This window comes from Dendrobates tinctorius, unplaced genomic scaffold (genome assembly GCF_039654945.1).
Source record: "Dendrobates tinctorius isolate UK_male_01 unplaced genomic scaffold, ASM3965494v1 ptg000158l, whole genome shotgun sequence".
NCBI lineage: Eukaryota > Metazoa > Chordata > Amphibia > Anura > Dendrobatidae > Dendrobates > Dendrobates tinctorius.
In genome coordinates, this window is record NW_027361825.1 from 9,105,724 (window position 1) to 9,249,489 (window position 143,766).

At 44.1% G+C, this 143,766-nt stretch overlaps 2 protein-coding genes and 1 long non-coding RNA gene across 4 annotated transcripts; 1 reads left to right on the forward strand and 2 right to left on the reverse strand.

The window, feature by feature from the left end:
* Positions 1–28,877: 28,877 nt before the first annotated feature.
* On the reverse strand, positions 28,878–44,581 carry LOC141051815 (uncharacterized). Its single transcript, XM_073548849.1, has 4 exons — positions 44,424–44,581; positions 35,992–41,301; positions 32,796–32,890; positions 28,878–30,580 (listed from the first exon to the last, which is right to left on the reverse strand). The coding sequence occupies exons 1-4, from the start codon at positions 44,479–44,481 to the stop codon at positions 30,200–30,202; spliced, it is 5,844 nt and encodes a 1,947-aa protein (XP_073404950.1). The 5' UTR covers positions 44,482–44,581; the 3' UTR covers positions 28,878–30,199.
* Positions 42,837–104,782, forward strand: LOC141051819 (uncharacterized). Of its 2 annotated transcripts, none has more exons than XR_012220700.1 (3): positions 42,837–42,892; positions 101,565–101,694; positions 103,589–104,782. It is a non-coding gene; the product is annotated as an uncharacterized lncRNA (long non-coding RNA). The 2 variants fall into 2 exon arrangements; XR_012220701.1 differs by lacking the exon at positions 42,837–42,892 and adding an exon at positions 67,013–67,110.
* On the reverse strand, positions 99,448–101,399 carry LOC141052157 (uncharacterized). Its single transcript, XM_073549388.1, has 2 exons — positions 101,367–101,399; positions 99,448–100,696 (listed from the first exon to the last, which is right to left on the reverse strand). Exons 1-2 carry the CDS (start codon positions 101,397–101,399, stop codon positions 99,587–99,589), a joined length of 1,143 nt encoding a protein of 380 aa, XP_073405489.1. The 3' UTR covers positions 99,448–99,586.
* Positions 104,783–143,766: the final 38,984 nt, after the last annotated feature.

Sequence of the window (143,766 nt, forward strand, 5' to 3'; positions counted from 1 at the left end):
TGGCTGTACTAAATCAAAAGTGCAAAAAGCAATTAAAAAAAGAACACCAACATCAGAACCGAAGCCTATGAATCGACAGGGAGAGGGGTGACACTCCTGCACCAAGATTTCGGAGTGTCTTTCCTTCTTCATATTCCTCCCCGGTTAACACAGGTGGCAGTTTGTTAAAGAGTTCATCTTCAAAGAATCAAGTAGAAGGGCTTCTTTGGTCCTGTTTCTTGAGCTTGGGGGAGCCTGTCTTTTTCCGGACAGACCAATCTTCAGTGCGATGGAGTTGTGGGTAGGTGTGAGTCGACTCCAGAGGCATCCAGGATGAAACTTCCACAGGAGGAATTTGCAGAATATTCCACGCTTTGTGCACGTCTTCAGGCGAACGTATAGCGATTTGTTTTCCATCTTTAATGATTGCGACCCCGAACGGAAACAGCCATCTATAGGGAAGCTTGTGTACTGTATCTTCAGAGTGTCAAGCAAGGGTTTCATCAGCCGTCTCTTGGCCAAGGTTGAAGGTGCTATGTCTTGAAATATTTGGAAAGGAGAATTATTGTATGTGAGGGGGGCTTTTTCTCTCGCTTTGGTGAGGATGGCATTCGCGTCTACAAAGCTAAGTAGGCCACAGATGATATCTCTTGGAGGGTCCGGGGGTTTGGGCTTTAGTGCTCTGTGTACTCTTTCTATGACTATCTTGTCCGCTCTGTCTTGGCCCACCAAAGATGAGAAAATTTCCATTGTGACTTTTTCAAGAGCCTCTGCAGCAAGGGTTTCAGGAATTCCTTTCATTCTAATATTTTTTCTCCTGCTTCTGTTTTCCTGACGTGTCAGAACGCGACTGATCCATTGTTTGGTTTGACAGTTTTTTCAGTGAAGGCTGTTGATTCAAAGTTTTTTCTTTAAGAATTTCTCAAGTTCCCCTTGTTTGTGTTCCTTGTTATTATTTGGGAGCACTTTGGCTTTGACATGCTCCCTGCCTGTTTTAACCATATCGAAAATTATGAGCGTGTCAGCATGAAATCACCACTGGGTCATCAGACTATATTACTGCATCATTGGCAGATTGAGCATGTTGGATGCTTTTAAGAAAGCTGCATATGTATCATGAAAAGAGATGGAGACTATGATGGAGGGGGAATACAGAAAAACAAACGCAGTAACTTTGACCCGTCAGCAGGTGGCGCCAGAACCACACGTCTGAGGCCACACAAGGCAGCAAACTGTCCACTCCAGAGAATGTATTAGGGTAAAAATAGCGTAAAAGAAAACAAAAATATCTCTCAGTCCTAGACCAGTGAGTTATGTCTGCACATTGAGAGAATTTCTTCTTATCTTAAGAAGGTGGTGGAGGCGCTGGGAAGAGAAATAAACAGGTCACTCAGCCCAGGTTTCCCAATTCATTTTCCCTGGTGTATTTACTCCCTGTGAGGCTAGTGAGGGGAATGATGGCGTCTTCTCCTCCCTGATCAGTGGGGAATTGGCGCCAAAAAGCAGTCTTATTAAATATTTGCTCCGTGCATGGAGGTTTTTGAAAATATTAATATAAAAGGAAGTTCAGAGGGGTTTGGAGCCACATGGAGCTCCCATCCACCCATGGGCTATTTAATGATGTAAATCCTGTGAGGTCACAGGTGTCTTAGGGGTCCCCATCTCCTACCTTGTGTTCCTCTGTCCTGGGCCTCTCAGTGGCAGGGGAGAGAGAGCTGTGTCCGGTATTTCCTTCTAGTGTACTTCAGCCTCTCACCCCTGTGGCTGTGGAGCTAGTCTTAGAGGCCGGTAAAAAGGCTCTCCCGGGGTCTGGAGATCTTGGTGGGTCTCCTCAGGGAATCTGGTGATATACCCCTGGAACAATTAGTCGCTTGTTTTAGCTTTCTTTTCCTTATAATCTGGTCTAGGAACAGGAGCTGGGACTCCACACGTCCTTTCCTGCTCATGCCTAGGCCACGCCCTGTGTGATTGTACATTTTGGAAGGTTTTTTTGGTCTTGAGGGGCAGATATACAGGTACGTTCTAGTCACCTACTATCTGGTGCACCCTTGGAGTTTGGTGTTCACTTTTATAGATAGAAAACATCATTTATCCTCTGGTTGCAATTGCTTGGTTGGCCACTAATTGCTAGAATATGAGGCCAAAACATCTAATCACTATGAACGTGATGGTCAACAGGTCCTTCCACCCATTAGGTTCATAGTGATAAGACATTTCATAGAGTAGCAGTAAAATGCTACCGATTCATACAGATCTCTCACCAGTTTTCACTATACAAACTGTGTCAATAAATAGATCTTTAAGACTTGATTATGCAGGTACACTTACTTTGAAAATCCCTCTCCAAATGGCTGTATACACTTATTGGAAAGCCGCACCTCTCTTATATTTTATAATGAGCATTTTTCAACCTCAGCAGGACTCATATAATACTCATTATCATTTCAGGATTATACAGTTGTTTTAATATGGATTTTCAATTCAACTATACCAGCCTCATCAGGTCTCAGAGATCTACTCAATAATGAATACAGTTTGTATTATGAATCCTAGTGATGTCTTAAAGAGGTGCGGAAACAGCCTTCTAAAAGTACACACTGACTGCTTAAATAATATACAATTTTAGACATTTCCCAAAAAAATAAATTGTGGGATTTAAAATTTATCTTACCTTTGTTTTTATGTTTTTTTGTTTGTTTGGTTTGTTTGTTTTTAACTTTGTCATTGCTATTAGCTAATAGTTTTTACTCTCATTTTATTTCTTTTCACCCATAATTAAATCCTCTATTTTAAAAATTCTAATAGTCTCTAATTTATCTGGTCTGGCTTTCTCCACTAACTGAATGACCTAAGTCCTATAAAAAATGTTATTTTCATCTTAATAGTATTATTGTATGTTTTGGGGGGTTTTTTTTAGAAGGAAGTAAGAAAGGAACATCAGAAGAAATCTCACAGTAAATTCCTGCCTTGGTTGTGGGACTACATATAAATGATAAACTTCACCCCATCCTAAACTACCTTGTTCAGAATGGAGGACTACCCACCAGCCACCTGTTGCCTTCATTTTCCTAAATTATTAATTCAGATTGCTTCCAAGGAATTAAAAGCCTGGATGGATAACTTTTAGTTTCTGGATAAATTAATTCAATTTTTTAAAATATTTATTTTAAGTATTGACCTTATGTTTGAATATTTTTATGTTATATTTTGGATCACCGTAGAAAATGTCTTTCATTTTCTATTTCTATTTATTGTCAACTTCAACTTTTGAAATAGTTTTTTTTGAAAAATCTAAAAATAAAAAGATCCCATCATCCTTTTTGCCTGTGTTATTTGTTCCTATTTTTGTCAAATCTTATTGAAATCTTATCTCTAAGCCTCTTTAAATAATTAAATTGGATCCAAATTAATTGCAATAGTATCGTCTTAGATTTAGTTAATAATAACTGTACTGACTATACTAATTTTTTTAAGCTATTTTACTAATTAAAATAATTTTAAATTAATTAGTCTATCTAAAATGAATCCAACTTGTTGGGTACTTACCTTTAAGCAATAAGAGGAACAAGAGAACAAGCCCATTGGGCCTCGTTCTGCTCCCCATGATGCCTATCGCTTAGTTCTGTGTCTAAGATAGTAGATAAGGAGTATCACAAACTTTTAGAAACAGGAAATAGTATCTTTATGTAGTCTTTGTGATGGGATGATAGACTTCATAAACAATGTCCGATGTGTCACATTACAAAAATATCACATTCGGACAGCCCCTATTACGTTTTATAAATCGATCTTCAATTCACTTAAGCAATTTAAAGCAATTATGAGCTCCTAACAAAGTATGTTATTTGCCTTCTCCATGTCTGACTCATCTGATTCATACCATTGGAATGTAGAAAGTATCAGGGCTCCCTTTTCTCCTGACTATAATGATGTATGATCTCTTACTTAGAAATCAGTTATAATAAAGACGCATGTAATATGACAAATAAAATCTTTACTGAAACTAATGATATCTATAAACAAAAGCATAGATGGTCTGCGGAGCACCGATACCAACAATAGGCTTATCACCTAGTTTAGATGAGCCACAGCTTTCTTGGTAAACCAACACAAAAAGTTAGAAACACAGGAACAAATCCAAAACAGCCATCATAATTATATGTTACTAAAGGGGTTTTACAGTACTATTTCATCTTCTTCCCAGTGGGCTAAGAACTAACAGGCAGGGAGATGCCAACTACCAGCCCGTTTTGTCCGACATCGATCTCTGCTGGTTCAGCAATTTTGCTGCTTCATGTCAAAAGAGCTGCTCTTTCTCTTCCAGGCTGCTCTGTTGGTGGGACGAGACTTCTGATGTCATAGTGGTTCACAGTCTAGTTCCTCACAGTTATGAAATGGTGAGCTGGCTTTCAATCAGCATGACATCATCAGTGACGCTTTGACAACAGAGCAGGAGAAAAGTAATTGCTGTGTCAACTTGTCATCTCCAGAAGCCACAGATTCGATTTTCAGGTCTGTAGCCACTCTTAGCAACCAGATATTGACACCAAGCGCAACAGGCAGGTAGTTAGCAAAATTCCTGCCTGTATGTTCGTAGGCCCATAATAAAAAAATTAAAGAGTTCTGGATAACACCATAAACTGATTCGACAATACTATGTTGTCATCTGGGGGCCATCCCAGCTGCCAATTAATCCACATGGGAAAAACCCTCAAAAGGCTGTAAATCACAGCCCAACCTCATATTGATCACACAAGGACACATAAGCATTTCCCAACAACTTATGGCTTTGCCAATGTTTTTCAACATTGGTCATTTCATGCCACTCATTATCAGATACGTAAAGCCAAGAGAGAAGGTATGGAAGGAAACATTGATGCTTATTTCTCCATGGAAAAAAAAGACAGAGATGGTATTAATTGGTCTGCAAGGACCCAATCCAGTGGTAATGTCAGTAATCTGTGGCCGCTGGATGGGGGCCCTGTGAGCTGAAACCTACCTGTCAGCATCGGCCATTCTTCTTTTGATTAGCAGGCCTGATTCGTCATCATATGGGATGATGTCAGGCCGGCAAGCCAAAAAAGGAGCTGGAGATGTCCATTAAGTAAGAGACTGTTCCCAGGGTACTAGTCTAATGGCCACATAGTTTAATGGGATTTTTAACAATTTTCAGAAGAGCCACTTACATATAGTTTGATTGTCCTGCGTAATCCAACAAAGTCACCAGGTCTCTCATCACGAGCCCAAACACATAGAAGAATCTTGCTCAGATGACCATTAATAACCTCACTAATATGAGCCAAGGTTGCAAGCGCAGGAATATCTGCGTATGGGGCTCATTCTCCATCCTGAGTAGTGTTGACCATTCCGATACCGCAAGTATCGGGTATCGGCCGATATTAGCTGTATCGGAATTCCGATACTTAGTTCCGATACTTTTTTCATATTGAATACCGGAATCGGAAGTTCCCATAATGCTAGGAGCCCGCTCAATTTGATTCAGCCAATGGGGATCCTCAGAAGTGTGGGCACATCCTGTTAGGCATGTAGGCATGTTACCTACTGGCATGGCTGTGATTGGCTGCTGAAATGATGTCATGATGCACTATAAAAACCGCTGCAGCCGCCATTTCGGGTTCACTCTGCTGTGAATTCAGTTAGGGACAGGCTGCTGTTGAAGACTGTGAGGGACAGTTAAAAATAGCGATCATCAAACATATCTATTGCTCTACCCAGGCTACATAATCCACCACTGTAGCATTTTTTTAGCCCAGCAGCGCTGTTTTAATAGCTGTCTGCAAGGGCTGTGTGAGTGCAGACCTACGCTGTGTAGTGTGTCCTGCAGGCACGTCTGCTTGTAGGCTGCCCAGCGTGTGTCTCTGCCTCATACACATTTTTCTTTTATTGCTGCTTTTTTTCTCCTGTATAGTGTGCTTCCATACGTATCCATATACGTTGGTTGCAAACACTAAAGGAGTGAACAGTGGAGCCTTTCAGCAGCCTTTCAGCGCTATAGCTCATTTCTCTGCACTGTTTTTGGCTGTCTGATAGGTCTCCCTGTGTGTGAGTGCAGCTCACGTTGCAGTGTGTTCTACAGCCACCGCTGGTTGTAGTCCGCTCAGCGTGCGTCACTGCCTCATACATAGTCCTTTTTTTGCAGCTAATTTGTCCAGATTTTTGCTCCTATATTAGTGTGCTTCCATCCGCATCCATTGCCATTGGTTGGTTGCAAACAATATATAGGATTACATAGAGGAGCCTTTTTGCTGGCTTGTGCCCTTCAGGGCCAGCCAGACTAGTATCACCCTATTTTTTGGAGCCTCATCAATTGCATTGTAGGTTAGATTCCTGCATTGTAATCGCTCCAAAAAGTTTGTGATACTATAGCTTTCAAACTTTGGTCACATCCTTTTATTTTCCCCCCCCCCCAAAAAAAAAGGAAATAAAGTTCACCAAACACTCCACTTTAGAGTTGTGTAGGCCACATTAGATCATATTAAAGTGTAGTACACACACTCTTAGCAAAATTAGTGTTTCTTATACTGGTTAGCAGGTGTTCAGGAATAAGAACACTAAGCCCCCCTTTTTTACTTTTCTGCCTATCTTTATCAGTCTACCAAGATGAAGAAGGCAGGGAGTAAGGCACGTGGTCGTGGCCGTGGAGTTTCAGCAGGGAGAGGACGTGGGGATTCGGTGTCTGCTGCGGCCACCAGTGACCCGGCATCCCCCACTTTTACCAGGCAACAGTCCTTCATGCGCAGCTTTGTAGGACCTCGCCGTACCCCACTGCTGCGTGACGAACAAATTGAAGCCGTTGTCGGATGGATGGCAGCTAACACATCCACTTCAATGACTTCCGCATCCTCTCAGGGCCAGAGCACTGAAGAGCAACCATCTATCTCTTCACCACCTGCCAAATTGCCCAGGCAGTCTGAGAGCCCTGGACAGGAGCCATCTCAATCTTTACTTCTGTTCTCAGAATCTGTTGGCTTGGAAAGAGGTGGCCAGCCAAGCAGCATTCTAGAGCGTGAAGCAGAGGGAGTATGCAGTGATGCGCAACTGCTTTGTCCCTCTGAATCTGAAGAGGCGGGTGGGCCAGTGCCTATTGTCAGCACACCTCAGTACTCATCTGATGATGATGAGACTCAGTTGCCAATTTCTGGTGTGTACGGGGCTGACGAGACAACCCAGGACCAGCCTGTGCTGGAAGAGGGGAGTGGAGATGATGAGGTCCTTGACCCATCATGGCGTCAGCCACAGGAAGGTGGTGGGAGCAGCTCTGAGGAAGAGATTCCCCGAACGGCCAAAAGAGGAGGGAGAGGGCGGAGGCAGACTTGGTTGCCTGTAGCCTCCACTTTGGCACCCGTGAGGAGCAATCCTCTTCCAAAACACAAAACGGGCGCTCCCAGGACTTGCAGTGCGTGGTCTTTTTTTGACACAGTTGCAGATGACATTTGCTTTGTCAAATGCAAGCTGTGTCATCAGAAAGTTAAAAGAGGGAAAAATGTGAGCAACCTCAATACCACAAATATGTGGAAACATGTGCGTACCAAGCACGAGGTGGAGTTACACAGACACACTGAAGATGTAGGCCAACTTTCAGCAGCACCTACCACCTCTTCAGCTCGTGTTGGGGCCTCTTCCTCCAGCTCACACACAGCTGGTTCGGCTTCCTCACTGGAGCACCCTGGAAGAACCTCTGCCACTGTTGTCCAGAGACCCAGTGAAATTCCACCCACTGAACCACGTTCTCAGTCATCAGCACACTCCCAGGCCACTCACCAGCAATCGGTAGCACAGGCATGGGAGAAAAAGCGGCCATACTCGGCAAACCATCCCCGAGCACTGGCTCTGAATGCCGGCATTGCCAAACTACTGGCCCTTGAGATGCTGTCATTCAGGCTGGTGGAGACTGACACCTTCCGGAACTTGATGCATTGGCAGTTCCACAATACAATGTGCCCAGCCACTTTTATTTCAGCAGGCAAGCCGTCCCTGCCCTGCAAAAGCATGTGGAGGGAAAAATTAAAAATGCGCTACTAAATGCCATCAGTAGCAAGGTCCACCTGACCACCGATGCGTGGACCAGTAGCCATGGACAGGGACGATACCTTTCCCTCACTGCCCATTGGGTCAATGTTGTGGAGCCAGGTACAGATCTGGAGAGTGGCTCTGTACGTATTCTGCCAACTCCAAGGATTGCAGGAATGCAGTCTGTACATATTGAGTCCTCCTCCTACTCTAGTTCCTTGGAATCAGCACTGCATGAGCCTGTTAGGCCAGATATGAGCACAGGTGTGGCCAAACGTCAACAGGCCGTCCTTAAATTAATTTCTTTGGGGAATCGGAGCCACACAGCACAGGAGCTCTGGAATGCCATCAAGCAGGAGAGCTATGTGTGGTTTGTGCCAGCGAATCTCCAGCCAGGTTTGGTAGTGAGTGACAATGGCCAAAATCTAGTTGCAGCTCTGGGCCTAGGCAACCTCACTCACATACCATGTCTGGCACACGTGCTCAATTTGGTCATGCAGAGCTTTCTGAGGGACTATCCGGATCTTGATGCACTGCTGCACAAGGTTCGCCTAGAGTGTGCTCACTTGCGGCGTTCCAGCATGGCAAGATCGCGCATTGCATCTCTGCAACGCCGATTCCGCCTGCCAGAACATCGCATCATATGTGACCTCCCCACCAGGTGGAATTCAACATTACATATGTTGGAGCGTTTGTGTGAGCAGCAGGCAGCAGTAATGGAGTACCAGCTGCATCAGGCGCAAACAAGTCGCACTGTGCGCCGGACACACTTCAAACCACTGAGTGGGCCACTATGAGGGACATCTGCCAAGTTTTGCGTGCCTTCGATGACTCCATGCGGATGGCCAGTGCAGATGATGCACTAGTCAGCATGATTGTCCCCCTTATCTGTCTGCTTCAAAAAACCTTACAAGCACTAAGTGAGGAGGTTTTTGAAGAGGTCGAGGATGAGGAGTCAGAAATGCCATCTGCTTCTGGCAAGTCTGCGCAACGTGCTTCCACACAAAGGCCCAGGCAGGGGACACTTAGTGAGGAGGATGGCAAGGAGTCAATGGAGGAGGAGGAACACATCTCTCCAGAGGAGGGAGGTACACAAGGCTCTAGTAGTCAGTGTGTACAGCGAGGGTGGGGTGATGCTGAGCAGGCAGAGATGCTGCCTAAAGCTGGGGACAGCGTTTCCGGTCCAGTTGGCAGTCTGCAGCACATGGTTGATTTCATGCTGCAGTGCTTGTTAAATGACCGACGCATCGCCAACATTCTCCACATGGCTGACTATTGGGTGTACACCCTCCTAAATCCTCGTTACTGGGACAACTTACAAAGCCTCATACCACAGTTGAATCGGGAGCGTAAAATGCGGGAGTACCAAGAAACACTTGTGCAGGCCATCATGTTCTCCATCCCCCCCGCAAGTGTTGCTGGTAGTGCTTTTCAAAGCAGCCATGTGGGTAGAGGCAGTGGAGGAAGCACTGCACAAAGAGGTAGCAGAGGCAGTGCCGCAGGACAAGGCAAGGCCAGTATGGCCCAAATGTGGAAAAGTTTTGTGGGACTGCCACAAACGGCTACACCATCACAGACGGCACCAGTCAGCAGGAGGCAACGTTTCCGTCAGATGGTGACAGACTACTTGTCTTGCTCTGTTAGTGTACTCCCAGACGGCTCTTCCCCGTTCAAGTTTTGGGTCTCTAAGCTGGATACATGGCCAGAGCTTAGCCAGTATGCATTGGAGGTGCTGGCTTGCCCTGCTGCCAGTGTATTATCGGAACGTGTCTTTAGTGCTGCAGGTGGTGTGGTAACAGACCGTCGCACGCGACTATCCGCCGATAATGTTGACCGGCTTACTTTTGTGAAAATGAACAAGGCCTGGATCTCAACTGAATTTGCCAGTCCTCTTCCAGAATAAATAATTGCCTGGCAACAGGATCCAGGTCTCATGTTGTGTTCATGTTTCTATGACCTGAACTTTATTTCCTGGGCTACAGCAACGCCCGTTGTTGCTCAGAAGTGCTGTCCACACATACAAACACTCGCTCATGTGTAAGTGGGGTTTGGTAACGTCAGCTGATCCCCTGCTGTGTGTATGGCAAAGTGTCCTGCTCCCTCCTAACTCAAAGTACCTCAGATTTACACCTGGCTTCAAGTAGGCCTCGGCCTACTACCTGATTTTCCCTGGGCTCGGACAACGCCAGTTGGTGCTCAGAAGTGCTGTCCACACAGAAAAAACACTTGTTCATGTGTAAGTGGGGTTCGGTAACGTCTGCTGATCCCCTGCTGTGTGTACGGCAAACTCTCCTGCTGCCTACAACTTCTGACTACCTCTGATTTAATATGTTCTCTGATTTGCCCTCTGTCTCCACTCTGTTTTGAGTATTTCCTCCGGCCGACAACACCGCCTGTTTCTGCTCTCAAGTGCCGTCTGCACAATCCACACTTGTTCCTGTGGTACCTGGGTCCTGTAACATCAGCTCATCTCCAGAGGTGAGTCCGGCAATGTCTCCTGCTTTGTCTACATTCCCACTACTTGTAGTGGAAAAGTGGACAGAGCAGGAGATATTGCCTGACTCACCTCTAGGGAGAAGCTGCTGTTACAGAACCCCAGTAACACAGGAACAAGTGTTGGTTGTGCAGACGGCATTTCAGAGCAGCAACTGGCGTGGTTGGAAGCCAGAGGAAATACTCGAAACAGAGTGAAGACAGAGGCCTAATTGGAGTACGTTGACAGTTAGTAGTAGTCTAGAAACAATCTAAAACTGCCACCAAGTAGGCCTCAGCCTACTACCTGATTTTCCCTGGGCTCCGACACCGCCAGTTGGTGCTCAGAAGTGCTGTCCACACAGAAAAAACACTTGTTCATGTGTAAGTGGGGTTCGGTAACGTCTGCTGATCCCCTGCTGTGTGTATGGCAAAGTGTCCTGCTCCCTCCAAACTCAAAGTACCTCAGATTTACACCTAGCTCCAAGTAGGCCTCGGCCTACTACCTGATTTTCCCTGGGCTCTGACACCGCCAGTTGGTGCTCGGAAGTGCTGTCCACACAGAAAAAACACTTGTTCATGTGTAAGTGGGGTTCGGTAACGTCAGCTGATCCCCTGCTGTGTGTACGGCAAACTCTCCTGCTGCCTCCAAATTCAAACAACGTCTTATCTTAAACTGCCTCCAAGTAGGCCTCAGCCTACAAAATGACTATCCCTGGGCTCCAACATCGTCAGTAGTGTTGAGCATTCCGATACCGCAAGTATCGGGTATCGGCCGATATCAGCGGTATCGGAATTCCGATACTTAATTCCGATACTTTTTTCATATCGGATTCCGGGATCGGAATCGGAATAGGAAGTTCCCATCATGCTATGAGCCTGCTTGCTTTGATTAAGCCAATGGGAATCCTCCGAAGTGTGGGCACATCCTGTTAGGCATGTAGGCATGTTAACTATTGGCATGGCTGTGATTGGCTGCCGAAATGATGTCATGATGCACTATAAAAGCCACCGCAGCCGCCATTTCTGGTCACTCTGCTGTGAATTCAGTTAGGGACAGGCTGCTGTAGAAGACTGTGAGGGACAGTTAGAAATAGCGATTCTAAAAACAATATTGTGCTTTATCCAGGCTACATAAACCACCACTGTAGCTTGCTTTTCCCTAGCAGCGCTGTTTTCACAGCTGTCTGCAAGGGCTGTGTGAGTGCAGCTCACGCTGTGGAGTGGGTCCTGCAGCCACGTCAGGCTGTAGGCCACCCAGTGTGATCACTGCTGCCTCATACATCTTTTATTTTTTGAGCTGCATTTTTTAAATAATTTCAATCTAGTGTGCTTCCATCCGTATCCATATACGTTGGTTGCAAACACTAGTAGTAGACAGCGGAGCCTTTCTGCAGCCTTTCAGTGCTAGTGTCCACTTTGCTGCACTGTTCACGGCTGTCTGAGAGGTCTCTGACTGTGTGTGAGTGCAGCTCATGCTGAGTAGTGTGTCCTGCAGCTACGTCTGGCTGTAGGACGCTCAGCGTGCGTCACTGCCTCACACATATTTTTATTTGAGTGCAGCTCATTTTTTCTTCTATTAGTGTGCATCCATCCGTCTCCATCTACGGTGGTTGCAAACACTATATAGGAGTACACAGCGGAGCCTTTCTGCAGCCTGTCAGTGCCAGTGCCCACTTAGCTGCACTGTTGACGGCTGTCTGAGAGGTCTCTGACTGTGTGTGAGTGCAGCTCACGCTGAGTAGAGTGTCCTGCAGCTACGTCTGGTTGTAGGACGCTCAACGTGCGTCACTGCCTCACACATATTTGTCTCTGAGTGCAGCTCATTTTTTCTTCTCCTATTAGTGTGCATCCATCCGTATCCATCAACATTGGTTGGTTGCAAACACTATATAGGAGTAGATAGAGGAGCCTTTTTTTCTGGCTTGTGCCCTGCCGGCGCAGCCAGATTAGTATTACCCAATTTTTTTGGAGCCTCATCTTTTGCATTGTAGGTTACCTGCCTGCATTGTAATAGCTCCAAAAAGTTGGTGATACTATCAGTTTCAATTCTTTGTTCTCATACTTTGAGTTTGTTTCAAACAAAGAAACCACATAAAAAGTTCACCAAACACTACATTTTGAACTTGTGTAGGCCACATCAGCTCCTATTAAAGTCTAGTCCACACACACACACTTCATAAAATTAGTGTTTCTTGTACCTGTAACCAGCTGTTCAGGAATAAGCACACTAAGGCCCCCCTTTGTCCTTTTTTGCCTATCTTAAGCAGTCTTGCAAGATGAAGAAGGCAGGGAGTAAGGCGCGGGGGCGTGGGCGTGGAGTTTCAGCAGGGAGAGGACGTGGGGATTCTGCAGGGAGAGGACGTGGGGATTCTACAGGTAGAGGACGTGGGGATTCTGGGCCTGCTGCGGGCACCAGTGGATCAGCATCCCCCAGTTTTAGCAGGCAACAGTCCTTTATGCGCAGCTTTGTAGGACCTCAACGTACCCCACTGCTGCGGGAGGAACAAATTGAAGCCGTTGTCGGATGGATGGCAGCTAACGCATCGACTTCAATTACTTCCGCATCCTCTCAGGGTCAGAGCACCGAAGAGCAACCATCTGTCTCTTCACCACCTGCCAAAGTGCCCAGGCAGTCAGAGAGACATGGACAGGAGCCATCACAATCTCTACTTCTGTTCTCGGAATCTGTTGGCTTGGAAAGAGGGGGCCAGCCAAGCAGCATTCCTGAATGTGAAGAAGAGGGAGTATGCAGTGATGCGCAACTTCTTTGTCCCTCTGAATCTGAAGAGGCGAGTGGGCCAGTGCCTATGGTCAGCACACCTCAGTACGCATCAGATGATGACGAGACTCAGTTGCCACTTTCTGGTGCGTACGGTGCTGGCGAGACAACCCCGGAGAAGCAGCTGTTTGAAGAGGGGAGGGAAGATGATGAGGTCCTTGACCCATCATGGCGTGAGCAACAGGAAGGTGGTGGGAGCAGCTCGGAGGAAGAGATTCCCCTACCGGCCAAAACAGGAGGCAGAGGGAGGGGGAAGACTTGGTTGCCTGTACCCTCCACTTCGGCACCCGTTAGGAGCATTCCTCCTTCCAAAGGCAAACCGGGCGCTCACAAGAGTTGCAGTGCGTGGTCCTTTTTTGACACAGTTGCAGATGACATTTGCTTTGTCAAATGCAAGCTGTGTCATCAGAGAGTCAAAAGAGGGAGAAATGTCAGCAACCTCAATACCACAAATATGTGGAAACATGTGCGCACCAAGCACGAGTTGGAGTTGCATAGACACCCTCAAGACGTAGGCCAACGTACAGCACCACCTACCACCTCTTCAGTTCGTGTTGGGCCCTCTTCCTCCAGCTCACACACTGCTGGTTCGGCTTCCTCACAGGATCGCCAAGGAAGAACCTCTGCCACTGTTGTCCGGAGACCCTGTCAGATTCCACCCATAACAGCACGTTCCCATCCATCACAGCCATCGGTAGCACAGGCATGGGATAAAAGGCGCCCTTACTCGGCAAACCATCCCCGAGCACAGTCTCTGAATGCTGGCATTGCCAAACTTCTGGCAGTTGAAATGCTGTCATTCAGGCTGGTGGACACTGACACCTTCCGGGACTTAATGGCATTGGCAGTCCCCCAATACAACGTGCCCAGCCGCTTTTATTTCAGCAGGCGAGCCGTCCCTGCCCTGCAGAAACATGTTGAGGGCAAAATAAAACATGCGCTACTAAACGCCGTTAGTAGCAAGGTCCACCTGACCACCGATGCGTGGACCAGTAACCATGGACAGGGACGATACCTTTCCCTCACTGCCCACTGGGTCAATGTTGTGGAGCCGGGTACGGATCTGGAGAGTGGCGCTGTACGTGTTCTTCCAACGCCACGGATTGCAGGACTCCAGTCTGTACACATAGACTCCTCCTCCTACTCAAGTTCCTCAGAAACAGCAGAGCAGGAGCCTGTTACGACCGATATGAGCACAGCCGTGGCCAAACGTCAACAGGCTGTACTCAAATTAATTTCTTTGGGGAATCGAAGCCACACAGCGCAGGAGCTCTGGAATGCTATCAAGCTGGAGAGCGATGTGTGGTTTGGGCCAGCGAATCTCCAGCCGGGCTTGGTAGTGTGTGACAATGGCCGAAATCTGGTGGCAGCTCTTGGCCTAGGCAACCTCACACACATCCCATGTCTGGCACATGTTCTTAACTTGGTCGTGCAGAGCTTTCTGAGGGACTATCCGGATCTTGATGCACTGTTGCACAAGGTCCGCATAGAGTGCGCTCACTTGCGACGTTCCAGCACGGCAAGATCGCGCCTCGCTGCTCTGCAGCGACGATTTGGCCTTCCAGAACATCGCATCATATGTGACCTACCCACCCGGTGGAATTCAACGTTACATATGTTGGAGCGGTTGTGTGAGCAGCAGGCAGCAGTCATGGAGTACCAGCTGCATCAGGCGCAAACAAGTCGCACTGTGCGCCGTTCACACTTCAGCACCATTGAGTGGGCCTCTATGAAGGACATCTGCCTCGTTTTGCGTGCCTTCGATGAATCCACGCGGATGGCGAGTGCAGATGATGCACTAGTCAGCATGACTGTCCCCCTTATCTGCCTGCTTCAACAAACACTGCAAGCACTAAGGGATGAGGTTTCAGAAGAGGTGGAGGATGAGGAGTCCCAAATGCCATCTGCTTCTGGACAGTCTGCGCTACGTGTTTCCTCACAAAGGCCTAGGCAGGGGACACTTTGTGAGGAGGATGAGGAGGAGTCGATGGAGGAGGAAGACATCTCTCCAGAGGAGGGAGGTACACAAACCTCTACTCAGTATGTACAGCGAGGGTGGGGTGATGCAGAGCAGGTCGAGGTCACGCCTCAAACAGGGGACAGCGGTTCTTTGGCAGTTGGGAGTCTGCAGCACATGGTTGATTTCATGCTGCAGTGCCTGAGAAACGACCGCCGCATCGCCCACATTCTCGTCTCGGCTGATTATTGGGTGTACACCCTCCTAGATCCTCGCTACCGGGACAGCGTACAAAGGCTCATACCAACGTTGAACCGGGAGCGTAAAATGCGGGAGTACGAAGAGTCACTGGTGCAGTCCATAATGTTTTCCATTCCACCCGACAGCATTGTTGCAAGTGCTTTACAAAGCAGCTCTGTGCGTCGAGGCAGTGGAGGAAACTCTGCACAAAGAGGGAGCAGAGGCAGTGCCGCAGCACAAGGCAAGACCACTATGGCCCAAATGTGGCAAAGTTTTGTGTGTCCACCACAATTGTCTACACCATCAGCGACGCCTCGAGTCAGCAGGAGGCAACGCTTCCGTCAGATGGTGTCAGACTACATGTCTTGCCCTGTCGCTGTACTCCCAGATGGCTCTTCCCCCTTCAAGTTTTGGGTCTCTAAGCTGGATACATGGCCAGAGCTTAGCCAGTATGCATTGGAGGTGCTGGCTTGCCCTGCTGCCAGTGTATTATCGGAACGTGTCTTTAGTGCCGCAGGTGGTGTACTAACAGACCGTCGCACGCGACTATCTTCCGATAATGTTGACCGGCTGACTTTTCTGAAAATGAACAAGGCCTGGATCTCCAAAGACTTTGCCATTCCTCTTACAGACTAAATTAGTGGTTGGCAACTGTATCCAGGTCTGCTGGTGTGTTCATTTTTCTACCACCTGAACTATAATCCCTGTGCTTCAACACAGCCAGTTGTCGCTCAGATGTGTCGTCTGCACAGAGAAACACACTAGCTCCTGTGTTACTGGGGTTCAGTAATGCCAGCTGATCCCCTGCTGTGTGGACGGCAGAGTCACCAGCTCCATCAACATTCAAACCACTACTGATTTTTAACCGTGCCCAACTTAGGTCTCTGGCTCCACTGTCTCTACTATTTCCCCTGACCTCCAACCCCGCCATCTACATCTCTGAAGTGGCGTCAGCACAATCTACACTTGTTCCTGTGTTCCTGTGGCTCAGTCCCATCAGTTTATCCCCTGATGTGTGTCCGGCAAGGTCTCCTGCTCTGTCCACATTCCCATAACCAGTAGTGGGAATGAGGACAGAGCTGGCGAACTTGCCGGACAAACATCAGGGGATCAACTGATGGGACTGAGCACCAGTAACACAGGAACAAGTGTAGATTGTGCTGACGCCACTTCAGAGATGTAGCTGGCGGGGTTGGAGGCCAGGGTAAATAGTAGAGACAGTGGAGCCAGAGGCCTAAGTGGAGCATGGTTAGAATCAGTAGTAGTCCACAACCTCCATAAAAACCGCTGCCCATTGGCCTCTGCATGCGGCATGCGTAATCCTGGGCACCAACAGCGTCAGTTGGTGTTCAGAAGTGTCGTCTCCACAGAGCCAAACACATTCGTTCAAGTGTTAGTGGGGTTCAGCACTGCCAGCTGTTCCCCTGCTGTGGAGATGGCAAGTCTCCTGCTGCCTTCACCTGCCCAAATCCAGTAGGCCCCAGCCTGCTCCTCGCCTAATCCTGGGCTCCAACAGCGTCAGTTGGTGTTCAGAAGTGTCGTCTCCACAGAGCCAAACACATTCGTTCAAGTGTTAGTGGGGTTCAGCACTGCCAGCTGTTCCCCTGCTGTGGAGATGGCAAGTCTCCTGCTGCATTCACCTGCCAAAATCCAGTAGGCCCCAGCCTGCTCCTCGCCTAATCCTGGGCTCCAACAGCGTCAGTTGGTGTTCAGAAGTGTCGTCTCCACAGAGCCAAACACATTCGTTCAAGTGTTAGTGGGGTTCAGCACTGCCAGCTGTTCCCCTGCTGTGGAGATGGCAAGTCTCCTGCTGCCTTCACCTGCCAAAATCCAGTAGGCCCCAGCCTGCTCCTCGCCTAATCCTGGGCTCCAACAGCGTCAGTTGGTGTTCAGAAGTGTCATCTCCACAGAGCCAAACACGTTCGTTCAAGTGTTAGTGGGGTTCAGCACTGCCAGCTGTTCCCCTGCTGTGGAGATGGCAAGTCTCCTGCTGCATTCACCTGCCAAAATCCAGTAGGCCCCAGCCTGCTCCTCGCCTAATCCTGGGCTCCAACAGCGTCAGTTGGTGTTCAGAAGTGTCGTCTCCACAGAACCAAACACATTCGTTCAAGTGTTAGTGGGGTTCAGCACTGCCAGCTGTTCCCCTGCTGTGGAGATGGCAAGTCTCCTGCTGCCTTCACCTGCCAAAATCCAGTAGGCCCCAGCCTGCTCCTCGCCTAATCCTGGGCTCCAACAGCGTCAGTTGGTGTTCAGAAGTGTCGTCTCCACAGAACCAAACACATTCGTTCAAGTGTTAGTGGGGTTCAGCACTGCCAGCTGTTCCCCTGCTGTGGAGATGGCAAGTCTCCTGCTGCCTTCACCTGCCAAAATCCAGTAGGCCCCAGCCTGCTCCTCGCCTAATCCTGGGCTCCAACAGCGTCAGTTGGTGTTCAGAAGTGTCGTCTCCACAGAGCCAAACACATTCGTTCAAGTGTTAGTGGGGTTCAGCACTGCCAGCTGTTCCCCTGCTGTGGAGATGGCAAGTCTCCTGCTGCCTTCACCTGCCAAAATCCAGTAGGCCCCAGCCTGCTCCTCGCCTAATCCTGGGCTCCAACAGCGTCAGTTGGTGTTCAGAAGTGTCGTCTCCACAGAACCAAACACATTCGTTCAAGTGTTAGTGGGGTTCAGCACTGCCAGCTGTTCCCCTGCTGTGGAGATGGCAAGTCTCCTGCTGCCTTCACCTGCCAAAATCCAGTAGGCCCCAGCCTGCTCCTCGCCTAATCCTGGGCTCCAACAGCGTCAGTTGGTGTTCAGAAGTGTCGTCTCCACAGAACCAAACACATTCGTTCAAGTGTTAGTGGGGTTCAGCACTGCCAGCTGTTCCCCTGCTGTGGAGATGGCAAGTCTCCTGCTGCCTTCACCTGCCAAAATCCAGTAGGCCCCAGCCTGCTCCTCGCCTAATCCTGGGCTCCAACAGCGTCAGTTGGTGTTCAGAAGTGTCGTCTCCACAGAGCCAAACACATTCGTTCAAGTGTTAGTGGGGTTCAGCACTGCCAGCTGTTCCCCTGCTGTGGAGATGGCAGTCTCTCCTGCTGTCTCCGCATTACAAAGACAGTAGGCCTCTGCCTACACCCTCCTATTTCCTGGGCTTCAACACAGCCAGTTGTAGTTCGGAAGTGCCGTCCACACGGAAAGAGATACTTGCTCCCGTGTCTCAGTGGGGTTCAGTAACGTCAGCTGATCCCCTGCTGTGTGGATGGCAGTCTCTCCTGCTGTAAACTCATTCAAAATACAGTAGGCCTCTGCCTACACCCTCCTATTTCCTGGGCTTCAACACAGCCAGTTGTAGTTCGGAAGTGCCGTCCACACGGAAAGAGACACTTGCTCCCGTGTCTCAGTGGGGTTCAGTAACGTCAGCTGATCCCCTGCTGTGTGGATGGCAGTCTCTCCTGCTGTAAACTCATTCAAAATACAGTAGGCCTCTGCCTACACCCTCCTATTTCCTGGGCTTCAACACAGCCAGTTGTAGTTCGGAAGTGCCGTCCACACGGAAAGAGACACTTGCTCCCGTGTCTCAGTGGGGTTCAGTAACGTCAGCTGATCCCCTGCTGTGTGGATGGCAGTCTCTCCTGCTGTAAACTCATTCAAAATACAGTAGGCCTCTGCCTACACCCTCCTATTTCCTGGGCTTCAACACAGCCAGTTGTAGTTCGGAAGTGCCGTCCACACGGAAAGAGACACTTGCTCCCGTGTCTCAGTGGGGTTCAGTAACGTCAGCTGATCCCCTGCTGTGTGGATGGCAGTCTCTCCTGCTGTAAACTCATTCAAAATACAGTAGGCCTCTGCCTACACCCTCCTATTTCCTGGGCTTCAACACAGCCAGTTGTAGTTCGGAAGTGCCGTCCACACGGAAAGAGATACTTGCTCCCGTGTCTCAGTGGGGTTCAGTAACGTCAGCTGATCCCCTGCTGTGTGGATGGCAGTCTCTCCTGCTGTCACCTCATTCAAAATTCAGTAGGCCTCTGCCTACACCCTCCTATTTCCTGGGCTTCAACACAGCCAGTTGTAGTTCGGAAGTGCCGTCCACACGGAAAGAGATACTTGCTCCCGTGTCTCAGTGGGGTTCAGTAACGTCAGCTGATCCCCTGCTGTGTGGATGGCAGTCTCTCCTGCTGTCACCTCATTCAAAATTCAGTAGGCCTCTGCCTACACCCTCCTATTTCCTGGGCTTCAACACAGCCAGTTGTAGTTCGGAAGTGCCGTCCACACGGAAAGAGATACTTGCTCCCGTGTCTCAGTGGGGTTCAGTAACGTCAGCTGATCCCCTGCTGTGTGGATGGCAGTCTCTCCTGCTGTAAACTCATTCAAAATACAGTAGGCCTCTGCCTACACCCTCCTATTTCCTGGGCTTCAACACAGCCAGTTGTAGTTCGGAAGTGCCGTCCACACGGAAAGAGACACTTGCTCCCGTGTCTCAGTGGGGTTCAGTAACGTCAGCTGATCCCCTGCTGTGTGGATGGCAGTCTCTCCTGCTGTAAACTCATTCAAAATACAGTAGGCCTCTGCCTACACCCTCCTATTTCCTGGGCTTCAACACAGCCAGTTGTAGTTCGGAAGTGCCGTCCACACGGAAAGAGATACTTGCTCCCGTGTCTCAGTGGGGTTCAGTAACGTCAGCTGATCCCCTGCTGTGTGGATGGCAGTCTCTCCTGCTGTCACCTCATTCAAAATTCAGTAGGCCTCTGCCTACACCCTCCTATTTCCTGGGCTTCAACACAGCCAGTTGTAGTTCGGAAGTGCCGTCCACACGGAAAGAGATACTTGCTCCCGTGTCTCAGTGGGGTTCAGTAACGTCAGCTGATCCCCTGCTGTGTGGATGGCAGTCTCTCCTGCTGTAAACTCATTCAAAATACAGTAGGCCTCTGCCTACACCCTCCTATTTCCTGGGCTTCAACACAGCCAGTTGTAGTTCGGAAGTGCCGTCCACACGGAAAGAGACACTTGCTCCCGTGTCTCAGTGGGGTTCAGTAACGTCAGCTGATCCCCTGCTGTGTGGATGGCAGTCTCTCCTGCTGTCACCTCATTCAAAATTCAGTAGGCCTCTGCCTACACCCTCCTATTTCCTGGGCTTCAACACAGCCAGTTGTAGTTCGGAAGTGCCGTCCACACGGAAAGAGATACTTGCTCCCGTGTCTCAGTGGGGTTCAGTAATGTCAGCTGATCCCCTGCTGTGTGGATGGCAAAGTCTCCTGCTGCCTACACAGTCGTACCACTACTGATTTTTAACCGTGCTCCAATTAGGCCTGTGGCTCCACTGTCTCTCGTATTTCCCCTGTCCTCCAACCCTGCCAGTTACAGCTCCGAAGTGGCGTCTGCACAATCCACACTTGTTCCTGTGTTACAGGTGTTCAGTCCGATCAGTTAATCCCCTGATGTGTGTCCGGCAATGTCGCCTGCTCTGTCCACATTCCCATTATCGGAATGTGGACAGAGCAGGCGACATTGCCGGACACACATCAGGGGATTAACTGACCGGACTGAACACCTGTAACACAGGAACAAGTGTGGATTGTGCAGACGCCACTTCGGAGCTGTAACTGGCGGGGTTGGAGGACAGGGGAAATACGAAAATCAGTGAATCCACAGGCCTAAGTGGAGCTTGGTTCAAATTAGTAGTCTACAACCGATCTTAAAATTTCTTCAATGCAGCCTAAGCCTGCTCCGTGCTTGTCCCTGGGCTTCAACACAGCCAGTTGTTGCTCGGAAGTGCCGTCTTCACAGAGTAAAACACTAGCTCCTGTGTTTGTGGGGTTCAGTAACGTCAGCTGTTCCCCTGCTGTTTTGATGGCAATCTGTCCTGCTGCCTCCCAATTGACAGCACATCAGGCCTCAGCCTGCTAAGTGCTTGTCCTGGGCTCCAACATCGCCAGTTGCTGCTCATAACTGACTTTGGCACGGGTACTCCCTCCTGCCCAGCTTGGTTCCAGCCCTGCCTGCTGTTTCCGGGAAGTGTCAATGTCAGTTTGCCACCCCAAGTTGCCATGTCGTGTTGTGGTTGGGTTAGCCGAGGCTAGGGTGCCAGCAGTTTAGGTGCTTCCTATGTGGACTGCGGGTTCTGGTAAGAAAGGTTTGTTCCATAGTGCCAGTAGGACAAGCACCCCCTGTAGGACTGTGTGATTCGGTAACTGCGGCCAGCTTGCGGCATGCCAACTTTGCTTTTCAGGGGTAACTTCTGATACCCCTCCGGGTTCCAGCACCGTCAGCTGGTTCTCATCAGAGCCTTTGGCCTAGGTGCCTCCATCTCGGTATCCGAGTTCCAGCAACGTCTGCTGGTCCTTGGTAGTGCTTTGTAGCACAGGTACCTCCTGCTTAGTAACCGGGTTCCAGCACCGTCAGCTGGTCCTCGGTTGTGCCATTGGCTCTTATTCCTTCTGCTGCCCCTCCGGGTGCCAGCACTGTCAGCTGGTCCTCGCTATTTCCATTTGCTCTTGCAGCTTATGCTACCCCTCCGGGTTCCAGCACCGTCAGCTGGTTCTCGTCAGAGCCTTTGGCCTAGGTGCCTCCATCTCGGTATCCGAGTTCCGGCAACGTCTGCTGGTCCTTGGTAGTGCTTTGTAGCACAGGTACCTCCTGCTTAGTAACCGGGTTCCAGCACCGTCAGCTGGTCCTCGGTTGTGCCATTGGCTCTTATTCCTTCTGCTGCCCCTCCGGGTGCCAGCACTGTCAGCTGGTCCTCGCTATTTCCATTTGCTCTTGCAGCTTATGCTACCCCTCCGGGTTCCAGCACCGTCAGCTGGTTCTCGTCAGAGCGTTTGGCCTAGGTGCCTCCATCTCGGTATCCGAGTTCCGGCAACGTCTGCTGGTCCTTGGTAGTGCTTTGTAGCACAGGTACCTCCTGCTTAGTAACCGGGTTCCAGCACCGTCAGCTGGTCCTCGGTAGTGCCATTGGCTCTTGTTCCTTCTGCTGCCCCTCCGGGTGCCAGTACCGTCAGCTGGTTCAAGAGGACAAAGAACAGGAAGACAACCACCAAGATGCAGAACAACAAGAGAGAGAAGACAAAGAAGCATAAAAAAAACAAAGCAGAAGAACATTAAGCATAAGACTAATACTCTGAGCAAATGATATTATCTTATTTATAAGCAGAAGAAGACTAAGCAGTGTATGGGGGTGAGTCCGTTCCTCCTCGTGGTGCCCCTGGAAAAGGCCTGCTTCTGCAGGCCAAACTGAACGCGGACAAATCCTGTTGTAAATCTTTTGTGACAGGCAGAACGGAAGGTGTAAACTTCTAACTTTTCTAGATAACAACTACAGGAATGCCTGACACAAACAAGAATATGATGAAGAAGAATAGGAAGAAGATGAAGAAGCTGAATATGTAGAATAATAATTGTTGAATAAGAAGAATATGAAGAATGTAAGAAAAGGAAGAAGAAGAAGAAGAAGAAGAAGAAGAAGAAGAAGAAGAATGTAAAAAAAGGAAGTAGAAGAAGAAGAAGAAGAATGTAAAAAAAGGAATAAGAAGAAGAATGTAAAAAAAGGAAGTAGAAGAAGAAGAAGAAGAATGTAAAAAAAGGAAGTAGAAGAAGAAGAAGAAGAATGTAAAAAAAGGAAGTAGAAGAAGAAGACATACATGTCTGGCAAAATATAAATGAGGCTAACATAGTCAATATCTTTGTAACTCCTAACATCTTTAAAAAAAAAAGTTTAATTCCTGCTATTCCATTTGATTGGGCTAAACCTCTATGGCTTTAATGTCTCCTCCACCTCCCACAATACATTCTACATTATTCTTAGTTGTTTTTCTTCATGTAGAATTAACCTACAAGGAAAGAAAGGTTTTTTTTTAATTCCGATATTTTGGCCCCATTGACTTGCATTGGTTCCCGGTATCGGAATCGGCGATACCGATACTTTTTTTTAAGATCGGCCGATCCATTCCGATCCGATATTTTCAAGTATCGGCTGGTATCGCTCAACTCTAATCGTCAGTTGTTGCTCGGAAGTGCTGTCCACACAGAAAAAAACACTCGTTCATGTGAAAGTGGGGGTCAGTAACGTCAGCTGATCCCCTGCTGTGTGGAGGGCAAACTGCTGCTGCCTCCAAATTGTTACTACTTCTGATTTAAACATTCTCTGATTTGGCCTCTGGCTCCACTCTGTCTCTAGTATTTCCCCTGACCTCCAACACCGCCAGTTCCTGCTCACAGTTGCCGTCCACGCATTCCACACTTGTTCCTGTGTTCCTGGTGTTCTGTTATGTGAGCTGATCCCCCAATGTGTGTCCGGCACTGTCTCCTGCGCTGTCCACCTTCCCACTACAAGTGGTGGGAATGTGGACAGAGCAGGAGACATTGCCAGACACACATCAGGGGATCTGCTGACATTACAGAACCCCAGTAACACAGGAACACATGTGGATTTGGCAGACATCTACTGTACACATAAAACTGGCGGTGTTGGTGGTCAGGTGAAATCCTGGAAACAGAGTGGAGACAGATGCCTAATTGGAGCACGTTGACAGTCTGTTGTAGCCTACAAACGATATAAAAATGCCACCAAGTAGGCCTCGGCCTACACCATGATTGTCCCTGGGCTCCAACAATGCCAGTTGGTGCTCGGATGTGCTGTCCACACAGAAAAAAACACTCGTTCATGTGAAAGTGGGGTTCAGTAACGTCAGCTGATCCCCTGCTGTGTGTATGGCAAAGTGTCCTGCTCCCTCCAAAGTCAAAATACCTCCGATTTACACATGGCTCCTAGTAGGCCTCAGCCTACACCATGATTGTCCCTGGGCTCCAACAACGCCAGTTGGTGCTCGGAAGTGCTGTCCACACAGAAAAAAACACTTGTTCATGTGAAAGTGGGGGTCAGTAACGTCAGCTGATCCCCTGCTGTGTGGAGGGCAAACTGCTGCTGCCTTCAAACTGTAACTACTTCTGATTTAAACATTCTCTGATTTGGCCTCTGTCTCCACTCTGTCTCTAGTATTTCCCCTGACCTCCAACACCGCCAGTTCCTGCTCACAGTTGCCGTCCATGCATTCCACACTTGTTCCTGTGTTCCTGGTGTTCTGTTACATGAGCTGATCCACCAATGTGTGTCCGGCACTGTCTCCTGCGCTGTCCACCTTCCCACTACAAGTGGTGGGCATGTGGACAGAGCAGGAGACATTGCCAGACACACATCAGGGGATCTGCTGACATTGCAGAACCCCAGTAACACAGGAACACGTGTGGATTGGCGGTGTTGGTGGTCAGGTGAAATCCTGGAAACAGAGTGGAGACAGATGCCTAATTGGAGCACGTTGACTGTCTGTTGTAGTCTACAACCTATATAATACTGCCAACAAGTAGACCTCGGCCTACACCATGATTGTCCCTGGGCTCCAACATCACCAGTTGCTGCTCAGAAGTTTCGTTGGCACGGGTACTCCCTCCTGCCCAGCCTGGTTCCAGCATGCCAGCTGTTTCCAGGTAGTGTCAAGGTCACTTTGCCACCAATCCGTTGTCCTGTCGTCTTGCGGCCGGGTTAGCCGACTCTACGGTGCCTGCAGTTTAGGTGACTCCTATGTGGACTGCGGGATCTGGCACTGAAGGCTGTATCCGTAGTGCCAATGGGACATGGACCCCCTGTAGGACTGTGGGATTCGGTAACTGCGGCCGGCTTGCGGCCTGGCTACTTTGCTTTGGATGGGTACCTTCTGCTACCCACCCGGGTGCCAGCACTGTCAGCTGGTTCTCGCCAGAGCCTTTGGCCTAGGTGCTTCCATCTTGGTATCCGAGGTCCAGCAACGTCAGCAGGTCCTTGGTAGTGCTTTCTAGCACAGGTACCTCCTGCCTAGTAACCGTGGTCCAGCACCGTCAGCTGTTCATCGGTAGTGCCATTGGCTCTTGTAGCTTTTGCTACCCATCTGGGTTCCAGCACGTCAGCTGGTTCTCGGCAGTCTCTTTGGCACGGGTACTCCCTGTTGCCCAGCCTGTTTTCAGCACGCCAGCTGTTTCCGGGTAGTGTCAAGGTCACTTTGCCACCAATCCGTTGTCCTGTCGTCTTGCGGCCGGGTTAGCCGACTCTACAGTGCCTGCAGTTTAGGTGACTCCTATGTGGACTGCGGGATCTGGCACTGAAGGCTGGATCTGTAGTGCCAATGGGACATGGACCCCCTCTAGGACTGTGGGTTTCGGTAACTGTGGCCGGCTGGTGGCCTGGCTACTTTGCTTTGGATGGGCACCTTCTGCTACCCATCCGGGTGCCAGCACTGTCAACTGGTTCTCGCCAGAGCCTTTGGCCTAGGTGCCTCCATCTCAGTATCCGAGGTCCAACAACGTCAGCTGGTCCTTGGTAGTGCTTTTTAGCACAGGTACCTTCTGCTTAGTAACCGTGGTCCAGCACCGTCAGTTGGTCCTCGGTAGTGCCATTGGCTCTTGTTCCTTCTGCTACCCATTCGGGTGCCAGCACTGTCAGCTGGTTCTCGCCAGAGCCTTTGGCCTAGGTGCCTCCATCTCAGTATCCGAGGTCCAGCAACGTCAGCTGGTCCTTGGTAGTGCTTTTTAGCACAGGTACCTTCTGCTTAGTAACCGTAGTCCAGCACCGTCATTTGGTCCTCGGTAGTGCCATTGGCTCTTGTTCCTTCTGCTACCCATTCGGGTGCCAGCACTGTCAGCTGGTTCTCGCCAGAGCCTTTGGCCTAGGTGCCTCCATCTCGGTATCCGAGGTCCAGCAACGTCAGCTGGTCCTTGGTAGTGCTTTTTAGCACAGGTACCTTCTGCTTAGTAACCATGGTCCATCACCATCAGTTGGTCCTCGGTAGTGCCATTGGCTCTTGTTCCTTCTGCTACTCATCCGGGTGCCAGCACTGTCAGCTGGTTCTCGCCAGAGCCTTTGGCCTAGGTGCCTCCATCTCGGTATCCGAGGTCCAGCAACGTCAGCAGGTCCTTGGTAGTGCTTTCTAGCACAGGTACCTCCTGCCTAGTAACCGTGGTCCAGCACCGTCAGCTGTTCCACGGTAGTATCATTGGCTCTTGTAGCTTTTGCTACCCATCTGGGTTCCAGCACCATCAGCTGGTTCTCGGCAGTGTCTTTGGCACGGGTACTCCCTGTTGCCCAGCCTGTTTTCAGCACGCCAGCTGTTTCCGGGTAGTGTCAAGGTCACTTTGCCACCAATCCGTTGTCCTGTCGTCTTGCGGCCGGGTTAGCCGACTCTACGGTGCCTGCAGTTTAGGTGACTCCTATGTGGACTGCGGGTTCTGGCACTGAAGGCTGGATCCGTAGTGCCAATGGGACATGGACCCCCTGTAGGACTGTGGGTTTCGGTAACTGCGGCCGGCTTGCGGCCTGGTTACTTTGCTTTGGATGGGTACCTTCTGCTACCCATCCGGGTGCCAGCACTGTCAGCTGGTTCTCGCCAGAGCCTTTGGCCTAGGTGCCTCCATCTCAGTATCCGAGGTCCAGCAACGTCAGCAGGTCCTTGGTAGTGCTTTTTAGCACAGGTACCTTCTGCTTAGCAACCGTGGTCCAGCACCGTCAGTTGGTCCTCGGTAATGCCATTGGCTCTTGTTCCTTCTGCTACCCATCCGGGTGCCAGCACTGTCAGCTGGTTCTCGCCAGAGCCTTTGGCCTAGGTGCCTCCATTTCGGTATCCGAGGTCCAGCACCGTCAGCTGGTCCTTGGTAGTGCTTTTTAGCACAGGTACCTTCTGCTTAGTAACCATGGTCCAGCACAGTCAGTTGGTCCTCGGTAGTGCCATTGGTTCTTGTTCCTTCTGCTACCCATCCGGGTTCCAGCACTGTCAGCTGGTTCTCGCCAGAGCCTTTGGCCTAGGTGCCTCCATCTCGGTATCCGAGGTCCAGCAACGTCAGCTGGTCCTTGGTAGTGGTTTCTAGCTCAGGTACCTCCTGCATAGCAACCGGGGTCCAGCACTGTCAGCTGTTCCTCAGTAGTGCCATTGGCTCTTGTTCCTTCTGCTGCCACTACGGGTTCCAGTACTGTCAGATGGTTCTTGCCAGTTTCTCAGCCTTCTTGTACCTTCTGCTACATTTCCAAAATCAAGCTTTTTGAAATTGTCTTTGGTAATCCTTATTGATCTCCATGACGACGACCCTGAAGACCACACCAAAGAAGACCAGAAATATGACCCTAAATAATATGACCAAGAGGACAAAGAACATGAAGACAACCACCAAGATACAGAACAAAAGACAGAAGAACAAGAAGCAGAAGAAGCAGAAGAACAGAAAGCAGAAGAACATTAAGCATAAGACTAAAAATCAGCATAGAAGATATCAAAATTATAAGCAGAAGAAGACTAAGCAGTAAATGGGGGTGAGTCCGTTCCTCCTCGTGGTGCCCCTGGAATATGCCTGCTGCTGCAGGCCAAACTGAACGAGGACAAATCCTGTTGTAAATCTTTTGTGACAGGCAGAACGTAAGGTGTAATCTTATAACTTTTATAGATAAGTACTACAGGAATGCCTATCACCATAAGAAAATGAAGAAAAAGAAGAATAGGAAGAAGATGAAGAAATAGCATATGAAAATTAATAATAGCTGAATAAGAAGAATATGAAGAATAGAAAAAAAAAAAAAAGGGAAGAAGGTGAAGAAGAAGATGAATAAGGTGAAGAAAAAGTTGATGAAGAAAATGCTACTGCTGCGGATCATGAAGGAGAAAGTGTGGGAGAAGTACAAAAGAAGGTGAAGAGCATGGAAGTTGTGAAACATACATGTCTGACAAAATATAAAAAAGTTAACATAGTCAATATCTTTTTAACTCCGAACGTCTTGAAAAAAAAAATTGGAATTAATGCTATGCCATGTGATTTGAATAAACCACTATGCTTTTAATGTCTCCTCCACCTCCCACAATACATTCTACATGATTCTTATTTGTTTTCAATTATGTAGAATTAGCCAACAAGGAAATAAAGGGCTTTTTTTTAATTCCGATACCGGAAGTCCCATTGACTTGAATGGGATTTCCGGTATCGGAATCGGCGATACCCGATATTTTTTTCGTATCGGGCGATACCATCCGATACGATATTTTTGGGTATCGAACGGTATCGCTCAACGCTAATCCTGAGTAAATCGAGATGTTTTGAAAATATTGTTTCTATTTTTTAATCATTTGGATATCACTAACTTGTCTCCAGTCTGTGATTTCCATACTTCGACTTTATCTTCTTGGCTTTGTTATTTTAATGTTGCGGAGTGTGTGTATACTATGCTAGCCTTCAGGGCTCATTCACATGTACTTAGTTTCATCATTGATTTTATGCAATGCAATGATTTTTTTTATTCCAGAAAATATAGCAAACATGTTATGCTGTATGTATGAGTGCTATCAGCAAAAAACCCTGAGAGCACTCAAAACTCAGGCATGTAAGTGAGCCCCTATTATAACCTTTAGCAGACCACAAAATGAACATCACATTCAAAAATAATAAAATTAGACTTTATTTGTTTCTTGTTAAATATACAATATAATATATTCAATAAGTGGAAATATATGTATAACTAACATCCACATAATTCTGTCTCAGTATAAAAATACATTCTGATAGATTTCTTATCAAGTAAACATTTAAAGAAGTATTTTTGGGAGCATGAATAAATAAATTATACCCGTATATCAGCCAGCCCTGCTGGCTATTAAAGTATGTCATACAGCAGAAACTAAAATAATTATCAGGTTAAGCAAAATGGCAGCTAACGATCTTTTGTAAACTACTGCAAGGGGTATTCCCAGCTTGTAAAATTATGGCATAAATTAAATGCACAATATGAGAATACCTGTTTAATGGAAATTCATATACAAAGAACTAGAAAGTGCATAACAAATATGAAAACTGTTGCTTAATGTTTAACTTCTATGCTGAGATATGAGTGATTAAAGTTTGTGCTCTGAAGCTTGGAGTGCAATATGGTGCTCAAATAATACCAACATACACTGATCAATTAACAGTATTATACAGTAAGTAATACAAAACCAGTGCTATACAACCACTAAGGAAGTTATAGTACTATGAATGTTATTTCTGGTGGCCACAACCCTTGAGTGTCAGGCCAACGGTGGTGCCTCCTTAAGCAGGGTTGCATGCTGTGCCTTGTTCACTGCTGAGGCTACCGCTGGGCTTCAAACATACTGGATTTGAGTGTGAAGAAGGTTTGGCTGCTTCAGGTCTTCTCTTCTAAGATGGATAAGACTCCAACAAAAGAATGTTGACATTTTTGAAAATGTGCAAAACTAGAGAATTTTCAATTTTGGTGTTTGGTGGTAAATATTGAATTTTCAGTGTGTTTGCTCAATTTCAGACGGGGCTTCAACATAGTTCCATGTTAATCATCAATTGTCCTAAATATAGATCCTTAGTAGAAACATGAGCTAAGTTTGCCCAAAATTTGATTTTTAGTACTTCATAGTGTAAGGATACCAATAGCCTTGATCATATCGGTGCCATATGTGGAACATTTACGGTGCCTTCCTTAAGTATGTCATCTTCCACTACTTTTAAAGCACTCTAATAGTATATGGCATTCGTGGCATGCTGGAAACTTACTCTACAAATCATTAAGGAACACAATTTCTTGGTTTAGTCTTGTCCATTATTGATCACAGGAATAGACCTTAGCAGAGCTGGCAACAGTCACTCAATGATCCATTGGATAATTTCCATACTGGAAATGAGTACTACTGTACATGTTAATTAAAATAAATACAAATGCCACATAGATATTAGTATTCTTGACAATTATGTTGTGTTTACACTCTAGGTCCTCGTCCTCCTTCAAAGGTTGGATTGGTTGGTTGATTGTAGGGGTTAAAGATGCCATGACTTGAATGATGATGGTCATGTCGTGGTGACCGTGGTGGTGAATGGCGTTCTCTTCCATGATGCTCATGTCGTGGTGGTCGTGGTGGTGAATGCCGTGGAGGCTGTCTTGGAGGATGGTGATGATGAGGTTCTGGATGAAAGTGTGGGGGTTGAGGGTTATTGTTATAAAAGGTATTGTGGGGATAGTATGACGTGTAGGTGGGTGGACCAGGCACAGCACTTGTGGCAACTGGCAGAGCGCTGGAGACAGCAGGAGCTACACCTGAACCTACAGCCAGAAAACCTGAAGAGTATACTGAAGACAAAACCTGCAAGGACAAAAAGTCAAGTCAGATCATCAATATTATTCACAAGACGCCTCAGAGTAATAGTTGTCTATATTACGAAATTTATTTGACAATCCTCTATTATTACAGGTAAAGTTTAGATAATTTTTTGCTTTTCTAAAATGCACAAAGTCCGTCAAGACTAGTCAATGTCTAAGTTGTAGATTTTTACTACTATTCAGTTTACTTTGACCTTTAACGGAGTTGTCCTGTCCCATGAACTCAGCCTTCTCCATATGCCCTGTTACTTCCCTTTCTTGGGTGTTCTTTTTTGAGCCACTTCTCTTTTTCATTTTTGAAACCCCCCCATATAGTTCCAGAGATTTGGGACTTTTAATTTGGTTGGCTGAATAATATATGCAAACTTTTATGGTCTTTAATAAAAGGGCATTGCTTATATCGCAATTATGCAGCGCATCGTAAATACCCACCCCAAGGAGTACTGTGAGACACAACTACCTTTGAAATGTCTATAAAAATCAGCACTTAAAAAAAATGCCAAAGTCTATAAAACCATATGGAAAAAAAACAAAGGCAACAGAATACTCAGGGTAGCAGTGGGAATATAATAAGAGCAATAACTGCATGTTTTGGTCCCATGACAGGTTCTCTTAAAGATAATTTGTTAGTAAGATCTACCCCACAAAACCACATATATGAACATGCAAGTCTTGAAAAGAGAAACTCATTGACACCTTTATATATTTTATCTGTTGCTGCATTCCCGATAAATCAACATTTTAATAAATATGAAAATGAGTTGTTAAGGGATTTGTGCATGACAACACTTTCTGAGCCTCTGCCATCTGAGGTCATTTTTCCACTCAACTCCAACCTTTTTATCTTTTATCTTGATTGATACCTCACTGTGAGATATCAAGTGCCAGGCATGGAAATAAGACAGTGGGCTGTCAATCAAGCTTAAGAGGCACACGAATTAAAATGCTGATGTCTGGGGAATTCAATAAAAGTTAGTGATGACCATATCTGCCAATTCAATTGTTCTTCATTGTGCTCTGATATCGTGAGCAATTATATCAGAAGCTTACTCAGAGCCAGAAGCCCCAGCGCAGAGTAAAGATGGTGGTAGAGGTCACTGCATGCCATGGAGAAATGAAGAAGTGGACTAAGGGCAAAGTGCAAAGGACTGGATGGAAATCTGTGTTAATGGGACAGATGAACCATGTGTATTATTTATCTTATTTTTTTCACCCCTTTCCAACTCTCCATAAATCGGTACAATAATGTCTTGCCAGCCTCCATTTTGCTGAATTTGGATTTGGGAGATTAAGATTTAAAAACAAACTGAAGTCAACACAGTATAACACAATACCAATTGGATCGTTTTTATCTGAAATGGATCAACGTTTTTTTTTTCCTGGTGGTCTAAAGAAAAGCATGTGGTCAATAATTGGCAGACTGGCAGTTTATTCATCTCCCGAAGATCCAGTTGTATTATGTCCTGTCTGGATGTTCAGTCTCAGAGGAAGCTGAAAGCAATGCGTTCAACAATTCAGCTTTGTCTCCTGCCCTGATCATTTAGATCAATGCCAGGAAGAAAAAGGAAGGAAAATGTAACTATAGCAAGAATAGCTTATCAACACTCAATGATGGGGCTGAGCACTTTATGACTGTTCCGCCTAATCTTTCAGGAAGTAAGTCTGGTGATGCTGGGCACTCTAACCTGTACTATAAGGCCGGGGTCCCATTAGAGAGCATTGGATACGATATGCTAAGGACAATCAGCTTACACTCTGCTGCGCGTGTTAATCTGAGTGTAATTTTACCGATATCCCATCCTATTGCATGCGTGAATCGGATTACAAGTGAGAAGGAGAGATTAATCTGAGTGCAATCTGATATTTTGCATGCACCCATTAACTTGCCAGATATGCTGCGAAATGCAGCATGCTGTGATTTTTTTTCTCATGCTGAATCGGCATGAGAAAAGATTTACAGATCTGCTTAGTCTCGTTGATTTTCTCGTATTGCGCTTCTCTGCATTATTCACCAGTGTGAGCGAGCCCTAAGATAAATAATTTTGTAGCCAAAGATTTTCTTGTGTAAAACTTGTGTTAAAGTCCACCAAATACCATTACGGATTTGTTTGTAATTGGACGCCCTTGACATGGATTCTACTTCATGAAAATAAATTACATCCTTTTTTAATGTAATCCGTAAATAAAATGATACTTACTGCACATATACCAATTATCCCTAAAATCAAGCCAGCAGCTACACCTAACGATATGAGAATCACTGCCCAGTAGGAAAGGCCTCCTGAACCGGTATCTATAAAACAAAGAGAAAAGTTGGCATAAAAGGTGGTCAAACTTATAGAAAATAGAGCACGTCTGTGAAATGTAAGTCATAGAGTCATAAAGGAGCAAAGTGATACTAACACTGGAATTGTAAAGTAACTGTTAAAAAAGTACTAAAACTGTATTATACTATTCAACTAAAAGCTAAGCTTGAGCTATCAATGCCAAGCAGCTGCTGCAAAAGGTAAGAAAACTTAATATATAACCAGAGATACAAAATGAGGTTTAGGTTTGGCTTCCAGAAGTAGACAAGACAACCATTGTAATGGTCAAATTTAATTAGTTTTAAGAATAGAAGGTAGGATAATATATTCTGCTCAAAAAAATAAAGGGAACGCCTAAACAACAAAATGTAACTCCAAGTCAGTCACACGATTGTGATTCAGTTTCTCCTGCTGTTGTGCCAATGGAATAAACAACAGGTAGAAATGATGGGAAGGTCACTAACATCCATGTGTCTGCTCAGTAAGAGTGACTAGGGTTCCCTTTATTCTTTTGAGCAGTGTATAATCAATAGAGATTTTTCCATAATTCATTATTTTGTTTATTGAATTTTTCATTTTCTTTTTAAAGATTTCCTTTTCAATGTCAGAAAAAAACCTTTGGAGAACTTTATACATATATAAATATTTGGTAAACCTCATCTATCGAAAATGTAGTCTTTAAAGGTTTGTCCAATGAAAAGAAGTTATCACCAATCCTCAGGGTAGGTGATAAGTTAGAAATCAGGAGATATCCGACTGACTGGCCAACTTGACCCCCAACTGATTGCCATAAGAATGGAGAGCAAAGTGTATATTAATTCCTTCACTCCCGGACTTTTTTCGATTTTTCGTTTTCGTTTTTCGCTCCCCTCCTTCCCAGAGCCATAACTTTTTTATTTTTCCTTCAACATGGCCATGTGAGGGCTTATTTTTTGCGGGGCGAGTTGTACTTTTAAGCGACACCATTGGTTTTACCATGTCGTGTACTCGAAAATGGGAAAAAAATTCCAAGTGCGGTGAAATTGCAATCCCACACTTGTTTTTTGCTTGGCATTTTTGTTAGGTTCACTAGATGCTAAATCTAACCTGCCATTATGATTCTCCAGGTCATTACGAGTTCATAGACACCAAACATGTCTATGCTCTTTTTTATCTAAATGGTGAAAAAAAATTCCAAAGTTTGCTAAAAAAAATAATAAAAAATTGCGCAATTTTCTGAAACCCGTAGCGTCTCCCTTTTTCTTGATCTGGGATTGGGTGAGGGCTTATTTTTAATGTGCAGGGCTGACGTTTTCAATGATACCACATTTGTGTGAATGCATTCTTTTGATCGCCCATTATTGCATCTTAATGCAATGTCATGGCGACCAAAAAAACATAATTCTGGCGTTTTGAAATTTTATTGATAGATCGGGCGATTCTGAATGCGGTGCTACCTACTATGTGCATGTGGGATTTTTTTTATTGTTTTGTTTTGATGGGGGCGAAAGGGGGGCGATTTGAGCTTTTAGGTTTTTTTATTTTTTTTATTTTTAAACATTTTTTTCACTTTTGGCATGCTTCAATAGCCTCCATAGGAGGCTTGACGCATGCACAACCCGATCGTCTCTGCTACATATGGGCGATGAGCAGATCGCCCATATGTAGCAGATTTACTGCTGTGCATTGAGGGCTGAACAATGGGCGGCGGTCAAAGCCATCTGCCTGGAACAACCATAGAGGTCTCTATGAGACCTGTGGTTGTCCAGGCAATGTGACGCCGACCCCCGATCAAGTGACGGGGTCGGCGATGAGCTCATTTCTGGCCCCGCGGCTGGAAGTGCTATTTAAATGCCCGCTGTCAGCTTTAACAGCGGGATTTAACTAGTTAATAGGCGAGGGCAGACGGCGATTCCGCTCGCGCCTATTGCGGGCATATGTCAGCTGTTCATAACAGCTGACATGTCACGGCTTTGATGTGGGCTCACCACCGGAGCCCACCTCAAAGCAGGGGATCCTTACCGATGACGTACTATTCCGTCATTGGTAAGGAAGGGGTAAAACCATAGCTCTCTACATTAGCAAGGCAATGCTGCTCCAGATAACAGAGCCCTGTTCCACTTATTTCTGGCATTCCCAGTAGTTGTACATCCAATTATCTATAAATTTTCACCTATCACAGAAAAAAGTTATAATTTGTTTTCACCAGACAAAACCATTAAAGTGGTTGTCCACTACTAAGACAACTGTTTCATGAACTTGATGTTTGGCTCCGATAAAATAATAAAGCTGATACTCATCTCCTGTGTTGCCACCATTCTTGCAGTGTTGGCACTCGCTTTCCGGGGGCTCTGTTTTGGTTGTTGTGACATCACCCAATCAGCACTGGCATCACAGTATCCGCCTTCGTACAAACTGAACATGAAGAGGAAGTCCGGACTGCAGGTGCTCCCTGGCTTCCTCATCATTTCAGTTTGTCTGAAGGCGGAGACAGTGACATTAGTGCTGAATGGGCACCAATGTCACATGTCACAACACTGCACAAGTTCTGTGTGGAGAGTGTGTGCCGACACCATGGGAACGTCACTGGCACGGGAGGTGAGTATAGGTTTTATTATTTTATTGGGGCCAAAACATTTAGTTCAAAAAGGGGTTGCACTAGCAGTGGAGAACACCTTTAATTTTTTTATTTTTTCTTTACTCCTCTGTAAAAAAGTTTTATTACTGCACACTAGATGGTGGTATAACAATGAATGTGAGCCAGCAGTATTCCTCAGTAGAAGATATTCCTTTCTTTTAAAATATTTTCAAACTGCTTCTGAGAATACAGCTTAATTGTTGTATAATGAACAGTACTGAAATTTTCTGATATACTGTACTTTGAGCGAAAACTATGAACAGCCAAGCCATGGATTTAGAGAAAAAGTGCAGCTTATTGTGCTAACCTTATTTTAAACTTCAATTCACCTTAAAAATGACCAAAACAATGTTGCCTCACAAAGATGAATGCTCATATTTCAACCATAAATGACAGAGATGGAAATACTCATTTATATTTTTTGACATCATAAAAACATTGAATAAATAGAATGAATAAAATGGCACTTACTTGTCGCTGAATTTGCAGTTGTAGTTGGAGCAGTAATTGATGTGGTGATACTCGCAGTAGCAGTGTTTGTTGAAGCTTCCATGGTACTGGAAGGTGCAGGAGACATTGGACTTGAGGATAAAGTGGTAGGTGCAGTAGTAGAAGGAGGTGCAGGACTAATGGAAGGAGTCGTAGTAGTGGGAGGTGCAGTAGCAGTAGGAGGTGAAGTCGTAGTTGAAGGTGAAGTCATAGTTGAAGGAGCAGTTGAAGTGGGAGGTGCAGTTGTAGTGGGAGATCCAGTTGTAGTGGGTGGTGCACTTGTAGTAGGAGGCGCAGTAGTAGTGGGAAGTTCAGTTGTAGTAGGAAGTGCAGTTGTTGTAGGAGACGCAGTTGTAGTTGGAGGTGGAGTTGTAGTGGGAGGTATAGTTGTAGGTGGTGCAGTTGTTGTGGGAGGTGCAGCTGTAGGTGGTGCAGTAGTAGTAGGAGGTGCAGTAGTAGTGGGAAGTTTAGTTGTAGTGGGAAGTCCAGTAGCAGTGGGTGGTGCCGTTGTAGTAGGAGGTGCAGTTGTTGTAGGTGATGCAGTTGTAGTAGGAGGTGCAGTAGTAGTAGGAGGCGCAGTTACAGTTAGAGGTGTAGTTGTTGTAGTTGGAGGTGCAGTTGTAGTGGGAGGTCCAGTTGTAGTGGGTGGTGCAGTTGCTGTGGAAGGTCCAGTTGTAGTAGGAGGCGCAGTAGTAGTGGGAAGTTCAGTTGTAGTTGGAAGTGCAGTTGTTGTAGGTGGTGCTGTTGTAGTAGGAGGAGCCGTTGTGGTAGGAGGTGCAGTTGTTGTAGGTGGTGCAGTAGTAGTAGGAGGCGCAGTTGTAGTTGGAGGTGCAGTTGTAGTGGGAGATAGAGTTGTAGTGGGTGGGGCAGTTGTTGTGGGAGGTGCAGTTGTAGTGGGAGGTGCAGTTGTTGTAGGTGGTACAGTAATAGTAGGAGGCGCAGTAGTAGTGGGAAGGTCAGTTGTAGTAGGAAGTGCTGTTGTTGTAGGTGATGCAGTTGTGGTAGGAGAAGCCGTTGTAGTAGGAGGTGCAGTTGTTGTAGGTGGTGCAGTAGTAGTAGGAGGAGCAGTTGTAGTTGGAGGTGAAGTTGTAGTGGGAGGTTCAGTTGTAGTGGGTGGTGAAGTTGTTGTGGGAGGTGCAGTTGTAGTTGGTGGTGCAGTTGTAGTGGGAGGTTCAGTTGTAGGTTGGGCAGTAGTAGTACGAGGCACAGTAGTAGTGGGAGGTCCAGTTGTAGTGGATGGTGCAGTTGTTGTGGGAGGTGCAGTAGTAGTGGGAGGTCCAGTAGTAGTGGGTGGTGCAGTTGTTGTGGGAGGTGCAGTTGTTGTGGGAGGTGCAGTTGTGGTAGGTGGTGCAGTAGTAGTTGGAGGTGCAGTTGTAGTGGGAGGTCCAGTTGTAGTGGGTGGTGAAGTTGTTGTGGGAGGTCCAGTTGTAGTAGGAGGCACAGTAGTTGTGGGAAGGTCAGTTGTAGTAGGAAGTGCAGTTGTTGTAGGTGGTGCAGTTGTAGTAAGAGGTGCCATTGTAGAAGGAGGTGCAGTTGCTGTAGGTGGTGCAGTAGTAGTATGAGGTGCAGATGTAGTTGGAGGTGGAGTTGTAGTGGGAGGTGCAGTTGTTGTAGGTGGTGCAGTTGTTGTGGGAGGTGCAGCTGTAGGTGGTGCAGTAGTAGTAGGAGGTGCAGTAGTAGTGGGAAGTTCAGTTGTAGTGGGAGGTCCAGTTGCAGTGGGTGGTGCCATTGTAGTAGAAGGTGCAGTTGTAGTAGGAGGTGCCGTTGTAGTAGGAGGTGTAGTTGTTGTAGGTGGTGCAGTAGTAGTAGGAGGCACAGTTGTAGTTGGAGGTGCAGTTGTAGTGGGAGGTCCAGTTGTAGTAGGTGGTGCAGTTGTTGTGGGAGGTCCAGTTGTAGTAGGAGGTGCAGTAGTAGTGGGAAGTTCAGTTGTAGTAGGAAGTGCAGTTGTTGTAGGTGGTGCTGTTGTAGTAGGAGGTGCCGTTGTGGTAGGAGGTGCAGTTGTTGTAGGTGGTGCAGTAGTAGTAGGAGGTGCCGCTGTAGTAGGAGGTGCAGTTGTTGTAGGTGGTGCAGTAGTAGTAGGAGGCGCAGTTGTAGTTGGAGGTGCAGTTGTAGTGGGAGGTCCAGTTGTAGTGGGTGGGGCAGTTGTAGTGGGAGGTGTAGTTGTTGTAGGTGGTGCAGTAATAGTAGGAGGCGCAGTAGTAGTGGGAAGTTCAGTTGTAGTAGGAAGTGCAGTTGTTGTAGGTGATGCAGTTGTAGTAGGAGGTGCCGTTGTAGTAGGAGGAGCAGTTGTTGTAGATGGTGCAGTAGTAGTAGGAGGCGCAGTTGTAGTGGGAGGTCCAGTTGTTGTGGGAGGTCCAGTTGTTGTGGGAGGTGCAGTTGTAGTGGGAGGTGCAGTTGTTGTAGGTGGTGCAGTAATAGTAGGAGGCGCAGTAGTAGTGGGAAGGTCAGTTGTAGTAGGAAGTGTTGTTGTTGTAGGTGATGCAGTTGTAGTAGGAGGAGCCGTTGTAGTAGGAGGTGCAGTTGTTGTAGGTGGTGCAGTAGTAGTAGGAGGAGCAGTTGTAGTTGGAGGAGCAGTTGTAGTGGGAGGTCCAGTTGTAGTGGGTGATGCAGTTGTTGTGGGAGGTGCAGTTGTAGTGGGAGGTTCAGTTGTTGTAGGTGGTGCAGTAGTAGTACGAGGCACAGTAGTAGTGGGAGGTCCAGTTGTAGTGGGTGGTGCAGTAGTAGTGGGCGGTCCAGTAGTAGTGGGTGGTGCAGTTGTTGTGGAAGGTTCAGTTGTGGTGGGTGGTGCAGTAGTAGTTGGAGGTGCAGTAGTAGTGGGAAGTTCAGTTGTAGTAGGAAGTGCAGTTGCTGTAGGTGGTGCAGTTGTAGTAGGAGGTGCCGTTGTAGTAGGAGGTGCAGTTGTTGTAGGTGGTACAGTAGTAGTAGGAGGTGAAGTTGTTGTAGGTGGTACAGTAGTAGTAGGAGGTGCAGTAGTAGTGAGAAGTTGAGTTGTAGTAGGAAGTGCAGTTGTTGTAGGTGGTGCAGTAGTAGTAGGAGGAGCAGTTGTAGTTGGAGGTGCAGTTGTAGTGGGAGGTCCAGTTGTAGTGGGTGGTGAAGTTGTTGTGGGAGGTGCAGTTGTAGTGGGAGGTGCAGTTGTTGTAGGCGGTGCAGTAGTAGTAGGAGATGCAGTAGTAGTGAGAAGTTGAGTTGTAGTAGGAAGTGCAGTTGTTGTAGGTGGTGCAGTTGTTGTAGGAGGTTCCGTTGTAGTAGGAGGCGCAGTTGTTGTAGGTGGTGCAGTAGTAGTAGGTGGCGCAGTAGTAGTTGGAGGTGCAGTTGTAGTGGGAGGTCCAGTTGTAGTGGGTGGTGCAGTTGTTGTGGGAGGTGCAGTTGTAGTGGGAGGTCCAGTTGTAGTGGGTGGTGTAGTTGTTGTGAGAGGTGCAGTTGTAGTGGGTGGTGCAGTTGTTGTGGGAGGTGCAGTTGTAGTGGGAGGTGCAGTTGTTGTAGGTGGTGCAGTAGTAGAGGGAGGTGCAGTAGTAGCGGGAAGTTCAGTTGAAGTAGGAAGTGCAGTTGTTGTAGGTGGTGAAGTTGTAGTAGGAGGTGCCGTTGTAGTAGGAAGTGCAGTTGTTGTAGGTGGTGCAGTAGTAGTAGGAGGCGCAGTTGTAGTTGGAGGTGCAGTTGTAGTGGGAGGTTCAGTTGTAATGGGTGGTGCAGTTGTTGTGAGAGGTGCAGTTGTGAGAGGTGCAGTTGTAGTGGGAGGTGCAGTTGTTGTAGGTGGTGCAGTAGTAGGAGGCGCAGTAGTAGTGGGCGGTCCAGTAGTAGTGGGTGGTGCAGTTGTTGTGGAAGGTTCAGTTGTGGTGGGTGGTGCAGTAGTAGTTGGAGGTGCAGTAGTAGTGGGAAGTTCAGTTGTAGTAGGAAGTGCAGTTGCTGTAGGTGGTGCAGTTGTAGTAGGAGGTGCCGTTGTAGTAGGAGGTGCAGTTGTTGTAGGTGGTACAGTAGTAGTAGGAGGTGAAGTTGTTGCAGGTGGTACAGTAGTAGTAGGAGGTGCAGTAGTAGTGAGAAGTTGAGTTGTAGTAGGAAGTGCAGTTGTTGTAGGTGGTGCAGTAGTAGTAGGAGGAGCAGTTGTAGTTGGAGGTGCAGTTGTAGTGGGAGGTCCAGTTGTAGTGGGTGGTGAAGTTGTTGTGGGAGGTGCAGTTGTAGTGGGAGGTGCAGTTGTTGTAGGCTGTGCAGTAGTAGTAGGAGATGCAGTAGTAGTGAGAAGTTGAGTTGTAGTAGGAAGTGCAGTTGTTGTAGGTGGTGCAGTTGTTGTAGGAGGTTCCGTTGTAGTAGGAGGCGCAGTTGTTGTAGGTGGTGCAGTAGTAGTAGGTGGCGCAGTAGTAGTTGGAGGTGCAGTTGTAGTGGGAGGTCCAGTTGTAGTGGGTGGTGCAGTTGTTGTGGGAGGTGCAGTTGTAGTGGGAGGTCCAGTTGTAGTGGGTGGTGTAGTTGTTGTGAGAGGTGCAGTTGTAGTGGGTGGTGCAGTTGTTGTGGGAGGTGCAGTTGTAGTGGGAGGTGCAGTTGTTGTAGGTGGTGCAGTAGTAGAGGGAGGTGCAGTAGTAGCGGGAAGTTCAGTTGAAGTAGGAAGTGCAGTTGTTGTAGGTGGTGAAGTTGTAGTAGGAGGTGCCGTTGTAGTAGGAAGTGCAGTTGTTGTAGGTGGTGCAGTAGTAGTAGGAGGCGCAGTTGTAGTTGGAGGTGCAGTTGTAGTGGGAGGTTCAGTTGTAATGGGTGGTGCAGTTGTTGTGAGAGGTGCAGTTGTGAGAGGTGCAGTTGTAGTGGGAGGTGCAGTTGTTGTAGGTGGTGCAGTAGTAGGAGGCGCAGTAGTAGTGGGAAGTTCAGTTGTAGTAGGAAGTGCAGTTGTTGTAGGTGGTGCAGTAGTAGTAGGAGGTGCAGTAGTAGTAGGAGGTGCAGTTGTAGTTGGAGGTGCAGTTGTAGTGGGAGGTGCTGTTGCAGTAGGAGGTGCAGTTGTTGTAGGTGGTGCAGTAGTAGTGGGACGTGCAGTTGTTGTTGGAGGTGCAGTTGTTGTAGGTGGTGCTGTAGTAGTAGGAGGTGCAGTTGTAGTTGGAGGTGCAGTTGTAGTGGGAGGTCCAGTTGTAGTGGGAGGTCCAGTTGTAGTGGGTGGTGCAGTTGTGGGAGGTGCAGTCGTGGTTGGAGGTGCAGTAGTAGTGGGACGTGTAGTTGTAGTGGGAGGTACAGTAGTTGAAGGTGGTGCAGCTGTAGTGGGAGGTTCAGTTGTAGTGGGAGGTGATGTAGTATTTGACTGTGCTTCACAACTGGTTAGAGCTGCATTAATCATTTAAAAGAAAATATTAAAATTGAGTTTGAAAATGTTTTTCTCATTATGCATTATGTATCATATTCAGATCAGTGCACAACAGAAAATCATTTGTGATCCACTAGATTATTAAAACTGTTGCATGGTATGTAAGCATCATATTCAGCATTTTATTTTATTCCCTGGTGCTCAAGTATATAAAAACCTACAATATGTAATACACAGCAGCATAACATCTCTCTTTTCTCATAGTTAGGAGTCCCTTGTGTATGATGTCCGTACCCTCTTATATGATGCTGTAAATAAACAATGGTTGCCCGCTTGGATCACACATTATCTCATTTTTATTTTGCCTTGCAGTCTTATGATCTTTAGAATATGCATTAATCTTGTGGTGAGTCGGGACCCAATGTAGTTCCTTTTGGAAGCTTGGGTTCTCTTAGGTACAAACAAATGAAATCTGCACTGGAATCCTATAAACTGAATGTATTAGATTCTAAAATGGCAATTAAGGGACAGATTGAGAAGGTATTAAAAAAGGATGCCCCTGCCTGTAAAGTGGTCAAAATTTGTGAACGATGAACAGCTATCATGCTGAACTGAGAGCCAAAAGCGAGGGAGGGATTTAAGCTCCAATTCACATCACGAACTTTAAATGGTCACATGTGATGAGTTATTTGCTGGAACGTGAACTGTTTTCTCCTAAAACTTCACAAAATTTCAGGTTTTGTAAAATCCAATTATTTATGATTTGACAAATTTTGAGGTCTACTTAAAAAAATGAAATAAATAAATAAATTGTGCTTAAATCTGCCCAGTCCTTTAGACCCACCATATTCCTCATTCAATGTAGATTAAATTCATGACTTTTTTTTAAAGCTAGTTATCTAACCCTGATCATCTCGAGATATGTTTACTACAGTGGAAAGGTAAAAACAGACACATTTGTATTATGATAAAACTACAGGTACCGAGAGTAGGAGGTGGATTTTGAAGGCACTGCTCTTCTGAAGAAAGAAGTGACTCAGGTTGTTGCAAGTGTGATAGTGTCAAGCAGCTGTTTTGATGCCTCCCTGTCCATTTTAAGGCCAACTAGCTAGAGGGTGGAGTTCACACCTGTATCGAGGCTGACGTTCTTCAGATTCTCCCTTATGTTATTATTTACCAAAGGTTTACTATCATCCCAAAAAGAAAGACAGAGGCAGATATATCTATTGATGTGGATGAACAACGACATATTTTAGAACCAATCATCCAATGAGTCGTGTAGCTCCATGGGGGCAGTGGTTGCACTGGTACCAAAGGGGTTCAACGTCATAAGTGTCACATGAGAAGACATAACTATTATATATCTCATATAGAAAGTGGGGAACTTTTTACAGTTTGATTCACGTAAGAAGCAGTTTGGCGGCAGCTTCACTTTCTTCATGTTTGTGTGATTACAAGGTGTTTCCATGGAAGAGGCATTCATTAATTGGAGAATTTGGCAGCCATAAATGATTGATGGTGCCTCATTAAGTTACTTAATTATAGGTTACAGATTGTGATGGAGTGTTCAGAGGCAACATCTGTCATAATATGAGCAGCAGCATCTGTCAGGTAGGAGACACCGTGGGATTGTATGTTTTAGTTGGTGTTTGTGGTCTCGAGGGGCAGATATGGCTTCTGGTCTCCTACTATCTGGAGCACCCTGGGAGACTGGGGTTCACTTTTGTAGGCAGAAAACATTATTCTCTAAGTTCTATTGATTTGATAGACTTTAATTGGTAGAGTAAAAGGCTAATCCTGCTCGATACACGATTCGTCATTATTAGCATAATAGTCACTAGGTCCTTCCCTCAATCATATTCACAGTGATAAGATATGTCAATGAGCAGCAGCAAAATGCTATATTCATACAGATCCGTCCACAAATATTACCATATATTATTAAATGGATCTCTTAGACTTGATGAGGAGGATATACTTACTTTGAAAATCCATCAATGCAAAAGGCTATATACTCCTTTTTGAAAGTCCCTCTCTCCTATATTGCAATGAACATTTTACGTGTCCCATTTCAACTCGCAAAATGTAAAATTTTATTTCAGGATTTTCTAGGTATTCTAACATTGATTTTCAAAGTGAGTACATCAGCTCTATGAGATCTATTTAATAATGTATGCAGTTTGTCATATTAAATTTAGGGACACTTTAAAGAGGTGAGAATACTTGCTGGCATTTAAAAGTATATCAAACTTCAGACACTTCCCCAAAAATGTTGCTTAAAGATGAAAGCTTTATTGTGGGATGTACGATATATCTTTCCTCTTTTGTTTTGTTTGTTATTGCTTTTCCTTGTGACTAATCTTTTTATGCTCTTGTTTTATTCCCCCCCATAATGTTATCCTTTGCTTTATAAATCCTAATATTCATTCGGAGATGATCAATTTTCTTCATTAATTCAATGACCTAAAATGTTTGATTTCTTCTTAATAATATCGTCTTCAGGCCATTTTATATGGAAGAACATCTAAGCAAACCTCACAGTAAAAGCTGAGGTTGAGAGATAAAATAGAAATAATAAATCTCACCCCATTCTAAAATGCTTTGTCCCCTGAAATTCTGAATGGAGGACTACCCACCAGGCAAATGTTGCCTTCATTTTCCTAAATTATTATTTCAAATTGATTCGTAGGGATTACTAGTTTACGGTGATAATTATTAATTTATAGATAAATAACTACATTTTTGAAATATTGACCTTATATTATTTTATTATTTTTATATTATTTTATATTATATATTATTTGATACTATATTATATATTTTAAATCCCATTAGAAAATGTATTTTATTGATCATTTTTTTTATTATGAACTTCAAACTTAAAAAAATAAAGAAACATCATAAAAAATTATCTTCATATTTTTTTCTAGTTTTGTTAAATCACTGCTAAATCTTATCTATCTCTAAGCCCATTCACGTGCTTAAATTGGATCCTAATTACGTGTCATGTCAATATCTTAAATTTAGCTGATAATACCAAAGTTACTGTAGTGTCTAAACTATCTTTTTAAGCTATTTGACTAAAATAATTTCAAATGAATTACAATGTATCTAAAGCAAATCTAACTTGTAGGGTACTTACCTTTGAACAATAAGAGGAACAAAAGAAAAAGCCCATAGGGCCTCGGTCCGCTCCCCATGGTCACAATCACTTAGTCCTGTGTCTTGAAGAGGCAGATGGAGAATATCCCAAAGTCCTAGAAATAGGAAACACTGTCTTTATATAGTCTTTGTGATGGGATGATGGACTTTATAAGCAATGTCCGATGTGTCAGATTACAAAAATCTTACACTCAGACAGCCCTTATCACATTTAGTAAATTGATCTTCAATTCACTTAAGTAAAATATTAAAGCAATTATGAGCTCCCAAGAAAGTATTTAACTTGCCTTCTCCATGTCTGACTCATCGGATTCAAACCATTGGAATGTGTAACATATCTGGGCTTCCTTTCATCCTATAGTGACATTTAATTGATAATTATCTCTTGATTAGAAATCAGTGATAAAAAGAAACTTGTGATATCACAACTAAAATCTTTCTTCAAACTAATGAAATCTGTCAAAAAGGTGAGTTAGGTCTACCGGCAACCAAAACCTAATATGCTGGGGCTTAATACCCAGTTTCACAAAAAGGACACTTATACTATGACGTGTATGAAATAAATGAAAGTTGACCAAAACTTTTTTTGGAAACCAACACCAGTACTGCTTTATGTTTTTCCTAGTGGGCTAAGAACTGACAGGGAGGTAGTTGCTAAATACTTGCTTGTTGTGCCAGGCATTGATTTTTGTCGGTTCAGAGCAGTCACTAACAGCTGCTGATGAAGATTCTGCTGCTTTACGTCAACAGAGCAGCTCTTCCTCAACAGACAGTGCCCCATGCACTGTCCATGGGGCGTGAATGTCGATATCATGCAGAATGACAGCCTACATTGCATAGTTATAAAGAGGTGCTTCTTAAAAAATTAGAATACCATCAAAAAGTTAATTTATTTCAGTTCTTCAATACAAAACTTCATATATTATATAAAGTCATTACAGAGTGATCCATAAGCCATAATCATCAACATTAACAGAAATAAGCACTTGGAATAGATCACTCTGTGTGTAATGACTCTATATAATATATAAGTTTCACTTTTTGTATTGAAGAACTGAAAAAAATTAACTTTTTGATATTCTTATTTTGTGAGAAGCACTTGCATATGCAGTGGGGAGCCGACTGTTAATCAGCATAATATCGACAGTTTCAACCACAACAACAGAGCAGAGCAGAAAAGAACCAGCTTCTCTTTGGATATGAAATCATCTGAAGCAGCAGGAGCGATCCATGGCTGTTCAAACTGGCAGTGATCAGTGCCAAGCTTAACAGGCAGGTAGTTAACAATTACCTGCCAGTAATTTCTTAATGAGAAAAAAATTAAGTAGTTCAGATAATCCAATTAACTGGTTTGTCATTGCTATGTTAAGGCCCCGTTACACATAACAATGTACCAGTGATCCCACCAACGATCCGACATGATGGGATCGCTGGTGAGCTGTCACAAAACAGCCCCTCCAGCGATCAGAACCAGTGACGCTGGACGCTGGTTTCCAAGGTAAACATCGGGTATCTAAGAGCCGCGCGACTCCTGGATACCCGCTGTTTACCTTGGAAACCGGCGTACACACTGGTTTCCAAGGTAAACATCAGGTATCTAAGAGCCGCGGCTCCTGGATACCTGATGTTTACATTAGAATCGAGCGTCCAGCGTCGCTGATCGCTGGTCTCTCGCTGCCACACGCAGAGATGCATGCTGGCCAGCGGGAGACCAGCAATCGAAAAATGGCCCAGGCCGATCGAGCACGATCAGCGATACCCAGCAGGGGGGCCGGTCGCTGATCCCCATCACACACAGGGATCTCGCTGTCGAGATCGCTGTGGCGTCATAAAATCAGCAATCTCACTAGCGAGATCACTGTGTGTCACGGGGCCTTTAACATCAAGTGGCCATCCCAGCTGTCAGTGAATTCACAAGGAAAAAACTTCATCTTCATCAAACTCTCAAAAGTCTGTAAGTCACATCACAACCTGCTCACCAGTACCGGAACTACCGCCTCAACATCACCAGAGCTGCTGCAACCCCCCCAACCTACAGTCTCCTTCCCCACCATTCTGTAGAATGTAAGCCCGAAAGGGCAGGGTCCTCTTTCCCCTCTCTATCAGTCTGTGATTGTTAGTTTGTTTACTGTAAGTGATATCTGTATTTTGTATGTAACCCCTTCTCATGTACAGCACCATGAAATCAATGGTGCTTTATAAATAATAATAATAATAATAATAAATAATAATAATAACAACCCCATGGTGATCTCATGCTACTCATTGTTGGATATTCCCTTCAGAAAGCAGTGCATGAAATATGCATGGAAGGAGTCTTCTTTACATCATGTCTCAATCATGCTTAAGTAAGCACAAATGCATATGCACTTTTTATTGTAGAGTTTTTTCTTTTTGACTATATTTGATAATATAGTTCCCCTTTGAGGTATTTATTAATTAATTTTTTAATCACCAAGCAATCTTTCTTACTAAAGCCCAATTCCTATGTGTCTACTCATGTGTTTTACATTTTCCTGGCATACGTATAAACATGATGGAATATGTACGGTATTTTAAACAAATTTAATAAATAATATAAAGGGCCTTGAATAAGTTTTCAAACCTTGAAAACTTTTTCATATTTTGTCACATTACACCCTCAAACTTAAATGTTTTTATTTGGAATTTATGTAATGTACTAACACAAAGTAGCAAGTATTTGTAAAGTGTAAGGTTTAACATATGTGGTTTGGTAAGTATTTTAAAAATGTATCCCCCATGCCAATATTTAGAAGGACCAATTTTCCCTACAATTACTGCTGCAGTCATTTGACACATGTCTCTACCACTTTTGCTCATCTAGAAACTGAGATTTTTGACCGTTTCTGTTGGTAAACTCACTCTTGCTAAGTGAGATTGGATGGAGACATCTGTAAATAGAAATGTTGAAGTCTTGTCACAGATTTTCAATGGGATTTAGGTATGGACTTTCACTGAGACTGAACTATTCCAATAAATGAAAATAATATAATTTAAACAATTTCATTGTAGCTCTGTCAGGATGTTTAGGGTCATTGTCCAGCTTGAAGTTGAACCTATGCTCCAGTCTCAAATCTTTTGCAGCTTCTAACCTGTTTTCCTCCAGGATTGCCCTGTATTTAGCTTGTTCCATCTTCTCACCAACTCTCACCAGCTTCCCTGTCTCTGCTGAAGAAAGACCACCCCACTGCATGATGCTGCCACCACCATGTGTGACGATGGGGATGGTGTTTTCAGGGTGATGTACAGTGTTAGATTTCTGCACACATAATGTTTTGCACTTAGCCCCAAAAGTTCTACATTTAATACAGGAATATCCACTCAGTTACCAGGAATGCCACTGTCCGGAGCTTCCTCGTCACACACCACAGGGCTCGCTAGTGATAGACTTTACTACTGAGGACATATTCATTTGAAATCCTGCTGAGCACACTTCCACAGTGCCACACAAGAGATCCCCTTTTGATATCCTGGCACCGTTCTACTGCTGCTGCGTGAAACAGTTGTTATGTGGCAACAGATCTATTCTAGTGAAACAAAAGAATTTTGGGCATTGCGAATTAAAAGATATATAATACACTAGAGGTGTGCCCGATGCACCTGGGAGGGAAGAGTGTGTGTGGGGTGTGTGTCCCGCCGCTGCCTGCCCACCCAAATGTGCAGTCACAGCTAGCAGGAAAGACGGTGGTTTGCGGCCTGTGCTGGAGATGGGGTGCAGCACCACGTAGGGCTTATAAAGTTGGAGGAAATCCAGCCCTTGTTCAATTTTAAAAGAGTCAGCCTGTCTGCATTTTCCGTTGATAGGTGTGTGCGCCTACCCGTTATGATTGCACCAGCCAAACTAAAAACCCGCTCTGACAACACACTAACAGCAGGGCTTGCCAGCACCTCCAATGTCTACATGGAGAGGTGGGGCCAAGTGTGCAGCTTGGACAACCAATAGTTAAAGGGCACAGAAGAAACAGGAAAGATGCTGGTATGGCAACTTAAAACTCCTTAATTACCGCCAATACATCTTTTTACTGACCTGCGATATAAGAGAGTAGCATCCCCATAGAGGTGACATTCCAGCAGCTGTCGGCTGTACACTATAGCTGACAACTTACTGCATCAGCCACGATCAGTGTTGGCACTGTCCATACCTGTTTAATCCTTCAGATGCTGCTGTCAATAGTGACTACATCATATAAATGGTTAACAGAGTGTGGGGGGTTTCCTCTTTATCCCCATTGGCTCCCTGAGATCATGATTGTGTGGTCCTGATGTTTGCCATGGCAATTCACGATCAAATAGTGGCCTTAGAGTGTCACGCTCGCGCCTTGGCTGACTACCCTGGAAGGGGCATGACTACGACAGCTACCTCGGTCTTCACTGGAGCCTCTGATGGTGAGGTCAGGCTTGTGCGGCTGGTGTCTGGCTGTGGCTGCTGATCCCATTCGAGGACAAGTCACTTGGATGGATAGAAGCTACAGACAGGCAGGCAGGTAGGCACGACGGGCTCGACTGAGACATTGGGCAAGAAGGTGTGGCTTGAAGACACTGGGCAAGCAGGCACGGCTTGGAGACACAGGCCAAGCAGGCACGGCTTGGAGACACAGGGCAAGCAGGCACGGCTTGGAGACACAGTGCAAGCAGGCACGGCTTGGAGACACAGGGCAAGCAGGTACGGATTGAGACACAGGACAGGCAGGCATGGATTGAGACACAGGGCAAGTAGGTGTGGTGTGAGAAGGAACAGGTAGGGTCCTGTTCACACAGCAGGAGCGGGTTCTGGCTGGAAGGAATGGAATATGGAGGAACAGGTAGGGTCCTATTCAAATAGGAGGTGCAGGTACGGGTATGGATAGGAGAGTGGAATATGACAAAAGCAGGAGTGCAGAGTAGGCGGAGCCGCAGGAGTGCTGAGTAGACGGAGCCACAGGAGTGCGGAGTAGGCGGAGCCTGCAAGAGTGCAAGGTAGGCGGAGCCTGCAAGAGTGCAAGGTAGGTGGAGCCTTCAAGAGTGCAAGGTAGGCGGAGCTTGCAAGAGTGCACGGTAGGCGGAGCTTGCAAGAGTGCAAGGTAGGCGGAGCTTGCAAGAGTGCAAGGCAGGCGGCGCTTGCAAGAGTGCAAGGTAGGCGGAGCCTTCAAGAGTGCAAGGTAGGCGGAGCCTGCGAGAGTGCAAGGTCGGCAGAGCCTGCGAGAGTGCAAGGTAGGTGGAGCCTGCAAGAGTGCAAGGTAAAGACAGGGAGGACACAGGGAAAGACACAGCAGGGAAAGGAACCACAGACAAGGAGACTGACAGACAGAGGTAAGACAGAGTTCAGACAGAGACACAGTACAAGACAAGGTACAGGGACCAAAGGATACAGGGACCAGGATATTCTGCCTCCTGGAGGGCGAGCAAAGACGTACCAGGCAAGTGCTCAGACAAAGCTAGGATAAAACAGAGACCAGGATATTCTCCTCCTGGCGGGCAACCAGAGTGTACAAGACAAAGCTAGGAGTGAGCCTCTCAGAGAAGGCAAGACATAGGACAGGGCTTAGCTTCCTCAGCAGCAAGGAGCTAACTGAGTTTAGACATTGCACAGGCAAAGGTTAGTGGGTGTGGTGGAACTAAATAGTCAAGGGCTCTAGGTGATTGGTCAGGGACATATTACACAGGTGCACCCTGACTACTTAAGAACCAGAGAGTTCTGGCGCCGCCCCCTATACACACATAGCTTGGAAGCATGCAGGAGAGCAGAAGCATGGAACACAGGACTGGCAACAGACAGAATTCACAGCATGGCTTGAAGCAGAAAGGAAGTTGGTGTGCAGGGGATGGGAGGCCATGCAGTGATGCCTGCAGTGTTGTTACATAGAGTCTGATGGCTGTTGTAACCTGTTTAGAAATTAGCGACATTTAGGTGGTAAAAATACTCATTTTCATTCCTGTCAGGTCACTTTGCATTAATTCCTGAAAATTACCTGAAGGTTTAATAAACTACCTGACAGCAGTTTGTGAGGGTGCTGTTTTTAAAATGGTACAACTTTTGGGGGTCTCCCAATATATGGGACCCTTAAAGTCACCTCAAACCTGGATAGGTCCCTAAAAAAATAAATTTTGTAAATTACCTTGAAAAAATTAAAAATGACTGCTACATTTTTATTTTCAAAATATTTTTGTTAGGCATTTTTACAGATTTTACAAAACATGCTCTTTGTTTGTGTAATAATTCGCATTGATAAGTAGGGAAAAGGGGAAGGAAAGGGTTTGGAATAGGGAAGGGAGAGAAAGAATTTTTAATAGTAACAAAGACAGATCTGTAAAGACTTGAATATCTACTTCAATATTGAACTGTTTTGGTCTTCCATGAATTTCTATGTTCAAACTATGTACATTGAAAATAGCAAGAAAGCTACCTTTAACACAAAAAAAGAAAAAAGTCATCAACAAAGAAACCTTAACTAATCTAAGACTTGGTATTTAGTGTTCCATAAGCTCCATTTTTTGTCGTATTTATGCAAGCATCCATTTGCTATTGAGAATTTTAAGTCCAAGGTATTATGCGTGTTTAGTCTATCCACAATGTCAGAGAACCTTGGTATGTCAGTTCTCCTCCAGAAGGTGGCTATCATATTTTTAGTTATCAGTAAAAGATGTATTATGACTTTTTTAGTTGAGTGGTGTACGTCCTCCATGTCTAAGAAAAAGAGAGCTGTTTGAGGGGAAAGAGTAAAGTTCTTATCAAGAAGTCCACCAATATATATGGAAATCTTATTGCATAACTCTGTGAGAGCTGGGCATGTCCAGAATATGTGTTTCAAATCTCCCTTGAACCCACACCCTCTCCAACATAATGGGGATGAATCTGGTTTGAAATGTGCTATCCTAGAGGGAGTAAAGTACCATCTTGTTAATAATTTGTAAAATGATTCGTGAAGCGGTATTGATATATTTGAAGAATATGAATCTTTTATTGCCCTCTCCCATTGATATTTTGTGGCGCAGAACTGGAGATCCTTCTCCCACTTGAACATATATTTGTTTTTTGTGAAATTGCTATCCTTATTGAAAGAGCTGTAGAGGAATTTAGTGCTCCAGAAAATTTTATGGTTTGAATTGTTTAAAAGGAAGTGAATTACTTCTGTTTTCGGAGGGACCATGCTAATAAATTTTTGTAGGTACTCCTTGATTATGCAATATTGCATAAAGCCTGAGGAGGGTAGATTGAATTTGTTTCTAATCTCGGAAAAACTGAGTACTTTATCCGTTGCGAGAATATCTCCCAACTTTCGAATGCCATTTTTTGGCCATATTTCAGGTACAGAGAATCCGTAGACAGAAGCAATCAGGGATATTGGGAAATTTTCTTTCAGTTTTGACTTCCCAGTTTTATTCAGTGAGGCAAGATGATCCCAAGCTTGGGTAATTGCCAGAAAAATAGGGTGATTTAGTCTGTATTTTTTTAGATTGAATATATGGTTGAGAAGAATATTTTTAAGGGGGCATGAAGTGCTATGGTCTCTTTCTAGTACCATCCAAGATGGTTTGACATCCTCATTTATCCAGTATTGGCTTTGTTTGATTAGAATGGCGTGGTAATAAGCTAGGATGTTTGGGATCCCCATTCCTCCATTGTATTTATGTTTATATAGAATTGTTCTGTCTACTCTAGCTCTTTTCTCTCCCCAAACAAAGGAGAAGATTTTTTTGTTGCAGCTATTAAAGAATGTTATTGGAAAGGTAAGAGGCAGAGCCCTAAAAATGTATAATAGTTTCGGGAGAATCACCGTTTTTATTGCTAGCACTCTGCCCATCCACGACAAGCCTATGCTTTTCCAGGGTTGGATGTCTTTTGTGATAGTGGCCAGAAATGTCACGCAATTTGCATTAACTGTGTTGCGTACTGTTTTTTTAAACACAATACCTAGGTGTGATATTTGTTCCTCTTCCCAACCAAACTCTGATTTATTTTTAGTAGTTTATTGTGGTGTTTGAAAGGTAGAATTGCAAGATTTTCGATTTACTATTATTAATTTTAAAGTTTGATATTTGTGAAAATTCCTCTATTATCTCGAGCAATGTTGCAATGGATTGTATCAAATTTGTGAGTGATAGCAACATATCATCTGCAAATAGACTTATTTTGAATTGTTTAGACGGGGTGTTGATCCCCGTGATTTTTTCATTTATGCGAATTGCTTCGGCTAATGGTTCTATCTCCAAGGCGAACAGCAGTGGCGAGAGGGGGCACCCCTGTCTTGTCCCATTATTTATATAGAATGATTTGGATAAGGTGTTATTTGTGTAGATTTTGGCACTTGGCTGGGAGTATAAAGTGAAAACCGTTTCTATCCATTTGTTGTTGAAACAAAAATTTAGAAGAACAGTTTTTAGGTAAGACCAGTTGACCCTGTCAAAAGCCTTTTCGGCGTCTAATGTTAGGAGTATTGAGGGGGTTCGGGTAGAGTTAATTCTATTAATAATGTTGATAAGCCTCCTAGTGCTGTCAGATGTTTGTCTGCCTTCAATGAAGCCTGATTGGTCATCGTTGATTAGTTTTGGTAGGATTCCTTTTGATCTTGTGGCTAGTATTTTGGAAAAGATTTTTATATCTGAATTTATCAGGGAAATTGGGCGAAAGTTTTTCACTTCTTCTAGATTATTTGGTGTCTTGGGCATCACAATGAGAGTTGCTTCCAACATCACCCCAGGGAAAGTCCCCCCCCCCGAAACTTGGTTAAAAATTTTTGCCATATAAGGGATAAGAATATCTGCAAAATTTTTGAAGTATTCGTTTGTTAGACCGTCTGGGCCAGGCGATTTTTGTAACTTTAGTGAGTTTACCGTTTCTATAATTTCTGAGATTGGTATAGGTGAGTTAAGTTGTAAAAGGTCTGGTGGGCTGATTTTAGGAAGTTGTAGTTTCTTAATGAACTCATTTATTTTTTGGGGATCTGGTTGAGGAATTGCGTTCTCTCCGTTTATGTTATATAGTTTTCTATAGTAAGATGCGAATTCCTTTACAATATCAGTCGGGTGTTGTTTTGTATCTCCGGCTGCGTTTTTAATTTTGTATATTCTACTACGGACTCTCTCATTCTTCAGTTTGGACATCATGAATCTCGTTGGCTTGTTCGTTTCAGAGTATACTTTAAACTTTGATACTTTAACGATTTTATCAAAGTCATCAAGGATAGCCCTATTTAATTCTTGTCTCAAATTGAGGATTTCCCTGTAAATTTGCTGTGATTTTATGTTAGTTTTAGAGAGATCATTTTCCTTTGAATTTATTTGTTTTTGTATAGTTTTAATTTTTTCTCTTTTTTTCGAATTGTGTCTTGCTGCAATTTGGATCAATTTCCCTCTTATTACCGCCTTATGTGCACACCACACTGTGAGTGGGTTCACCTCCTCTGTGTCGTTTTCTTTAAAATATTGTTTTAATGTCGTGGAAATTTCGTTTCTATATTCTGGGATGTTCAGTAGGAAATTATTGCACCTCCATAATGTGAAGCAGCAAAAGGAAATCAGTGCATAGATGTCCAAGGTATGATAAAATCACAAATCTTTATTAGATAACACAGGTAGAAAAGCACAAACAATGACAAACAAAGGGTGACACAAGCAGAAGCGTCTTGAGGAGATCATTTGCATATTCCCAGTGCCTTCTGGGATAAGTGAAGAGTCTCCGCGAGCTCAACGAATTTTGGCTCATCTTTCATCGTTTTTAAGAAATCTCAAGATGGAAGAGGCCAGGAGCCATTTGGTGAGCTGCATTTCTTGCTACATGTTCACAGACTTACCAGTGGAAAAGCCAAACTTCACATACCACAAATGCAAGCTTGTGTCCCTGTTGGAGGAAAAGTTGCAAAATCTCGAAGAGAGGTTAGCTACGTTGAAGATCATTAAGGAAGGTGAAGAGTTCTTGGACAGAGCAGAATTATCTCTTCATGTTACAGAAAGAGAAGAAATTCGAAGTACACCTGAAGAAACAGAGTAATGGAGACATGTGACCCAGAGAAGCAGGAGGATCAGGAGGCAGTCAGCACCCATACTGCTCAGGAACCAGTACCAGGCTCTCATGCAGGAAAACGATGAAGAAATACATCAGGATAAGACTTTGCCAACAAACAGCAACCTTGTACGCCTTCAGAGTCCTCCTGGATGGAGAAAGAAAAATGTTGTGAAGAAGAAACGGAGAGTGGTGGTCATGGGGGATTCCCTGTTGAAAGGAACAGAGGCCGCTATCTGCAGACCGGATATAACTTCAAGAGAAATGTGCTGTCTTCCAGGTGCAAAAATTAAAGATGTGTCTGACAGGATATCAGGACTCTTCAGACCTACAGATGACTACCCATTCCTGCTACTACATGTGGGGACAAATGACACCGCAAGAAATGACCTGGAAACCATCTGCAGAGACTTTGAAGACTTAGGCAAGAAAGTGAAAGAACTGGGAGCGCAGGTGGTCTTCTCTTCCATCCTCCCAGTGGATGGCCATGGAACAAGGAGGTGGAATAAGATTCTGCAGGTGAACAACTGGCTACGTCGATGGTGCCGTCAGCAAAGATTTGGATTTCTGGATCACGGAGTGAATTACTTATACGATGGACTACTTGCTAGAGATGGGGTGCACCTTACGAAGACTGGAAAACATGCATTTGGAAGTCACCTTGCTACACTTGTAAGGAGAGCTTTAAACTAGAACAACATGGGAAGGGAAGCAAAAGACCAGAAAAAGCCATACACCTGACAAATGCTATTGAGAGCTCTGCTATTAGAAGTGAAAAGGAAGAACAAAGACAAAAGAATCTAATTAATAAAAATATTAGAGAAAGAGAAACCAATCACAAACTAAAATGTTTCTATACTAATGCACAAAGCATGGGCAACAAACAAGGAGAATTGGAACTACTAACACAGGAAAAGAAATATGATGTCATTGGAATCACTGAAACTTGGTGGGACAATACACATGATTGGAATACAAGACTAGAAGGATACAACTTATTTGCAAGAAACAGACTTGATAAGCGAGGAGGAGGTGTCGCATTGTATGTTAGAAACGCGTATATCTGCACAGAGATTGAAGCTTCAGAGACTGGGAGTTCTGTGGAAACTGTTTGGGTAAGAATACAAGGACAGAACAATGGAAAGGACACCATTGTAGGCATTTACTACAGGCCGCCTGTGCAAGCTGAAGATATGGATGAACTCTTTATGCATCAAATGGCCAAGTTCTCCCAAAAATATGACATAGTTGTAATGGGAGATTTCAACTATCCAGACATTTGTTGGGAATCTCTCTCAGGCAAAACTAACAGGTCAATGAAATTCTTATCCTCTCTTGCTGACAACTTTATCTTCCAGAAGGTAGGGGAGAAAACAAGGGGAACTTCTACCTTGGATCTAATCCTTATAAACAGGGAGGAAATGGTTGAGGAGTAGTGTTGAGCATTCCGATACCGCAAGTATCGGGTATCGGCCGATACTTGCTGTATCGGAATTCCGATACCGACTTCCGATATTTTTTCAATATCGGAATTCGGCATCGGAATCGGAAGTTCAGTTGATTGACGGCCTGACGTCATCATGATGCGCGGTGTGTGCGCATCATGATGCGCCGTCATTTCGGGCCTTCCGGGGGTCTCTGCCGGCCTGCCGGGGGGCTGTGCCGGCCTGCCGGGGGGCTGTGTGGACTGCCCGGGGTCTGTACCGGCCTGCCGGGGGGCTGTGCCGGCCTGCCGGTGGTCTGTGCACCCTGTGGGGGTCTGTACCGGCCTGCCGGGGGGCTGTGCCGGCCTGCCGGGGGGCTGTGCTGATGTCCGGGGGTCTGTGCAAGCATCGTCCGATGGGACTACAAGTCCCATCTGGCGATGCCTGCTACCATGACAGTGATTGACACATTAGCCAATGATGGGACAGTAGTAGTCCCATCATCCGGCTAATGTGTTAAATGTTAAAAAAAAAAAAAAAAAAAAAAAAAATACTACATACATACTACATGCATGCTACATACATACTACATGCTACATACATACTACATATATACTACATACATACTACATACATACTACATGCATGCTACATACATACTACATATATACTACATACATACTACATACATACTGCATGCTACATACATACTACATACATACTACATACATACTACATATATACTACATGCATGCTACATACATACTACATGCTACATACATACTACATATATACTACATACATACTACATGCATGCTACATACATACTACATATATACTACATACATACTACATACATACTGCATGCTACATACATACTACATACATACTACATACATACTACATATATACTACATGCATGCTACATACATACTACATGCTACATACATACCACATACATACTACATACATGCTACATACATACTACATATATACTACATGCATGCTACATACATACTGCATGCTACATACATACCACATACATACTACATACATACTACATGCTACATACATACCACATACATGCTACATATATACTACATGCATGCTACATACATACTACATATATACTACATGCATGCTACATACATACTGCATGCTACATGCATGCTACATACATACTACATACATACTACATGCTACATACATACCACATATATACTACATACATACAATACATTCATACAATACATACATAGACATACAGTACATATAACATAGAGTAACATACTTACCAATACTTGTCACATTGTTCCCCGAAGCCATTGTCGTCTACGGAATAAATATTAACATAACAAACCACAAAAATACTCACCCACGATCCGAAGCAGTCCACGAGTGTGTCCCACGACGATCTTGGGTAGAGAACTGCAGCATCAGCTGTTGCTGCCGTTCTCTACGGGCTGCAGGAATCCAATGACGGAAGGTAGGTATCCTTCCGCACTGTATTCCTCCGCCACTTAAAAAAAAAAAGTCCCTAGTCTCACTTTATGCCATTGCTGCGTGGGAATTTCCCACACAGCAATGGCATAAAGTGAGACTAGGGACTTTTTTTTTTTTAAGTGGCGGAGGAATACAGTGCGGAAGGATACCTACCTTCCGTCATTGGATTCCTGCAGCCGGTAGAGAACGGCAGCAACAGCTGATGCTGCAGTTCTCTACCCAAGATCGTCGTGGGACACACTCGTGGACTGCTTCGGATCGTGGGTGAGTATTTTTGTGGTTTGTTATGTTAATATTTATTCCGTAGACGACAATGGCTTCGGGGAACAATGTGACAAGTATTGGTAAGTATGTTACTCTATGTTATATGTACTGTATGTCTATGTATGTATTGTATGAATGTATTGTATGTATGTAGTATATATGTGGTATGTATGTAGCATGTAGTATGTATGTAGTATGTATGTAGCATGCATGTAGCATGCAGTATGTATGTAGCATGCATGTAGTATATATGTAGTATGTATGTAGCATGCATGTAGTATATATGTAGCATGTATGTGGTATGTATGTAGCATGTAGTATGTATGTAGTATGTATGTGGTATGTATGTAGCATGCAGTATGTATGTAGCATGCATGTAGTATATATGTAGTATGTATGTAGCATGTAGCATGTATGTAGTATGTATGTGGTATGTATGTAGCATGTAGTATGTATGTAGCATGCATGTAGTATATATGTAGTATGTATGTAGTATGTATGTAGCATGTAGTATGTATGTAGTATGTATGTAGCATGCATGTAGCATGCAGTATGTATGTAGCATGCATGTAGTATATATGTAGTATGTATGTAGCATGCATGTAGTATATATGTAGCATGTATGTGGTATGTATGTAGCATGTAGTATGTATGTAGTATGTATGTGGTATGTATGTAGCATGCAGTATGTATGTAGCATGCATGTAGTATATATGTAGTATGAATGTAGCATGTATGTAGTATGTAGTATGAATGTAGCATGTATGTAGTATGCATGTTGTATGTATGTAGCATGTAATTTTTTTTTTTTTTTTTTTTTTTTTTTACATTTAACACATTAGCCGGATGATGGGACTACTACTGTCCCATCATTGGCTAATGTGTCAATCACTGTCATGGTAGCAGGCATCGCCCGATGGGACTTGTAGTCCCATCGGACGATGCCTGCACAGCCCCCCGGCAGGCCGGCACAGCCCCCCGGCAGGCCGGCACAGCCCCCCGGAGCCTGCACAGACCACCGGCAGGCCGGCACAGACCACCGGAGCCTGCACAGACCCCCTAGCAGGCCGGCACAGCCCCCCGAAAGGCCCGTACAGACCCCAGAGAGGCTGTACAAGGGCAGGAAAGGGTTTTTCTTATTCCGATACCGGAAGTCCCATAGACTTGAATGGGACTTCCGGTATCGGAATCGGCGATACCGATACTTTTTTTAAAGATCGGCCGATACCATCCGATACGATACTTTGAAGTATCGGACGGTATCGCTCAACTCTATTGAGGAGGTAAAAGTGGCTGGGAGCCTAGGAGGTAGCGACCATGCTATTTTAGAATTTTGGATAACTAGAGGCGGAAGACCTGTGAAGACTCAGACGTCAAGGTTAGATTTCAGAAAGGCAGATTTTAAGGGATTCAGAAAGAGAATTGGAGGGATCAAATGGCTGGATATCCTTAAAGACAAAAATGTCCAGGAAGGATGGGAAATCTTGAAAAATGAAATTCTCAAAGCACAGTTGTTAACAATTCCGAAAAGAGGGAAGAATAGGAAGCATTTAAGGAAACCAGGATGGATGAACACAGAACTTAAGCACATGCTAAAAAGGAAGAAAAATATGTTTATAAAATGGAAAGAGGGAGGCATATCTAAAGAAGAATATAATGCTGTCTGCAGAACCTGCAGGGCACAAATCAGATTAGCTAAAGCTGAAAATGAATTGAGGCTTGCAAGAGATGTCAAAAGCAATAAAAAAGGATTTTGGGGATATGTCAAAAGTAAAAGAAAAGTCAAAGATGCTATAGGATTTTTACAGGATGAAAATGATGAAATGGTAAGACAGGATGTTGAGAAGGCCGAACTTTTAAATTCCTATTTTGCATCTGTTTTCTCTCAGAAAGGAAATGTAACATCAACTGTTCTTCACTGTCCTATTAAGGGAATAGAAGAATCCAGGATATCTATAAACAGAAAGATAGTGAGGAAACACTTAGCTAACCTAAATGAATTCAAGTCTCCAGGTCCAGATGAATTACACCCCAGAGTACTGAAGGAGATAGCAGAAGAAATTTTTGAACCCCTCTCCATAATCTTTGAAAATTCTTGGAGAACAGGAGAAGTGCCAGAAGACTGGAGAAGAGCAAATGTTGTTCCTATCTTCAAAAAGGGGAAGAAGGTGGACCCAGGCAACTATAGGCCGGTGAGTCTGACTTCTATACCAGGAAAGATCTTTGAACAAATTATTAAACAACATGTATGTCAGTACCTGGATAAGAATGAAGTGATTAAACAGAGTCAGCATGGGTTTGTAACTAATAAGTCATGTCAGACTAACTTAATTTCCTTCTATGACGGAATCACTGATTGGGTGGATCAAGGAAATGCTGTAGATATAGTATATCTTGACTTCAGCAAAGCATTTGACAAAGTCTCTCATACAATCCTTATTGAAAAAATGACTAAGTATGGAATGGACAAGGCAACTGTTAGGTGGATTCATAACTGGCTTAGTGATCGGACCCAAAGAGTGGTCGTAAATGGCTGCACATCCAGTTGGAAGAATGTCTCAAGTGGGGTACCACAGGGCTCTGTCCTGGGCCCTGTATTGTTCAACATCTTTATCAACGATTTAGATGAAGGAATTGAGGGTAAACTGATTAAATTTGCTGATGACACAAAGCTAGGAGGGATAGCTAATACTAGAGAAGAGAGAGAGAGGATTCAAAAAGATATAAATAAACTGGAGAAGTGGGCAGCAACTAACAGAATGGTTTTTAACAGGGAGAAATGCAAAGTACTACATCTGGGCAATAAAAATGAAAAAAGCATATACAGAATGGGAGGAATAGGGCTAAGTGACAGCACATGTGAAAAAGACTTGGGTATACTAATAGATCACAGACTGAATATGAGTCAACAGTGTGATGCAGCAGCAAAAAAGGCAAATGCAATTCTAGGATGTATTAACAGAAGCATACAGTCTAGATCACGTGAAGTCATTATTTCCCTCTACTCCTCTTTGGTCAGACCTCATCTGGAATATTGTGTCCAGTTTTGGGCACCACATTTTAAAAAAGACATCAACAAACTGGAGCAAGTTCAGAAAAGAGCGACCAGAATGGTGACCGGTCTGCAAACCCTGTCTTATGAGGAAAGGCTGCAGGATTTGGGAATGTTTAGTTTGCAAAAGAGAAGACTGAGAGGAGACTTAATAGCTGTCTACAAATATCTAAAGGGCTGTCACATTGTAGAAGGATCAACTTTATTCTCATTTGCACAAGGAAAGACTAGAAGCAATGGGATGAAACTGAATGGGAGGAGACACAGATTAGATATTAGAAAAAACTTTTTGACAGTTAGAGTGATCAATGAGTGGAACAGGCTGCCACGAGAAGTGGTGAGTTCTCCTTCAATGGAAGTCTTCAAACAGAGGCTGGACAGACATCTGACTGGGATGATTTAGCGAATCCTGCTTTGAGCAGGGGGTTGGACCAGATGGCCCAGGAGGTCCCTTCCAACTCTACGATTCTATGATTCTATGATTCTATGATTCTAAGCAGAGCAAAGGGGTATACAGTGTCAAAAACCTCACTCTGACCCTTATTGTGAGTAAACACCTGGTGGTAAAGATAAATAAGTATCCAAGTATAAACACCCAATATATAACAGGCAGACCAGTGAAAAGCAGTAAGGGGTAAAATCCCCAGCTGGACAGCCATATAATCAGGGGTGAAGTTACAAAGACACAAAAGCAAGGTAAACATACCAGGAGGGGAGAGGGGAGAGACACTGAATCCCAAGCTCAGCTGACCCCGACGTACGTTTCAGAAATGATCTTCCTTCCTCAGGGGGCATGTCAATAGGGTGTTAATTGCGGTTTAAATAGGGGAAGTAAAAACAAGCACCAATCATGAGGGGTGACACTGACCAATCCCCCTACATCCCCCATCGCTGCCTGGGCTGGCGCTGATCAGCACGGGGCCCCATGACGTCAGACGCCAGACCACAGGCAGACGGGGGTGGGACAGGAAGCGCGTCCACCCACACATGTACAGGAACAGGAAAGACGGCCGCGGCCATCTTGGATATGGGCAAAAGGCAGGAAATCTGCCAGAACTGTGAAGGGGAATAGTGAGCGTCCCTGAAAGGACCTTACAAGATAGAAGCGGGCTGAATAGCGCTACAACTAATGAAGTACCCTAATATAACAATGTAGTAATGCATCACCAATGATATACAAATTAATTAATATATAGGGGAGCGCAAATAGGGCATTAACAAGAAATGGAAATGTAAACTAAGTGTATAAATTACACCTGGGCAGCAAGAATAATCGGTAAGATGAGAGGCAGAGCACATAATATTACAGAGTTAATAACAATAACCAGTGTTCAGTGCCCATACCTATCATATATAATCGAATACATGATTTTAAATACATAAAGCCGCACAAAAGCTGTATACGTGTCGATATATACATCAGTATACACATCCATAATATTGAGCCATAAAATCCACCTACATATGGATACAGCAACATCATTAGTCCAGCATTCATAATAATGAGATGGAGAAAAAATAAGGACTAGGGCACCACCATATTCTCCATGAAAATGTGCCATAAATTAAACTTCTACCCCCCTGAAGAAGAAGCGTTATGCTTCGAAACGCGTAGGGATTAAAGGGTTAACTTTTTTAACCTTGTGTGGTTATTGAATTCGTCTAGCAGCGCACTCAAAGTCCAAGAATATATTCCTTATTTGAATTGTGGTACGGTTCCGTTGTGGACCGCTGGACGTGCAGCAGGCTGACTCACTATATAAGCTTTATTTTATCTTTGAGAAGGTGAGTTTAATACATTCAGTAATTGAATATTTTACCCGGATAAGACCCTATTGCGCTTTTGTTTCAACCTTCTAGTGAAAATAAACCTATAAATTAAACTTGCACATAAATACAGAGACATTATTAAACCAACATTCATAGTATTGTGATGAAAAAAAGATGAGGCCTTGAAACCGCCAAATTCTCCATTCAAAATGTCCCATAGAGTAAACTGGTACATAAATACAGAGGCATTATTAGTCCAGCATTCATAGTATTGCGATGAGGGAAAAATGAGGCCATGAAACCGCCATATTCTCCATACAACAATGGAGGAGTAGATGTATCTTCATCTTCCCAAGTAGGATATCCATCCAACCCAACAAGGAAAGCCAGAAGAAAACCATCAGACAGGTGCCTGCAATTAAAACTAAAATAAAAACAAATGTTAAAACCAAAGACACAAAGAGTCACCCAACTGGCAGCAGCAGAAAAGGGGATAGAGAGGATAATCATAAAAATGGAGCAAATGACAGACACTCATTAAGACCCCTCGGATGAACCGTTTGCAACTTCCAGATCCACTTGGTTTCCAATTGACCCAGCCTTTTAGATAGGCCCCCACCTCTGATATCTATTCTCAGAGCCTCTATGCCACGCACTTTAAATAAAGATGCGTCACATTTATGATGATCTTTGAAGTGCTTGGGAATAGTTCTCAGGGTGGAGACATCCATGTGGTCCCGTGCCGCCTGGATCCCCAACACATGCTCCCGCACACGGACCTTTAGTTGGCGTGTTGTAAGGCCAACATAAATAAGATCACACGGACAAGTGGTGTAATAAATTATGTATCTTGTTGTGCATGTGATTCGTTGTTTAATGGTGAAAGTTTTATCACCATCCGAGTTGGTGAAATCATTGCATCGCAATATGTTGGGGCAGGCAACACAGTGACCACATGGAGAACAACCAGCCCTGAGAGTAAAGGAGTCCAGGAATGAGGGTCTAAAACCACCAGAATAGTGACTAGAGACCAAATGATCTCTTAAACTTTTTGCCCGTCGAAATGCCAAAGACGGTTTTTCGGTGGTGAATTTATTAATGACTGGGTCAATCCGGAGTATAGGCCAGGCCTTTTGTAAAGCCGTCCGAACGGCATTAGATCTGGAGTTGTAAGTGGTAACGAACCTCACAACCAGCCGATCCCTAGACTCAGTAGATGACCCCGTTTTATACAGTAAATCTTGTCTAGAAGTATGTTTGGCACGATTAAAGGCTCACTTCAGTGATCTATGGCTGTATCCACGATCTAAGAAGCGTTGACGGAGATCATTTGCACGATGGAAGAAAGTTTCATCCATCGAACAAATACGACGTAATCGTAAAAATTGTCCAACTGGGACAGATTTAATAATATGTTCTGGATGAGATGACGTGGCGTGAAGTAAGGAGTTGGTAGCCGTAGTCTTTCTGAAAATGTCCATCTGTAAAAACCCGGCAGGGTCCCTTCTAACAGTAACATCTAGAAAATCCAAAGCCTCTTAACTATACGTAAATATTAAATGGATGTTACGGTCATTGCTGTTCAAAGTGGTCATCAACCGCTCAAGGTCGACGGGCGTGCCCTGCCAGATGAAGAAGACATCATCAATGTACCGCGTCCAAAAGGGGACGCGGCCCATTGACGAAACCTCATCTGACAGAAAGAGGTCCCTCTCCCACAGCCCCAGGAATAGCCCCGCATAGGAAGGCACGAAGGCCGCTCCCATTGCGGTACCCTGGAGCTGCAGGTAGAAGGACCCCTTGAACACAAAGAAATTGTGTGTGAGAGTGAACTCTAATAGCTCCAGCAGAAGGTCCCTTAGGCCTAATGATAGGCCAGATGTATTCAGGAAAAATCTCAAGGCTCTCAATCCGTCAGTATGTTTGATGTTAGTATAAAGGGACTCTACATCTGCTGAAACTAAAAGAGTATCACTCTCAAGGCAAAGCCCTTCGACCCTGCGCAGAAGATCCCCAGTGTCACGGAGGAAGGAAGGAAGGCTGGACACAAGAGGTTGCAGATGGTAATCTATCCATTTATTAACATTCTCCAGGAAATTGCCCCGTCCAGATACAATCGGTCGTCCGGGTGGTACGGAGGCATTCTTATGTATCTTAGGGAGTAAGTACAACGTAGGGATCGCAGGTTCAGATACCAATAATGCCGAACATAGCGGCTTAGTGATAATGCCGTCCTGCAGAGATCTTTTTAATATAGTTTCCAACTGAGATGAATAGGCCGAGAGGGGGTTATACGTCAACTTCCTGTAACAGGATTTGTTGTTTAACTGACGAAATGCCTCCCTCTCGTACATCTCAGTTGGCCACAGGACAACATTACCACCCTTATCAGCCGGTTTAATAAGAACACCTGGCAGTTTTTGTAAATATCCCAAACGCTGTCTTTCCTCCCTATTAAGGTTATCTCCAGCAATAAAGCTGGGAATTTTGTACAGTTCATCCGTAACCACCCGGACGAACATATCAATATTGGCACACGAAGATAACGCAGGAAACTTAGTTGATCGTGGGCGAATTGAAGGAGGGATCTTACCTCCATCAGGGCAATTTTCCAAGGAGAGTTCCTCAAGTATCCTCAAAGCCTCCTGTTCCTCCTCTGTGGGAAAAAATGTAGAAGCATCATTAGAATCAAAGTACCTTTTGAACAGCAACGACCTAGCAAAAAGATGTACATCCTTAATAGTCCCAAAAAGGTCAAAGTGAGGGGCTGGACTGAAGGCGAGACCCCTGCCGAGGAGACACAGATCGGCATCAGAGAGACTTAGCTCACTTAAGTTAATCACCTTATTGTCACGCTTGGGATGGATCACGTTTCTTCTATACAGATGGAATGTATGATCGCGTAGTCTAGAAGTCTCATTCGTTGCAGTAGTGGATACGGAAGAGAGGTCTGAGTGTCCACTCAAAGATGACACAGAAAGAGAAGAAGATGTCTTACGTAGATTGGAATGATGAACCACATTCCTTCTCCACATATATACCCTTTTGGACTGATAGTCCTTAATATCCCAGTTAAATTTTGCTATTTGATTATCCTGGATTTTTTTAACCAAAGAGTCCATGGATTTGTCTAGATCTTCTTCAAATTTCTGTAATTTGTCTACTGGACAACGATCTCGGAGCTCATTAAGTGTAGTGTCAATTAGCAAATCCAGGCTATCAATGGTGGAGGTATTATGTTCAATTAAACATTGCATAAGAAACATTGAGCAATTATTGCATGACTCCTCCCACTTGGCTATAAAAGTCTCATCCTCAATAGGGAAAGAGGGAATGACTTTTACCCTGAGACCTCTAGGAATCATTTTATTGTTTTTATATTTTTCCAACAAAGACCGATTCCACCATAGTTTAGATCGTTTAGAGAGCAAAATTTTAACAGAACCAAATTTGTCTTCAAAACCACTATCCCCAGATGGCTGCACACCCGCCATGTTGGCGCCAAACACCTGGTCCATTTGTGAAAGCCAAGATTTTTCTTTGGCCCGGAAATCCATGTTGTCAGTCAAAATTCCTGTGCATAACACAGTAAAAATCAATGATAAATAAATATGACAGACCACAAGGCGGAAACAGTATAACATCATATATTACATGTGGGTGCAGATGAAAAGAAAACCAACACAATCAGCCCATGGAAAATCAGTGTAGGACACACTGTAATCAATAAGAAGCAGCAAAAGGAAATCAGTGCATAGATGTCCAAGGTATGATAAAATCACAAATCTTTATTAGATAACACAGGTAGAAAAGCACAAACAATGACAAACAAAGGGTGACACAAGCAGAAGCAGAGCAAAGGGGTATACAGTGTCAAAAACCTCACTCTGACCCTTATCGTGAGTAAACACCTGCTGGTAAAGATAAATAAGTGTCCAAGTATAAACACCCAATATATAACAGGCAGACCAGTGAAAAGCAGTAAGGCTGGAGTCACACTAACCTGCGCAAAATACGCTCCGTATTTTACATGCGTAATACGGATCAATGACCACTAAATAGTGGTCCGTAGGTCATCCGTAAGCAAGGTGAGGTCGCGTATTTTGCGCATGTGTGTATCCGTATGTAATCCGTATGCAATCCTTATGGCGAGATTTTCTCGCAGCCTTGCAAAATGGACATTTAACGGTTTTGAGGCCTGCAAACAATTTAAATCATTAGCCTGCACCCTATTTAGACACTCAGAAACAGGTGGCTGCCTACATTCTGTACATTTGTCACCTTGCTTTCACGAGGTGTGTTGGTGTTCTTTGTGCAGCACGGCAGAGGGTCTGAGATTCAATACAACTGAGCAGGTTCTCTTCAACTGGCTTTTGTCACGGCGCTTTGGCCAACCATATCCTGTGATAGTGGATCCGCGGAGGAGGAGACGCATGTGGGTACATCCACTTTTGAGGCAACGACTCACAAGAGGTCATTTTCACCGCCTCTATTCGTCTCTGCGGGAGCATCCGGAGAAATTTTACCAGTACTGTCGAATGAGCATTTCCACATTTGATCGCCTCTAGGAGACAGTGCGCCCTGGGATCACCTTTCAGGACACTAGGATGCGCAAAGCCATATCTGCAGAGGAGCGACTTCTACTCACAATACGGTATGTACTACACAACCACATTCTCTATGTTCATAATGTGTGTGTTAATTTATGTTTTTTTTGCCTTCTTGGACAAAGTTTAATACCCTCATCTTACTCAAAATATGTTTCACCTGACACAGCAGAATGTTACATCTAATATGTACTGCATATCACTTAGTCATTGTGCCACCAAATATGTGTGTGTTGTTCTCTCTCATTTCCTAATAAGTTTGGTGCGAGTTACCCCATAGAGAATCATTTGTCCGTGTCTAATGCGTGCTTTTAGCGCCTCTCACTCTCCCGTATTCCTCGCCAGTGTGACTCCGGCCTAAGGGGTAAAATCCCCAGCTGGACAGCCATATAATCAGGGGTGAAGTTACAAAGACACAAAAGCAAGGTAAACATACCAGGAGGGGAGAGGGGAGAGACACTGAATCCCAAGCTCAGCCGACCCCGACGTACGTTTCAGAAATGATCTTCCTTCCTCAGGGGGCGTGTCAATAGGGTGTTAATTGCGGTTTAAATAGGGGAAGTAAAAACAAGCACCAATCATGAGGGGTGACGCTGACCAATCCCCCCACATTCCCCATCGCTGCCTGGGCTGGCGTTGATCAGCACGGGGCCCCATGACGTCAGACGCCAGACCACAGGCAGACGGGGGCGGGACAGAAAGCGCGTCCACCCACACATGTACAGGAACAGGAAAGACGGCCGCGGCCATCTTGGATATGGGCAAAAGGCAGGAAATCTGCCAGAACTGTGAAGGGGAATAGTGAGCGTCCCTGAAAGGACCTTACAAGATAGAAGCGGGCTGAATAGCGCTACAACTAATGAAGTACCCTAATATAACAATGTAGTAATGCATCACCAATGATATACAAATTAATTAATATATAGGGGAGCGCAAATAGGGCATTAACAAGAAATGGAAATGTAAACTAAGTGTATAAATTACACCTGAGCAGCAAGAATAATCGGTAAGATGAGAGGCAGAGCACATAATATTACAGAGTTAATAACAATAACCAGTGTTCAGTGCCCATACCTATCATATATAATCGAATACATGATTTTAAATACATAAAGCCGTACAAAAGCTGTATATGTGTCGATATATACATCAGTATACACATCCATAATATTGAGCCATAAAATACACGTACATATGGATACAGCAACATCATTAGTCCAGCATTCATAATAATGAGATGGAGAAAAAATAAGGACTAGGGCACCACCAAAGATGAGGCCTTGAAACCGCCAAATTCTCCAGTCAAAATGTGCCATAGAGTAAACTGGTACATAAATACAGAGGCATTATTAGTCCAGCATTCATAGTATGATTACAACAATGGAGGAGTAGATGTATCTTCATCTTCCCAAGTAGGATATCCATCCAACCCAACAAGGAAAGCCACAAGAAAACCATCAGACAGGTGCCTGCAATTAAAACTAAAATAAAAACAAATGTTAAAACCAAAGACACAAAGAGTCACCCAACTGGCAGCAGCAGAAAAGGGGATAGAGAGGATAATCATAAAAATGGAGCAAATGACAGACACTCATTAAGACTCCTCGGATGAACCGTTTGCAACTTCCAGATCCACCTGGTTTCCAATTGACCCAGCCTTTTACATAGGCCCCCACCTCTGATATCTATTCTCAGAGCCTCGATGCCACGCACTTTAAATAAAGATGCGTCACATTTATGATGATCTTTGAAGTGCTTGGGAATAGTTCTCGGGGTGGAGTCATCCATGTGGTCCCGTGCCGCCTGGATCCCCAACACATGCTCCCGCACACGGACCTTTAGTTGGCGTGTTGTAAGGCCAACATAAATAAGATCACACGGACAAGTGGCGTAATAAATTACGTATCTTGTCGTGCATGTGATTCGTTGTTTAATGGTGAAAGTTTTATCACCATCCGAGTTGGTGAAATCATTGCATCGCAATATGTTGGGGCAGGCAACACAGTGACCACATGGAGAACAACCAACCCTGAGAGTAAAGGAGTCCAGGAATGAGGGTCTAAAACCACCAGAATAGTGACTAGAGACCAAATGGTCTCTTAAATTTTTTGCCTGTCGAAATGCCAAGGACGGTTTTTCGGTGGTGAATTTATTAATGACTGGGTCAATCCGGAGTATAGGCCAGGCCTTTTGTAAAGCCGTCCAAACGGCATTAGATCTGGAGTTGTAAGTGGTAACGAACCTCACAACCTGCCGATCCCTAGACTCAGTAAATGACCCCGTTTTATACAGTAAATCTTGTCTAGAAGTATGTTTGGCACGATTAAAGGCTCGCTTCAGTGATCTACGACTGTTTCCACGATCTAAGAAGCGTTGACGGAGCTCATTTGCACGATGGAAGAAAGTTTCATCCATCGAACAAATACGACGTAATCGTAAAAATTGTCCAACTGGGACAGATTTAATAATATGTTCTGGATGAGATGACGTGGCGTGAAGTAAGGAGTTGGTAGCCGTAGTCTTTCTGAAGATGTCCGTCTGTAAAAACCCGGCAGGGTCCCTCCTAACAGTAACATCTAGAAAATCCAAAGCCTCTGAACTATACTTAAATGTTAAATGGATGTTACGGTCATTGCTGTTCAAAGTGGTCATCAACCACTCAAGGTCGACGGGCGACCGCTCAAGGTCGACTGAGTCTAGGGATCGGCAGGTTGTGAGGTTCGTTACCACTTACAACTCCAGATCTAATGCCGTTCAGACGGCTTTACAAAAGGCCTGGCCTATACTCCGGATTGACCCAGTCATTAATAAATTCACCACCGAAAAACCGTCTTTGGCATTTCGATGGGCAAAAAATTTAAGAGACCATTTGGTCTCTAGTCACTATTCTGGTGGTTTTAGACCCTCATTCCTGGACTCCTTTACTCTCAGGGCTGGTTGTTCTCCATGTGGTCACTGTGTTGCCTGCCCCAACATATTGCGATGCAATGATTTCACCAACTCGGATGGTGATAAAACTTTCACCATTAAACAACGAATCACATGCACAACAAGATACGTAATTTATTACGCCACTTGTCCGTGTGATCTTATTTATGTTGGCCTTACAACACGCCAACTAAAGGTCCGTGTGCGGGAGCATGTGTTGGGGATCCAGGCGGCACGGGACCACATGGATGACTCCACCCAGAGAACTATTCCCAAGCACTTCAAAGATCATCATAAATGTGACGCATCTTTATTTAAAGTGCGTGGCATTGAGGCTCTGAGAATAGATATCAGTGGTGGGGGCCTATCTAAAAGGCTGGGTCAATTGGAAACCAGGTGGATCTGGAAGTTGCAAACGGTTCATCCGAGGGGTCTTAATGAGTGTCTGTCATTTGCTCCATTTTTAAGATTATCCTCTCTATCCCCTTTTCTGCTGCTGCCAGTTGGGTGACTCTTTGTGTCTTTGGTTTTAACATTTGTTTTTATTTTAGTTTTAATTGCAGGCACCTGTCTGATGGTTTTTTTGTGGCTTTCCTTGTTGGGTTGGATGGATATCTTACTTGGGAAGATGAAGATATATCTACTTCTCCATTGTTGTATGGAGAATATGGCGGTTTCAAGGCCTCATCTTTCCCTCATCCCAATACTATGAATGCTGGACTAATAATGCCTCTGTATTTATGTGCCAGTTTACTCTATGGCACATTTTGACTGGAGAATTTGGCGGTTTCAAGGCCTCATCTTTTTTTCATCACAATACTATGAATGTTGGTTTAATAATGTCTCTGTATTTATGTACAAGTTTAATTTATGGCACATTTTCATGGAGAATATGGTGGTGCCCTAGTCCTTATTTTTTCTCCATCTCATTATTATGAATGCTGGACTAATGATGTTGCTGTATCCATATGTAGGTGTATTTTATGGCTCAATATTATGGATGTGTATACTGATGTATATATCAACACGTATACAGCTTTTGTGCGGCTTTATGTATTTAAAATCATGTATTCGATTATATATGATAGGTATGGGCACTGAACACTGGTTATTGTTATTAACTCTGTAATATTATGTGCTCTGCCTCTCATCTTACCGATTATTCTTGCTGCCCAGGTGTAATTTATACACTTAGTTTACATTTCCATTTCTTGTTAATGCCCTATTTGCGCTCCCCTATATATTAATTAATTTGTATATCATTGGTGATGCATTACTACATTGTTATATTAGGGTACTTCATTAGTTGTAGTGCTATTCAGCCCGCTTCTATCTTGTAAGGTCCTTTCAGGGACGCTCACTATTCCCCTTCACAGTTCTGGCAGATTTCCTGCCTTTTGCCCATATCCAAGATGGCCGCGGCCGTCTTTCCTGTTCCTGTACATGAGTGGGTGGACGCGCTTCCTGTCCCACCCCCGTCTGCCTGTGGTCTGGCGTCTGACGTCATGGGGCCCCGTGCTGATCAGCGCCAGCCCAGGCAGCGATGGGGGATGTGGGGGGATTGGTCAGTGTCACCCCTCATGATTGGTGCTTGTTTTTACTTCCCCTATTTAAACCGCAATTAACACCCTATTGACATGCCCCCTGAGGAAGGAAGATCATTTCTGAAACGTACGTCGGGGTCAGCTGAGCTTGGGATTCAGTGTCTCTCCCCTCTCCCCTCCTGGTATGTTTACCTTGCTTTTGTGTCTTTGTAACTTCACCCCTGATTATATGGCTGTCCAGCTGGGGATTTTACCCCTTACTGCTTTTCACTGGTCTGCCTGTTATATATTGGGTGTTTATACTTGGACACTTATTTATCTTTACCACCAGGTGTTTACTCACGATAAGGGTCAGAGTGAGGTTTTTGACACTGTATACCCCTTTGCTCTGCTTCTGCTTGTGTCACCCTTTGTTTGTCATTGTTTGTGCTTTTCTACCTGTGTTATCTAATAAAGATTTGTGATTTTATCATACCTTGGACATCTATGCACTGATTTCCTTTTTGCTGCTTCTTATTGATTACAGTGTGTCCTACACTGATTTTCCATGGGCTGATTGTGTTGGTTTTCTTTTCATCTGCACCCACATGTATTATATGATGTTATACTGTTTCAGCCTTGTGGTCTGTCATTTTTATTTACCTCCATAATGTGTAATTTTTAAAAAAAAGGGCCAATCCACATTTCTGATACGATGGGAGAGTGGTCCGAGATTGATCTGTCTAGTATGGATGAGTTTTTTATTTTAGTGAGAGTGAATACGTCTGTGAGAAGCAAGTCTATTCTCGCAGAAGTTTTATGTGGTGATGAGAAATGTGAATACTCTCTGGATGAAGAGTTTAGGCACCTGAATGTGTCATATAGTTCGTTATTTTGAATCCATTTATTAAGACTACCCGATAATTGGCGAGTTGAAGAAGTGGAGTCCAAATCTCCGTCAGGCACCATATTAACCCCTTCACCCCAAGGGTGGTTTGCACGTTCATGACCGGGCCAATTTTTACAATTCTGACCACTGTACCTTTATGAGGTCATAACTCTGGAACGCTTCCATGGATCCCGGTGATTCTGACAATGTTTTCTCGTGACATATTGTACTTCATGTTGGTGGTAAAATTTCATTCAAATAACTTGCGTTTATTTGTGAAAAAAATGGAAATTTGGCAAAAATTTTGAAAATTTCGCAATTTTCCAACTTTGAATTTTTATGGCCTTAAATCACAGAGATACGGCACACAAAAAACTTGATAACTAACATTTCCCACATGTTTACTTTACATCAGCACAATTTTGGAACCAAAATTTTTTCTTGTTAGGAAGTTATAAGGGTTAAAAGTTGACCAGCTATTTCTCATTTTTACAACACCATTTTATTTTTAGGACTACATCACATTTGAAGCCACTTTGAGGGGTCTATATGATAGAAAATACCCAAAAGTGACACCATTCTAAAAACTGCACCCCTTAAGGTGCTCAAAACCACATTCAAGAAGTTTATTAACCCTTTAGGTGCGTCACATGAATTTTTTTGAATATTTAAAAAAAAATGAACATCTAACTTTTTTTCACAAAAAAAATACTTCAGGTTCAATTTTTTTTATTTTACCAAGGGTAACAGGAGAAATTGGACTGCAAAAGTTATTGTGCAATTTGTCCTGAGTACGCTGATACCTGATTTGTGGGGGGGAACGACTGTTTCGGCACATGGCAGAGCTCAGAATGGAAGGAGCGCCGTTTGACTTTTTCAATGCAAAATTGGCTGGAATTCAGATCGGACGCCATGTCACGTTTGGAGAGTCCCTGATGTACCTAAACAGTGGAAACCCCCTACAAGTGACCCCATTTTGGAAACTAGACCCCCCAAGGAACTTATCTAGATGTGTGGTGAGAACTTTGAACCCCCAAGGGCTTCACAGAAGTTTATAACATACAGCCGTACAATTAAAAAATCATATTTTTTCCACAAAAATCATCTTTTCACCCTCAATTCTTATATTTCCAAGGGTAACAGGACCCTAAATGTTATTGCGCAATTTGTCCTGAATACGCTGATACCCCACATGTGGGGGTAAACCACTATTTGGGAGCATGACAGGGCTCGGAAGGGAAGCAGCGCCATTTGACGTTTTTGGCTAGAATTGAGATCGGACACCATGTTGCGATTGGAAAACCCCTAATGTACCTAAACAGTGGAAACACCCACAAATGACCCCATTTTGGAAACGAGAACCCCTAAGGAACTTATCTAGATGTGTGGTGAGCACTTTGAACCCCCAAGGGCTTCACAGAAGTTTATAATGCCCAGGCATGAAAATAAAAAAATTGTATTTTTTCCACAAACATGATCTTTTAGTCACCATTTTTTTTATTTTCCCAAGGGTAACAGGAGAAATTGAACCTCAAAAGTTGTTGTCCAATTTGTCCTGAGTACGCTGACGCCCCATATGTGGGAGAAAATTACTGTATGGACACACGTCTGGGCTCGGAAGAGAAGCAGTGATGTTTTGGAATGCAGACTTTGAGGGAATGTTCTGCGGGTGTCATGTTGCCTTTGGAGAGCCCCTTATGTACCTAAACAGTGGAAACCCCCCACAAATGACCCCATTTTGGAAACGAGACCCCCTAAGCAACTTATCTAGATGTGTGGTGAGCACTTTGAACCCCCAAGGGCTTCACAGAAGTTTATAATGCCAGGACATGAAAATAAAAAAATCGTATTTTTTCCACAAACATGATCAATTAGTCCCCAATTTTTTCATTTTCCCAAGGGTAACAGGAGAAATTGGACCCCAAAAGTTGTTGTCCAATTTGTCATGAGTACGCTGACACCCCATATGGGCGAGAAACCTACTGTATGGACACACGTCGGGGCTCAGAAGGGAAGCAGTGACGTTTTGGAATGCAGACTTTGATGGAATGGTCTGCGGGTGTCATGTGCGTTTGGAGAGCCCCTGATGTACCTAAACTATTGAAACTCCCAACAAGTGACCCCATTTTGGACACTAGACCCCCCACGGAACTTATCTAGTTGTGTGGTGAGCACTTTGAACCCCCAAGTGCTTTACAGAAGTCTATAACGCTCAGACGTGAAAATAAAAAAATCATTTTTTTCCACAAAAATGATATTTTTGCCCCCAATTTTTTATTTTCCTAAGGGTAACAGGAGAAATTGGACCCAAAAATTGTTTTGCAATTTGTCCTGAGTAGGCTGATACCCTACATGTGGGGATAAAACACTGTTAGGGCGCATGGCAGAGCTTGGAAGGGAAGGAGCACCATTTGACTTTTTCAACTCAGAATTGGCTGGAATTGAGATCAGACACAATGTTGCATTTGGAGAGCCCCTGATGTGCCAAAACAGTGGAAACCCCCAATTCTAACTCCAACCTGAACCCCAACACACCCCTAACCCTAATCTCAGCCCTAACCCTAACCCTAACCCTAGCCCTATCCCTAACACTTGCCCTAACCCTAACTCTAACCCTAGCCCTAACCCTGGCCCTAACCCTAACCCTAATGGAAAAATGGAAATAAATACATTTTTTTTTAAATTATTTTTCCCTAACTAAGGGGGTGATAACGGGGGTTTGATTTACTATTTATGGCGGTTTTTATGTTTGGCAGCTGTCGCACGCTAAAAGACGCTTTTTATTGTAAAAATAGTTTTTGCATCACCACATATTGAGAGCTATAATTTTTCCGTATTTTGACCCACCGAGTCATGTGAGGTTGTATTTTTTGTGGGACGAGTTGACGTTTTTATTGGTACCATTTTCGGGCATGTGACATCTTTTGATCGCTTTTTATTCTGATTTTTGGGACGCAGAATGAACAAAAACCAGCGTTTCATGAATTTCTTTTGGGGGAGTGCGTTTACACCGTTCCACGTGCGTTAAAATTGATAAAGCGGTTTTATTCTTCGGGTCGGTACGGTTACAGCAATACCTCATTTAGGTCGTTTTTTTATGTTTTGTCGGTTTTATGCAATGAAAACTATTTTATATAAAAAATAATTATTTTTGCATCGCTTTATTCTGCGAGCTATAACTTTTTTATTTTTTTGCTGATGATGCTGCGTGGCAGCTTGTTTTTTGCAGGACAAGATGATGTTTTCAGCGGTACCATGGATATTTATATGCGTCTTTTTGATCGCGCGTTATTACACTTTTTGTTTGGCAGTATGATAATAAATCATTATTTTTTGCTTCGTTTTTTATTTTTATTTTTTAAGGGGTTCACTAAAGGGGTTAACTAATGGGACAGTTTTATAGGGCGGGTCATTACGGACGTGGCGATACCTTATATGTGTACTTTTATTGTTTTGTTTTTTTTTTATTTCCAAAAAATGGATTTATTGGGGGAATATTTTTTTTTTTTCTAATTTATTTGGCGATTTTTTTAAATTATTTTAACACTTTTTTTAATTTTTTTTTTAACTTTATTAAATAGTCCCAGGTGGGACATCACTGTCCTGTGACAGATCGCTGATCTGTCACATCACAGATCACTGTGACAGATCAGCGATCTGTCACAGGCAGTGCCGAAGGCTTCCTCATGCCTGCGCTTTGCAGGCACTGAGGAAGCCAGGTTCCTGCAGGCCCCCGAAGGCCCCCGTCGCCATCTTGGATTCGGGGGCCTGCAGGAAAGGAGCCCCCCGCAGCAGCGCTGCACATTGCGCTGCCGTGGGGGGCTCAGGGAAGCACGGAGGGAGCCCCCTCCCTGCCGATGCTTCCCTTTAACCCCCGGTACACCGCGATCGTGTTTGATCACGGTGTGCAAGGGGCTAACGTGTCGGGGCGGTCCATGACCGCCCCTGACACATTGTGTTGGGTGTCAGCTGTGATAATCAGCTGACACCCGGCCGCGATCAGCGGCGCTCACCACGTGGGCGCCGCTGATCGCGGTAGACGTACTATCCCGTCCATGGGCATAGGGGCCCGGGTTCCATGGACGGGATAGTACGTCTGATGTCAGAAAGAGGTTAAAGTCTCCCAGAATGAACAAATTGCCCTTCTTTTTTAACTGTACTTTCCTCATCACTTTATTGAGAAAACTCAGTTGTTTTGTGTTAGGGCAGTACACATTAACAATTGTACATTGAGACGAGTTAATTTCACAGATCAGAATATGGTACCTGCCGGCGGGGTCCACCACCTCCTCAATTAAATGAAATGGCACTGTGTTTTTTATTAACGTGATTACTCCTGCCTTTTTTTTGGGAGATGAGGATGAGAAAGAGTGTAGAAAGTCCCTGTGGGTGAAGTTTGGATGATTACCTTTTTTAAATTTCGATTCATGAATGCAGACGACGTCTGCATGTGAATGCTTAATTTCTTTCCACAATGTCTACCTCTTCCATGGGCTGTTAAGCCCTCTGACATTGTAGGACATACACTTTAGTTGCATAGTGCGAAGTGTCAAAGGAGCTGTAGGAACACCAAGAAAAAAAACAAAAAAGGTTTAACAATCAGAAACAAATGGATTTGTCAAATACAATACAATATAACTGGTATGAGCAAGAAATTCAAGACTGGGTCTTTTCCCTGAGGAAGTCTCGACCTGTTGGGGGAAAAGTTCGTGAAAAAGAAGAAAGCTCTCCATTTTTACCCCATGGTTATTGAGACGATAGCCCTGAATTTTTCGAAGTCTCTTTAGTTCTTTAAAGTCAGATCAGGAATGAGATTTGAATAATGCCATACCTTCCTCCAAAGTGTTAATCACTACGAATTTATCTCTATGGTTGAACATCAGTTTAGTGGGGAATCCCCATCTGTACTGGATATTTTTTCCTCTTAAAATGTCTGTTAAAGGCTTGAAAGATCTACGAGTGTCCAGAGTATGTTTTGAGAGATCTGTAAATATTTTTAGTTGGTGATAAGGTTCCGGGAGCGAACCCTTGGTTTTGACGTAATTCTGTATCTTTTCTTTGGTGCCAAAAAAATGTAATCGAAGGATCGTATCTCTTGGTTTGTCTGCTTTGATGCCTTGGAGTTTAGGGAGTCTATGGATTCTGTCAATGCATAGATCTAGAGCATTGAGGTTTGGTATTGTTTTTTTGAAAATAGTTTTGACAAATTCTGGTAGTTCTGATTGGCTTACTTCTTCTGGAATACCCCTGATTTTCAAATTATTTCTCCGACTCCTGTCCTCTAAATCTGCCATTTTGGTTCTGAGATCGTTAATTTCTTTTTTTAAAACTATATTTTGGCTGGTTAGTGATTCTGTCTTATTTTCAAGGTCAATTATTTTGGATTCATAGATTTCCAGTTTATGGGTAAAACCTCTGCAGACCTCCTCGAAAGAGGCATTATGTTTAGCAAAGCCCGAGTTTAGTTTTTCGTCAATCAGTGAGGTTATTTTTTGAAAGAATATTTCTTCGTGGCTCATTTTTGGAGTCTTTTGTTCAGATTCTGGTCGGTCTTTTTTATTTTTATTTTCTGAGTCCGAATTTCTCTCCTCTTCTGGAGCACTTCTCTTGGTCGAGACAGAAGTATCCATCAGCTGACTCGATGCTGAGGAGGCAGCTGTCGCAGAGGGTGAGTTTTTGCTCCTAGTAATTGGGGTGGTATTTTGAGAAGTGGATTTAGCACTGTTTGATTGCGTTGTTATTTTATGAGTTTTGTAGTCATCAGCTTTTTGGGGAGATCTGAACTTAATTGGACTCAACAGGGTGGGAATATCTGTATTTGATCTGGAGTAAGATGCAGAGGCTTTCCTTTGGCTTTGTAGTGGTTTTTTATTTTCAGACTTTTGTTCCATTTGGGAATTATGATATATAAGCGAGTTATTTAGAATGAGTCCCCTAATTTGAGTGGACCAATTCCCGGCTTTAAATAAGTAAGGCGGCAAGAGGGACACCTTCCGTGTATCTTCTCTGTTGTCACAGAGAAATATTTATTTATCCACCAGGTGGAGCTGTGGCACTGATAGGAGTCACTAGGTCAGACTTTGTTATGGGTACTATGTACCTTAAAGATTTATTCTCTGTATCAATCCACAGAGTCTGCTTTACATTCCACAGCGTTGCTCCCTGTCCCTCAATAAATGGCGATTTCCCCTACAGCACTTCCCGTCCACTTTATGTAAAACACGCGCTCTGCAGGCTATACTTCTACAGCCTGACTCCCGGTTCCTTGAACATTGGAGTGTATATATTACCCTTTGTGATGTTCCACAGCAGGCTTCCCGCTTAAACAGTAACCCCGTCTCCCTCTCAAATATTAGTGCTGGGATGGTAATTTACTAAGCATAGATCATATCAAGTTCCACAATATTGGCTCCCGCTGGTCAGTCTAGGGTACAACCCCTTCTTTACACTTGCTGAGCGCTAGAGTCTATGGAGGATTCCCGTTACCGGTCTTACCTTGTGCCCCTACTTGCAGGGAGGGCACTGACGCTGCTGAGGGGTCTGTAGCGGTCTGGAGCGCTGTTCACTGAAAACAGTGCGGCTCCCTCTCTTGTCTTTTGCCACAGTCCGCGGCTCTCGTTTACTGGCACCTCTATGTGTCCAGCTGCACTGTCCTCCGGTAGATATCTGTGTAAATGCCCGCACAGCGGTGTCCTCAGCGATGGTCCGGGTAAGGCCCGCTCGCCGTCAGTCTCGGGTCCTCGCTGCGTCTGCGTTTGGCAATGTAGCGGCGTGTAAGAGCAGGAGCCCCGACTATGAATCAGGCGGCACTTAAGCTACTGCCGCCTCTCCAGAAAGCTTCTCCGCAGCTGCGGTCTCAAAATTTTAGATCCCCACGCTTCCTCAGCTGGCAGGCGGTGGTCCTAACCGGGGGAGGACAGTCAATATCCTAGCAGCCGCCACTGTCTTCTACTGCGAGTCACAGCGTAGCTCCGGCGAATGGATGCCGGTGATTGTTATAATCCCTCAGGGGGAAGGGAGAAGTCTCTTCCTGGGGTTAGTTAAAGATGCTTGTGTCAGAGAGTATCTCTCATAAAAGTCTGGTGAGGCTCTGGAGTTTGTCTTCCATGTTCACAGGGTAATCTTAATCTCTTGAGATGTAGTAGCTGGGATCCAAAATGGCAGCGTGACCATGAGAGGCCACCAGCTCAAAGTTCAAATCTTCTTATCTCAAGTTCTCCTTTACCTAGAGATCTGGTTTTGGTCTCAATTTAAGCCCTGAGTGTTAGGCTTTTGGTAAGAGGCAGAATCTTGGCAGGTGTTGGGTCTCAAAGTCGCTTTTGACGCTTTTTGTTGGGGTCTCTGTGCGAGCTTAAGACTCTTGCTTCCTCATGTGGCAGAAGCCAGGCCACGCCCCCCGACTGCTACATTTTTAAACCTCCTAAAAGGCTAACAAAATAATATCACATTTTACAAATGGTGCTGATGTAAAGCAGGCATGTGGAAAATGTTATTTATTAAGTTTTTCTATGGTATGACTATCTGAATTGAAGGGATAATTATTCTCCTGGTAGGGGGGAGATGCTAGAATGGATGGACTGCTGGTAAGGGAGCAGATGCTAGAATAGATAGGCTCCTGGTAGGGGGCAGATGCTAGAATGGAAGGGTTCCAGATAGGGGGCAGATGCTGGAATGGTTGGGCTCCTGGTAGGGGGCAGATATTAGAATGGATGGGTCTTGGTAGGTGGCAGATGCTAGAATGGATGGGTCTTGGTAGGGGGCAGATACTAGAATGGACGGTCTCCTGGTGGGGGGTCAGATACTAGAATGGATGGGCTTTTGTTAGGAGTCAGATATTTGAATGGATGGGCACATGTTATAATGGGCTCCTGGTAGGGACAGATGCTAGAATAGATGGGATCCTGGTAGGAGCAGAAGATAGAATTGATGGGCTCCTGGTAGGGGCAATGCTAGAATGGATGGGATCCTGGTAGGGGCAATGCTAGAATGGATGGGCTCCTTGTAGGGGCAGATGCTAAAATGTCTGGGCTATTGGTAGGGCCTGATGCGAAAATGTATTGGCTATTGGTGGGGGCAGATGCTAGAATGGATGGACTATTGGTAGGGGCAGATGCTAGAATGTATGGGCTGCTGCTAGGGGGCAGATGCTAGAATGTCTGGGCTCCTGGTAGGAGGGCAGATGCTAGAATGGAAGGGCTCCAGATAGTGGGCAGATGCTAGAATGTATGGGATACTGGTAGGAGCAGATGCTAGAATGTATGGGATACTGGTAGGGGCAGATGCTAGAATGGAAGGGTTGCTGATAGGGGCAGATGCTAGAATGGATGAGCTCCTGGTAGGGGCAGATGCAAGAATGGATGGGCTCCTGGTAGGGGCAGATGCTGGAATGGATGGACTCCTGCTAGAGGGCAGCTGCTAGAATGTATGGGCTCCTGATAGGGGGCAGATGATAGAATGTATGAGCTCCTGGTAGGGGAAGATGCTAGAATGGATGGGCTCCTGGTAAGGGGAGATGCTAGAATGTATGGGCTCCTGGTAGGGAAGCAGATGCTAGAATGGAAGGGCTCCTGGTAGGGGGCAGATACTAGAATGGAAGGTCTCCTGGTAGGGGGACAGATACTAGAATGGATTGGCTTTTGGTAGGGGTCAGATATTAGAATGGATGGGCTACTGGTAGGGGCACATGTTAGAATGTATGGGGTCCTGGTAGGAACAGATGCTAGAATAGATGGGATCCTGGTAGAAGCAGATGATAGAATGGATGGGCTCCTGGGAGGGGCAATGCTAGAATGGATGGGCTCCTTGTAGGGGCAGATGCTAAAATGTATTGGCTATTGGTAGGGGCAGATGCTAGAATGGATGGACTATTGGTAGGGGCAGATGCTAGAATGTATGGGCTTCTGCTAGGGGGCAGATGCTAGAATGTCTGGGCTCCTGGTAGGAGGGAAGATGCTAGAATGGAAGGGCTCCTGGTAGGGGGGTAGATTCTAGAATGGATGGGCTCCTGTTAGGGGGCAGATGCTAGAATGGATAGGTTCATGGTAGGGGGAGACAGATGAAAGAAGGGATGGCATCCTGGTAGGGGGGGCAGATGCTTGAGAGTGGATTGGCTCCTGGTAGGGGGCAGATACTAGAATGGATGGGCTCCTGGTAAGGGCAGATTCTAGAATGGATGGGCTCCTGGTAGGGGGCAGATGCAAGAATGAATGGGCTCCTGGTAGGGGAGACAGATGCTAGGATAGATGGGCTCCTGGTAGGAGTGCAGATGCTAGAATGGATTGGCTCCTGGTACCATCCTCTCTTCCTCATGACACATAGCCTCTGCCTCCTCCTCTTCAGGCCATCCATGCTGGACAGGCATGAAGATGGGATTGGGAGTCCCCTCTGTAGCGCAGCCCAAAAACTCCTGTTCCTCCTCATCCTCGTCCTCCTGTTCCACGTCATCACCTATTGTGGCCTGAGAATATTGTGTGAGGCTGGACTGTGTGGTATCAGCCACTGTAAATTCTTGCATCATAGCCACCTGCTCGGAATTCAAAGCTTCCTCTTTGAAATTCTGCAGCGAATGTTTTAATAGATAAGCAGCAGCTTGGTTACGCTGATAATAGCATCATCAGCGCTCACCATCTTGGCGCAGTACTCAAAGTTTTGAAGTACCTCACATATGTCAGTGATCAACACCAACTCGGCAAATGTTATGTGTGGGGGCAGAGTGTTACTCTGACAGGCATTGAGAAGCTGGAATTCAGACACTGTCCTCTGCTGCCCACTAAGCTTTGCCAACATATGAAATGTCGAAGTCAAGTGTGTGGGCAGGTCACAAATCAGTTGGCAATGAGGCAAATTAAAGCACTGATGCAGCAAAGCTAGATCGGCGAAAGCCTGAGATGACTTTCAAAAATGTGCGCGGACACAGTGTAACTTGGCAAGTAGGTCTGGCAAGTCAGGTTATGTTTTTAAAAACCGCTGTACAACCAAATTCAGCACATGGGCTATGCATAGAATGTATACCAGGTTGCCGAGCTTTAAAGCCGCCACCAAGTTACGCCTTTATCGCACACAACCAGACCTAGTTGGAGGTTCAGCGGGGAAAGACAATGATTGATCTTTTCTTTTATACCTTTCAACAGTTCGGCTGTGTGGTGAGCTTTATCACCTAAACAGATGAGCTTCAGCAGGGCGTGCTGCCGCTTCGCCAAGGCAGTGCGGCAGGCTTCCCAGCTGGGGAGTGATAGGGAGGCTAGTTCTGTTGAGGATGATGATGTTGAGGAGGAGAGGCAAGAACTGGAATACAAGGAGACTGAAACCCTGATGGAAGTTGGGACCGCTATTCTTGGTATGGGTAAGAAATGTGATGTCCCAGCCTCTGACTTTGTCCCATACTCCACCAGGTTAACCTAGTGTGCCATCGGGGAAATGTATCTTTTATGGTTATGATTAGAGATGAGTGATTACGTTCGCCGAATTTGCAATATTCGCCGATTAATTCGTCAAATATTCACCAAACATTACCGAACACCTTTCGCGTCAATGGGAGGCAAAAACAAACGCATGCACAACACCTTAGAATGGCCTTAAATGCTGCCAAAATACATGAAATGTGGGACAGACACCAGGTATGAGGTACCATGGGGCTGCAGCAATCAGCCAGGAATGAGGTATCGGGGTCTGGGACAGCATTTAAAGCATTCCAATGAATGTCACAGAAAGGCTAGGTAGGTGAAGGATTGGTGTAGGGCCCCCTTTCAGGGAGCCATGACACCACATGCAATACAAATATCAGTTTTATAGATTACCATTGTCAGAATAATTTAGGATATTAACACGGGTAGCTGAGTACAGGGAAGTGGAGGCCTGACAGTCTCGAAGGCTTACTGCTACAGGCAACACACATGAAGGAGACCTAACCAGGAGTGTTCACATTTTCCAAAATTATTAGCAGACACCACCAAAGTGGCATCAATTTTATCACAGTAGAAATAGTACACTAGGGACCGACAGGCCTTTCACTATACCCAATCCAGCAGATGGACACTCAATATTGAGTGTTAACATTTCCAAAAATTATTGGCAGATGCCACCAAAGTGGCATCAATTTCACCACAGTAGAAATAATAGAATAGGAATCAACAGGTCATTCACTATACCCAATCCAGCAGATGAACACCCTACAAGGAGTGTTCACATTTAAAACAAAATGAGGGCCTTACACCTCAGAAGTGGCATCAATTTCACCACAGTAGAAATAGCAGAATAGGGACTGACAGTTCTCTCACTACACTAAATACAGCACATTTGACACTCAACCATTAGTAGAATAGGGACCGACACGTCTTCCACTACACCCAACCCAGCAAATGGACACCCAACGAGGAGTGTTCACATTTCCAAATATTATTGGCAGACACCACCAAAGTGGCATCAATTTGACCACAGTAGAAATTGTAGAATAGGAACTGACAGGTCTTTCACTACACCCAATAAACGTATTCAGGGGAATTTGTAGTTATATTCCGCGCTGCCGCAAGAAAGCACTCCAGGAGAGAGATGTCAAAGATTCACAGTGGTTTATTCAACACGTTTCAGGGGTCTCATGCATTGAATAAACCACTGTGAATCTTTGACATCTCTCTCCTGGAGTGCTTTCTTGCGGCAGCGCGGAATATAACTACAAATTCCCCTGAATACGTGATTACTTCTGGTCGTTGTGGACCTGTGGATCTGCAGCAGCCGCCAGCCTTTATGCCCTTTTTTTCATTCTAACCAGGTGAGCAAATTTCTTGGTGTAATCTCTCCTTGTAACGTGGATAAGACCCTATTGCGCTTTTGTGTCTCCTTTTCTTTGCACTACACCCAATACAGCAGATGGACACCCTATAAGGAGTGTTCACATTTAAAGAAAAGAGGGCCTTTCACCACAAAAGTGGCATCAATTTCACCACAGCAGAAATAGTAGAATATGGATCAAAGGGTCTTTCACTACACCCAGTCCAGCAGATGAACACCCTACAAGGAGTGTTCACATTTAAAGAAATGAGGGCCTTACACCACATAAGTGGCATCAATTTCACCACAGTAGAAATAGTAGAATAGGGACCGACAGATCTTTCACTACAGCCAATCCAGCCAATGGACACCAAAATTGGAGTGTTCACATTTTAAAAATAAGGGGCCTGACACCACATCTTGCACTACAGATAACACAGTAGATGTAGACCAACCATGACTGTTCACATTTCCACAAATTTGTCTTAACATCAGCAGCAGTCACAGAAGCAACATTAAAGACATCACAGAGTGCAGTTACGTGACATTAATGCATCACATTAAAAAATCAATATCACCTAGTCTGTACAGTCTGCAATAGGGGTGCAAAAGTCCTTGGAGATCCATGACTTGTTCATCTTAATGAATGTTAGGCGGTCAACACTTTCGGGGGACAGCCGTATGTGCTTATCCTTCAGAACACCAGCAGCAGCACTAAAGACACGTTCTGAGAGACCGCTGGCTGCCGGGCACAGTAAAACCTCCAAGGCATGTGAGGCGAGCTCAGGCCACTCATCTATTTTGGAAGACCAAAATGTGAAAGGGTCCAAACCTTCCCTGATGGTATTGATATTTAGTTCTAGATTCTCCTGCACCATCTTTTCCTTTCGTCCACCACATGTAAGACTTGGACTCTGTTGTGCTGGTGCATAAGTTGGTCTAAAAAAAGTGTCAAATGACTCATATAAATTGCTTTTTCCACTTCCACCACTGCTGCAGCTAATGTTTTGGCATTGACGAATTGATGGGCCAGAGGTTGTAAGTCTACAGCTGCGATGCAAACTGTGTGCTTCACTGCTATCTTGGGGAAAAGCTCTCTAAAGGTTGTATAAAAGCATGTTTCGATACCCAAGCATTTGCGGGTCCCTTTCTAGGGTGGGAATCATCTGGCAAAATTTGGTTTTATAGAGTGGATCTAATAAAGTGGCAACCCAGTAGTCAGCATTATTCCTAATCATTACTATATGGGATCATGTTGCAGATAGTGCAGCAAGAAGGCACTCATGACGATCTCATGAGGTCCGAGCCCATGCTGTGTTGGTGGCTGGGTAACATGAGGCTTGTTTCCTCTTTCCCTTCCCGCCAACCTTAAAGAACAGAGAGGGGAGGATTATCCTCTTCATCTGACAGTTGCTCGCCCATCACCTCTTCCTCCTCCATTTGTTCCTTGGATCTTGCACCTTCAATAACAGTTTGAATGTTTTCATCACCAGCCCCCTTCGATCGCAGTAATCCACTCTCCCTTGGCACCCACCTGTATGACGACAGTATTGAATTTGGAGAAAAAAGAAAAAAATTCCAGCTACTAAAAGATCCATTTATTGAGTGAAAAGTAAGACACAGTTCACATGATTATCTCTATTACGCGTTTCGAACACCCACACTTTATCAAAAGCTTTTTGATAAAGAACACAGTGTGGGTGTTCGAAACGCGTAATAGAGACAATCATGTGAACTGTATCTTACGTTTCACTCAATAAATGGATCTTTTAGTAGCTGGAATTTTTTTCTTTTTTCTGGAGCAACTACACGCTGGACGACGTGATTCCTTGCTCCCACACACCACAGGTTGTTTTCAAGTGAGCTGGTAAGACCCCTTATTTTTTTCCTCTCTTGAATTTGGAGACAATGTTATCCCTTTCGCAGCCTCCTCTGCTTCCTCCTCTTCTTCTGGAACCACATCTCCTCCCGCAGGCAATTTAAAGTCTGCTCCAGCATATAAATGATCGGAATAGTGATACTGATGATGGCGTCATCAGCGCTAACCATCTTAGTAGCCATTTCGGACTTTGTGAACAATATGGCGGAGAACGAATGGCGGGTCTTCCGCGATCTGCTTGAACTTTTGCAGGAGAATGAACCTACTGCAAGTAGGAGACATTTGCTTATTACCAATAAACCAACTAATCTATCTCGACCCTCGCTCTCTTGGTTCACTCAATCAATTTATTCTTTGAATTGACTAAGTCGGACATTCTCAAGCTGCCAATCAGAATTCACTGAGGACAAAGCCTTAGTCAACAGGAATGGTGTGCCCTTTGTCACCTTACAGATAACAAATTGTTTTTAATAAAGAAAGCAGACAAAGGGGGCAACGTTGTCCTGTGTCCTACACCTATGTATTTAAAAGAGGCCAGAAGACAACTATCCAATCCTAGGTTTTACCTTAAATTACCTTCAGAACCAGCAGCATTCTTCGCAGGAAAACTATTCCTTTTACTGCACAAAGCATGTGATTTTGAGATATTTACAGCTAAGGAAAGGAAGTTTTTATGGGTGGAGAATCCAATAAAACCAACTTTTTATATGCTGCCAAAGTGCACAAAGATATGGCTAAACCGCCGGGTTGATCCATTGTTGCAAGTATTGGGACTGGGAGCATTTGTGAGAAAGGCTATTACATATATTGACTTTTTCCTACAGCCTATGGTAAAACAACTAGCCTCCTGTGTGAAAGACACCACCCAATTCATTCAAATTTTGCAGGACGTAACACTTCACCCTGGCTCCTTCCTGGTGACATGTCACGATTCATTTTTGGATCTGTGTCAGAGTCTGGACTCTCTTATATAAACCTTTTTCCTTTCTGGCTCTCGGGGGTTAATATGGGTTTTTGCCCCTGGTGGCCGCTGGTGTTACTACAACTGTAGTTGGTCGTCTGCTGGGTTCGCCCCCCCCCCCGGTAGCCGCTGGTGTTACTACATGTTTAGTTAGTCAGCAGGTGGTGACTAGTCCCACTTCCCTTTATAAGGCCACCTGGTGCTGCAATTCACTGTTGATAATACTGGTCATTTGCTAGCCAACCTTGGTGAAGACTGAACCTACCTGGTGTGGAGGGGGTTCAGCTTATCTGGAGCAGTGGTTTTCCTGATGGAAGCTGTGTTCGGGTCCAGTGCAGAGCAAGCTAAGTGTGGTTGTTTTTCCTCGTCTGTTATTTTCCTTGGTGTCTTATTAGTACAGCGGTGGGACCAGTGTCCGCATTTGCCAGTTCCCTAGTAAGGGATAGGTGCAGGTTAAGTGAGGAACCTAGGTATCCTGGTCGTCGACAGGTTGAAAGAACCTGTATAGGGAACATGAGGAGAGTGCAGGAGGTGCCCACTTCCCCATTCCCTATTGTAGGGCCCACTGTTGTAATTGTTTCCCCGGTGTCCCCTTGTTTTTGTTAGGCGTCAGATTCCTGACACTGCACAGCAGGAATCCAGAGGCCAGACATCCAGCGGTCTCCCATTCTCCTCCGACCGCTCCAGGTGCTGCTCAGCAATCACGGTGAGCCAGGCGTGCTGCTCAGACTTGCTCTGACAGCCTGGATGTTGCTGCCACCTCTGGTGCAGCAATGGTAGCGCAACCTGCTCTGCAGGGAACCGCTCCAGAGGCTAAGTCCTCGTGCCGTGCTACTGGGCATGCCCACAAGGTGACCTCTCACTGGAGAGCAGGGGTCACATGCTCAGGTCCTGCGTCGGATCTGATTGGTCCTTCCAGGGTACTGGAAGGTCCCGGAAGCGCATGGCTATAAAAAGCCCTCATGGCGGCTCGGCCATGCGCTAGTATAGCATATTATGCTGTGTGTGTATGGTGATGGATGCATGGACTGGTGACTGACTTATTAAGAAACCCCTTCCCTCTGATAATATGAATGTTGACAGAGTGTTGGTTAGTCAGCGCCAGATTGTGGCAAGCTACACGCCACTGTGCCTCCTGCACTGCACACTAGCGTCCGACGGTGTCCGGCCTTCCGGCGCCGTCGTGCAGCGGCTATAGTTACTGCCGCGCTGTGGTAGCAGCGTCCATTGGCGGTTGCGGCTGCAACGCCACTCGCTGGTCATCCTGTGAGGCTAACAGGGCCAGCGTCCTTACATTGTTTATTGTAAGGCGACTCTGTGTCTTAACAGAGCCGCTCTTAGCGTTCGGGTGACGTTAACCCGAGCGCAGTACTTTACCTTTTGGTGCATCTGCCATTGTCCAGCTGTGGTCTTACCATCAACCGCACGGTGGACCCCGGGCGGCGAACGCACCTCCTATTATTTATATCTGGTGCGTTCCGCCGACCCTACCAGTTTTGTTTTGTTGTTTGATCGTTGGGTCGCGTCATGCAGGGCAAGTTGCCCTGTGACACCTGTTACTGTATGTGGAATCTCTTTACTTCAATATTAACCACAAGGATGGCATGCAGGCCATTACGTATTTCCTGGACCAAAAGGTACAATCTGACAGGATGCAAGACTTTTTTAATTGATCTATTGGACTTTGGGTACCGTTACACGGAGCGACGCACCAACGTTTCTGACAACGATACGATCTGGCTAAGATCGTTTGTGCATCACTAGTAAGCAGTCATACAGGCCGATCTTCATAACGACGCATCAGCGATCAGCGATCGTTGGTACCGTGTCACACACTGTCTATAATAGCGATTCAGACTTTGAATAGGCGTCCTTCAGTGCTATCTATATGAGTTCGGAGTCGCCAACGAGGTCGCTCGTCGTTGATAAGGGGCATCAAACACAGCGATGCATGCTGGTCAGCGTGACACCAGCGATCAAAAAATGATCCTGAACTTTCCCGCACGATCAGCGACATCGCAGCAGGGAGCCGGTCATTTCCGCGTGTCACACTTAGCGAGATCGCTAGCGATGTCGCTGTTGCGTCACAAAATAATTGTCGCTTGCAAGCCTTCTGCCACTCTATACCTATTATGGTTGTAATTGTTCTATATTTTGGCAGTGGTAATTTGTTTTAGGCGACTAGGGTTTTCGCAATGGAGAGGCGCAATTCTGGGTGCATTTGATTACTCCCATTTCTCCCTTTTGGTTTTGGGTGTCATGTATTCATGTGCAATTTTGCTGTGAATTTTGTACTTTGGTACGTATATATGTTATAATAAAGTTTGATAAAAATCTTTTATTCATTTTTGGATTCAATCACTCTGTGCTCCTCTGGTTTTATATATATATATATATATATATATATATATATATATATATATAAAAAGAAGAACTGACCAGCACCTCCTAATGTGAACACGTGCAAGCTGCAAATTGCACAATATAGACAAAAAGAATTGTGCATGAATCAAGGCCATGTGAAACCACAGAAACACATTAAAACCATTCAATTTGAGTAATAATCCCCAAAAACATTTTTTTCAAAAAAAATTTTTAAAACTTGTAGTATGATGAAAATGAAGGTTCTTAGTGCACAAATTGGCCAATTCATGTAAGCCCATCAACCACGGCAAGGTGACCTCCCCTGATGGGTCCCTGCTCTACCGTACGTAAGCCACTTCTGGGCCACCAGCCTAAAATTTTGGACAAACATGTCACTACCGGGCATGTCAGTAATCAGATACTCCGGATTGGCCACTCGACAGTGATGTCAGCGATGATATCAATGCACACGCTCACTAGGCATTTCCACGCTCCGCTCCAGCATTACAAGTGCTGGCAACTATGCCCACACAGTATTTCACAAAAGAGATAAACCTCAATACCTAAATGGAATGGATATGAGATAAATTTATCCCAAGGCCCGAATTTTGCTAGTGACATCTGGCACCCAGTTTATATGGTGAATGTTTGCTGGCATGTGCATTTAGCCCATAGTGCATAGTAGTGACGCAGGTGGTTAATCCCCTCTGTGGTTGCTAGCTGTGTGCTGGTACTCCGCCTCTGTCCTCTGCGGGGCATGTGGCGTAGTGCTTGTGGCTTATGCACAGCCATTGGTCTGAATGTTTTGGGTGTCCAGTTAATCACTTAATACGATCACTACAAGTGCTCCATTCCATTTAAGTATTGAGATTTATCTCTTTTGTGAACAAATGCAGTTTTTTCTTATGAAATACTGTGTGGGCATAGTTGCCAGCACTTGTAATGGTGGAGCGGAGCGTGGAAATGCCTAGTGAGCATGCGCGTTGACATCATCGCTGACATCACTGTCGAGTGGCCAATCGGGAGTCTCTGATTACTGACATGCTCAGTTGTGCTCTGAGAATGTTGTTATGGTGGAACTACAACATGGCTCTGAGTGTTCCAGGTGATTTATAATGTTTATGCATCTTACATATCACATAGGTGTTTCACATCTTTTAATCATTGTTAATCTAGCTGTATCAATGATTGTAGGTACGGTTGGATATAATGTTTTGCACTCTAACATGCACCTTATACAGTGGGGAAAAAAAGTATTTAGTCAGTCAGCAATAGTGCAAGTTCCACCACTTAAAAAGATGAGAGGCGTCTGTAATTTACATCATAGGTAGACCTCAACTATGGGAGACCAACTGAGAAAAAAAAATCCAGAAAATCACATTGTCTGTTTTTTTTTTCATTTTATTTGCATATTATGGTGGAAAATAAGTATTTGGTCAGAAACAAGCAATCAAGATTTCTGGCTCTCACAGACCTGTAACTTCTTCTTTAAGAGTCTCCTCTTTCCTCCACTCATTACCTGTAGTCCATTCAGCACTTTTCCCATTCATTTGAACATTTTCACTGCCCCTCAGACCTCTTTGTAGGGTCTGGCCAAAAAAAGCTGAGCATGCGAGTATTAGGAACTGAGCTGTGTCTTCTAGACCTCTACCAGATGTACATTCAGCTATGTGAGGTTTGTTCTCTCTGTACCTGGAGTTCTGTATGCTTGATCTTTCCTTGCCTGACCTTGGACCTTGTTTTGACTATCCGTCCGTTTAACCCCTTCTGCTCTGATCCATTATTCTACGCTTTTGTCTCTTCCTCCTGTTTAAGACATACCCTCCTGGCTTCTGACCTTGCACTCTTTGACTATTCTGACTCACGGCTTGGTCACGAGGAGAGACTTACGTCACATTGTCATTAAGTAGGAGACAGTTCCCAGGACACAAGTCTAGTGGAACGGCATTTTCAATCATTTATAGTTAGAGTTGCCTGCATAATCCAAAAAAGTAGCAAATTCTCTCATTATAAACCCAAAAACATAGCAGAATCCTCCTGAGACAACCATTAATAACCTCAGTGATAGCAGCAATGGCTGGAAGTTCTGTGATTTCTGCACGTGTCTCATACTCAATCCTAAATGAATCAAGATATTTTGAAAATTTTGCATCCATTCTTTAATCATTTACACAACACTAACATGCTTATCCATCTTATGATTTCGATATATCCCCAACTTTAAATTCTTAGTGTTGAAATCTCAATGTTGCGGAGTGTATATACTATACTACCTGTAAGCGCTCATTCACATGTCCACTTTCTTCCTCATATATAGTTTCAACGGGTAAGTTTATGCAAAACTTTAACCAATTTTCCCATTCCTCAAAATATCGCTAATGTGAACGGACCCATTCATGGTTAAAGGTACGAGTGCTATCAGCAAAAAACACAGATAACACACGCACTCAAAAAACAGGCATGTGAGCCTACAATCTAACTTTAGCTGACCATAAAATGAACATCACATTCAAAAATAAAAGAGACAGACTTTAGTTGAATTACATTTCTTGTTTAATATATGTGCTCAATAAGTGGAAATATATATATATATCACATCTATATAATTCTATCTTAATGTACAGTATATAAAAAATATGTTCTGATATATTGCATATAAGGTCAACATTAAATGAAGCATTTTGGGAACATGAATAAGTAAATTATACTTGTATATCAGTTTTCCCTGCTGGCTCTTACAGCAAATCATACAGCAGAAAAGAATAAATGTCAGGGCAAGAAGAGTGCAAAATGATAGCTATTAGTGATGAGTGAGTGTGCTTGGATAAGGTGTTATCCGACCATGCTCTGGTCCTAACTGAGTGTCTTCAATGTGCTCAAATAATATGTTCTAGTGCCAGTGGCTGCATGTCTAGCAAACAGGCAATCCCTACTTGTGTTGCTGCTGTCGAACAATAGCGAGACATGCAGCCGCGGGGACTAGAACACATTATTCGAGCATGCTTAATACACTCGGTTAGCACCAATGCATGCTCGGATAAGGTTTTAGCACCCATCCCTACTAACTATCTATTGTAAAAAACTACAAGGGGTATACACATCTTCTAAAGTTAAAGATTAATTTCAATGTACAAGATAGGAATACCTATTTAAAGGAGACCTGCTTGAAAATTAACATAAAAAGGCCTATAAAGTGCGTACATAATATGAAAAGTTTTACTTAACGTTCCATTTCCAGGTTGCGGTATGAGCTGCTGAAGTTTGTGCTCTGAAGCCCGAGGTGCAACATGGTTTTCGAATAATGCCAACATATACTGATCAAATAACAGCTACATAGAGTCAGTAATAAAAAAGCAGCACTACACAATCTCTAAAGAATTTATTATAATTATTATTAATGTGATTTCTGATGGTCACAACCCTTGGGTGTCAGGCCAACAGTGGCACTCCGTTCAGCAGGGATGCATGATGTGCCCTGTTTACTGCTAAGGCTAGTGATGGGCTACAAAGATACTGGCTTTTTGTGCGCAGAAGGTTTGGTCTGTGCGATGAAGATGAATTAGTCTTCACCAAATAATGCTGCCATTTTGGAGAAAGTGCAAACCTGAAAAATTTGCCATTTGGTAAATGTTGACTTTTTGCAGCTCATTTGATCAATTTCAGATGGGGCCTCAACATAGATCCTTTTTAAAAATCAATTGTCCTAAATATTGTTCCTTAGTAGAAACATGACTGAAATTTGCCAAAAATTTGATTTCGAGTAAGGATACTCATTTTTCGACCTTCATCCTGTAGGGATACCAGCAGTCTCACGCACATCGATGACAGATATAGAACATTTACAGTGCCTTCCTTACGTAGTTCATCCCATTGTACTACATCTACAGCACTCTACTAGTACATGGTATTCATTGCGACTTGGAAAGCTATGCTATAAATCAACAAGGAGCAGATTTTCTCGGCTGAGTCTTGCCTGAGTCTTGCCCATTAATGACCAAACGGTTAGACGTTAGGAGATGTGGCAACAGCCATTCAAAAATCCATTGGATAATTTCCATACTGGACGTGTGTACAACTGTGCGCATTACTTAAAACAAATACAAATGCCACATAGATATAAATATTCATGAAAATAATTTTGTGCTTATGCTCTGCGTCTTCGTCCATCTTCAAATTTTGGATTGGTGGGTTCATTGTAAGGGCTAAATATGCCATGACTTCAGTGATGATGTAGTGAATGGTGCCCATGTCCATGATGCTCATGTCGTGGTGTTTGGACTGGTTAATGACGTGGAGGATGCCTTGGTGGATGATGGTGAGGTTCTGGATGAAAGTGTGGATGCTCAGGGTTATTGTTATAAAAGGTATTGTTGGGATAGTATGATGTGTAGGTGGAGGGGCCAGACAAAGTGGTTGTGGTAACTGGCAGAGTGCTAGAGACACCTGGAGCAGCGCCTGAGCTTATAGCCAGAAAACCTGTAGGGTATACTGAAGACATGACCTGCAAGAACAAAAAGCCAAGAAATCATCAATATTCTTTCCAAGACACCTTCAAGTAATGGTACGATATCTATTTTACTAAATTATTTGAGTCATTACTAAAGTAACAGATTTTTAAAATAATTTGAGCTGAGGTTTTCTGATTTCAACTACCATTCAGTTTACTTTGACCTTTAAGTCGTTCTGCCCCATGAACTCAGTCCTCCATATACCCTGTTAATTGTTTTTCTTGGGTCCTCATTTTTGGACCCAAAGCTAAAATATCTCTTGATCTACTGAACCCAGACTTACCATGGATCACATGGATCACCAATGACTCCAATAGTAACAACATAATGCTACATTTCACCTGCAGAGGTTTTGCATGGCTAAATGTTACTGCCAAGACAGCTAGCCATGATGAACAACAAATTACTGGACCAGCTTATATTTAAAGAGGACATGCTACCTTTATTTTTCTTTTTTTTAAATCCCACATATGGTTCCAGATATTTGGACCTTTTTATTTTGTGCACCCAATATGCAAATTTGTATGGTCTTTAACAAAGGGGCATTAATTACAGGGTAATTATGCAGAACATCCTAAATACACCCCCCAAGGAATCATGTGAACCTTACCCTTTAGGAAAAATCCATAAAAATTAGTACTCAATCAAAATGGTACCATATGGAAGAGTAAAAAAAAACACTCAGGAAATCAGCAGTAAAATAATAAAAGCAACAACGGCTCACTTTTTGACCCAGTGACAGATCCCCTTTAAAAAGGAATTTGTCAGTAAGATCAACTACATCATGGTCTGTGAGTCCCCCTTGCCTGTTCTGCATCACCCGTGACTGTTAGAGGCAGATGATGGCTAAATAATTCAACCATCATCTGCTGGGAAAGATGTGAGCTGTGAAAAAGATCCAGTGAGGATCGAAACGCGTAGCTGATCATATAGTGCCCCCCAGCACATTCATTTGCTCTGTGAGGAGAATAGCCGATATGCTGAATCACTGAATTTTAAATTTAATAAAGCAAGAAATTTTAGAAGCTGGAGTGTTCCTTTCTTTTCCTTCTGTCTTCAGTCAACGTTCGTTGGGTCCAGACGTGGTTCCGTGCTCCGGTTGTGGTTGGTGAGCTGGATAGGGCTTCTTATAGCCCACTTTTTTTATTTGTGCTAAATTCAACAACACCTTCATAATTTCTATCTGTTGCTGCATTCCTGAGAAATCAGCATTTTAATAAATATGCAAATGAGTTGTTTAGGGATCTAGGCATGACACAGCACTTTCTGATCCTCTGCCTCCTGAGGTTATTTCCCCACCCAGCTCCAGTCTCTTTAACATGATTGATGCCTCACTGTCTCTGAGATGTGAAGAGCCAGGTAAGAAAATCAGACAGTTGGCCGTCAATCAAGCTAAAAAGACACATGAATTAAAATGCAGCTTTCTTGTGAGTCCAGTATTACTAACAGAAGATATAGAGATTTTGATAGATTTGGCTTTCAAAAACGTACAAGCCCATACATGAAGTTTGAGAAGCTGATTCTACTGAAAGGTTCCTTAATTATCAACATTTGTTCCTAATGTTGTGGACAAGGAACAATAGAATACCAAAGGCAGTAACAATGCCTAAATAAAAAGATACTTACTGCACATATACCAATTATCCCTAAAATTAAGCCAGCCGCTACAGCTAATGCAATGAGAATAACTGCCCAGTATGGAAGCCTGCTTGCACCGGTATCTATAAAACAAACGTAAAAGCAATCATAAAAGGTGGTCAAATCAACTGAACAAGCCTGCGGTAAAGAAGTCATATATTCATACAGGATCAAAAAGATATAAGCATTAGAATTGTAATGTAGCTGTTAAAAAATGCTAAAACTTGGTTTTACTACTCAACTAAAAAGGAAGCATAAACTATCAATGCCAAGCAGCTGCTACAAAAGCACTGAAATGTATATACAGTGGGACAAAAAAGTATTTAGTCAGTCAGCAATAGTGCAAGTTCCACCACTTAAAAAGATGAGAGGCATCTGTAATTTACATCATAGGTAGACCTCAACTATGGGAGACCAACTGAGAAAAAAAAATCCAGAAAATCACATTGTCTGTTTTTTTTTCATTTTATTTGCATATTAAGTTGGAAAATAAGTATTTGGTCAGAAACAAGCAATCAAGATTTCTGGCACTCACAGACCTGTAACTTCTTCTTTAAGAGTCTCCTCTTTCCTCCACTCATTACCTGTAGTAATGGCACCTGTTTAAACTTGTTATCAGTATAAAAAGACACCTGTGCACACCCTCAAACAGTCTGACTCCAAACTCCACTATGGTGAAGACCAAAGAGCTGTCAAAGGACACCAGAAACAAAATTGTAGCCCTGCACCAGGCTGGGAAGACTGAATCTGCAATAGCCAACCAGCTTGGAGTGAAGAAATCAACTGTGGGAGCAATAATTAGAAAATGGAAGACATACAAGACCACTGATAATCTCCCTCGATCTGGTGCTCCACGCAAAATCCCACCCCGTGGGGTCAGAATGATCACAAGAACGGTGAGCAAAAATCCCAGAACCACGCGGGGGGACCTAGTGAATGAACTGCAGAGAGCTGGGACCAATGTAACAAGGCCTACCATAAGTAACACACTACGCCACCATGGACTCAGATCCTGCAGTGCCAGACGTGTCCCACTGCTTAAGCCTGTACATGTCCGGGCCCGTCTGAAGTTTGCTAGAGAGCATTTGGATGATCCAGAGGAGTTTTGGGAGAATGTCCTATGGTCTGATGAAACCAAACTGGAACTGTTTGGTAGAAACACAACTTGTCGTGTTTGGAGGAAAAAGGATACTGAGTTGCATCCATCAAACACCATACCTACTGTAAAGCATGGTGGTGGAAACATCTTGCTTTGGGGCTGTTTCTCTGCAAAGGGGCTAGGACGACTGATCCGGGTACATGAAAGAATGAATGGGGCCATGTATCGTGAGATTTTGAGTGCAAATCTCCTTCCATCAGCAAGGGCATTGATGATGAAACGTGGCTGGGTCTTTCAACATGACAATGATCCAAAGCACACCGCCAGGGCAACGAAGGAGTGGCTTCGTAAGAAGCATTTCAAGGTCCTGGAGTGGCCTAGCCAGTCTCCAGATCTCAACCCTATAGAAAACCTTTGGAGGGAGTTGAAAGTCCGTGTTGCCAAGCGAAAAGCCAAAAACATCACTGCTCTAGAGGAGATCTGCATGGAGGAATGGGCCAACATACCAACAACAGTGTGTGGCAACCTTGTGAAGACTTACAGAAAACGTTTGACCTCTGTCATTGCCAACAAAGGATATATCACAAAGTATTGAGATGAAATTTTGTTTCTGACCAAATACTTATTTTCCACCATAATATGCAAATAAAATGAAAAAAAAACAGACAATGTGATTTTCTGGATTTTTTTTTCTCAGTTTGTCTCCCATAGTTGAGGTCTACCTATGATGTAAATTACAGACGCCTCTCATCTTTTTAAGTGGTGGAACTTGCACTATTGCTGACTGACTAAATACTTTTTTGCCCCACTGTATAAAACAAGAGATGCAAAAGAGAGGTTAAGGCTTGGTTTCAAAGTGTTTAAACATTAATGCTAATTCTTTTCTAAATCTCTTTGGTTCGCCAATGGTCAAACTTTGACAAGTGCTACCCGGCCAATGAATGAACTAATGGGCTGGTTCTCAAGAGCAGAAACTATTGCTACAGTGCAACACTCAGCTCACACTCATAAAGGGGATTGTGAGCAGTGAATCCCATCTGTGATGACCTCTGATATGGTATACTGATAGTGGTTGTCCTCATAAGAAAAACTTTGTAATGGCCAAAGTTTCCTAGGTTGAAAAAGTCATTGGAACCGGGCTTTAAGCATAGAAAGTAAGATGATCAATAGGGATTTTTACATAATTTGTCATTGTTTTTGTTTATTTTTGCTATTTTACTGTGTCACTTTTAGGCTGTGTGCCCACGTTGCGTTTTTTAAGCGTTTCCGTGGCGCTTTTAGATGCACGTTTCTGCCACGGAAACGCTTAAGAAAAGCATCCCATGTAATCATAATTGAATCCGCACATGTTGTGCTAATGGTGCGTTTTTTTCCGCTGCGGAAAAAAACACAGCATGTTCATTAACTTTGCGGAAACACGTGCATTTTTGCAAATACGCTTAGGAAAACGCATGCTAAAATGCTTAACATAAGCATCAAAAACGCTTACAAAAGCGCGTCATAAAATGCATGCGTTTTCCCGGGAAGAGGGTGTGCGTTTCCTCTCAGGAATATTCTGCATCAAAAAAGCAACGTGGGCACATAGCCTAAATGTCAGGAAAAATGCTTAGAAAACAATATTATTATAATTATTATATTGATAATTGTGCCTTATTTTGCAGATTTGTGTGGTTTCCAGTGGTCGGACACCAATAATCTATAAATTATCACCAATCTCATAAGTAATTTGAATTTTTTTTGACCAGACAAAAACTATTCATCTTTTCCTTTACTCCTCTAAACAAGTGTTGTATTTACCACTCTCCAGATGACAGTATAGTACAATTAATTTAAGCCAACCATATCGCTCAGTAGCTGAAATTTCTCTCTTTGAAAAAGTTTATATAGTTTTATGAGTATACAGCTTAATCATCATATAAGAAACAAACCTGAAATTCTTCAAGGGAGCCCTATGAACAGCGATGCTATGAATTTTTGAAAAAGTGCATTTCATCTTGCTAACCTTTTTTTAACTTCCATTCTACTAGACAGTTTCTGTAGTTCCAACCACCTATGGTCACCTAACTGAAAGTGCCTATCTCAACCATCCAATGACTGAAAGGGGAATACTTGTTTATGCACTTTGTCATAATAAAAACCCTGATGGAATGCAATGTATCAAAATGGCACTTACTTGTAGATGAAGTTGAGGTTGTAGTTGGAGCAGTATTTAGTGTGGTTGTAGTAGGTGGAGCAGTAGTAGGGGGTGGACTAGTAGTGGGAGGTGTAGTGGTAGTGAGAGATGAAGTAGTAGTTGGAAGTGCAGTAGTAGTGGAAGATGCAGTAGTAGAAGAGGGTGCAGTTGTGGTGGAAGGTGCAGTTGTAGTGGGAGGTACAGTAGTAGTTGGAGCTGCAGTTATAGTAGGAGGTACAGTAGTAGTGGGGGTTGCACTAGTAGTGGGAGGTGCAGTAGTAGTAGAAGGTGCAGTTGTAGTGGGGGATGCAGTTGTAGTGGGGGATGTAGTAGTATTGGGAGGTGCAGTGGTAGTTGGTGCTGCAGTAGTTGTTGGAGCTGCAGTAGTAGTTGGAGCTGCAGTAGTTGTAGTTGATGCTGCAGTTGTAGTTGATGCTGCAGTAGTAGTTAGTGCTGCAGTAGTTATTGGAGCTACAGTAGTTGTTGGAGCTGTAGTAGTAGTTGGAGCTGCAGTAGTTGTAGTTGGAGCTGGAGTTGTAGTTGGTGCTGCAGTAGTAGTTGACGCTGCAGTAGTTGTTGGTCCTGCAGTAGTAGTTGGAGCTGTAGTAGTTGTTGGTGCTGTAGTAGTTGTTGGAGCCGCAGTAGTTGTAGTTGGTGCTGCAGTTGTAGTTGGTGCTGCAGTAGTTGTTGGAGCTGCAGTAGTAGTTGGAGCTGCAGTAGTTGTAGTTGATGCTGCAGTTGTAGTTGATGCTGCAGTGGTAGTTAGTGCTGCAGTAGTTGTTGGAGCTACAGTAGTTATTGGAGCTGTAGTAGTAGTTGGAGCTGCAGTAGTTGTAGTTGGAGCTGGAGTTGTATTTGGTGCTGCAGTAGTAGTTGACGCTGCAGTAGTTGTTGGTCCTGCAGTAGTAGTTGGAGCTGTAGTAGTTGTTGGTGCTGTAGTAGTTGTTGGAACCGCAGTAGTTGTAGTTGGTGCTGCAGTTGTAGTTGGTGCTGCAGTAGTTGTTGGTGCTGCAGTAGTTGTTGGTGCTGCAGTAGTTGTTGGAGCTGCAGTAGTTGTTGGAGCTGCAGTAGTTGTTGGAGCTGCAGTAGTTGTTGGAGCTGCAGTAGTTGTTGGAGCCTCAGTAGTTGTAGTTGGTGCTGCAGTAGTAGTTGGTGCTGCAGTTGTAGTTGGTGCTGCAGTAGTTGTTGGAGCTGCAGTAGTTGCTGGAGCTGCAGTAGTTGTTGGAGCTGCAGTAGTTGTTGGAGCTGCAGTAGTAGTTGGAGCTGCAGTAGTTGTAGTTGGAGCTGCAGTAGTAGTTGGAGCTGCAGTAGTTGTTGGAGCTGCAGTAGTTGTTGTTGGAGCTGCAGTAGTTGTAGTTGGTGCTGCAGTTGTAGTTGGTGCTGCAGTAGTTGTTGGAGCTGCAGTAGTTGTTGGAGCTGCACTAGTTGTTGGAGCTGCAGTAGTAGTTGGAGCTGCAGTAGTTGTAGTTGGAGCTGCAGTAGTTGTAGTTGGAGCTGGAGTTGTGGTGGGTGCTGCAGTAGTTGTTGGAGCTGCAGTAGTAGTTGGAGCTGCAGTAGTTGTTGGAGCCTCAGTAGTTGTAGTTGGTGCTGCAGTAGTAGTTGGAGCTGCAGTAGTTGTAGTTGGTACTGCAGTTGTAGTTGGTGCTGTAGTAGTAGTTGGTGCTGCAGTAGTTGTTGGAGCTGCAGTAGTTGTTGGAGCTGCAGTAGTAGTTGGAGCTTCAGTAGTTGTTGGAGCTGCGGTAGTAGTTGGAGCTGCAGTAGTTGTAGTTGGTGCTGCAGTTGTAGTTGGTGCTGCAGTAGTAGTTGGTGCTGCAGTAGTAGTTGGTGCTGCAGTAGTTGTTGGAGCTGCAGTAGTTGATGGAGCTGCAGTAGTTGTTGAAGTCTGTGCTTCACAAATGGTTGGAGCTGCAGTAGTAATTTAATAAATGTCAATAAAATTTAGCTTTAAAAGTTTTTTCACATAAATTATTACTTATTTTTATCTGCACTACGGTCACTCTTTTCACCAGTAGAGGAGAGTCTATTATATCAAGCTATTTTCCAGGGTCTGTTTTAGATGTGATATTTAATCAGTTTGGTGAAACACAATATTAATCATGTTTTCTCAGATGATATTGATGGAATGCCCATATGTAATATCAAAGTTATTAAAAAGGGGTAAGAAGAAGAAAATCTTACTAACCAGTGCCAAAATTTGGCATAAAAAGGTGAAGATTGCTGAAATGTACTCTAATTTTGTGCTGGGTTGGGGCCCAACTCAATTTTCTATGGAAGGATGGGTTCTCTGATTATAATGGGTGGATCAAACCTGCGCAGATATGTTGTTACCACACTGCTTCAATAATAGCAATCATAAAGTGGAAATTGTACTGTAATGATAAAAATAGGATGGATTGGATACTAAGCTAGGAACTAAGGGGTAGAATGATTAGGTGGTCAAAGAGGATGGGTCGCAGTTCATGAATGATGAACAGCTATCATGCTGAACTTCAGGAATCAAGAGCAAGGAGGGGAATAAGGATCTTTTGTGACTCTTGAAAAGCTGCAATCCCCATCACGACATCTGAGTGATCACATGTGTTGAGCGAATTGCTAGAAACGGAAACATATTCTCCTAAAACTTTATAAAAATGATTCAGATTCGGTAAAATACCATTTTTTTTTATTTGCCTCATGCAATTTTTGTTGGAGTTAAAAAGACCAGATAAAAAATTATATTCATCACTCCCCAGATCTCATCTTGATTTTGTTCTTTTACACTCTTCACTCACAGGTTTGTGATCTTCTTCACACCACAGATATGATGAAGACATGGCATGAAGAAGACTGGCAGCCTGAGAGTGAAGGCTGGACTGAAATGACCAACCAGGGAGCTGAGTTGATAAGGCACGAGCTAGGAAGAGGTGAAATTATTATTTTTTTATTTTTTGTCTTTTTTGTGCCATAGTACAAGAGACAGATTTGAGTTGTATTGAATAAATTCAATGTGAATCAAAATTTGCTGACCGATTTGGAGTGACTTCTGTTAATTTGTGAATCACACATTAATAGATGAATATATCATAAACATTTCCTGACAGAGTAAATTATCATCATGATTTTTTTTTTTAAAGCTAGACATCCCACACTGCTCATCTCGGGATATGCTGAGAAGGAAGGACACAATTTAAGCCTAACTAGCTGTAGGGTGAAGCTCACTGGTGTATCAAGGCTGCTGTTCTTCAAATTCTTTCTTCTCTTATTATTTACCAAAAGTTTGTCATCCCACTAAGGGAGTTGGAGGAAGACATATAAACTCTGTCCTCATGTAATGATGGAATTGATATGGATGAATAACGAGATATGATGGAAACGATCATCCAATGAGTTGTGTATCTACATGAGTGAAAGAGTTACCATTGCTCCTGGTGCTGGTGCCAAATGGGATCAACGTCGCATGTTTTAGATAAGAAGATAGAGTATTATGTATACCACATGGAAGCTAAGGAATGGATTTATGCTCTTGATTCACATACATAAGTAGCAGTTTGGCTGCAACTTTCTTAATGTTTTTGTGTTTACAAGGTGTTTCCATGGAAGAGGTATTCACTGATTGGCAAATCTGGCCATAAATAATCATTGGTGCCTTTTTACAGAAGTTGTCAACTACTTGGACAACTTTTCATACCCCTCGCTTCACCACGATAACATAGGAAAGCATATAATCACCTCCTGTGCCAGTGCCTTTCCCATGGAATTGGCATTTGCTCTCCCCGGGGCTCTCATGAGGTGTTGTGACACGTGACACAGGCGCCCAATCAACACCAAAGTCAAATCGAACATGAAGAGGAAGTCCATGATAAGTTGCAGCCCAGATTTCTTCTTCATGTTCATTGGGTGCCAGCATCACATGTCACAACACCGCACGAGTGCCCCGGGGAGAGCGAGTGCCGACACCACGGGAACGGCTCTGGCACGGGAGGTGAGAATAGGCTTTATTATGCTATCGGGGCCAAACATTTTGATCAAGAAGGGTTTGTTCAAGTAATGGACAACCCTTTCAGGTTACTTATTTGCATGTTACAGATTATGCTGGAATATTCAGAAGCATAATAATAAGAGCAGAAGCATCTGTCAGGTAGGAGACACAGCCTTCAGATTTGTGGGATTGTATGCTTTGGAAGAGTTTTTTGGTCTTGAGTGGCAGATATGGATTCTTGTCTCATACTATCCGCTGCAACCTGATGGGCAGCATGGTGGCTCAGTGGTTAGCACTGCCGCCTTGCAGCGCTAGGGTACTGGGTTCAAATCCCACCGAGGACAACATCTGCAAGGAATTTGTATGTTCTCCCCATGTTTGTGTGGGTTTCCTCCGGGTGCTTGGGTTTCTTCCCACACTCCAAATACATACTGATAGGGAATGTAGATTGTGAGCCCCATCGGGGACAGTGTCAATAATGTCTGTAAAGCGCTGTGGAATTAATAGTGCTATATATGAGTAAAATAAGTAAATAAAATGTAGGTTTTCAAAGTGAGTATAACTGTCTCCTTAGCTCTAGGAGATCTACTTAATAATGTATGAAATTTGGTAACACTTTAAAGAGATGAGGAAACAACCTTCTAAGAGTACATGTTGACTGCTAAAACTATAGAAAACATCAGACATTTCCCCAAAAATATTTCTTTGAAAGATTAAAATGTAATAATTGTTGATGATGAGATATAGAGATATTTCTTTACTTTGTTTTTGTTTTTTTGTCATTGATTTTCTTTGCAATTAAAATTCTTGTTTCCTTGTTTTATTTGTTTTCCCATAAGTGAATCCTTAACAGATGAGACCAAAATTGAACTTTTTGGACACCAAAGTAAACGCTAAGTCTGGCACCAAACCAACACACCTCATCCCCCAAGAACACCATCCCATGTGCTAAAGCAACACTCGAGTGGTTTAAGGAGAAACATGTAAATGTTTTGCAGTGGCCTAGTTAAAGCCCACATCTTAATCCAATTGAAAATCTGTGGTCAGACTTGAAGATTGCTGTTCACCAGAGGAAACATCTAACTTGGAGGAGCTGGAGCAGTTTTGCCTTGAGGAATGGACAACAATCCCAGTGGCCAGATGTAGAAAGACTTATCAAAGCAACTTGTAGCTGTAATTGCCTCAAAAGGAGGCTCTACAAAGTACTAACTTTAGGTGATGAATTAATATGAACACAAGAGTTTTCAGTTATTTGTTCTTTCCTTCACAATAAAAAGAAAAGCAAATATTCACAGTTGTAGCAGCAAAACATGAAAAATGGCAAGGTGGAGAATACTTTCACAAGCAACTGTAAATCTTATCTTTATGGATATTCAATTAACTAAATTGGATCCAAATTAATTGTAATGCCAGCATCTTAGTATTAGTGGATAGTACTAAAAGTTACCAATACCAAAGTTATTGTACTGACCACAAAATTCTTTATCTATGGCACTAATTAAAATAATTTCAAATGAGTTAGAATGTATCTAAAGCAAATCCAAATTGTAGGTTACTTACCTTTAAGCAATAAGAGCATCAAGAGAAAAAGGCCATTGAGCCTCGGTCTGCTCCCCATGGTGCCTATTACTTTGTCCTGTGTCTTGAAGATGTAGACAAAGAATATTCCAAACTCTTATAAATAGGAAATAGTATCTTTATATAGTGTTTGTAATGGGATGATAGACTTTATAAACAATGTCCTATGTGTCAGATTACAAGAATGTCACACTAGGACAACCCTTATCGCGTTTAGGAGATTGACCTTCAATTCACCTAAATATAATTTTAAAGCAATTATAAGTTCCCTACAAAATATATCATTTGCCTTTTCCATGTGTGACTCATCAGATTCATATCATTGAAATGTATCAGGGCTCCCTGTCCTCCAGACTATAATCATATTTAATTGTTGATTATCTCTAGATCAAAAATCATTGTTAAGAAAGTCACTTATAATATGACAAATAAAATCTTTATTGAAACTAATGAAATCTATGAAAAAAGTGTGGTAAGTCTACCAAGCACCAATACCTACTATGCTGGGGCTTAACACCAAGTTCCCCCCCAAAATACTCTTATACTATTACTCATTTTTAAATGCGTGAAGGTTGGCCAAAACTTTGTTAGCAAACCAACAAAAAAGGCACGAAACACAGTAACAAATCCACAAATGACACTGGCATTTCATTTTATTAACTAGAGATGAGTGAAACGATTCTCAGATTATTGAGTACGAGATGAATTTCCTGAATTTAATGGTTTGCGTAAATTCAAACATTTTGGGACTTGATTCACGCTGCTGAAGTATAAGAGATTTGGCTAATGCCTTCTTTGCTTGGCTACATGCGCCTCTACATAATGCCCTGTAGCTATGATTATTATACCTGCTACAGTGGAGGTCAGTACCAAGGTCACAGATCAGCAGTTCGCAGTGGAGCATAGTTTGTATCGCAGAATCCTTTTCCATCTCCAGAGTCACTGGGTAAGTCTGTTTTGTAGAGTATAAGCTCATATGGCCAGTGGGGTCTTCTCTCCCTCCACCCTATTGAGTGTAAGCTCTTATGGTCAGTGGGTTCCTATCTCTGCTGTAGAGTGTAAGCTCATATGTCAGGGGGAGTCTTAACACTCTTTTCTATTAAGTGTAAGCTTTTATGGTTATGAGGGTCCTCTCTTTCTCCTGTAGAGTATAAGCTCTTATGGTCTGCGGGGTCCTCTCTTTGTCCTGTAGAGTGTAAGTTCTTATGGTCACTGGAGTAGTATGTACATTCTTGTGGTCAGTGAAGTCCTCTCTCTCTATCCTGTAGTATGTAAGTTCTTATGGTCAGTGGAGTCCACTCTCTCTCTCTCCTTCCTGTAGTAGGTGATTTCTTATGGTCTCTCTCACATACTATGTAAGCTCTTATACCGTCAGTGGGATCTTCTCTCTTCAGTACTGTTTAAGCTCCTATGGTCACAAGGGTTTTCTCCTGTAAAGTGTAAGCTATTATGGTCAGTGAGGTCCTCTCTTTCTCCTATTAAATATAAGGTCTTAAGGCTAGTGAAGTCCTCTCTCTCTCGAGTAGTATGTAAGCTCTTATGGTCAGTGGGGTCCTCTCTCTTTCTTTTACTATGTAAGCTCTTATGCCATCAGTGTGGTCCTCTCTCTCTCTTCTGGAGAATGTAATCTCTTAGTCAGCGGGGTTATCTCTCGCACTTCTGTAGTGTGCAAGCTCCTATGGTCACCAGGGTCCTCTCCTGTAGAGTGTAAGGTCCAAAGGTCAGTGGGGTCCGCTCTTTCCTTTTCTGTGGTGTGTAAGATTTTAAGGTCACCAGAGTCATCTCCTGTAGAGTGTAAGCTCCTATGGTAAGCAGGGTTGTCTCTCTCTCTTCTATAGAGTGCAAGCTCCTATGGTTAATGGGGTTCTCGCACTCTCTTCTGTAGCGTGTAAGCTCCTGTGGTTAACGGGGTTCTCGCACTCTCTTCGGTAGAGTGTAAGTTCCTATGCTCAGCAGGGTCCTCTGTCCTATGATATGTAATCTCCTATGATCAGCAGGGTTCTCTCTCTCTTCTGTAGTGTGTTAGCTCCTATGGTTATCAGGATTCTCTCCTGTAGAATGTAAGCTCTTATGATCAGTGGGGTTCTCTCTCTCTTCTGTAGTGTGTAGCTCCTATGTCATCAGGATTATCTCCTGTAGAGTGTGAGCTCTTATGGTCAGTGGGGTCCCAGTTATCTCTCTTCTGTGGTGTTTAAAGGGCCTGTTAGGCCGGTTTCACATTAGCGCTTTTTAAGCGCACGCATGGCCGGGGGTAGCTCCGCCCCCGAGCCGGCTCTCTGCCCGGCGTGCCCGCCCCTTGCTTGTAGTGCCGCCTCCTATCGCACAGCGGCGCCTGCGATCGGCGCACCCTATCTTTAGCATAGGGTGCGCAGATCGTGCGCAGGCCGTGCGCTAGTTGCGCTTTGACCTGCGCTGCGCACTTTTGACGGTGCGACGTGCGCGCCAAAATCCGAAAAGTTTGATTTTGGCGCGCACGGCGCACCGTCAAAAGTGCGCAGCGCAGGTCAAAGCGCAACTAGCGCACGGCCTGCGCACGATCTGCGCACCCTATGCTAAAGATAGGGTGCGCCGATCGCAGGCGCCGCTGTGCGATAGGAGGCGGCGCTACAAGCAAGGGGTGGGCACGCCGGGCAGAGAGCCGGCTTGGGGGCGGAGCTACCCCCGGCCGTGCGTGCGCTTAAAAAGCGCTAATGTGAAACCGGCCTTACACTAAGCGATATCACTAGCAATAACACTATAACGTCACTGGTTTTGTGACGCAGCAGCGATATTGCTAGCGATATCGCTATGTGTGATACTTACCTCCGACCGGCTCCCCCGCTGGTTATCGCTGATCGCGCAAGAATGTCCTGGGACGTTTCTCGTCATCAGCTTCCTGCTGGGCTTCCTGCTGTGGCGACAAGCGACGCGTGGACGCGGGCGGGAGGACGTCTTCATCGCAATGTCTGACAGGTAAGTAGCGACCGCCGACCGCCGCTATGTCGCTGGTGAGATCTGCCTGTTTGGCAGCTCACTAGCGACCACTTAGCGATGCACCAGCGATCCTGACCGGGTCATATCGTTGTCAGGATCGCTGGTGCATCGCTAAGTGTGACAGTACGTTAAGCTTTCATGGTCACCAGAGTCCTCTCCTGAAAAGTGTAATCTACTATGGTCAGCTGGATTCACTCTCTCTATTCTGAACAGTGTTGTCTCTTTTGGTCAGCGAGTTCCTCACTCTCTCTAGCTTATTGAGTGTAATCTCTTATTGCCAGCGTTGTTCTCTCTCTTTTCTCTCCCCTCCCCCACCTGTGTTTTTAGCGTAATTACAAGCTTTCCTGTATTGAAATTCATGGAAATGTATTCACTACTAATTGAGCTTTCGGGAACAGTTAGTGACATTTGAATTTCAAAAGTTCTCTTATTCTGTGTTGGTTTGTCGCCAGACATAGCGTTTACCTTTGTGGCCAAAAAGTTCCATTTTCGTCTCATCTAACCAATGCACTTTCCTTCATACATTTGGGGAGTCTACCACATGTCTTTTTGCCAACTCAAAATGGGTTTTACAATTTTTTGTGCAAGTAAAGGCTGTTTTTGCCCCCTTTTTGATAAGGCCATGAAGTGTACGGCTTATTGTGTTTGTATGGATAAATACTCCAGTCTCTGCTTGGGAACTCTTCAGCTTCTTTAGGGTTACCTTTGGTCTGTGCTGCATCTCTGATACATGCTCTCCTTGCCTGGGCTGAGAGTTTTGGTGGGCAGCCCTCTCCCAGAAAGGATTGTTGTAGCACCATGTTCTTTCCATTTGATGATAATAGATTTGATGCTGGTTCGGGGATCATCAGAGATTTGGATTCTTTTTATAACTCAACCTTGACTTGTACTTCTTAGCAAATTTGTTCCTGACTTTTTTGGAAATCTTCTTGGTCTTCATTGCGTTATTTGGTTAGTGGTGCTGTAACAAGGTGGCACAGGGTGGTAGTCATAACCGAGTCCACTTGGTCACAGTCATTGAGCACCCCGGCCCCTTGCACATGCATAGACAGTTCTAGACCCAGCCCCGAGTCACAGTGGGTTGCCTCAGATATACTGCTGCTCTCCATGATGAAACAAATGCATCACACATCACACTTCTTAGGGCCCAAAAGTGGTAACTTGTTTAATGAAGGTGAGGTAGAGAAGAAAAGGTAACAATTCCTGAACTGTCCCTATTCACAGCAACAGCTGCAGCAACAGAGACAACGACTCACAGATGGCTTCCAGGAGCAAAAAGTCTCTTGTGGGGCACACATACAGTCCTTGTGCCTGCTGCCTGACAGTCCACTAGCAGCTTGGTTCCCTCCAGGGGTATGGCCAGCTCCCAGCAGGGGAGCACATCCAGCCATGGGCCAGCCTGCCTGGGCACTGAGCTGGAAGCAGGAGCTTCCTGCTTCCTTTTAGGCTGCTGAGCCAACCCCCTTGAATTAACCATTTCCTATCCCTAAGCTAACATAGATATATTACATTTTACAATGGTAACACAATAAAACAAGGCAAACACAGCACATACATTAATATACAAAACAAATATTACAGTGCAAGACACATAAATAACCACATACTGCGAAGGAAAGAGCGGAGACAGATGAGGGTCTCCACTACCTCCTTACATTGTCTCTTGCTTAATAGTGTTGCCACCTCTATGGCCTTTCAGAAAAGGTAAAGTATATATCCTGACAGACCATGTGACACTTAGATTGCACACAGGTGGACTTCCTTTCACTAAGCATGTGACTTATGAAGATAATTGCTTGCAAAATAATTTTTTTAGAGTTTCATAGCAAAAGGGGTGAATACATATGCTCATGCCAATTTTTATTTATCTTATCCCATAAATTTAATTCATGTCTATATTTTTCTCACTTCACTTTACCAACTTAGACTATTTAGTTCTGATATATCACACACAATTGGATTATAAAAATATTTAAACAGAGGTTGTAATGTTGACTTCCCAACAATGAATGACATTGGCAATGTTTTTTTCATTCCACTGTTTTTTGAATATGTAAAGTGAAAAAAGAAGATCCGGAAGAAAGGTTTCAATCTGCATGGTAAAAAAGGCAAGAAACAGAGGTGGTGCAAATTAATTTTTCAGGACCAGGTTCACTGGCCACATCAATAATCTGTGGCCCCTGAATCATAGCCCTGTGAACTGACTCCTACTTGTCAGAATCTGAGGTTCGTCTTTTGAATAGCCGGCATGATGCAAAGTCCCAATTGATGATGTCAGATTCGCTAACAAAAAGAGGAGCTGGAGATCAGATACGAGACAGCTCTCAGGGTTCCAGTCAAGCGACCACAGATTACTGACGTGGCCAGTGAATCAAGTCCTGCAAATCAATAGCCCCTGAAGCCTGCATTCAGTGTACTTATACATGCTTGTTGATTATATCCTTCATCATATTTCTCTCATATTGTTCATAAGGGTCATTTATAGTAAGATTTGTTTGCCTGACCCTACAAAGCTACAAAGTTTCCTTTGTGAGCCCCAAGACACTCCAAAGCTCAATGGAACTCTCTGAATAAAACATGGTGGGAAGCAATTTTAACTCCAGTTACAACTGAATTTTTTAATTTAAAATAAATAACATTAGACCTCGAATTCCTAACCCCAGTGATTTTACCAGGTTTTTTTAAAGTTTTTTTTCCTTGCCTGTTATAACTTTATTATAATTTTTTATTATTATTTTATTATGGGTGGCTCAGTGGTTAGCACTGCAGTCTTGCAGCACTGGAGTGCTGGGTTCGAATCCCACCAAGGACAACATCTGCAAGGAGTTTGTATGTTCTCCCCGTGTTTGCGTGGGTTTCCTCCGGGCACTCCAGTTTCCTTCCACACTCCAAAGACATACTGATAGGGAATTTAGATTGTGAGCCCCATTGGGGACAGTGATGACAATGTGTGCAAACTGTAAAGCACTGCAGAATATGTTAGCGCTATATAAAAAATAAATAAGTATTATAACTTTGTACATTGTAACTACAATCACAGAATTGGCAGCTGGGACAATAAATCTTTCCCTCTGTGGGGCATAAATTGACAGTTATCAGTCTATATACCTCTTTTGCACCATAAGTTTGGAAAAGATAAAACAGTAGGATCCAGACAAGCTTAGAATTTTTCCAAATTTTTTATTCTTCTATAATTGCTGAACATTTCTATTTGTACATGTAATTGTGTTTGTCTATTTTGACTTATACTTTTTTCTTTTAGCCTAGAAGACAATTTTGATTAATAATTATTTTCTTCTAATGATGTTCTTACAACCCATTTTAGGGTGCATAGAATTCATGAAGCTGTGGACTGACCTCTACGTGATAGAATAGAGGACAGCTCACAAAAAATGGAGAACCCAACTATCTATGCATTGAATAGCAATCTATCGGTGGCTTACTGAGGACACACATTCAGCTGAAATTACATGCGCCGTAAAGACCTGCTAGGTCCCTGCACCGGAATACACACCGCCTACAAATCAGAGGCCATCAGCTGATTTAGGCATGCAAGTCACTGGCAGCACATGGCAAGGACGTTATGCACTGACAGTCGCTTGCACGCTGAAATCAGCTGACTGGCTCTTGCTCCAGCGACCGGATTGCACGACTGGCGGTGTGGGAGCAGAGAAATGTGAATTGAAATGTTTATTTTATTTATGCCTTAAAGAACATAGGCAGAGTGGGGGACATATATGGAATGGGGAACACACTGTATATAGCAGGATGGGAGACATATATACCAGGACGGGCCCAGGATAGGTTACATACAGTGGGGAAAATAAATATTTTATACTCTGCCAATTTTGCAACTCTTCCCACCTACAAAGAATGAAGAGGTCTGTAATTTTTATCATAGGTACACTTCAACTGTGAGAGACAGAATCTTAAAAATAAAAACTAGAAAATCACATTGTATGATTTTTACATAATTAATTTGCATTTTATCTATTAATAATAAATAATCTTTATTTTTATATAGCGCTAACAAATATTCCGCAGCGCTTTACAGTTTGCACATATTTTCATCACTGTCCCTGATGGGGCTCACAATCTGAATTCCCTATCAGTATGTCTTTGGAGTGTGGGAGGAAACCGGAGTACCCGGAGGAAACCCACGCAAACACGGGGAGAACATACAAACTCCTTGCAGATGTTGTCCTTGGTGGGATTCGAACCAAGGACTAACCACTGAGCCACAGTGCTGCCATCGCTTGAAATAAGTATTTGATATAATAGAAAACAGAACTTAATATTTGGTCCAGGAACCTTTGTTTGCAATTACAGAGACGTTTACAGTAGTTCTTGACCAAGCTTGCGCACACTGCAGCAGGGATTTTGGCCCACTCCTCCATATTGATCTTCTCCAGATCTTTGAGATCTCTGAGCTGTTGCTTGGCAACATTGAATTTCAGCTCCCTCAAAAAAATTTCTATTGGGTTCAGGTCTGAAGACTGGCTAGGCCACTAAAGGACCTTGAAATTCTTCTTACGGCGCAGCTCCTTAGTTGCCCTGGCTGTGTGTTTCAGGTCATTGTCATGCTGAAAGACCCAGCCACGACCCATCTTCAATGCTCTTACTGACGGTAAGGAGGTTGTTGGCCAAAATCTTGCGATACATGACCCCATCCATCCTCCCTTCAATACAGTGCAGTCGTCCTGTCCCCTTTGTGGAAAAGCACCCCAAAAGTATGCTGTTTCCCCACCATGCTTCACGGTTGGGATGGTGTTTTTGGGGTTGTACTCATCCTACTTCTTCCTCCAAATACGGCGAGTGAAGTTGATACCAAAAAGTTCTAATTTGGTCTCATCTGACCACATGACCTTCTCCCATTCACCTTCTGGATCATCCAGATGGTCATTGGGAACTTCAAACAGGTCTGGACATGTGTTGGCATGAGCAGGGGGCCTTGCGTGCCTTGTAGGATAATCCATGACAGTGTGGTGTGTTACTAATGGTAATGTTTGAGACTGTGGTCCCAGCTCTCTTTAGGTCATTGACCATGTCCTCCCATGTAGTTATGTGCTGATTCCTAACCTTTCTCAGATTCATCTTAACCCCATGAGGCGAGATCTTGCATTGAGTCCCAAACTGAGGAAGATTGATAGTCATCTTGTGGTTCTTACATTTTCTAATAATTGTGCCTACAGTTGTTGTCTTCTCACCTAGCTGCAAGCCTGTTGTCCAGGAGCTCAATCCAGCCTTGTGCAGGTCTACAATTTTGTCCATGGTGTCCTTAGACAGATCTTTTGTCTTGGCCATGGTGGAGAGCTGAGGTGTGATTGATTAAGCGTGTGGACAGGTGTCTTTTATACAGGTAAAAAGTTCAAATAGGTGCAATTAATACAGGTAATGAGTGCAGAGTAGGAGGCTTCTAAAAGGAAAACTAACAGGTCTGTGAGAGGCAGAATTCCTGCTGGGTGATAGGTGATTAAATACTTATTAATGTAATAAAATGCAATTTAATTATTTAAAATTCATACAATGTGATTTTCTGTTTTTTATTTTTAGACTCTGTCTCTCACAGTTGACGTATACCTACGATAAATATTAAAGACCTCTCCACTCTTTGCAGATGGGAAAACTTGCAAAATAGGCAGTGTATTAAATACTTATTTTCCCTACTGTACCTACCAATGGGGACATATATACCAGGATGGGTAACATATTTATACCAAGATATGGGACATATATTCCAGGATGGGCGACATAAATACCAGAATGTTCGACATATATACCAGGATATGGGACATATATAGCAGGATGGTCGACATATATACCAGGATATGGGACATATATACCAGGATGAGAGACATATATACCAGGATAGTTTCAGGATGGAGAACATATAAACCAGGATGGGGAATATATATACAGTATAAAACAGGATGGGTGACATATATGTTATAATGAGGGAAATATATGCCAAGATGGGGACATATACTGTATACCAGGATGTGGGATATACTGTATATAGCAGGATCAGTCCAGGATGAGAGAAATAAATACCTGGAAGGGGACCAGGATAACAGATATTAGGACAGGATGAGGGACATTACTATATAATGGGCAGGACGAGTAACATGCATGTTCTTACGGGATTTAGAATGCTACAAAGGCCAATACATCTGATCAACATGAGGGGGGACAAATCCAACTTTTGCACCAGGGCCTATCAGACTCTAGTTAAGCCATTGCCACCTATAATGCTACATTTGGGTGAATCAAGGGAAATGAATGGCTAAATGCACTGTGTGGGGGTCATTTTCATGAGATACCCAAGGATTATGATGAAATACCCCAAAGATGTGTTTGATTTGCCTAGTCTTTACATATAGCACATGGCTGCTTGTTGCATAGCACATGATGTCAAAAGAGCTAATTATCACCTGGTATCTCAAAAATGAATGCCATGTCATGTGGAAACATCTGAAGTTTAAAATTTTAACTTAAAAAAATAACAACAGGAAAGATAAAGATATGACCTTCTGTTAATATCAACCAAATAAGATTTCGAACAAAAAAATGGATGAAATTTGTCAATTCTGGAATATTTTTTAAATGCCATTCATATGCTGATTCCAGCTATTGTAATGCTGGCTTTAATTATTGGCATGCACACTACAATTATTTTTACGTCAGATCAGGTAATTAAGTACTAAATGTAAACACCTCGACATACTGAAATGCTTAGCTCACGCAAGAGTGGCCGCTTCAGTTCTAAAATTGAAGGAAACTTCACGAAACTCAAAAATTCAACTTATGAAGATATTTTTTTAGGAACTTCCAAAAATCATTGATTTTTTTTTCTTTCGGTTTTCAAGTAATGCCTGGAGGGAAAAAAAGGGCTATGTGCACACAACAGCTTCAAAACTTAGGTGAACTAGACAAGTTTCCCAGGCAGAAGATGCTTCAGGAGCCTCTGACATTTTTGTTTTTTTCCTGACTGTCTTGTGTTGCTTTTTCAGTCGTTCCCTGAATGTTTTGGATATTGGCAGTTTTTTGGAGGGTTTTTTACGTGGTGTTTGTGACATCTTTTTTTTTCCAGTACTCTTTTTTTAGAAACAATGTCAAAACTCTCCAAAAAATGTCAAGTCGTCATCTGGGCATCTTTTCAGCTTTCCCATTGACTTGCATTATAAAGTGCAAAGAGTCCCATGAGTGGGAAAAAGTCAGAAGAATGGAAATCTCATTGATTAACGTTTTTACAATCCTTAAGTGGTTAAAAAACAATCAAGAACCTGAACATATGAACGGTGAGTCGCTTTTTCATAGAAATACAAATGTTCAATTTTTTAAATGTTTTTTTTTTTTTAACAGGTCTTCAGGTGGTTTCCTTGGTGGAATCTGACTGAAAAATGTGTCATGTCAACATACCAAGTTTCCACTCTGTTTCCGCTCCAAAATTAAGCCAAAAGAATGAGGGCAAAATTCATTAAACTCTTATGCCATTATTTTTCTATAAAAAACTTTGAAAATTTGTGTCATTTTGACTCCATTTGAGGCTCCGCTGAACCCTTGGGACTTTTAGAGTTTTCATGCGATTTTCAGCCAGTTTCGACAAAATGGGGGGTGAGACAGGGGTGTGGTGACTGCTGCTCTTCAAATTCATGGCAATGGAGGGTGTTTGCTACACCACAAATCTTTAGGTCCCGTTACATTTAGCGATGCACCAGCGATCCTGACAACGATACGACCCAGTCAGGATTGCTGGTGCATCGCTAAATGGTGGCTAGTGAGCTGCCAAACAGGCAGATCTCACCAGCGACGCAGCAGCGATAAGCAATCCTTCGGCAGTCACTCTTACCTGTCACACCGCAGCGATGATGACGACTTCTGCCTGCGCCCATGCATCGCTAGTCGGCGCCAGAGGGACGCCAAAGAGGAAATAATGGCCCAGGACCTTCGAGCGCGATCAGCGATATCCAATGGGGGGGCCAGTTGCAGGTAAGTGTCACACAAAGCGAGATCACTAGCAATATCGCTGTTGCGTCACAAAATCGGTGACGCTTTAGCGAAATCGCTAGTGATATCGCTATGTGTAAAAGGCCCTTTACTCCAGCAGGGACAGGAGTATGATTTGTGGCAAGGAGCACACAGAGGTGAACTCCACTCGTTCAATGCTCATGTAGAAAATTTACTCATAGAATGCAAATAAAGTTTTGTGCAGCTACTACTCAAGCAAGAACTGGTAGATTTTAGCTCTGAAGCCTGGATAATTGTGAATGCAGCACAAGAATATAATGTAATCTGTAACTAAGGATCAGTACAGGATAAATAATGCCAGCTATTTCTGCTGTGATGTGACTCAGCTTTCTGCAAAGATTAATTACGCAACATATATACATATGTAAAGTGGAAAGAGTCGAAAATGATAAACTCTTCAAACTAAAATTGTAACATCAAATTACGAGAAAAAATTGTGTAAGATTGTATAAAAAATGTCTGAAATTAGAAATGTCTTTCAGCTGATTAAAGGAAGAAAGTTATGTAATAAAATTCCAGTTTTATTATTTGTTTCTAAACTATCGAGAGAATTTATGAGTCTTGTTTGTACACGTTTATAGGAAACCAAAACTTGGCAGTGGAGCTGTTACTTTATGTGCTGCTCTCACAAAACAGGCTTTTATTTTATTGTATATAGATATTAAAATACTTTGAAGTCCTTGTAAATAACAAGTTTAGTCCTCAAGCCATCCAAAATCCTTTATTGGAGCAGTGTAATGTCTTAAGTAAAGTTTTGAGTCATCTGTTTGGTTATGACATTTACACTCATATGATCGCGTGGATTTTTTAAGGGGTTTTTCTGTTTGATCTTTTCCCAAATGATCGCTGGAGAAACCTGGCAGTAGGTGTTAAGTTCTTCAACAGCGCCACCACAGGGGAAATGAAGCTCTACACAATACACATTTTTATTAATAGTATTATTATTACACCTTCTACATATTGGGCAAATGATCTTGGAGATGTGAATACCTCTTTAAGTAGGACCAAACAGTAAGCAAGACGGCTTTCACAGGTTCAGAATTTGCCAAGAGCGATTGCAGAACACAGCAGCATCATCTGGTGGTAAGGAGAAGAAATGCAACACAATTATCAAGGTAAACAATAGCAGCCTCTAGTGGCCAATCCAGAGAAGGACAGCAGGAATCCTGACACATGAACACTAATGAAGGAGTGTGGGTGATCAGACAAACAATGGTCCAGCATGGTCAATAGCCAACCTTAAGTCTCCCAGAATTCTGATTATCATAGTAAAGGTACAACACCTTTGAACACTAGCAACATACTCATGGACGTACAGTATCTTGAACAAAGTAAAGTTTTTGTCAGACTGAAACAGTATTGAATAGGCTCTGGGTTAAAAAAAAATGTCACTTTCCATACAATTTCAGAATAACTTCATCACCTAGAAGCATCAAAACATTATTTTTTTTTTAGTCCTAGCCACAATGGAGGTTTTTGGACATTAACATTAAATACCAGTTATCCCAAATTCATTGGTTGGAACTGCATTTGGTTCTTTATGACAATCAGGGCTTTGAAATGGATTTGTTTTTTATCATCCATTGTCCCATATTGCAGAAATGGGTGACACTTGCTCTCCACTGTTCAAAATACATAGTCCTCCGCAGAGTTGACAACAACTACGTGAATGACATGATAAATAGCTTTTAATATAGCTTAATATTCTCCAAAAGTTTATACAAAATGCAAAATAAATCTATATTACAATAGTATACAGTATATGCCCATTCTCTCGTCCTTCTCCATGGATGCGGTGCATACGATTATGGAATAATACTCACGACTAGGTGGTTGTGGTGGGAAATGCTGTGGTTGCTGTCTTGGTGTATGTCTTGGTACTTGTTGGTCAAAGCGAGGTTCTTCATCCACTCCAATCCCCATCCACCTCTTTTTACCCCCCTCCACCCCCCTTTGTGCAGCTGCCGAGCATTGATTGGTGACACAGTTCACCGATCAACACCCAGGCTCACTTTTTTCTCAGCCCCCTTAGCGCCAACTCCCTACACACATCCCGCAGCCGCCAAACGTTGATAAGTGATGCAGATCACTTACCAGAGTTTGTGCCTGCTGTTTTTCTTTTTTTTCCACCCCCTTTGCGCCACTCCATGCGCACATACAGCTACTGCCGAACTTTGATAAGTGAAACAGTTCACTTATCAGAGCTCGTGTCGGCTGTTTTAGACACTTTTATTTTCGCCATCTCCATGCGCACATCCAGCAATTTTGATAAGTGACACTCAATTCACTTATCAGAGCTAGGGCCTGCTGTTTTAGACTTTTTTTCACAGGCATTTTTTTCTCCCTATTTGCTTTTTTTCTTTTAGCTTTCTCTTTTCTGCATAGTTTACATCAATCACTATCCCCCCGCACATACACCATATTCACACAAAAATGTCCAGCTGGTCAAATTCGTCCCAACAGTGCTATTCAGTGGAGGAAGCATATTCTTTCCTTGCCTCCGGCACTGATAGCGAGGGAGAGGATCCACATTTTTGTACTTTTCGGATTCTTCATCCTCATCCTCGTCCTCTTCCTCCTCCTCATCAGATCCTGCAGGACCGCCACACAGACGCCCCAGGACAGAAGATGAGTCTCCGGCCTAGGATCTGTGCTATTACCGCTGTGTCCTGCGATTGGCGCGATCGATGCGATCGGCAATCGCGCCAATCCAGGGGGGTTTTTGCCAGTGCCTGGCATTGCCAGGCACCGGCCTAGGATCAAGTACATCAGTACTCGATCCTAGCCTAAGACCTCATTGTTTCAGCCAATCTGATTGGATGAAACAATGAGAAAGGCTTTGATTGATTGTTCAGAATTGAACAGCCAATCACAGCGCTTGGGAAGCCGGGGGGCGGGATCAGAGTCCGGGAGGCTGACACCATCTTCCCTAAAGATGGCTTTGGAATTTTAATGCGATCACGGTGACTTAAATCTTGGTACGCATTAAAGGGTATGACGTACTATCCCATCCATGGTCATACGGGCCTGGGTCACCTGGACAGGATAGTACTTCAAATGTCAGAAAGGGGTTAAACAATGTTTTACCTCAAGGAAAGAATCAGTTTCAATACAGTGCTGCAATGTCTGTATACTCTTTTGCTTCCCCCTGCTCAGGAGATCTGGTATGATCAGACCATGTTCCGTTCAGTTAAACACGACCATTGCACAGTACACAGCAGAGGCACAGTTATAGGATTACCTCAGCACAGGAACATTTTATTTACACATATCCAATTGTGGAACTTATTATTCCAAGATCTTTTGATTAAAATGAACTTTTGTTCATGGGAAAAAACCTTTAACTTCATAAACCAGGGGTAGCTATTCCTATAGGGCCCCCTCTCTTTTCACTCATGAGTGGTGTGATGAACAAGGGGTCCCATATTCTGATGTCTATATTGTCTGACAGGACAAATTGATGGGGATAGGTCTTGTGAAACATCTTCTACCGGGTGAGTCATAAAGGACGGACGTTTTTAAACTAATCATAAAATTGTTAAATATTTATTAAATATAAATGTATTCACAGATTTGGTTACGTATACTAATAGCATTTGACAAATTCAAGTGTGGAAAACAACATCTGCCATGTGGTGGCCATTATCAGTGATGCATTTCCAAAGGCGTTCTTGGAAGTTGGCATCAACACGTTCCAACACAACTCTGTCGATTTGGGCAACTTCCACTCGAATAGCTTCCTTCAGTTCTTGTAATGATCGAGGCTTAAGCTTGTATACACGTGATTTGAGGTGACCCCATAAGTAATAATCGCACATGGACAGGTCTGGGGACCTAGGAGGCCAATTAATATCGCCAAACCTGGAAATGATGCGACCAGGGAAGAGAGGGCGAAGAACGTTCATTGTTGCTCCGGCTGTGTGGGCCGTTGCCCCATCTTGTTGAAACCACACACTAGAGATGGGGATATGTTGCCGTCGTAACTCAGGAACAAAGAAGTTATTTATCATGGCGATATAACGTTGTGAGTTCACGGTAACAGTATTGCCATTATCGCCTTCGAAAAAGTACGGACCGATCACGCCATATTTGCCCATAGCGCACCACACCGTTACCTTAGGGCTGTGCAGCGGTCGTTCATGTAATTCTTTCGGATTTTCATAGGCCCAATAACGGCAGTTCTGCTGATTAACCATGCCATTGACATGGAAATGAGCTTCATCACTCATGAATAAAATAAGGTTGTCGTTTTGCTCAATAATTGCTTCCATCTCATGTGCGAACTTCAGTCGCGCTGCGTAATCCCCGTGCTCCAACTGTTGCACAATGGCCAATTTATAGGGGTGGAAATGCAGGTCTAAATGCAAAATACGCCTTACTGTACGATTACTGAGGGCAAGTTCTAAAGAATGTTTCCGAGCAGATCGACTCGGACTACGCAGCATGGCTTGCCTGACGCGTTCCACATTTTCAAGGGTACGTGCCGTTCGTGGAGCCCCCGGTGGTCGTTTGTTCATTAGTGTACCTCGTGTACGGAGTGCTTCAACCCAACGTAGGATAGTGTTACGAGCGGGAACAGCTTGATTTCTGTGAATATTGAAATGACGCCGAAACTCACGCTGAACGGCTGTGATACACTCATTATTCTTGACAAAACTGTCGTATGCAAAAACGCGATGTTCTATCGTCCACGGCACCATAGCTTAAACTGAAACTAAAATAAAAACAATGCTTTCACCTCACAAACATAACCCCGCCTCCCGCACATCTCTACCTCCACCTGGTGGTGAGTTATAGCCACTTCAAATACATCCGTCCTTTATATTTAACGATTTTATGATTAGTTTAAAAACGTCCGTCCTTTATGACTCACCCGGTATAATGACTATACACATTTAGGGCATAGTACTATGCCTAGATATTTTTATTACACTATAAATTAGTCACAAATTAGGGCAAGTAATTCTGCCGCAAACATCTGTGATCTACATTGTGCTGTTGTTCTGTTATTTCTCCTAAATATTGCTGAATAAATTAACACCTAGGTGTTTACACTCCCCTTGTCATTGGGTCAAATGTGTGTGACTCTGACACTCACAATCTCACGATAATAATTGGACAATGTTAGCCCATGTAGGTTCACTTTCCTACATGGTAATACCCAGATGTCAATTTATTCATTAATTTTTAGAAATAATAACAAAGAAATGGCACAATGTAAATTTCTAAGAAAACTGGAACATTGTTATAATAACATATCAAAAGAAAAAATAATTGTTTAAAGTAAACCTGTGACCAGGTCAAAAGTAGCAAGTTATTACTCCTGTTGTTCTCCAAACCAGGAGCTAGTTGCTCATAGGATCCTCTGGGGCATGTCTTTAGTGTGTAATTACATTATTACCAAGTGCACCATGCCCCCTTGATAAAAGCCATAAAAATTAGCACAAAATTAAAAAAAACACTTACCTCTAGAAATGTATGGATGATTTAAAAAAAAAAACTGAGCAAACTCATGGGATCAGCAGAAATAAAATAACTGCAAAAGCTTGATGTTTTTAGCCTGGTGATTACACCTCTATTAAAGAGCATGCAGTAAATACAGAGATGAACTCTTTGATGCCTAGTTAACAGGAATCTACTCACTAAATGTATTAAATATTTCACTTACTGGTGACTGAAGTAGCAGTGGTAGTTCGGGCTCCAGTACTAGTAAGAGTCACACTATTTGTTGATACTGTGGTGGTTGTGGATGTTGCAGTTTTACGTGGACCTGCAGAAGTAGTGATAGAGGCTGTGGCTATGGATGCTGTTATTTTAGATGAAGCTGAAATAGAAGCAATTGTAACAGTTAAAGCTGAAGTTGTAGATGTACTAGATGTTGGGGCTCCAGTGGTGGTTAAAGGAGTAGCAATTGTAGTTAATGTTGATACTGCAGTGGCAGTAGGATCTACAATAGTCATAGACTCATTGGTTGTTGGTGTGGCAGTAGTAATGGAAAATGAAGTAGTAGCTACTGCTGCAGTGGTTGTTGGATCTGGTGTAGCAGTTTGGGCCATAGTTGTAGTTAAGGCTGAAAATGTAGTTGAATCTGGAATAGCAGTTGTAAATAATGTTGCAGTAGTAGTTGGAGCTGGTGTAGAAGTTGGAGCTGGAGTTATAGCTGGAGTTATAGTTGGTGCTGCAGTAGTAGTTGGATCTGAAGTAGTAGTGGTAGCTGCAGTAGTAATTGAAGCTACAGTTGTAGTTGGAGCTGGAGTTGTAGTTAGAGCTGGAGTTGTAGTTGGAGCTAGAGTTGTAGTTGGAGCTGAAGTTGTAATTAGAGATAGAGCTGGAGTTGGAGCTGGAGTCATAGTTGTAGCTGGAGATGTGGTTGGAGCTGTAGTCGTAGACAGAGCTGAAGGAGTAGTTGGAGCTGAAGTTGTAGTTGGAGCTGCAGTAGTAGTTGGAGCTGGCATAGTTGGAGCTGGAAATGTAGTTGGAGGTAGAGTTGTAGATAGAGCTGGAGATATAATTGGAGCTGCAGTAGTAGTTGGAGCCAGAGTTGTAGTTGGAGCTGCAGAAGCTGCAGTAGTGTTGGAGCTGGCGTTGAAGTTGGAGCTGGAGTTGTAGTTGTAGTTGCAGTAATATTTGGAGCTGCTGTAGTAGTTGGAGCCAAGGTTATAGTTAGAGCTGGAGTTGTAGTTGGAGATTGAGTTATAGTTGGAACTGGAGTTGTAGTTAGAGATGGAGTTGAAGTTGGAGCTGCAGAAGTAGTTGTAGCTGGAGTAGTAGTTGGGGCTACAGTTGTAGTTGTTGCTACAGTAGTAGTTTGAGTTGCTGTAGTAGTTGGAGCTTCAGTAGTAGTTGGAGCGAGAGTTGTAGTTGGTGCTGCAGTAGCAGTTGAAGCAGCAGTAGCAGTTGGTGCTGGTGTAGTTAGAGCTGGTGTTGTAGTTGGAGCTGCAGTAGTAGTTGGAGCTGGAATTTTAGTTGGAACTGGAGTCAGAGTTGGAGCTGGAGTCGGAGTTGGAGCTGGAGTCGTAGTTGGAGCTGGAGTTGCAATTGGACCTGGAGCCATAGCTGGAGCTAGAGTTGTAGATGGAGCAGGAGTCGTAGTTGGAGCTGGAGTGGTGGTTGAAGCTGGAGTTGTATTTGGAGCTAGAGTAGTAGATGGAGCTGGAGTCATAGTTGGAGCTGGAGTCATAGTTGGAGCTGGAGTCATAGTTGGATCTGCAGTTGAAGTTAGTGCTGGAGTTCCTTTTGAAGCTTGAGTTGGATCTGTAGCCGCAGTTGGTGCTGCAGTAGTAGCTGGAGCTGGAGTAGTGGTTGGGGCTATGGTTGTAGTAGATACTGCTGCAGTAGATGGAGCTGTTATAGTAGTTGGAGCTGCAGTAGTTGTTGGAGAGAGAGTTGCAGTTGGAGCTGGAGTTGTAGTTGGTGCTGGAGTCATAGTTGGAACTGGAGTCATAGTTGAAGCTGGAGTCAGAGCTGTAGTCATAGTTGGTGTTGCAGTAGCAGTTGGAGCTGGAGATGAAGTTGGTGCTGCAGTAATAGTTGAAGTAGTAGTTGGTGACATAGTTGTAGTTGGTACTGCAGTAGTTTTTGGAGCTGCTCTAGTAGTTGGAGCTGCAGTAGTAGTTGCAGCTGGAATGGCTGTTGGAGCTGGATTTGTAGTTGGAGCTGCAGTAGTAGTTGAAGCTGCAGTAGTAGATGGAGATGGTGTTTTAGTTAGAGCTGGTGTTTTAGTTGGAGCTAGAGTCGTTGTTGGAGCTGCAGTAGAAGATGGAGCTGGTGTTGTAGTTAGAGCTGGTGTTGTAGTTGGGGCTGGAGTTATAGTTGGAACTGGCATCGTAGTTGGAGCTGGAGTCAGAGCTGTAGCCATAGTTGGTACTGCAGTAGTAGTTGGAGCTGCAGTAGTAGATGGGGATATAGTTGCAGTTGTTGCAACAGTAGTAGTTGGAGCTTCTGTAGCAGTTGAAGCTGCAGTAGTAGTTGGAGCTGGAGTTTCAGTTGGTGCTGCAGTGGTAGTTGGAGCTGGTGTATTAGATGGGAATAAAGCTGTAGTTATTGCTATAGTAGTAGTTGAATTTGGAGTAGTAGTGGAAGCTGGAGTTGTGGCTGGAGATGTAGTAGTACATGGCGTTGCAGTCGTAGTTGTAGCTGGTGATGTCGTTGGAGTTGGTGTTGTAGTTGGAGCTGATGTTGTAGTTATAGTCGCAGATGGAGCTGGAGTCATAGTTGGAGCTGGAGATGTAGTTGGAGCTGTAGTAATAGTTGGAGCTGGGGGTGTAATTGAAGCTGGTGTCATAGTTGGAGCTGGAGTCGTACTTGGAGCTGGAGTCATGGTTGGATCATGAGTCGCAGTTACAGATGAAGTCGCAGTTGGAGCTGGAGTTGAAGTTGGAGCTGGAGCCATAGTTGGAGCTAGAGTAGTAGTTGGAGCTGTGGTCGTAATTGGAGCTGGAGTTGAAGTTGGAGCTGGAGTCATAGTGGCAGCTGGAGTCGTAGTTGGAACTGCAGTTGTACATGGAGCTGGAGTTCTAGTTGAAGATGGAGTCAGATCTGTAGCCGTAGTAGGTGCTGCAGTAGTAGCTGGAGCTGGAGTAGTGGTTGGGGATATAGTTGTAGTTGATACTGCTATAGTAGTTGGAGCTGCTGTAGTAGTTGGAACTGCAGTAGTCATTAGAGCAAGAGTTATAGTTGGAGCTGGAGTTGTAGTTGGAGCTGGATTTATAGTTGGAGCTGCAGTAGTAGATGGTGCTGGTGTTGTAGTTAGAGCTGGTGTTTTATTTGGAGCTGGAGTCATTATTGGAGCTGCAGTAGTAGTTAAACCTGCAGTAGTAGATGGAGCTGCTGTTGTAGTTGGTGCTGGAGTCGTAGTTGGAGGTGGAGTTGTAGTTGGAGCTGGAGTCGTAGTTGCAGCGGGGGTTGCAACTGGAGCTGTAGTTATAGTTGTAGCTGCAGTTGAATTTGGACCTTTCTTTGTAGATGGAACTGGAGTTGTAGTTGGGGCTGGAGACAGAGCTGAAGTCGTAGTTGTTGCTGCAGCAGTAGTTGGGGCTGGAGTAGTAGTTGGCACTATAATTGAAGTTGTTGCTACAGTAGTATTTGTAGCTGCTGTAGTAGTTGGAGCTGAAGTAGCAGATGGAGCTCGAGTTGTAGTTGGTGCTGCAGTAGTAATTGGATCTGAGGTAGTAGTTGAGGCCATAGTTGTAGATGATGCTGTAGTAGTTGGATTTCCAGTAGTAGTGGGAGCTGCAGTAGTCGTTGGAGCTTGAATTGTAGTTGGACCTGGAGTTGTAGATGGAGATGGTGTTGTAGATGGAGCTGGTGCTGTAGTTGGAGCTGGGGTTGTATTTGGAGCTGCAGTAGTGGTTGAAACTGGATTTTTAGTTGCTGCAGTTTTAGTGCTGCAGTATTAGTTGAAGTAGTCATTGGGGATATAGTTGTAGTTGTTGCTACAGTAGTAGGTGGAGCTGCTGTAGTAGTTGGAGTTGCAGTAGTAGTTGGAGCAGGGGTTGCAGTTGGAGCTGCAGTAGAAGTAAAAGTTGCAGTAGTAGTAGGAGCTGGTGTTGTAGTTGGAGCTGGTGTCGTAGTTGGAGCTGGAGTCATAGCTGGAGCTAGAGTCGTAGTTGGAGCTGGAGTCGTAGTAGGAGCTGGAGATGTACTTACAGCTGGAGTCGTAGATGGAGCTGAGGTCATAGTTGGATCTACAGTTGTAGTAGGAGCTGCAGTTGTATTTGGAGCTGGCATCGTAGTTGGAGCTGGAGTTGTAGTTGATTCTATAGTTATAGTTGTTGCTGTAGTAGTTGGATTTGCAGTAGAAGATGGAGCTGGAGTGGAAGCTGGTGCTGCAGTTGTAGTTGGAGATGAAGTAGTAGTTTGGGATATAGTAGTAGTTTTTTCTACAGTAGTAGTTGGAGCTGCAGTAGTAGTTGGAGTTGCAGTAGTCATTGGAGCTGGAGTTGTAGCTGGAGCTGGTTTTGTAGATGGAGTTGTTGTTGTAGTTGGGGCTGCAGTCTTAATTGGAGCTGGAGTCATAGTTGCAGCTGGAGTTGTAGTTGGAGCTGGTGTTGTAGATGGAGCTGTTGTGGTTGTAGTTGGAGTTGCAGTTGGAATTGCAGTTATAGTTGGAGCTGCAGTATTATTTGGAGCTGGAGTAGAATTTGGAGCTGGAGTAGTTGGAGCTGGAGTTGTAGTTGAGGCTATAGTTGTAGTTGTTTCTTCTGTAGCAGTTGGAGCTGCTGTAGTAGTTGGAGCTGCAGTAGTAGATGGAGCTGGAGTTGGTGCTGCAGTTGTAGTTGGAGCTGGAGTAGTCGTTGGAGCTGGAGTTGTAGTTGGAGCTGGCGTCGTAGTAGGAGCTGGAGATGTACTTACAGCTGGAGTCGTAGATGGAGCTGAGGTCGTAGTTGGATCTACAGTTGTAGTAGGAGCTGCAGTTGTATTTGGAGCTGGCATCGTAGTTGGAGCTGGAGTTGTAGTTGATTCTATAGTTAGAATTGTTGCTGTAGTAGTTGGATTTGCAGTAGAAGATGGAGCTGGAGTGGAAGCTGGTGCTGCAGTTGGAGATGAAGTAGTAGTTTGGGATTTAGTAGTAGTTTTTTCTACTGTAGTAGTTGGAGCTGCAGTAGTAGTTGGAGTTGCAGTAGTCATTGGAGCTGGAGTTGTAGCTGGAGCTGGTGTTGTAGATAGAGTTGTTGTTGTAGTTGGGGCTGCAGTCTTAATTGGAGCTGGAGTCATAGTTGCAGCTGGAGTTGTAGTTGGAGCTGGTGTTGTTGATGGAGCTGTTGTGGTTGTAGTTGGAGTTGCAGTTGGAATTGCAGTTATAGTCGGAGCTGCAGTAGTATTTGGAGCTGGAGTAGAATTTGGAGCTGGAGTAGTTGGAGCTGAAGTTGTAGTTGAGGCTATAGTTGTAGTTGTTTCTTCTGTAGCAGTTGGAGCTGCTGTAGTAGTTGGAGCTGCAGTAGTAGATGGAGCTGGAGTTGGTGCTGCAGTTGTAGTTGGAGCTGGAGTAGTCGTTGGAGCTGGAGTTGTAGTTGGAGCTGGAGTTGTAGATGGAGCTGGAGTTGTAGATGGAGCTGGTGTTGTAGTTGGAGCTGGTGTTGTAGATGGAGCTGGAGTTGTAGATGGAGCTGGTGTTGTAGTTGGAGCTGGTGTTGTAGTTGGAGCTGGAGTTGTAGATGGAGCTGGTGTTGTAGTTGGAGCTGGAGTTGTAGTTGGAGCTGGTGTTTTAGTTGGAGCTGGTGCTGTAGTTCGATCTGGAGTCGTAGTTGAAGCTGGAGTCGTAGTTTTAGCTGGAGTTGCAGTTGGAGTTGGAGTTCCAATTGGAGCTGAAGTCGCAGTTGCAGCTGGAGTCTTAGTTGCAGCTGGAGTCGTAGTTGGAGTTGGAGTCGTAATTGGAAATGCAGTTGTAATCTGACCTGCAGTTGTAGTTGGAGCTGGTGTTGTAGTTGGAACTGGAGTCATAGTTAAAGCTGAAGTCTGAGCTGTAGTCGTAGTTGGTGCTGCAGTAGTAGTTGGAGCTGGGGTTGTAGTTAGTGCTGTACTAGTAGTTGAAGTAGTAGCTGGTGTTATAGTTGTAGTTGTTGCTACAGTTGTAGTTGGAGCTGCAGTAGTAGTTGAAGTTGCAGTAGTAGATGTAGCTGGTGTTGCAGTTAGGGTTGGTGTTTTAGTTGGAGCTGGAGTCATTGTTGGCGCTTCAGTAGCAGTTGAAGCTGCAGTAGTAAATGGAGCTGGTGTTGTAGTAAGAGCTGGAGTCGTAGTTGGAGCTTGAGTTATAGTTGGAGCTAGAGTCATGGTTTGAGCTAGAGTAGTAGTTGGAGCTGAAGTCGCAGTTGGAGCTGGGTTCGTAGTTGGAACTATAGTTGTAGTTGGAGCTGCAGTTATATTTGGAGCTGGCGATGTAGTTGGAACTGGGGTTGTGGGTGGGACTGGAGTCAGTGCTGAAGTTGTAGTTGGTGCTGCAGCAGTAGCTGGAGTAGTAGTTGGTGCTATAGTTATAGTTGTTGCAACAGTAATAGTTGGAGCTGCTGTAGTAGTTGGAGCTGCAGTAGTAGTTGGGGCTGAGGTAGTAGTTGGTGCTATAGTTGTAGTTGCTGCTGTAGTAGCTGGAGCTGCAGTACTAGTGGGAGCTGCAGTAGTCGTTGCAGCTGGGGTTATAGTTTGAGTTGGAGTTGTAGTTGGAGATGGTGTTGTAGATGGAACTGGTGTTGTAGTTGGTGCTGGTGTTGTAGTTGTATCTGCAGTGGTAGTTGGAGCTGGATTTGTAGTTGGTGCTGCAGTATTAATTGAAGCAGTAGTTGGGGACATAATTGTAGTTGTGGCTACAGTAGTAGTAGGAGCTCCTGTAGAAGTTGGAGCTGCAGTAGTAGTTGGATCTGCAGTACTAGTTGGAGCTGGATTTGTAGCTGGAGCTGCAGTAGTAGTAGGAGCTGGTCTTCTAGTTAGAGCTGGTGTTGTATTTGGAGCTGGAGTTGTTGTTAGAGCTGTAGTCACAGTTGGGGCTAGAGTCGTGGTTGGAGCTAGAGTCATAGTTGGAGCTGGAGACAAAGTAACAGCGGGAGTCGTAGTTGGAGCTGGGGTCATAGTTGGATGTACAGTTGTAGTAGGAGCTACAGTTGTATTTGGAGCTGGCGCAGTTGGAGCTGAAGTTGTTGTTGAGGCTATAGTGGTAGTTGTTGCTGCTGTAGTAGTTGGAGCTGCTGTAGTAGTTGGAGCTGCAGTAGCTGTTGAAGCTGGAGTTGTAGCTGGAGCTTGTGTTGTAGATGGAGTTGGTGTTGTAGTTGGAGCTGCAGTCGTAGTTGGAGCTGGAATCGTAGATGCAGCTGGAGTCATAATTGCAGCTGGAGTAGTAGTTGCAGTTGGAGTCAAAGTTGTAGCTGGAATTGTAGTTGGAGCTGGTGTCGTAGATTGAGCTGGTGTTGTAGTTGGAGTTGAAGTCGTAATTGGAACTGCAATTGTATTTGGAGCTGGCGAAGTTGGAGCTGGAGATGTAGTTGAAGCTATAATTATAGTTGTTGCTTCCGTAGCAGTTGGAGCTACTGAAGTAGTTGGAGCTGAAGTAGTAGATGGAGCTGGAGTTGTAGTTGGTGCTGTAGTTGTAGTTTCAGCTGCAGTAGTTGGGGTTATAGTTGTAGTATTTGCTGCTGTAGTAGTTGGAGCTGCAGTAGTAGTTGGAGCTGCAGTAGTTGTTGTTGCTGGAGCTGCAGTTAGAGCTGGTGTTGTAGATAGAGCTGGTGTTGTAGTTGAATTTGGAATCGTAGTTGGAGCTGGAGTCATAGTTTTAGCTGGAGTTGCAGTTGGAGCTGAAGACGCAGTTGCAGCTGGAGTCGTAGTTGCAGCTGGAGTCGTAGTTGCAGCTGGAGTCATAGTTGGAGCTGGAGTCGTAGATTGATTTGGAGTCCTAGTTGGAACTGCAGTTGTACAGTAATCTGAGCTGCAGTTGTAGTTGGAACTGGACTCGTAGTTGAAGCTGTAGTCGGAGCTATAGTCGTAGTTCGTGCTGCAGTAGTAACATAGTAACATAGTAACATAGTAACATAGTTATTAAGGTTGAAGGGAGACTTTAAGTCCATCTAGTTCAACCCATATCCTATCCTAACTTGCCCTAACATGTTGATCCAGAGGAAGGCAAAAAAACCCCATGTGGCAACAAGTAAGCTTCACATTGGGGAAAAAAATTCCTTCCTGACTCCACATACGGCAATCAGACTTGCTCCCTGGATCAACGCAATATTAAGGAAACTAGTGTATATACCCTGTAATATTATACTTTTCAAGAAAGGCATCCAGTCCATTCTTAAATTTTAGTAGGGAATCACTCATTACAACATCATATGGCAGAGAGTTCCATAGTCTCACTGCTCTTACAGTAAAGAATCCGCGTCTGTGAGTATGCTTAAACGTTCTTTCCTCCAGACGTAGAGGATGCCCCCTTGTCCCCGTCACAGGTCTAAGAGTAAAAAGATCATTAGAAAGCTCTTGGTATTGTCCCCGCATATATTTATACAGTGTAATAAGATCACCCCTAAGCCTTCGATTCTCCAAACTAAATAACCCCAAATGTAATAACCTGTCTTGGTATTGCAGACCCCCTAGTTCCCTAATAACCTTGGTCGCTCTTCTCTGCACCCGCTCCAGTTCAGCTATGTCTTTCTTATACACCGGAGACCAGAACTGTACACAGTATTCTAAGTGTGGTCGCACTAGTGACTTATATAGAGGTAAAATTATGTTCTCCTCATGAGCATCTATGCCTCTTTTAATGCATCCCATTATTTTATTTGCCTTTGCAGCAGCTGCCTGACACTGGCCACTAAATGTGAGTTTGTCGTCCACCCATACACCCAGGTCTTTTTCAGTGACTGTTTTGCCCAGTGTTTTACAATTAAGCACATAATTATACATCTTGTTCGTTCTACCCAAGTGCATGACCTTACATTTATCCCCATTAAAGCTCATTTGCCATTTATCAGCCCAAGCTTCTAGTTTACATAAATCCTCCTGTAATATAAAATTGTCCTCCTCTGTATTGATTACCCTGCAGAGTTTAGTGTCATCTGCAAATATTGAAATTCTACTCTCTATGCCCCCTACAAGGTCATTAATAAATATGTTAAAAAGAAGCGGGCCCAAAACTGACCCCTGTGGTACCCCACTGCTAACCGTGACCCAGTCTGAGTGTGCTCCATTAATAACCACCCTTTGTTTCCTATCCCTGAGCCAGCTCTTAACCCACCTTCACATATTTTCCCCTATCCCCATTGTTCTCATTTTATGTATCAACCTTTTGTGTGGCACCGTATCAAAAGCTTTTGAAAAGTCCATCTACACCACATCCACTGCATTCCCTTGGTCCAGTCCGGAACTTACCTCTTCATAAAAGCTTATCAGATGAGTCTGACAGGAACGGTCCCTTGTAAACCCATGTTGATATTGGGTCATGAGGTTATTCTTCTCCAGATACTCCAGTATAGTATCTTTTAGAAAACCCTCCAGGATTTTACCCACAGTTGAGGTTAAACTTACTGGTAGTAGTTGGATCTGAGGTGGTGGTTGGGCCTATAGTTTTAATTGCTGCTGTAGAAGTTGGAGCTGCAGTAGTAGTGGGAGCTGCATTAGTCATTGGAGCTGGAGTTGTAGTTGGAGCTGGAGTTGTAGTTGGAAATGGTGTTGTAGATGGAGCTGCAGTAGTAGTTGGAGCTAGATTTGTAGTTGGTGCTGCAGTATTAGTTGAAGTAGTAATTGGGGACATAGTTGTAGTTGTTGCTACAGTAGTAGTTGGAACTGCTGTAGTAGTTGGAGCTGCAGCAGTACTTGGAGCTGCAGTAGTAGTTAGAGCTGGTGTTGTAGTTGGAGCTGGAGCTGTAGTTGGAGCTGCAGTAGTAGTTGAAGCTGCAATAGTAGATGTAGCTGGTGTTGCAGTTAGGGTTGGTGTTTTAGTTGGAGCTGGAGTCATTGTTGGCGCTTCAGTAGCAGTTGAAGCTGCAGTAGTAGATGGAGCTGGTGTTGTAGTAAGAGCTGGAGTCGTAGTTGGAGCTTGGTTATAGTAGTAGTTGGAGCTGAAGTCGCAGTTGTAGCTGGGTTCGTAGTTGGAGCTATAGTTGTAGTTGGAGCTGCAGTTATATTTGGAGCTGGCAATGTAGTTGGAACTGGAGTTGTGGGTGGGACTGGAGTCAGAGCTGAAGTCGTAGTTGGTGCTGCAGCAGTAGCTGGAGTAGTAGTTGGTGCTATAGTTATAGTTGTTGCAACAGTAATAGTTGGAGCTGCTGTAGTAGTTGGAGCTGCAGTAGTAGTTGGGGCTGAGGTAGTAGTTGGTGCTATAGTTGTAGTTGCTGCTGTAGTAGCTGGAGCTGCAGTAGTAGTGGGAGCTGCAGTAGTCGCTGCAGCTGGGGTTATAGTTGGAGCTGGAGTTGTAGTTGGAGATGGTGTTGTAGATGGAACTGGTGTTGTAGTTGGTGCTGGTGTTGTAGTTGTACCTGCAGTGGTAGTTGGAGCTGGATTTGTAGTTGGTGCTGCAGTATTAATTGAAGCAGTAGTTGGGGACATAATTGTAGTTGTGGCTACAGTAGTAGTAGGAGCTCCTGTAGTAGTTGGAGCTGCAGTAGTAGTTGGATCTGCAGTACTAGTTGGAGCTGGATTTGTAGCTGGAGCTGCAGTAGTAGTAGGAGCTGGTCTTCTAGTTAGAGCTGGTGTTGTATTTGGAGCTGGAGTTGTTGTTAGAGCTGTAGTCACAGTTGGGGCTAGAGTCGTGGTTGGAGCTAGAGTCATAGTTGGAGCTGGAGACAAAGTAACAGCGGGAGTCGTAGTTGGAGCTGGGGTCGTAGTTGGATGTACAGTTGTAGTAGGAGCTACAGTTGTATTTGGAGCTGGTGCAGTTGGAGCTGAAGTTGTTGTTGAGGCTATAGTGGTAGTTGTTGCTGCTGTAGTAGTTGGAGCTGCTGTAGTAGTTGGAGCTGCAGTAGCTGTTGAAGCTGGAGTTGTAGCTGGAGCTGGTGTTGTAGATGGAGTTGGTGTTGTAGTTGGAGCTGCAGTCGTAGTTGGAGCTGGAATCGTAGATGCAGCTGGAGTCATAATTGCAGCTGGAGTAGTAGTTGCAGTTGGAGTCAAAGTTGAAGCTGGAATTGTAGTTGGAGCTGGTGTCGTAGATTGAGCTGGTGTTGTAGTTGGAGTTGAAGTCGTAATTGGAACTGCAATTGTATTTGGAGCTGCAGTTGTATTTGGAGCTGGCGAAGTTGGAGCTGGAGATGTAGTTGAAGCTATAATTATAGTTGTTGCTTCCGTAGCAGTTGGAGCTACTGAAGTAGTTGGAGCTGAAGTAGTAGATGGAGCTGGAGTTGTAGTTGGTGCTGCAGTTGTAGTTGCAGCTGGAGTAGTTGGGGTTATAGTTGTAGTATTTGCTGCTGTAGTAGTTGGAGCTGCAGTAGTAGTTGGAGCTGCAGTAGTTGTTGCTGGAGCTGCAGTTGTAGCTGGTGTTGTAGATAGAGCTGGTGTTGTAGTTGAATTTGGAGTCGTAGTTGGAGCTGGAGTCATAGTTTTAGCTGGAGTTGCAGTTGGAGCTGAGGACGCAGTTGCAGCTGGAGTCGTAGTTGCAGCTGGAGTCATAGTTGGAGCTGGAGTCGTAGATGGATTTGGAGTCCTAGTTGGAACTGCAGTTGTACAGTAATCTCAGCTGCAGTTGTAGTTGGAACTGGAGTCGTAGTTGGAACTGGACTCGTAGTTGAAGCTGTAGTCGGAGCTATAGTCGTAGTTGGTGCTGCAGTAGTAGTTGGATCTGAGGTAGTGGTTGGGGCTATAGTTTTAATTGCTGCTGTAGAAGTTGGAGCTGCAGTAGTAGTGGGAGCTGCATTAGTCATTGGAGCTGGAGTTGTAGTTGGAGCTGGAGTTGTAGTTGGAAATGGTGTTGTAGATAGAGCTGCAGTAGTAGTTGGAGCTAGATTTGTAGTTGGTGCTGCAGTATTAGTTGAAGTAGTAATTGGGGACATAGTTGTAGTTGTTGCTACAGTAGTAGTTGGAACTGCTGTAGTAGTTGAAGCTGCAGCAGTACTTGGAGCTGCAGTAGTAGTTAGAGCTGGTGTTGTAGTTGGAGCTGGAGTTGTAGTTGGAGCTGTAGTCAAAGTTAGAGCTTGAGTCATGGTTGGAGCTGGAGTCGTAGTTGGAGATGGAGACGTAGTTACAGCTGGAGTCGTAGTTGGAGCTGGGGTCGTAGTTGGATCTACAGTTGTAGTAGGAGCTGCAGCTGTATTTGGAGATGGTGTTGTAGTAGGAGCTGGAGTCGTAGTTGAGGCTATGGTTGTAGTTGTTGCTAGAGTAGCAGTTGGAGCTGCTGTAGTAGATGGAGATGCAGTAAAAGATGGAGCTGGAGTGGAAGTTGGTGCTGCAGTTGAAGTTGGAGCTAGAATAGTAGGTGGGCTTTTAGTTGTAATTCTTGCTGCTCTAGTAGTTGGAGCTGCTGTAGTAGTTGGAGCTGCAGTAGTCATTGGCGCTGGAGTCGTAGTTGGAGCTAGAGTCGTAGATGCAGCTGGAGTTGTAGTTGCAGCGGGAGTCCTATTTGCCATTGGAGTAGTAGTTAAAGCTAGAGTCGCAGTTGTTGCTACTATAATAGCTGGAGCTGCAGTAGTAGATGGAGCTGCAGTAGTTGTTAGAGCTGCAGTAGTAGTTGGATCTGCAGTAGTAGTTGGAGCTGGAGTTGTAGTTGGAGCTGCTGTAGTAGTTGGAGCTAGAGATGTAGTTTGAGCTGGTGTTGAAGTAGGAGCTGGTGTTGTAAGAACTGGACTTGTAGTTGGAGCTGGAGTTGAAGCTGGAGTTGTAGATGGAGCTGAAGTCGGAGCCATAGTACTAGTTGGTGCTGCAGAAGTAGTTGAAGCTGGGGTAGTAGTTGAGGCTATAGTTGTAGTTGTTGCTACAGTAGTAGTTGGACCTGCAGCAGTAGTAGGCGCTGCAGAAGTAGTGGGAGCTAGAATTGTAATTGGTGCTGCAGTAGTAGTTGGGGCTATAGTTGTAGTTCTTGCTACAATAGTAGTTGGAGCTATTGTAGTATCTGGAGATGTAGTACTAGTTGGAGCTGCAATAGTAGTTAGAGCTGGATTTGTAGTTGGAGCTGCAGTAGTAGTTGGAGCTGCAGTAGTAGTTTTAGTTGCAGTAGTAATTTGAAATGGAGTTGTAGTTGGAGCTGCAGTAGTTGTTAGAGCTGCAGTAGAAGTTGAATCTGCAGTAGCAATTGGAACTGAAGTTGAAGTTGGAGCTGGAGTTGTAGTTAGACCTGGAGTTGTAATTGAAGCCACGGTAATAGTGAATCTGCAGTAGTGGTTGGAGTTAAAATTGTAGCTGGAGTCGGAGCTGTAGTATTAGTTGGTGCTTCAGTAGTAGTTGAAGCTGGAGTAGCAGTTGGGGCTATAGTTGTAATTGTTGCTATAGTAGTAGTTGGAGCTGCTGTAGTAGTTAGAGCTGCAGTAATAGTTGGAGCTGCAGTAGTAGTAGGAGCTGGTGTTGTAGTTAGAGCTGGAGTCAAAGTTGGAGCTAGAGTCGTGGTTGGAGCTGGAGTCGTAGTTGGAGCTGGAGACGTAGTTCCAGCTGGAGTCTTAGTTGGTGCTGGGGTCGTAGTAAGATCTACAGTTGTAGTTGGAGCTGGAGTCGGAGATGCAGCTGGTGTCATAGTTGCTGTTGGAGTCATATTTGCCGTTGGAGTCATAGTTGGAGCTGGAGTCACAGTTGTTGCTACAATAATAGTTGGAGCTGCAGTAGTAGTTGGAGCTGCAGTAGTAGTTTGAGCTGCAGTTGTAGTTGGAAATAGAGTTGTAGTTGGAGCTGCAGTAGTTGTTAAAGCTGCAGTAGTAGTTGGAGATGGAGTTGTAATTGGAGCTGCAGTAGTAGTTAGTGCTGCAGTACTAGTTGGATCTGCAGTAGTAGTTGGAGCTGGAGTTATAGTTGGAGTTGCTGTAGTGTTGTAGTTTGAGCTGGTGTTGAAGTAGGAGCTGGTGTTGTTGTTAGAACTGGAGTTGTAGTTGGAGCTGGAGCTGGAGTTGTAGATGGAGCTGTAGTTGGTGCTGCAGAAGTAGTTGAAGCTGGAGTAGTAGTTGAGGCTATAATTGTAGTTGTTGCTACAATAGTAGTTGGAGCTGCAGAAGTAGTAGGAGCTGCAGAAGTAGTAGGAGCTAGAGTTGTAGTTGGTGCTGCAGTAGTTGTTGGAGCTGATGTAGTATCTGGAGATGCAGTACTAGTTGGAGCTGCAGTAGTAGTTAGAGCTGGATTTGTGGTTGGAGCTGCAGTAGAAGTTGGAGCTGCAGTAGTAGTTTGAAATGGAGTTGTAGTTGGAGCTGCAGTAGTTGTTAGAGTTGCAGTAGTAGCTGGAGCTGCAGTAGTAGTTGAATCTCCGGTAGTAGTTGGAACTGAAGTTGTAGCTGGAGCTGGAGACGTAGTTGGAGCTGGAGTTGTAATTGGAGCTGCGGTAATAGTTGAATCTGCAGTAGTAGTTGGAGTTAAAATTGTAGTTGAAGCTGGAGTAGTAGTTGGAGCTGTAGTAGTAGTTGGTGCTTCAGCAGCAGTTGATGCTGGAGTAGCAGTTGGGGCTATAGTTGCAGTTGTTGCTATAGTAGTAGTTGAGCTGTTGTAGTAGTTAGAGCTGCAGTAGTAGATGGAGCTGCAGTAGTAGTAGGAGCTGGTGTTGTAGTTGGAGCTGGTGTCGTAATTGGAGCTGGAGTCAAAGTTGGAGCTAGAGTCGTGGTTGGAGCTGGAGTCGTAGTTGGAGCTGGAGACGTGGTTACAGCTGGAATCATATTTGGAGCTGGGGTCGCAGTTGGATCTACAGTTGTAGTAGGAGCTGGAGTTGTATTTGGAGCTGGTGTTGTAGTTGGAGCTGGAGTTGTAGTTGAGGCTATAGTTGTAGTGTTTGCTAGAGTAGCAGTTGGAGCTGCTGTAGTAGATGGAGATGCAGTAGAAAATGGAGCTGGAGTGGAAGTTGGTGCTGCAGTTGAAGTTGGAGCTGGAATAGTATTTGGGCTTTTAGTTGCAGTTCTTGCTGGTGTAGTAAATGGAGCTGCTGTAGTAGTTGGAGCTTCAGTAGTTGTTGGCGCTGGAGTCGCAGTTGGAGCTAGAGTCGTCGTTGGAGCTGGAGTCGCAGTTGGAGCTGGAGTCGAAGATGCAGCTGGAGTTGTAGTTGCAGCTGGAGTTGTAGTTGCAGCTGGAGTCGTATTTGCCATTGGAGTCATAGTTAGAGCTAGAGTCGCAGTTGTTGTTACAATAATAGTTGGAGCTGCAGTAGTAGTTGGAGCTGCAGAAGTAGTTGGAAATGGAGTTGTAGTTGGAGCTGCAGTAGTTGTTAGAGCTGCAGTAGTAGTTGGAGATGGAGTTGTATTTGGAGCTGCAGTAGTAGATAGAGCTGCAGTAGTAGTTGGATCTGCAGTAGTAGTTGGAGCTACTGTTGTAGCTTGAGCTGGTGTTGAAGTAGGAGCCGGTGTAGTTAGAACTGGAGTTGTAGTTGGAGCTGGAGTTGTAGATGGAGCTGAAGTTGGAGCTGTAGTCATAGTTGATGCTGCAGAAGTAGTTGAAGATGGAGTAATAGTTGGGGCTATAGTTGTAGTTAGAGTTGAGCGACTTTGGTCAGATCGGGTTTCATGAAACAAAATTTGTTTCAGATGAAACTGGTCCAACTAGGGCAAAAAAAAGTCTGAGTTTCGTCCGAAACCCAACCCCAATGCAAGTCAATGGGAAATAAAAGTCGGCATTGAGCGGATGACATTCATCCACTCCATGCTGATTTTTAATCCCCATTGACTTGCATTGGGGTCGGGTTTCGGACAAAAGTCCGACTTTTTTTTGCCCTAGTTGGACAAGTTTCATCTGAAACAAATTTTGTTTCATGAAACCCGATCCGACCAAAGTCGCTCAACTCTAGTTGTAGTGTTTGCTACAGTAGTAGTTGGATCTGCTGTAGTAGTTGGAGCTGCAGAAGGAGTTAGAGCTGCAGTAGCAGTTGAAGCTGCAGTAGGAGTTTGAGCTGCAGTAGTAGTTGGAAATGGAGTTGTAGTTGGAGCTGCAGTAGTAGTTGGATCTGCAGTAGTAGTTGGATCTGCAGTAGTAGTTGGAGATGGAGTTGTAGTTGGAGCTAGGGTTGTAGTTAGAGCTGGAGTTGTAGTTGGAGCTGGAGTTGGAGCTGGAGTTGTAGATGGAGCTTAAGTCGGAGCTGTAGTCGTAGTTGATGCTGCAAAAGTAGTTGATCCTAGAGTTGTAGTTAGCGCTGCAGTAGTAGTTCGGGCTATAGTTGTAGTTTTTGCCACAATAGTAGTTGGAGCTGTTGTAGTTTCTGGAGATGCAGTACTATTTGGAGCTGCAGTCGTAGTGAGAGCTGGATTTGTAGTTGGAGTTGCAGCAGTAGTTTGAGCTGCAGTAGTAGTTGGAAATGGAGTTGCAATTGGAGCTGCAGTAGTTGTTAGAGCTGTAGTAGTAGTTGAATCTGCAGTAGGAGTTGGAACTGAAGTTGTAGTTGGTGATTGAGTTGTATTTGGAGCAGGAGTTGTAATTGGAGCTGTGGTAATAGCTGAATCTGCAGTAGTGGTTGGAGTTAAAATTGTAGTTGAAGCTGGAGTTGTAGTTGGAGCTGGAGTAGGAGCTGTAGTAGTAGTTGGTGCTTCAGTAGTAGTTGAAGCTGGAGTAGCAGTTGGGGCTATAGTTGTAGTTGTTGCTACAGTAGTAGTTGGAGCTCCAGCAGTAGTAGGAGCTGCAGAAGTAGTGGGAGCTAGAGTTGTAGTTGGTGCTGCAGTATTAGTTGGAGCTGATGTAGTATCTGGAGATGCAGTACTAGTTGGAGCTGCAGTAGTAGTTAGAGCTGGATTTGTAGCTGGAGCTGCAGTAGTAGATTGAGTTGCAGTACTAGTTGGAAATGAAGCTGTAGTTGGAGCTGCAGTAGTTGTTAGAGTTGCAGTAGTAGGTGGAGCTGCAGTAGGAGTTGGAACTGAAGTTGTAGTGGGAGCTGGAGTTGTAATTGGAGCTGCGGTAATAGTTGAATCTGCAGTAGTAGTTGGAGTTAAAATTGTAGTTGAAGCTGGAGTTGTAGTTGGAGCTGGAGTCGGAGCTGTAGTAGTAGTTGTTGCTTCAGTAGCAGTTGAAGCTGGAGTAACAGTTGGGGCTATAGTTGTAGTTGTTGGTAGAGTAGCACTTGGAGCTGCTGTAGTAGATGGAGATGCAGTAGAAGATGGAGCTGCAGTAGTAGTAGGAGCTGCAGTAGTAGCAGGAGCTGCAGTAGTAGTAGGAGCTGGTGTTGTAGTTGGAGCTGGTGTCGTAGTTGGAGCTGGAGTCAAAGTTGGAGCTAGAGTCATAGTTGTTGCTGGAGACATAGTTACAGCTGGAGTAGTAGTTGAAGCTGGGGTCGTAGTTGGATCTACAGTTGTAGTAGGAGTTGCAGTTGTATTTGGAGCTGGTGTTGTGGTTGGAGCTCGAGTTGTAGTTGAGGCTATAGTTGTTGTTGTTGCTAGAGTAGCAGTTGGAGCTGCTGTAGTAGATGGAGATGCAGTAGAAGATGGAGCTGCAGTGAATGTTGGTGCTGCAGTTGAAGTTGGAGCTGGAATAGTAGTTGGGCTTTTAGTTGCAGTTCTTGCTGCTGTAGTAGTTGGAGCTGCAGTAGTAGTTGGAGCTCCAGTAGTCATTCAAGCTGGAGTCGTAGTTGGAGCTTGAGTCATAGTTGGAGCTGGAGTCGCAGTTGGAGCTGGAGTCGTAGATGCAGCTGGAGTCGTATTTGCCGTTGGAGTCGTAGTTGGAGCTAAAGTTGCAGTTGTTGCTACAATAATAGTTGGAGCTGCAATAGTAGTTGTAAATGGATTTGTAGTCGGAGCTGCAGTAGTTGTTAGAGCTGCAATAATAGTTGGAGATGCAGTTGTACTTGGAGATGCAGCAGTAGTTAGAGCTGCAGTAGTAGTTAGATCTGCAGTAGTAGTTGGAGCTGGAGTTGTAGTTGGAGCTGCCGTAGTAGTTGGAGCTAGTGTTGTAGTTTGAGCTGGTGTTGAAGTAGGAGCTGATGTTGTACTTAGAACTGGAGTTGTAGTTGGAGCTGAAGCTGGAGCTGGAGTTGTAGTTGGTGCTGCAGTATTAGTTGGAGCTGATGTAGTATCTGGAGATGCAGTACTAGTTGGAGCTGCAGTAGTAGTTAGAGCTGGATTTGTAGCTGGAGCTGCAGTAGAAGTTGGAGCTGCAGTAGTAGATTGAGTTGCAGTAGTAGTTGGAAATGAAGCTGTAGTTGGAGCTGCAGTAGTTAGAGTTGCAGTAGTAGGTGGAGCTGCAGTAGGAGTTGGAACTGAAGTTGTAGTGGGAGCTGGAGTTGTAATTGGAGCTGCGGTAATAGTTGAATCTGCAGTAGTAGTTGGAGTTAAAATTGTAGTTGAAGCTGGAGTTGTAGTTGTAGCTGGAGTCGGAGCTGTAGTAGTAGTTGTTGCTTCAGTAGCAGTTGAAGCTGGAGTAACAGTTGGGGCTATAGTTGTAGTTGTTGGTAGAGTATCACTTGGAGCTGCTGTAGTAGATGGAGATGCAGTAGAAGATGGAGCTGCAGTAGTAGTAGGAGCTGCAGTAGTAGCAGGAGCTGCAGTAGTAGTAGGAGCTGGTGTTGTAGTTGGAGCTGGTGTCGTAGTTGGAGCTGGAGTCAAAGTTGGAGCTAGAGTTATAGTTGTTGCTGGAGACATAGTTACAGCTGGAGTAGTAGATGAAGCTGGGGTCGTAGTTGGATCTACAGTTGTAGTAGGAGTTGCAGTTGTATTTGGAGCTGGTGTTGTGGTTGGAGCTCGAGTTGTAGTTGAGGCTATAGTTGTTGTTGTTGCTAGAGTAGCAGTTGGAGCTGCTGTAGTAGATGGAGATGCAGTAGAAGATGGAGCTGCAGTGAATGTTGGTGCTGCAGTTGAAGTTGGAGCTGGAATAGTAGTTGGGCTTTTAGTTGCAGTTCTTGCTGCTGTAGTAGTTGGAGCTGCAGTAGTAGTTGTAAATGGATTTGTAGTCGGAGATGCAGTAGTTGTTAGAGCTGCAATAATAGTTGGAGATGCAGTTGTACTTGGAGATGCAGCAGTAGTTAGAGCTGCAGTAGTAGTTAGATCTGCAGTAGTAGTTGGAGCTGGAGTTGTAGTTGGAGCTGCCGTAGTAGTTGGAGCTAGTGTTGTAGTTTGAGCTGGTGTTGAAGTAGGAGCTGATGTTGTACTTAGAACTGGAGTTGTAGTTGGAGCTGAAGCTGGAGCTGGAGTTGTAGATGGAACTGAAGTCAGAGCTGTAGTCGTAGTTGGTGATTCAGAAGTAGTTAAAGCTGGAGTAGTAGTTGGGACTATAGTTGTAGTTGTTGCTACAGTATTAGTTGGAGCTGCAGCAGTAGTAGGAGCTGCAGAAGTAGTTGGAGCTAGCGTTGTAGTTGGTACTGCAGTTTTAGTTGGGGCTATAGTTGTAGTTCTTGCTACAATAGTAGTTGGAGCTGTTGTAGTATCTGGAGATGCAGTACTAGTTGGAGCTGCAGTAGTAGTTAGATCTGGATTTGTAGCTGGAGATGGAGTTGTGGTTAGAGCTGGAGTTGTAGCTGGAGCTGCAATAGTAGCTGGAGCTGCAGTAGTAGTTGAATCTGCAGTAGTATTAAGAACTGAAGTTGTAGTTGCAGCTGGAGTTGTAGTTTGAGCTGCAGTTGTAATTGGAGCTGTGGTAATAGTTGAATCTGCAGTAGTTGAAGCTGGAGTTGTAGTTGGAGCTGGTGTCAGAGCTGTAGTAGGAGTTTGTGCTTCAGTAAAAGTTGAAGCTGGAGTAGCAGTTGGGGCTGTAGTTTTAGTTGTTGCTATAGTAGTAGTTGGAGTTGCTGTAGTAGTTAGAGCTGCAGTAGTAGTTGGAGCTGCAGTAGTAGTTGGAGCTGGAGTTGTAGTTGGAGCTGGAGTTGTAGTTGAAGTTGCAGTAGTAATTAGAGCTGCAGCAGTAGTTGGTGCTTCAGTAGTAGTTGAAGCTGGAGTAGCAGTTGGGGCTATAGTTGTGGTTGTTGCTATAGCAGCAGCTGGAGCTGCTGTAGTAGTTTGAGCTGCAGTAGTAGTTGGAGCTACAGTAGGAGTTGGAGCTGGAGTTGTATTTGGTACTGCAATAGTAGATTGAACTGGAGTACATTAGTATTTTGGGCTATAGATGTAGCTGTTGCTACAGTAGTAGTTGGATCTGCAGTAGTAGTTGGAACTGTAGTTGTAGTTGGAGATGCAGTAGTAGTTTGAGCTTGATTAGTAGTTTGGGATATGGTTGTATTTGTTCCTGCAGTAGCAGTTGTAGCTGCTGTAGTAGTTGGAGCTGGTGTTGTAGTTAGAGCTGGATTCATATTTGAATCATAGTTGGAGCTGGAGTTGTAGTTTGGACTATAGTTGAAGTTGTTACTACAGTAGTAGTTGGATTTGCTGTAGTAGTTGGAGCTGTAGAGGTAGTTAGAGCTGCAGTAGCAGTTGAAGCTGCAGTAGTAGTTGGAAATGGAGTTGTAGTTGGAGCTGCAGTAGTAGTTATAGCTGCAGTATTAATTGGAGATGGAGTTGTACTTGAAGCTGCAGTAGTAGTTGGATCTGCAGTAGTAGTTGAAACTGGAGTTGTAGTTGGAGCTGCTGTAGTAGTTGGAGCTAGGGTTGTAGCTTGAGCTGGTGTTGAAGTAGGATCTGGTGTTGTAGTTAGAGCTGGAGTTGTAGTTGGAGCTGGAGTTGGAGCTGGAGTTGTAGATGCAGCAGAAGTCGGAGCTGTAGTCGTAGTTGGTGCTGCAGAAGTAGTTGAAGGTGGTTTAGTAGTTGGGGCTATAGTTGTAGTTGTTGCTGCAGTAGTAGTTGGAGCTGCAGCAGTAGTAGGAGCTGCAGAAGTAGTGGGAGCTAGAGTTCTAGGTGGTGCTGCAGTAGTAGTTGGGGCTATAGTTGTAGTTCTTGGTACAATAGTAGTTGGAGCTGTTGTAGTATCTGGAGATGCAGTACTAATTGGAGCTGCAGTAGTAGTTAGAACTATATTTGTAGTTGGAAATGGAGATGTAGCGGGAGCTGCTGTAGCAGCTGGAGCTGCAGTAGTAGTTGAATCTGCAGTAGTAGTTGTAACTGAAGTTGTAGTTGTAACTGGAGTTGTAGTTGGAGCTGCGGTAATAGCTGAATCTGCAGTAGTAGTTGGATTTAAAATTGTAATTGGAGCTGGAGTCGGAGCTGTAGTAGTTGAAGCTGGAGTAGCAGTTGGGGCTATGGTTGTAGTTGTTGCTATAGTAGTAGTTGGAGTTGCTGTAGTAGTTAGAGCTGCAGTAGTAGTTGGTGCTGCAGTAGGAGTTGTAGCTGGAGTTGTATTTGGTACTGCAATAGTAGATTGCGCTGGAGTAGTATTTTGGGCTATGGTTGTAGTTGTTGCTACAGTAGTAATTGCAACTGGTGTTGTAGTTGGAGCTGCAGTAGTAGCTTGAGCTTGAGTAGTAGTTTGGGATATAGTTGTAGCTGTTCCTGCAGTAGGAGTTGGAGCTGCTGTAGTAGTTTGAGCTGGTTCTGTAGTTGGAGCTGGATTCATAGTTTGAGTCATAGTTGGAGCTGGAGTTGTAGTTTGGGCTATAGTTATCGCTGTTGCTACAGCAGTAGTTGGGGCTGCTGTAGTAGTTGGAGCTGCAGAAGTAGTTAGAGCTGCAGTAGCAGTTGGAGATGGAGTTGTAGTTGGAGCTGTAGATGGAGCTGGAGTCGGAGCTCTAGTAGTAGTTGGTGCTGCAGTAGTAGATGAAGCTGGTGTAGTAGTTGGCGCTATAGTTGTAGTTGTTGCTGCAGTAGTAGTTGGATCTGGAGTTGTAGCTGGTGCTGCAGTAGTGGTTGTATTTGGAGTAGTAGTTCGGTCTATAGTTGTAGTTTTTGCCACAGTAGTAGTTGAAACTGGAGTTGTAGTTGGAGCTGCAGTAATAGTTTGAGCTTGAGTAGTAGTTCGGGATATAGTTGTAGTTGTTGCTGCAGTAGCAGTTGGAGCTGCTATAGTAGTTGGAGCTGGTGTTATAGTTGGAGCTGGATTCATAGTTTGACTCATAGTTGGAGCTGGAGTTGTAGTTTGGGCTATAGTTGCAGTTGTTGCTACAGTAGTAGTTGGAGCTGCTGTAGTAGTTGGAGCTGCAGAAGTAGTTAGAGCTGCAGTAGCAGTTGGAGATGGAGTTGTAGTTGGAGTTGTAGATGGAGCTGGAGTTAGAGCTGTAGTAGTTGGTGCTGCAGTAGTAGATGAAGCTGAGGTAGTAGTTGGAGCTATAGTTGTAGTTGTTGCTGCAGTAGTAGGTGGATCTGGAGTTGTAGTTGGTGCTGCAGTTGTGGTTGCATGTGGAGTAGTAGTTCGGTTTATAGTTGTAGTTTTTGCTACAGTAGCAGTTGGAGCTGCAGTAGTATTTGGAGCTGGTGTTGTAGTTGGAGCTGCAGTTGTAGCTGGTGGTGGGGTTGTAGTTGGAGCTGGAGTTGTAGTTGGAGCTGGAGTCGTAGTTGGAGCTGGAGTCGTAGTTGGAGCTGGAGTTGTAGTTGGAGCTTGGGTTGTGGTTGAAGCTGGGATTGTGGTTGGAGCTGGGGTTGTAGTTGGATCTGAAGTTGTAGTTATAGTTGGTCCTGTCATGGTAGCTGGTAGTGTTGAGCATTCCGATACTGCAAATATCGGGTATCGGCCGATATTCGCGGTATCGGAATTCCGATACTGAGTTCCGTTACTTTTAGCATATCGAATACCGGAATCAGAAGTTCCCATAATGCTATGAGCCAGTTTGATTTGATTCAGCCAATGAGGAATCCTAAGAAGTGTGGGCACATCCTGTTAGGCATGTAGGCATATTATCTAATGGCATGGCTGTGAGTGGCTGCTGAAATGATGTCATGATGCACTATAAAAGCCACCGCTGCCATTTTGGGTTCACTCTGCTGTGAATTCAGTTAGGGACAGGACGCTGCTCTTCTGACTCTGAGGGACAGTTAGAGATAGCGATTTGCTATATAGTGCATTACCCAGGCTACTTTAGCAA

Excerpts from the sequence above, each read along its gene's own strand:
- LOC141052157 (XM_073549388.1), bottom strand. The coding sequence starts at position 101,399 with ATGTTTCCGTTTCTAGCAATTCGCTCAACACAT. Across the intron at positions 100,697-101,366 it reads TAGCAATTCGCTCAACACAT|CTCCAACCATTTGTGAAGCA; the intron begins GTGATCACTCAG and ends TTACTACTGCAG.
- LOC141051815 (XM_073548849.1), bottom strand. The coding sequence starts at position 44,481 with ATGGGGAGCGGACCGAGGCCCTATGGGCTTTTTCTTTTGTTCCTCTTA. Across the intron at positions 41,302-44,423 it reads GTTCCTCTTATTGTTCAAAG|CTCTAACCAGTTGTGAAGCA; the intron begins GTAAGTACCCTA and ends TGATTAATGCAG. Across the intron at positions 32,891-35,991 it reads AACTGCAAATTCAGCGACAA|ATACCGGTTCAGGAGGCCTT; the intron begins GTAAGTGCCATT and ends TTTGTTTTATAG.